The 138,880-nt window shown below is 43.1% G+C and overlaps 2 protein-coding genes across 11 annotated transcripts; one reads left to right on the plus strand and one right to left on the minus strand.

The window, feature by feature from the left end:
- Nucleotides 1-13,038: 13,038 nt before the first annotated feature.
- SPATA4 (spermatogenesis associated 4) lies at nt 13,039-20,799 on the plus strand. 6 transcript variants are annotated; one of them, XM_048509961.1, is made up of 7 exons: nt 13,186-13,290; nt 14,811-14,885; nt 15,535-15,611; nt 16,118-16,236; nt 16,923-17,143; nt 18,051-18,158; nt 20,470-20,799. In XM_048509961.1, exons 3-7 carry the CDS (start codon nt 15,546-15,548, stop codon nt 20,616-20,618), a joined length of 663 nt encoding a protein of 220 aa, XP_048365918.1. In that variant the 5' UTR covers nt 13,186-13,290; nt 14,811-14,885; nt 15,535-15,545; the 3' UTR covers nt 20,619-20,799. The 6 variants fall into 6 exon arrangements, with proteins under 6 accessions (XP_048365913.1, XP_048365914.1, XP_048365917.1 ...); XM_048509959.1 differs by having other exon boundaries at nt 13,187-13,290; nt 15,482-15,611; XM_048509956.1 differs by lacking the exon at nt 14,811-14,885 and having other exon boundaries at nt 13,039-13,290; nt 15,482-15,611.
- Nucleotides 20,800-25,261: 4,462 nt separating this feature from the next.
- On the minus strand, nt 25,262-84,877 carry WDR17 (WD repeat domain 17). Of its 5 annotated transcripts, none has more exons than XM_048509509.1 (30): nt 84,670-84,752; nt 69,044-69,172; nt 66,233-66,416; nt 63,665-63,895; nt 60,200-60,451; nt 59,320-59,442; nt 58,141-58,328; nt 57,532-57,700; nt 56,518-56,609; nt 54,556-54,638; nt 51,682-51,768; nt 50,084-50,248; nt 48,256-48,458; nt 47,949-48,098; nt 47,293-47,423; nt 44,397-44,522; nt 42,009-42,164; nt 40,919-40,983; nt 40,281-40,413; nt 39,239-39,330; nt 37,866-37,965; nt 35,936-36,075; nt 33,056-33,076; nt 31,938-32,049; nt 30,950-31,091; nt 30,752-30,854; nt 28,104-28,205; nt 26,851-26,949; nt 26,498-26,681; nt 25,262-25,943 (listed from the first exon to the last, which is right to left on the minus strand). In XM_048509509.1, exons 2-30 carry the CDS (start codon nt 69,164-69,166, stop codon nt 25,824-25,826), a joined length of 3,876 nt encoding a protein of 1,291 aa, XP_048365466.1. In that variant the 5' UTR covers nt 69,167-69,172; nt 84,670-84,752; the 3' UTR covers nt 25,262-25,823. The 5 variants fall into 5 exon arrangements, with proteins under 5 accessions (XP_048365466.1, XP_048365470.1, XP_048365468.1 ...); XM_048509513.1 differs by lacking the exon at nt 84,670-84,752 and adding an exon at nt 81,477-81,542; XM_048509511.1 differs by lacking the exon at nt 59,320-59,442 and having other exon boundaries at nt 84,716-84,877.
- Nucleotides 84,878-138,880: the final 54,003 nt, after the last annotated feature.

The following is a 138,880-nucleotide window of genomic DNA, read 5'->3' on the forward strand; positions in this document are numbered from 1 at the left end:
AAAGAAAGAAAACAAGCATTGGCAGGAAGGGGGAGGATTTAAAAGGAGAATCTGGGGAAATTTAGGGGGTGCCTGCTGTCAGGGGTGCAATTATTAAGATAGCAGCACCAAAATTTCCGAGTATCTTCGTGAGACCCTACTGATGATACCACCCAGGTTTGGTGAAGTTTGGTTCAGGGGGTCCAACGTTATGGACCCTCAAGGGTGTAGCCCTCATCTTCTATTAGCTCCCATTGGAAACAATGGAGGATGGGGGCACTCCTTTTGGGAGTCCATAACTTTGGACTCCCTAAACCAGGGGTAGGGAACCTGCGGCTCTCCAGATGTTCAGGAACTACAATTCCCATCAGCCCCTACCAGCATGGCCAATTGGCCATGCTGACAGAGGCTGATGGGAATTGTAGTTCCTGAACATCTGGAGAGCTGCAGGTTCCCTACCCCTGCCCTAAACCAAACCTCACCAAACCTGGGTGATATCATCAGAAGAGTCTTCTGAAGAATCCCTGAAATTTTGGTGCTGCTATCCTAAAAACTGCACCCCCTGCAGACCAAAAATTGAAAAAACACTGAAAATACAAAAAATCCCACAAACGAACTTACGCGCCCCCCACAAGGCTGCGCCCAGGGCAACTGCCCACTTTGCCCAATGGGAGGAACGCCTCTGCCATAACTGCTTTTGTTTCCCTGCTGAGAAACCCAGATATGGATATGCAACATCTTGCCTGAACAGAGCTTTACAAATCGCAGGCATCAGGGTGCCATGGCACCTAGAAATTTCTTTGTAGCATTTAAGTATTTTCAGCAGTCATTTAAATGCCTCTTGGTCATTCTCAATTGGGGAATAGGATTTTTTTTATTGTGATGACAACCAGGGTTGCCCCATATTTATTTGTATCTAACAATGCTGTTGTTATAACTTTAAAAAGGCAAGATATGGTGAATAGTTTAGGGTTAAGTTCTGTGGCAGCAATAATTAGAATATATAGTCATTAAAATATAAACATATGAAGGCTAAAAAAAGTTTGGATCCTCAATATTTGGTGTGGCTAGTCAAGCTGAAAAAATCTATCGCCTGCTTATATTATATATTTTACATTGTAACAGTCTATGGCCATCAACAATAAATCAATGCTGCTACTACTACTACTACTATCAAGGTGGAGAATATATCAGGCTGGGGTGACAGTTCCAAAACTCAAAGGAAACATTGCTAGGCCACTACAAAATTTTAATACACTTGTCTTACAGAATGCCCAGAAAGCTATCTTGGTGTATAATTATGGGTATTTTGGTCAATGAATCAACTTTGTTAATAAAACAAATCAATCAATCAATCAATCAATCAATCAATCAATTAATTAATTAATAAGCTTCAGCAATACCGAAAAAAATTCTAGAAAATCCAGATTCCGCTTGATTTGGCTGTAAAATTATAGGTATAGCTGTTTCAGCCAAATCCTCGATTCAGAAGTATACTGAAAAATTCAGGTTCATTAGCATTTTTTGGTATTTCTTCCATTTTTGGCCTGTAGGGATGCATTTTTGGCCTGTAGGGGGCGCTAGTGGCACCAAAAGTTCAGCATATCTTCAGGAGACTCTCCTAAAGATACCAGCCAGGTTTGATGAAGTTTGGTTCAGGGGGTCCAAAGTAATGGACTCCCAAAGGGGTACTCCATCCCCCATCATTTCCAATGGAAGCTAATAGGAGATGGGGGCTACCCCTTGGAGGACACATAACTTTTGACCCCCTGAACCAAATTTCACCAAACCTTGGTGGTATCATCGGGAGAGTCTTGTGAAGGTACTCTGAAGTTTTGGCACCGCTAGCTATGCACCTATGACAGGCACCCTAAGATATTTCCCCAGATTCTCCCTTTGAACTGACCTGGCTCCATTGCAACCAATGGGGAATTTCTTGGGGGGGAGGTATAAGCAAGGATGCACATTTTTCAAGTAGAGGCACCAAAATTTTAGGGTATCTTCAGGAGACTCTCTTGATGATACCACCCAGGTTTGGTGAACTTTGTTTCAGGGGGTTCAATTTTATGGACTCCACAAACGATAGGGCCCATCTCCTACCACCCCCTGAAGCAAAGTTTACCAACCTGGGTGGTATCATCAAGAGAGTCTCCTGAGGACACCCTGAAAGTGTGATGCCTCTACCTTGAAAAATGTGCACTCTGCTTACACCACCAGAAATTCCCCATTGGCTGCAATGGAACTAGTTCAAAGCAGAGAATCTGCCAGGCTCTTCAGCAAGTTCTATGCTGGAAAAAATTAATTGTTTTTTTCCCCACCATAGACTTCAGTTGAGTTTGCTGTTATGCCCAGCTGGCTCTGTGCTTGAGATTTTATTGGGGGCTCTGGTGGGGGTTTGTTCTGGGTAGGAGAACCAAATTTCCTACAGGGTTACTAATGAGTCTCCTGAAAGGAATCAGCCAACTTTGCTGAAGTTTGGATGGCTGGGCACTTGTTCTGTGGGCATCAGCTTCACCTTCAATTGGGTGCCCTCAGCATTTTTCCATCCCACGCAAACTTCAGCAATATTGGCTGGTTCCTTTCAGGAGACTTACCAGCAGTCCTGCAGGAAATTTGGTAGGGCAAGACGCCTACCAGAGCCCCTCCCATTGAAATCTCTACCACAGAGCCAGCTGGGTATTACAGCAAGCCCCACTCCATCCTACACCTCCCACTGCTTCAAATGGAGGGGGCAAAGCAGCAATTTTTCCCTCCAGAACAGGGGTAGGGAACCTGCGGCTCTCCAGATGTTCAGGAACTACAATTCCCATCAGCCCCTACCAGCATGGCCAATTGGCAGGTTCCCTACCCCTGCTCCAGAAGAACAGAGGAGGCTGGTTCTCTCTTTAGTAATCCATTCTACACCCTCAGCAACACCTCCACCTCTTAAAATGAAACCACTGTACAACAACAAAGCCTAATGAACTAGGCACACCACAGCAACCTTAAACTACCCAGGCGCAACACATCCAGCCAGGTGGCAGATTTGCCAGCCTTGACTTCCAACCAAACTATCCACGGCACTATGCCACAGCAACAGAAACACAACCCCCTCAAAAACCCCTCTAAACTAAAGGGGGAGACCCACAGACTCACCCAGCCCACAGCAAGACCTACCAGGAAAACAAACAGAAGTCAACAGAAACGACTTCTATAGAAAAGATAAACCTACAAGATAAACCTACATTCCTCCAAGGGTGACCTTGGGCTAGTCACAGTTCTCTCAGAACTCTCTCTGTCCCACCAAGCTCACAAGGCATCTTTTGTGGGGAGAGGAAGAGAAAGGAGTTTGTAAGCCATCTAAAGTCTCCTTACAGGGAGAAATGTGGGGTATGAATCCACACTCTTCTTTTTCTAAACAGTTTGGAATGAAAATAATTTAACAACAATAAAACAGGAGAAAATCACAAAATCAGTCTTTGCTTAAGTAAGGCAGGACTGTGTGGCCTTGGCCTACCACCACCACCACCACCACCAAACACACACACAGAGATGCAATGTTTTTGACCTCTGCCTTTCACAAAGGGAAATGTAAAAAGTTTTTTCCTCTCCTCCTGTCCAGCTGGGCAGGATAGATGCAATGCTTCAGTCTCTGCATTGCAATAAGGGAGAAGAAAATCAGCTCATTTTTCTTTCCCTTCTCCAAGGGGGAATGGTGAGGACAGGTGCTACATTTGTCATCTTTGTGATACAAAGGGGAGAGGAGAAAGAACTGGTTCCTCTCTTTTTCTCTGAATCCCAAATGAATAGGTTGAGAAGTGAAATCAGATGTGCTTATGATGCCACTACCTCCCTACAAGGTTTGCCACATCTTAGCACATCTGAAAGGCAGCAGTTTTCAGCAACCATGTTTAAAGGCTCTTAGTGCAGTGGAAGCGTGTTGGATCCATAACCTTTGATGTCGTTTTATTGTGATATTGTTATCACACTCCTTACTTAGGCAGAGTTTGCAATAACGAGACATAGCCAGTTGCTTACTGTAAATGAAGTTTACTAACTACAAGATAGGGTAGGGGAACTTGGATGCAAAACAAGAAAATATCTTTCTAACTTGCTAGTTTCATTAGCTAGCCCTCAGCTTGACTGTCACATGGCTAATAAGCTACTACACACACACACACACACACACACACACACACACACAGCATGTGCAGAGAGCAACAAAGAATATATACCCATTGTCTATGTGCAGATCTGCATGTATCCCATGCCAGGTCTGCTTGACCAATAGGGGTAAATTATCTGGTCACTGACTTCTGACCTCACTGACTAATCAGCATGCACAAAATTAACTCCTTCATTACTGGATTGTGTGACTGGCACTTGCCAAATACCAACAAGTTTCCAGGGTAAGAATGAGAGAAACCTGACTTCCAGCTGATCAGCTTAGAGTTGACTGCTGATACACCCCCAAAAAACTTTTCTGGGCACAGAGCAAAATTTCCCCAGCAGAAGGTTAGAATCAGGCACCTACTTGATCCCTCATCAAGTGACAATCCAGTGCTGTTAATTCCAAGTTCTTATGAATATACCTGAACAGGCTGTGAATCTAAAGATCTATCTTATCATAACCAGTCATCTTGCATCTCCTTCCTCCTTGCCTGGCTTTAGCTTATCATTGTCTACCCTGCTAATAATCGGTTCACTCTTTCCCCCATTGCTTTTATCTTGTGCACAGACTTATACAGTTATCCTTTGGGTGTATAAGGAACTGGGCCAGAAACCAGCTTCCTGAACACAGGCTATATAGTTATATAGATAAAATTGCCAAAAAAAAAATTGGTTCAAATTGTATTTTTGAATATTTAAATTCCAGTGTGCAATTATGGCCCATTTTTCACCCAGTGAATATAAAATGCTACATTTCAAAGAAACGGGTTTCACACATGTGAAGAAACTGTGCTTGTAGAATTTCCTTTGTTGTTTGCCATAGCTCTTAAAACTTGTGAAGCAAGCTTCTGTGTATTCTGTGTCAGATTTGTGACAGCAAACACTAAGAAGGCAGCTCTGGATGAGTAGATAAAACTGCAAAAGTACTCCCTTTATATTCCCTCCCCCCAGTCCACGCCAAATTTAGGCAAACCCTTAAAACAATGTTGAAAGTGTTGTTTGCCTAAATTTAGTGAGGACTGGGGGGATTTAAAGGAAGCCCCATGTGGAGCCCAGAGGTGAGTGCAGGAGCCACTTTTGCACCACAGAGGAGGCGGGTGGCTGTTATTCCGTGATTGTTCCCATTGATCCTCTGGTGACTTTTGCAGTGGGGGTGGGAAGCTCAGTGCAGAGGAGTCTGTTGGTGGTTTCCTCGGCTGAAGGTGCAGCTCCTGGCAAGTAAGCATTGTGCGGAATTCCTACAAGCCCCCAGGGGAGGGCTGCTGCCCACCCGACCACAATTGGGAGGAGTGGGGCTTACTCCTGAGGAAACCTGGGATGAATTGTACTGCTGGCCAGAACTTCGGCTTTTCCAGCAATTTAAAGGGAGCCTCACCCCAGATGCATTTGAACGTCCAAATGGCAATTCGGATTTGGGCATTCAAATGGATTCGTATTCGGCTTGGATTCGGGCAGGTTGAATTCCACCCGAATACAAGCCAAATCGGCTGAATTGGGCCTGATTTGGCCAAGCCTATTCATAAAGACTTCCTATAATATTGGGTTTTTAAAAACACATTTAAGGGTTATTTTATGTACAAGCAGGGGACCCGCATTTTCCCTTCTCCCACTGTTTTCTCTTTCCCTTCCCTGAAAGACCCCATACATTCCCTCATTTTCCTTCTTCCTTTCCACCCACCAGCCAACCTAACTTCATTTTCCACATCTTGACATTTCCTGCCTTTCCACTCTCAGGCAGCTTCTATCAGTTTACCGTGCTTTGGTTTGAAACTCTAATCCCTATACCAGGGTCTGCAACCTGCGGCTCTCCAAATGTTCATGGACTACAAATCCCAATTGGCCATGCTGGCAGGGACTGATGGGATTTGTAGTCCATGAACATCTGGAGAGCTGCAGGTTACAGACCCCTGCCCTATACAATGCTGGGTTTTGTGGGATGGCTGCTGCTGAACAATATCAACCAGTAAATCCTGGATAAGTCACCCAGTGGTTGCTGCTGGGCTTGACACAAGAAGTCCTCTCTTAAAACCAAAACAACCCTGGAAAGGGTTCTGCCCTTTACTGACAAAAAACAACAACATTATTTAAAGGCTGGCAATCTTCTTGTGGTTGCCTAGCAATGGCCACTGATGCCATTTGCTTTTTTTCAGGTACAAGTGCTCCTTCTGTTATTTTGAGGAGTTTTAACTCACACAAGATTTTTTTTAAGATTCCAGATTTTTATGCAAACATCTGTCATCTGTTTATGGCCCAAATCACTGGGTTAAATATCCATAGTTTTGACCATACTGAGAATTAGAAATATTGATTTCTTTATTGGAATTAGGAATACCTGTATTGTTCAAAATGGTAACAAGTGGAAAATTGTAATAATTATCTACATTTTCAGAGCACATACTACTCTATGAATTTGCATCATCACTAGATGATGCAGTTGAACAATGCATCACCAAGATCAAAATGGTAAACATATTCATGGCTGAGTGACTCAACTTGTGGAGTTTTAGTAAATGTTTTTGACAACAACTATTACATTATATTTAAGCTGAAATAACTAAACACATTACAGGGTTTTCTGAAGGACTACTCCAAAATTCTTGTATCCTTTGACTATGAAGGGATACAAAACAGCTTCAATAAAGGAGATGCTTCAGGGAGAAAGGTTAGACAGGCAGTCAACAGCTTTGACCATTACTTGAGAAGCAGAGCACCACAATTTATGAGAAAAAAACAAATGAAAGTTACACTGGAAGCAGCAATTTACTCCTGGGGAATCAGACACTAACAGCTACACAATACTGGTAGTTTCTGCACACCTCACTAATAACGTGTATAACACGTTATTAATGAACCAGGTTTCCCCTGTTTGCCTTTGTGTTGGAGATTTCATCCCTCCAGGAATCGATTGCAAATAGTTGGGGTTGCTGTGGCTCCTTAGGTTTCTCTAGAAAGATTGCCTGTGTAGCAATTTTTGTAAAACCCGTGTTGAGGGAAATATAACAGACTGAACCTATTTTGGGAAAGAGCCCTGTGCGAAGTTCTTCCCCAGTAGTTTTCTCAGCCCATTATATTTCGGCTGTGCAGAAACCACCACTGTTTTGCGATATTTGCATAATGCGCTCGGTGATGAATAAGGTCTAATTATGACCCCACATATTATGTTTCTTCCAAATGTGACAGATCTGTAGAAAAGTTCTCCATGCATATATAGGTCTTGTTCTTCAGGAGAAAGGTGATCTATATGTATTTACCTAACTTTCCACTCTCAACAGCTTGTAACCAAGGTAACCACATAATGATGATGTAGACTCAGGTTTTCAGTGTTAGTAATACCACTATGAGCAACAGAAGTACAAAAATATTTTTTTAATAATGACAATACTTTAAATTGCCTGTAAGTGTTTAATGTAAACATTTTACAAAGTAATCCTAGAGCGGTCTAATAATTCTATTGAGGTTTATTTAGTGGGGCTTATTCCCAGGAACATGTTTCTATGATTGCGCTTAAACAGTCTCAGGCCCTTTCCGCATGGGCTCGAGCGGGGGTGCGTCGGCATAAACAATGCTGACGCACACCCCTCCCCCCCCGGGACCGTTTGCATGGACAGTCCTGGTAGGGGAGCAGGCTTTGCACCGAAGACTAGCGCCCAGCCCCTAGAATGCCGTCCCTAGTTTCCCTTTGGCTTCCGCGATCACAGAGGCAGGGATTTTTTCCCGACACAGGCTGGAGCGGCGGCTCTGGAGTTTTTTACTCAAATTTTTGTAAGCATCATCTCAGCATAATTGATTGGATCCCATGATCCCTTCTGCTTAGTGAGAAAACTTCCTCCTGTGGAGTAAGGCTTTTCATTTCCAAGGATGTCATAGGGTCCTATCAATGTTTTATCCAGCCTTCCAAGGTATTAAAATAGCTGTCAGACCTTTCTCCCCGTAACTTGGTTATTAACCCTTTTATTTTGCCTCACTGGTATTATATGTTTTAATTTGCACTTAATAATTAACCACTGTGCTGTTAAAATGAACCTGTATTTGCATTCTATTTAGGGCTTTCCCGAAGGTTTTTTTTTTTTGGTACGGTGATTATGCAATTGCAACTTGTAATTAAGCTGCTGGGGGAGGGGAGGATATTCCAAAATATTTCATCCAGCTACTTCATTATTTATAGAACAGTTGTATTTTCAAGCTGATGACTGCTATTCACTGTTAGTTTCTCACTCACAAATGTTTCCATTCACTCCCAACCATTCTGCCATTTTAACCTAATAGGAGGGAACACTGTTAGGAATGAATCAATACCTCCCCTTCTCCCTTCCAGCTTTATGCCTTTACATGATGTTACCTTATCTTGATCTGCTCTCTTCCACTTTCATGGAAGGAGATTGTAGCCTTAAAAAAGTAGCTGCAGGTGGCAAGAGCAACAGCTTTTAAGTGGACACAAATCACATAAAGCAGAGAGTTCCTAGGGTGGGAGATCCCCACCCAAATGTCACAGAGAGTTGCACAAGTGGTGCTAAGGAAAACACACACACACACACACTTGGATGCTTTCTTGAAGCATTGTTTGGTGGTGTTGTATTTTAGTTCAAAATGTCTGATGTGTTTTATTTATGTATGTGTCTAGAATTATGAAATGTTAAACTCTGTGCATATACAAAATTAAAGACAATAAAATAAACAGGTGTCATCTTTGTTCCTGCCTATCTCATTTAAACACTTTGCAAACAACCACTGCTGTGAATTAATTTTCTTTTCAGTCTGCTACGCTTGGTATAGCATGAAACACATCTTGATGGTACAAGTTTTCTGACTCTAGAACGAGTTTCTCTCATACTGGCTAGTATCCAGAAAACATTTTGTACAGATGTATTGTCGAAGGCTTTCATGGCCAGAATCACTAGGTGTTGTAGATTGAGTTAGCGGTTGCAGAAGAGCCGCCAGGATGTTGGCTGCATTTGTGGCTGGCATCTTCAGAGATCCTCTGAAGATGCCAGCCACAGATGCAGGCGAAACGTCACGAGAGAATGCTGCTAGAACACGGCCATACAGCCCGGAAACCACACAGAACCCCATTTTGTACAGATGTTTGCAAGCAAAAAGGGTAACATTAATCAAATACTGAATTGGCTGCTCCCTTGAAATTTGTGGATATGAATTAACAATAGAAATTGTTACATTTATTGGGTGACAGTCTATGTGCTCAAAGACTCAGAGGCAAAATAATAGAGTATGAGGTGAGAGATCTAAGTATATAAAAATCAGTAGTTGATTAGGATACCTTCTGCAGCAAAGGTATCCCTTCCAGGGCAGAGGCAAATTGACAGAGCAAAGGTGCAGTTTATATAGGATTTTAACTATATTGGTTCCATCATTGATTATATTTCAAAGCATTCCTAAGCGTGTCAGAAGTTGCAATAAACAGTCATTTACATCAAGATTGTTCCTATCTTTCACCATGTACAGATGTCATTATCAGTACAAATCAGTACAATAGAATCCCTCAGTCATGTCAAACAGGGGTATTGGAATAATAAACAAAAGTATTGATGCATATACAGTATCCTTGAGAAACAGATTATAAACACCAAGCGTTGAGACAGCTTGGAGACAGATAAGTTGACTCTTTGGGGGTTACTGTTTGCACATCACAGGGACACAGTATTTGGATACTGGAGGCTGAGTGATATGTGGCCAGGGTCTTTCTTCATCACTGAATGAGGAGTTGACAGATACAATCTTTACTGTGGATAACAGGAATGGAAACTCATTCACATCATCCCCAGGGAGTGAACCTTAACTTCAGTATGCAGATGGTCTGTTATCAACTTTGTTGTGTCAACGTGAGATGCCTTATTAGGTCAGGGCAGGAAGAATGAATCACAGTCGTCTGACACAGACAGAACTTTCTAATATAAAGCAGAATCAAAACTCCTAATACAATAGCAATATAAGTGATAGATACAATATATTGAGTACAGGGGGTATATAAGGCATATTGAGTACAGGGGGTATATAAGGCATAAGCAACTAACTAGTAAGCATAATACTGAGTGGTACAAAGATGTGTAAATTCATGCAAAACTAAAAAAAACAACAACCAAGGAAACCTGAAATCTAATTCTGAGGTGACACTACAAAATCAGACTCCAAATCATGTCTTGTAACCAAGATATCCCAAGGCTGTAAGTTATTGCCTAAATCATGCTTGACTAGCAAATCCTGACTACAACGTCTAGTAAGCTAACCTAAGTACGTCTTACTGAAATAATAAAAGAAAACAAGAATCATGTATGTTTCCTGGGATGAATACAAATAGAAGCTCTTGGTACCAAAAATCAGGTACCAACAATCTGTCAACTTGCAGGGCAGAATTCCCAGAATCTAGAGGTGGCCCAAAAATTTATTTTATGGTGTAGATTATTTATTTATTGATGTGTTCAATTTATATACTGCCCTCCCCCAAGGGGCTCAGGGCGGTTCACAACAATTAAATACATTAAAACGTTAAACAGCTAAAACATTCCACCCGCACAAAAGTTAAAAGAACCATAATTTGTTGATGGCGTCAGAAAAAAAAATTGTTTTTGTTTTTTCCCCTCCTTCCCTTCCTTGTGCCCCCGAGAGGCCAGATGTTAATTTGTAGTGAATATTCAATGTTACCCCGGCTGGCCAAACGCCTGTTTTGCAGGCCCTGCGGAAACTCTGTATGTCCAGCAGGGCCCTGATCTCACCTGGGAGCCTGATCCAGTAAGTAGGGGCCAGGGCTGTAAAAGCCCTGGCCTTGTAGAGGCCTGTTGAATCGCTTTAAGGCCAGGGATCACTAACATGTCCGCCTCCGAGGAGTGGAGGGGCCTGGCAGGGCAATACAGGGGGAGACGGTCCCTTAGGTATTTTGAAGATGTATACTTTATGGTGATTCCAAAATTTACTGTGGGTTGCAGAGCTTTTTATGTATGAATAGCTGCGGCTGGATTCTTGAATAAAGAACTAAGTACGAAGAACTGAGAACCAACTTCAGCCTTATGTCCTGTTGCATCTTAGACTGTCATTTACCCCTACTATATGTGAGTAAAATGTTACCGCTTTACACTTCAGGTGGTCAGAGACACCCACTGCCATGCTGTCTTTGAAAGCAATTATCACTGTTTTCAAAATACATAGTTTCCACATAATAAACAAATAATGGGGTATGATTTATGACAATTGACCCAGACTGACTCATTTGGTTGTAAGTTCTATGGAAATTGTGCCAAGCAGTAGATTCTGTTGGCTATTTTACAGAAAAGTTGACTCCAGCAAACAGTCATCCACTCAACAAATCTCCCCTTTCGTGGAACTCAGGCACCTAACTCATCACACTAACTTCCACATTCAGAGGCACTACAATATTTGGCAGCAGTTATTTTTGGTTAGATAGATTGACGGAAAAGGGTTCACTCCTAGCTACTAGCCATGACTAACTGGAACCTTCATATCCAGAGGCACAAAACCTCCGATTAGCAATACTACAAGGCAATATCAAGGCGGTCTCCCTCAGCTTCTTCGCCCTGATTGTGTACCCTTCAGAGCAACTGACCAACAGCAGGATTACATGGGCCGCTTGTATCTGATACAATCTTATTCCTCAAAGAGCCAGCTAGCCTAAAAAGTTGGAGTGCTGTGTGGTTTCCGGGCTGTATGGCCGTGTTCTAGCAGCATTCTCTCCTGACGTTTTGCCTGCATCTGTGGCTAGCATCTTCAGATGCCAGCCAGATGCAGGCGAAACGTCAGGAGAGAATGCTGCTAGAACACGGCCATACAGCCCGGAAACCACACAGCACTCCAGTGATTCCGGCCGTGAAAGCCTTCGACAGTTTAAAACAGGGGTCGGGAACCCGCAGCCCGCGAGCTGCAAATGGCTCTTTTGAGCTTGTGGTGCGGCTCCCGACCACTTCCTGGGGAGCGGGGGGAATCCCCCCCTTTGCAAAGAGGGGGAGAAAAAAGCAGCGGCCGGCGGGTGTCCATCCGTCATTTGGGAGAAAGGGAGGGGGTGGCCGGGGCGCCGGTCTCCCTGCCCTGTCCCCAGCTGCTCTGGGGGACGTTTGGCCCGCCTGAGGGGCAGCGGCGGCTTCTGCAGCCTCTTTCCCGCCATGGCAGAGCTGGGGAACTCTCAGCTCTGCCACGGAGGGAAGGAGGGTTGCAGAAGCCGCCGCTGCCGTCGAGCAGGCCAAACGCCCCCCAGAGCAGCCGGGAGCAGGGCAAGTACAAGGCAGCCTTCATGGCTGCGATTGTGCGGGGAGGGGGGGGGTCGTCCACCGTTTGGGAGGGGAGGGGGTGGTGTGTTTTTTTTGTTAATTTTTAGTTATTTTCTTTTAAAAGTTCAAAATGTTAAAAATGTGTTCTTTACATAAATAAAAATATTTTTCTGTGTAGCACTTCATGGATTTCATAAGCAACACACTATAATTGTTTTATATACAAAGGGTAAAGGTAAAAAACTAAAATACACAGTGTTATCTTCATTTTAAATGTCAAAAAGTATTTGCGGCTCTATGTGTTTTCTTTTCCGTGGAAAATGGGTCCAAACGGCTCTTTGAGCGTAAAAGGTTGCAGACCCCTGGTTTAAAAGGTTATTTTGGAGGGTGGGAGAGTGCCTTCCCCAAAGAACCCTTATCTAAGGGAGCCTATTTGTTCTCCATTCTGTTTTTCAAAACCCGGGCTCTTCTAAGATTGGGGGAAGGAGTTGAGTGACATACAAGAAGTCTCCAATAGAGCCTCCGCACTCAAAACAGAACACCGCCTCTTAGCTCATAACCTAACGCTCCACCTCCGTCGTCGCAAATGGATTCCGTAACTACAACGCTCGCCGGAAGTCGAATGTACGTGCATGTAGAACCAGCCAACCAGGAGTTTAACGCATGCGTATAACGCTACTTCAACTGGGTGGGGCTAGGCTGCTCAACGAGAGCGGTGGTTGCCTTGGTAACCGTTGTTATGGCTGCAAAGGACGCTTCAGTGGTCATAGCGGAGACTCGTCTCTTTGCGTCTTAGACCCGACCGAGAAGGCATCTCCTCGCCTCACCCCATGTCTGACTTCAGCAGCACTAGGCGCACGGGGCTGCCCCGCGCCGTCCTGCGTTGGCTTCAGAGCCTCGACCTCACCGTTTCGCCCAGGCCCTTCCGTAGGTGAGGCAAGCGAGTCTCCGCCCCGAACCCCTCTCCCTGGCAGGCTTCGTCCTTGCGCTTTTTTCCTTTCAGCCACCCTGTACACGTTTACCCAGGAAGTAGCCCCGCTTCGTCAGGAAAGGTTGACTCCCGGGGCGATGTGCAGAGAGGATGCTTTTTCAAAGCCAGATGCTTAGGCGCACGGAGGGGGGGGGGGGGGGCGTGCGGCGGTGGCCGGGAAGCTGCTAGTAGAAATTATACTAGTTTTGCCTGTTTGGAATTCATAGTGGGCAAAAGAACAAACAGAAAACTCGTGTGTGCTTACCGAACATGCATCACAGGCATTCATCTTCCTGAAAAAAATCACTGTGAATGTTCCCAGCAAGCCTTTCCTGGTTTGGACTTCACTTGAGAATGACTGCTTTTCCTGCAAAAGGGTTTTTTGTGGGGAAAAATATAAGACGTAGGGGAGCGAGCCATGCCAGTTGTAGGGTTGCCAACCCTGAAGTTAGGAGATTCGGGAAGGGGGGAGGGATGTCAGCTGGGCGTCTTAACTTTGTAGGCTCCCCTAAATTTTTGAGAACTATGAGATGAAAATCTACCCTATATGTTGATCACAAGTCATCACGGTTTAGAGCTCACCCTCCAAAGCAGCCATTTCCTCCAGGGGAACAGATCTTTGTGTAATTCCAAGAAATCTCCAAGTTCCAACTAGAAGCTGGTAGCCCTAGTTTTTCTGTGCAAGAATAATGACCTAATAACCTTCTCTCTCCCCCACCCCCCCTCAACATATATTTGTTGGCAGGGGTGCAGGGAGGGATGTTCAGGCTGAGGCCCCCCTGACATATTAGTTACTACTACTACAGTGACAAAAAATTTCACTTGTCAGATTGTTCACCTTTGACCATCACAGCATTATTTGTCAAATGGCAAATTTAGTTGATTAGATAGTTACTGGCATTCATGACTTTTAATAAGATTATCAGCATTCTAAACTATGAAATATATCTACTGTGCTGGTACTTCCTGTCTTTAAATACACTATATTGTTTACTGACAGCATTCAGCGGGGTGTGAAGGGAGAGTGTACGTTGGTCCCCAAGGCTACATATGCCCTGGAATACCTCAGTAGAGCTGACCTCTCTAGAAAGGCCAGACCACCTTTATTTGATTTCTACCCCGTTTGTTGCTCCAAAAGGCTCTCTTGAACATAAAATACAAGATAATCAAATTCCATCCACTCTGACATACAGTACCACTTAAGGTCCCCATCCCTATTCAAAACTGGCAATTCTTAGTAGGCTATTGTTGGTTTTAAAGGTTGATGTGCCTGCAAGTTTTTGCAGTTTGTTAGAAACCGTGATGATCCGTGACCAACATTCAGGGTAGATTTTCACCTCATAGTTCGTAGAAATTAAGTTGGGGAGCCTACAAAGTTAGACCCAAATGAAAGCTGATCTAAACCTCAAGGACATAAGGTGCAGGCTTTGGGGATACCCTAAAATTAATGAGAAATGGTTAATATTTAATTTGCATCACAGACGCGTGAACCTTTGAGAGGAATGCCATGGTGTACCCTGGGGGGACATTGGGGTCTGATCCCCCAGGCCTCACTTGTAAGTGTGAGGTGCATTTGGCTGCCCCTGCTCCCAAGACAGCTGCTTTGCACTGCCTGCCACCGCCACCCACCTGCTTCCACCTGCTGCCTTAAGCTGCTGCCGCTCACCCACTGCTTCTGCTCACCTGCCAACCCACCTCTTCCCCAGCCAGTATGCTCCCTAGCCAGTGGGGCGGGATATTCTTAAGTTGGCACTGCTACAGATGGTCTCACCCAGCTGAGGAACACTATTGCTGCTGGGCAGGGCACTGGCGCCCTGCCACACTCACCACTGCTGCCTTGGAGAGATAGGCAAGAGGCTGAGGTTACCCTTTTCCTCCATTCCCCTGAGGTGCAAATTTTGGGAGCATAATTTCAGTACTTGCCCCAGGTGCTATTTTCTGCAGGTACACCACTGGAGGAATGGTAAGCAGTGCTATATTTTTTGTGCCTAAATATTTCTCTATCAGTTTTCCAAGATGGTTTCCATTTCTGTTCTGTACTGTGTAGCTGGTAGTGGAATTGGGAACCTTACAACTTCATAGATCTATATGCAGATGGATGAATAATTCCAAGCCGACATATAGTGCTATTGTTCTTCTTTTTTTGGAGTAGGGATTTTTCAAATGGCTATCTCATAGCTGAAATATTCTCTTGGTATTACCCAGAAGATATTCAAATGCATTCCTTCCAAAATGGGACATCTCTAGCTGCTAAACTTAGTAATTGGTCACAACTTGGAAAGGTGAGTGGTACATGCTGTTTGTGTAGGTCAACTATATTTCTGTATTATTTAAATGAGACATTAAGATGGAAGCTTTCCTTAGTTTATAGCTATGTTGTGTTGTGTTAATTGGGAGATGATACAAAAATATTGTAAATACATTTTTAAATAAATACATTTTAATTATTTTACTATCTTTCTAAATTGTTACATAGATTAGTAAAAGAAATTAGGCTATTTGTGAATAAATATTAATGAATAGTAGCTAGAGTATATAACACAGACATAGTAGTGCCATAATTTCAAGTACTATACCAAGTTGTGGTAGACGATGTTTACTTGCTATGGTCCCAGTGACACCCAGCAGGGATGTGTTACGATGTGTTCAGATTTAGGGGTTTATATTGTTGTGATTGGAAAATAATCAGGCGCTTTCTTTGTGATGAAGTCAGCCAGTTTTTTTTTTTAAAAAAGGAAAAAATCAGGCCTGAAATAGATTCTTTCTTCCCCTTCCCCATTTAATAAAGTTCTTTGCAAAGAGAAACCTGAAGCCCATTCGAGAGCTGATTGATGGAACAATACATTGTAAACCAGGAGCTGCAGAAATATTTGTACAAGACATTTATACAATGCTAACAAACAGGCGGTAAGTTACATTTGCCACAGTATTAAATAGAAAGTTACACCTGGTGCTTAAATACTGATTGTGTGAACTTTCTATGACTTGCTGAGACATTTAATTATTTAGTCATTCTTCTGTAAAATAGGTTAAACCATTCATCTGGTAGAACATGAATAACTAGTTGCATCTTTTCTCCAAAACTTCACTACTAAAATGCAATAAGTATGTTGAGCAATATTCAGAAATTTAAGCAGTTGTTGGGAATAGTTTTGGCATAATTAGTGCTTCCTTTGCTCCTGTGTGCACATAAAGGATTTGCGTAGCTCTGCTGTTGGAATATCCTGGAAATTATAAAAAAGAGGGTCTGGCTGTTTTTCTTTAAGCAGGATCTTGTGAACATCCAGAGCAGTCTCAACTTTTCTAGAAGCAGGTAGAACAGGATTGCATGCTTCTGTCAGCAAGTGTAGGTGGCTTTCTTTGCAGCAGCTAGTTCTATTGTTGGGATCATGGAATGTAAAGCAACCCCTTAGAGCCAATTTTACACATCTTAGGTGGAGCAAACATTATACAAAGCAGATAATATTATATTTAAATTATCAAAAGGAGATAATTTGTATAGAATGATGAGAATTCAACCATAAAGTCTGATTTTTTTGACGATTTTAGGTAAATAGGCTGTTAATAAACCTCCTCCCCAATACCACTTCTAGGATAAAACACATTCAGGATGAAGAGATTGACTTTTCAGATCATCTTTACCAGAATAGGTTACCAATGGTTGCCAGATCAACTGCTTCAACAGCTATTAAAGCCAACATTAAACTAACTGAAATAATGGTGGAGCCCAACATAAACAAAAACAGACAAAAAGTTAATGCCATCATCAATTTGCACCTGCAGCGAAGGCAGCTAGAGAGGGAACAGTATCCAGGTAAGCAGTTCTTTCAAAACATGCATTACAGACAGGATGGTTCTTCAGTGTTTCTGTTATTGTACTATTACCACTGCATGTAACGCAACAGTATTTATGCATTTGGCTACGAGAACTAATTTCTTGAAAACTAGTTAATTGCTGGCATAATTACAGACATAAGGATATTGTTTGTCTTCCAAATTGTTAAAGGGGCTTTTGAAAGCTAACTGCTATATAGATGCAGTTTCTGAATCGGAGATAGAATGCCAGAAATGTATTTATTCAATCAAGTGTACAAAATGCCTATTCCAGACGCTTAAGGTGGGCTGCATGAAAAATATTTCCTTATATATAATTCAGTAAGCCCAGATTGAGCAGCTTATGAATATCTTTGTAGGACATCACCATTCTCCGTGGTGCTTATAAGTCTTTGTAGACTTCTTGGCTTACCTAAGGTAGTAGAAAATTGCTTTTTTCACCGTTTTTACCACATATTCTTGAGCTACCATAATAACATTTTTGGTATTCATGGCTGTTTACATTTCGCCTTTCATTCTGGATGTCTAGAAGGTATACAAAGGGAGCAATCTTAAGCAGGTCTACTCAGAAACAAGCCCCATTATATTCAGTGGGGTTTACTCCAGGTTCTGAGGATTGCAGCCTAAGAAGTCTTCCATACAGAAATTGAACAAACCCAGACCTGGTTAGTAAGGTTACAGTTTCACGTGCTTTCCAATTATACCCTGGAATCCACAGTAGGGGCTGTTCTCTAACAATATGTCTGTCTTTCATGAAACTTTCTATTTACTTACGCAAATATTACAGATTCTTTAGAAAGGACAGTTTAGTTATGAAAACTTAGTATGATCAATGTCGATTATGGATGTTCTGGTTAAGGCTAGTAATTCAATCATTTTTTTAAAAGAACGGTTTAACATTAAACCAACTCTCGGAGCACGTGCCATTCGTCGCCCTTCTGCTGTGAGTGACAGCATAATTAATATTCAAAGAGAGAAACCTGTGCATATATCAAGTAAGTATTTTTTTCTGATATAAAATCTACTGTTACAATTCTGTGTGGAATTAACATGGAAGCACAGAAATCAGTGAGGCTCACTTCTGAATTAACATGGGTAAGATGAGTATGTACATTTTCTATTCAGATTTAGAGAAAGGCTAGTCACTGCTGCTTAACCTTATTTAAAACATTCGTCTCTGTAGGAGTTCCATTGTGGACAAGCTTATTAATTTATGCTACTACTAATTTACATTATAAATCTAGTGCTGCCAACTTAAAAACTTAACTTGATTAATCATCTTTTTATCTATTAATTGATGCAGTTTTTATATTGGCATATTGCCAATACTTGAGATACTTTTAATTTCATTTCTTTATATTAATAGAAACATAAGCTAATTATATATCTAATTCCCAAGTGTGGCCAACAGCTGCAGATACCTAAATCCACAAATCGGGGCCACATGTACCCCAAAGAGATTTTTCTGTAGGCTTAGAGTACTCCTTAGGTTTGCAGAAAAATCTGACATAAAAAATGGGGGGGTTGGGTCCCCCCTAAATAAAAAGCAACCTCTGTACAAATGTAGAGAATGCACTTACCTTTTGAAGTGACAGTAGCCACCTCCACAAGGATTCCCGATATGAAGGATGTATGGGAGCCAATACAATCGGACCCCAACCCAAGCTATACCGAACAGGTTGATGAACAACTAGAACAAAAGGCCACAGCTCACTACTGTGACTCAAAAAGCTAACTTCTAAAAGGCAGCAAGTAAAGATGTTCATGGCTTGGAGATTAGCTTTATATCTTGCAAATGTTTGCAAACTTTGTATCAGTCAACCTGACAGCTTAAACACCAGCATTTGGCCTTGTTATAAACTTAAAGCAGTAGTTTGTTTCCTGAAATTTTATCCTAGTGTTAGAAAGCAGCATGGGGAGAGTTACATATTGACCACTTGCTATTTTGTGGTTTCCAAGCTAATATCGAAAGCTTGAGATCATACCTTTGAATTTCAAAGCAATGGTGTCAAGTCGGAGGGAGGAATCTTGCTCTTCTTCAAGAATCATCTTTTTGATCATATTCTTAATTGACTTCCACTGGTCAGGGGGTCAGTGGTTCAGTTTCCTATAAAGTTAGCCTGTAACCACTCATTAGAAGTTCTTCCATGTATGGTCCAATAATACCAACAGGACCAGTGATAGGCTAGAGACTATCTTGCTATATATCCTACCTGTTGGTTTGTTACTTAGATTGATTTGAAGATGTAACATCCGCATCACCCCTTATGTCCCACATAGGCCACTACGCTCGGCGGTGGCAGAATTACTGGTGACCCCTAGCCCTGCGACGATGCGGCTGGCCTCGACCTGGGCCAGGGCCTTTACGGCTCTGGCCCCTGCCTGGTGGAATGCCCTACCTCCATCAGTCCGGGCCCTGCAGGATCTTGGCGAGTTCCACAGGGCCTGTAAGACAGAATTATTCCACCGGGCCTTTGGAGAGGCTGGCCGCGGTTCTACTGCCCCCCACTGAAACTCTGCCGATTTCCATCTTTGTCATCTTGGTTGGGCCTGCCGTGACTCCATCTGGGCCCGCCTGTTCCCTCCCTTTCTTCTTCTTTTATCTTTTTTCCTTTCTTTTAGCCTTAGGAATGGGCGCCTGTTTGAACTGCTTTTAAACTGTTTGAATTGCTTGGATTGTTTAAATTGTATGTAACTGCTGCCGGAGTTTTAATGTCTAAGTTGTGTTGTTTGAGTTGCTGTTGATAACAGCCATGTTGTTGAGCCGCCTCGAGCCCTCCGGGGAAGAGGCAGCCTAGAAATCTAAAATATAAATAAATAAATATAAATAAATAAATATAAATAAATAAATATAAATAAATAACATTCTTGCCCCCATGCCTGTAAGTGGATATTGGGAAACTAAATTATTTTATTGCACCTGGTTATTCTTTGTTGTATGCTAAAGCCTGAACATCTTTAATCTTTTTAATAAAACCTGTTGCTTTTATTCACGTGTTAATGCTGCATGTAAGAGTCCAAACCCATCATTGGTTAAACTGCCAGAAAGGTTTTATTCCATGGTCCTGGTTTTGGGGACAGGGGAATCACATCACCCTCGCAAAGGCATGGTGGGTCAGAAACCCCACCTGTGACAACAGCAGATAATAGAATGGTTGATGCCAATTTTGTGTTGCCAACCACCTGAATTGTCTTAAACATTTAATGATGTCCTAATACTGACTTCTGTTGAAGTCTGTATTATTTGGATAGTATTATAATTGCATGTGTCATCTCAGTTGCACATTCTGTTTTTGTTCTGCTTAGGTGGCTCTGCAGAAATCAGAGGCAAAACAGGGGTGCATTTCAAAACCATTGAAGTGAAACAAGCTGAGAGATGTCCCTTTGATGTGAATTTAAACGAGGATACCTATGTTAAAGGACTGCCAAGGAGATCTGAAGATATGATTAGCTGAAAGACTTATGACCCAAGTTTCTGTACCTCTTTGGAAAAAGCTAGAGAGTTGCAACACAATTTTTTTTACAGGAATCGTACCTTTTAGGCAGGTTCTAATGGAGATGTTCTGTTTAGCGATACCATCGTGCATCTGTTCTTGCATCCTGACATAACTGAATAAAACTGCTTCTTAGGACAAACAGTATTCAGTTTCTTTTTTAGTTTTTCTTCATTGTGTTTATTACAACCCAGGATCAGCCAACATAAGGGCACGTAAAACAATAAAAGTTCTTAACTTCGACTGTTTCCACGCAAGTCACTGAAAACATTTTAGATCAACCCCCACCTCCAAATAACACAATTTTTGTTCACACTCAACCTTCCTGGCTGCCATTTTCAGTTTTCCCCCTTTTTTCCCCAGTGTGTTGACAAATTGGTGCTTCTGTGCTGATTCCCAGAGTCTTCTGCAATCTGTGCTGTGAAGATTAAGCCCCCGCAAATCACAAAAATGTTCCAAAAACAGGGCGAGGGGCTTCTGTAGGCAAGTAGTGAACTCACAAAATGGCACCAATGAGGAAGTGCAGGGAAAGCGGAGAGGCATCTTAAAGGGACAGCACAGACAAATTAAGCCTTTTAAAAAACATTTCAGCCAGAGGCCCCTTCCGCACACGCAAAATAATGCGTTTTCAAACCACTTTCACAACTGTTTGCAAGTGGATTTTGCCATTCCGCACAGCTTCAAAGAGCACTGAAAGCAGTTTGAAAGTGCATTATTCTGCATGTACAGAATGAGCCAGACTCGTTTTAAAAGGGATTCATTATAAACGTTTTGAGGCTTCAAATAAAACTTTTTTTTTTTTGGGGGGGGGGGGGATGCAGAACCAGTTTTGTTTTCTGCCTCAAAACATTTTAAAGTGTCTCTGCAGAAAGGGCCTTAGTTTAAACACTAATTTTAGCAATACTCTGGTTTCTATTCAGATCATATAAATTTTTCACTTTTCCTATTGTTAAACTACCTCTATTTTTCAGATAAGATCCAAATATTTGTTATCTGAAAAATATTTTTCAGATAAGATCCAATCCGCTTTATATGAATGGGTCTTCCCAGGTTTTGGTGGTAAAATTAGGTGCCTCAGCTTATACTTACCATGAATGGTAAGTATCTCCACTTTCCATAAGAGTTGCTAAGGCTGTTTTTTTCAATCAGGCATATCAGCTTCTAAGGAGGAAATCCACAGAAGGCAAGCTTTGGAGTTGTATCTTCTTGTTCCTAGATTTTTTAAAAAATATAATTGAAGTTTTTGTAAGTCACTTTGAGCCACATTGGGTTGTGGGAAAGGGGGCATATAATTTCTTAAATATTACTAATGAAAAAAACAGCATCTCATACTTCATTTTTGTCTGTGTAAAAAGATATATTCTAATCAATTTCAGCAGTTTCTCATGTTTTAAGTCTATTTTTGCTTACCTTGAACTTGGAACAGTGAAATAAATTAAGCATTGCACATGCAGACAGCTTCATGAATTATTATTTTCTAGTTAGTTAAATCAAATTACCGTATATACTTGCGTATAAGCTGAGTTTTTCAGCCCTGTTTTAAGGCTGAAAAATGCCTCCTCGGTTTATACACGAATTACCGCTTACCAGCAATCACAAGCCGCTTGTTGCTGCCCTCCCCGGAGGACGAAGGGGAAACCCCCGCAGCCAGCGGGCTCTTCAGGCCTCTGCTGAGGCTGGGGGCGTGGCCTGGGACGACCTCCCTGCGGCTGCACAAGCCACTTGTTGCTGCTCTCTTCGGAGGGTGAAGGGGGAACCCTGAGGCATCCCAGCTGGCTGGGCTTCCTCAAACCCCAGAGGGGAGGCAGAGGCAGCCTGACATCAGGGGGAGTCACTGCCCAAATAAGGAGCTCCCTCTGACTCCCTGGGTTTGAGGAAGCCCAGCCGGGGGCAGGCAGAGGGAGCTCCTTATTTGGGCAGTGACATCTGCCCAAATAAGGAGCTCCCTCTGCCTGCCGGCTGGCTGAACTTCCTCAAACCCCAGCTTCCCACCCTCCGCTTATACGCGAGTCAAAACATTTTCCCAGGTTTTGGTGGTAAAATTAGGTGCCTCAGCTTATACACAGGTCGGCTTATACATGAGTATATACAGTATATATATATATTGTAGTGGGAGATGATTTTTCTGCTCATCTAAGATACCAGAGTTTTCATTTGATAATACTAGTTATCCTTAAGGAGCTAAGTTGGTGAACAGGTGATTAATATTGTCAGTGGTGGTACGTTCATAGGTACCGATATATGATTGAACAACTATTTCTGTTTTCAGATTGGTCTGGTTGATTCAGGCAGTTATCTACAAGTTGACTGTTTTCCCCATGACTGGTATTGCATTTTAAGATGTGCTCAAGTTGTACTGGTATATTACAATTTTAGTTCTTTTGTATTACTACTATTTTTGAAATAGTGAGATGGAAATATTTCTTTTTGCAATTAGACATTGATATGCGTTGCACAAGTAACTAACATGATAAGAAGTCAATATAAAGTATTTTTTTAATGAGAAGGGCAGTTCAGTTTTGTTATACAATTAAATTACATTCTAGCAAACAACAGAAATTTGGAAAACAAAACTGAGTCTACAGTGGTTTAATTGTGGCCATTATCCAGCACAGATTTAGGAGCATTTAAGCATCATTGATCTCAAGTCAACTTTTACAATACATTTAATTCTATATTTACACATTACCGTAACATATACTGTTAGGAGTCTGTATCACCACCATCACATCTAATATGTGGCCTTTCCCTAATATAAAAAGCATTCTTCTGCATAAATTTTATTCCATGATTCTTTGAAGAAAATACAATCCTCTAGTAACAAATGAATTCATTTTCTGTTCCATAATAAGGCACTACCACCACAAAGTTTTAGAACTGATACAAATTAATATACTTTCCCTATGACTAACCATGCCAGGATGCTATCAAATGTAGAAAGGCGGACAAAGTAGTATTTGTAGTTTTATTTATATCCCATTTCATGAACTGGGCAATCTTTGGGGTTCACAACATATTCACATCCATCTGTAATTACTTCCCACCCCCATCATGGAATCTACATAGTAAGGATGTATTGCTTTTGTAATTACAACTAATGATTAATTGTTTCAGTGGATAATTGGTACACAAAGCTTTCGCAGCTCTCTTTTCTGACTTTCTAACATGCTGTGTAAAACTTGTTACAGATTTCATATACTACTAACTTCTGGATTTTAAAAAAAGATGTATGGCATGAGAATTTAATTAACATATGTATGCATACAGAGCACTTAAATTGTATTTTTGGCTGAAATTTTTACCTTCAGAATAGTACCCACATTTTTCTTCTTGAGATTAGTCTCAGTTGGGAACAGTTACCTAGGATCATTTTGCCTACTGAGAAAGATTTGGCATGATCCATTTGCAGCATGGATTCCTATAGGGCATAATAAAAACCTAGCATTCCCTATTCTCTGCATCCTCAGGTTAGGATGTGCACACTTTTGTCCATTAGGGGGAATAGAAAGGGCACATAGACTTTACTTTCCCTCACAGGACTGAAGTGCTCTCTAAATATTGCAGCGGGGCAATAGGGGGAGTTCTCCATACAGCTAACACTTGTGACAGTGTAACTGAGTGTATTTCCACCAAAGGCTTGAACTGCAGATAGGCCTTTCATTAGTAATGTCCAAGGGGGGGGGGGGGAGGTGCTGCCATCCAGCTTGGTGTAGTGGTGAAGAGCAGGTGGAGAAGTGGGTTTGATTCCCCACTCCACATGAGCAACAGACTCTTATCTTGTGAACTGGACTAGTTTCCGCACTCCTACATTCCTGCTGGATGGACTTGGGCTAGTCACAGTTCTTAGGAACTCTCTCAGCCCCACCTACTTCACAAGGTGTCTGTTGTGGGGAGAGGAAGGGAAAGGAGTTTGTAAGCCTTGTTGAGTCTCCTTACAGGAAAGACGGGTTATACATCCAAACTCCTCCGGCTGCCCACACAAAAACTGTCAAAGGCAAAATGCTATGGGCTGAAAATCAAGTAGTTCATTATGGCTAATCCAGTCATGAGCTGAACATCAGACTATACACTTGTCTACTAGGATATAATAAAAGCTTAACTACAGTTGTCAATGGCAAGGAAAGGCTATTTTTATAACAAGATGCTTGAAGAATTAATATTTTTGTGTGCTCTTGGATGGTAAGAGTTGTAAAATCAAAAAGAGTTGTAAAATCAACATTCATCAGCAAATTTGTGGAAGAGCTACTGTAGTCTCTCTCTTCCCTATACTGTGTGCAATCTGATAAAATGTTAAATCTATTATTCAATTTTTATGCCACCATTGTTTTCCTAAGGATGTCCATAAATACAATGCCAATTCCTTAGACACAGAGGCCTATATATGACCCACCTTTTCAATCAATAATATAGTTTACATTTATATTATGTATTTTGGTAAGTTTTAAGCAGTTTACTTATAAGAAATTTCTTGGAAATTAATTTTAAAAATATTTTGTTCAAAATAACAATGAAAATATCACTAAATTAAAATTAAATTATTCCAATTATAAAATAAAACAACATTAAAATACCAGTTGAGGTGCAAAACTCAGTATTCCAAAATATTTACTAAATAATAATCTGTATTTATTATACAATTGTTTAATTTACACTTGTGGAACAGATTTTAGATTACTTCAACACACTCCACCATGCATAGCATCTGCATAATTTCAAAGGGCCTGGGACCAAGATAACTTTGAGTAGATTGTGGCCACTGTATTCTTGTGGATGGGATAAAACAAAAAATTGATCTAAAAACTAGGCTGGTAGTTAAGCAGCTCACAGTATCTGTTCAAAGAAGCACAAGTTACTTATGCATGAATGTGTTTCAAGATATGATCTTCATATTTTGTGCTATTTTTGCAGTTTTATAAGGTACAGGTACTTCTTCAGGTGCCTTACAAGTTTGTTCACAGAAACAGCATTTTAATCCTTTTTAAAAGCCCAAGACTGTCAATGATCTACATTCCTTTTCTTTGGATTTTCAAATAGGTCAATATAAAAGTGTTCATAACTTGCAAAAGTTCATAAAACTGTTCTTCAGGAAGATATAATCTCAAATCCTTCAGCTAATACAGGTAAAGTACTAGTAACTAAAGGAATGGAGGGTTTGTTTGTTTTTTGTCAGAACGGGTTGAGCCGTATTCCTGTTCCCAAGGGTGAGAAGGGATTCACTTTTGCCCACATCAATGCATCATTCAGTGAAATAGCAGACTTTCCATCTTCAAGAAAAAACACTGGCCCCTGAACAATGAAAGAAATACAAATACGCACAGAAAAAATATACATTTAATTTACAGTACTTTGAGACAAGAACCATTCTAACAGAAGTAAAGTCTTTTTCTTGCCTTAAATTAATACAAATAGATAAAAAGTCCATCTTTCATTTATAATAAGTAAGAAACTGACTTAAGTGGAAACTAACGCTTCCACCACCCCCCCCCTTCATGTTGTCATTCCAGTTTCCACACCACCCAGCTTTTATTATCACAAACCCTTCAGCCATCTCTCTGTCCCTGCCCCTATGCATTCAAAAGTATGTGCTAGGTCTAAAGAATGTCAGCAGCTGCAAGATTAGTGGAGAGCTGGCCGAGCTGTCCTTCTTTGGCTGGGATTTACAACTTGAACCCATGAAGAATTCAGAGCTGTTAACACCCATTTTTGTATTGAAGGGGAGCATTATCAGTAGCCGAGATTACTAGTTTTATCCCTGGAATCCATAACCCAGCAAGGCCATCTTTTACTGCAAATATTTTTTGTAAAGGTTTGACAAATAACCTGGTTCTATTTACTAGTACCTGTATCCTTAATCCAGTCAAGCAAGAGATATGAACATCTGAGTGACTGGGAAGGTTGGAGCCTGTAACATAATCTGGTCCTATCATCCCTCTCAGAGGTTCTTCTTTTATTCGAGATAAGAGTGTTGCATAAATCTCTTGTTGCAATTCAGACGGAGGTGTACATGGTAATTCTTCAGCAGATCTGTGAAATACATGATGTGTGTTTGCTATAAAATCCCAGTAATGCCAACCAAATAAAAGTTAAAACAAACTGCATCTCAATTTTTACAGAATTCCTGATATATTAGTCCTCTGCTAAAGGAGGGAATCACAGAATTCAGAATATCAACATTTCTGTTACGTGCACTTACTTATGTAACGACTGAGTACAAGCTCTCCAAGCATCAAGTTCTTCAGACAGTTGTTCAATTTTCAAGGGTACACACACCTCCCGTCTTTTTAAAAGCTGGCTGAAAAAAAGGCAGTAGCAAGTTTTGAAAGACTGTCATATTCTAGCAGTGGATGATGGAGACTGACTCAGTTATTACTATAATACTAACGATGATCCAAATAATACCTTCAATAAAATACACAAATCAAATTAAAACAAATGAACAAACCTTGGAATTATTTCTGCCCTTTGCCCAGCTTTGTTGTGGAATACTTTGCAAATCTCACATCCACCAAGAAAAAAAGATATTTCCATAATTGTAAGATGTTAACAATAACTCTTATAATCAGCTGACTTTACTATGAATCAACAATCTTTTACACGTCAGTAATCTATTCCCTTGATTACAGTCCTCCATAAACCAGAGCAATTGGAGTTATATTCTGTCTCAGAAAAAGATGTTAGTACAGTCAGTTGAGGTGCAGCAGTCAAGAAAACTGTAGGCTTCCACATTAGAATATATAGTCCTGAACAAATATGAGCATTATCATTCTTTTTTAGCAGGGTTAAGTAGGCACTAGGACCCAGATGGAGCATTCTACAACAAAGAAGTTCCGGCATGTTGGGTTCTGTGGCAGAGGAATATACAACCCTACTAACATCTTCTAATGAGACAGACTACAGGTGCCCACCGACCTAAGGAAAATATTTAATGACCTAAATGGGTTGTGGGACACTGACCCTGACTACCTGCACACCGCCAAAATGCTTTTGCATGACTTGGAACAAACCATCTTTAGCAGCAATTGTTCAACTCCATCTGAACAAACTACAATCCTATCATAACGTAGTACTTATAACTAGGTACAAAATTGCTCGTTATTGTGAAGTATTAAGATGGAAACCCAAGTCTTCCACAACAAGGAACATAATTTGTTTTTGTGTGCTGATGCCAAACCCCAGTTAAATCAAAGGATCACTGCACAGAACTTGTAACTGCTGTTAAATTGGTTAAAAATCAATTTGAGCTAGATTAGTCACATTTTAAAAGGATTTATGAATTTTCAAAAGCTAATGAGACATCAGTGGTAGTTTCTGGAACTTGTTTTTGCAATCACTGGCAGACTGGGATTCCAGATGAATTATCTACGGGGAAACCGGAAAGTATACAAAAGCCTATTGTAATCCTAGCTGAGACTTGTCAATGTAACCATTATAGAAAAAGGCTGTTACCTTGTATATTCATAAAGTGCAGGTACAATAATAGTGTACTGTCTTCTAATAGCCAGCAGAGCGCCAATGTAGCCACACAATATTAACAACTCATTTCGAAGTCTGAAAGAAAATGGTATTTTTTTAAAAAACAAGTTTTTATTATCTTGCACAAAATCAGTACTTTAAAAAAAATCTGGATATATTGGATCTGAAAAACCAGTTTTCTTGGTTCCAGTATGGTATTTGGATCTGGGTCTGTGATGGACAGCTGAATACAGAGGGGGTGTCCCAATCATGGAACCTGGAGACAGGAGGTTCAAAAAGACAAAACAACAATAACAGAATTCTACAGTTGGGAAATGACACTTGAAAGAGTTAGAAACTGACAAGCTGACAGTTGAGGCTGGCAGCTGGAGTGAGAGGAACACAGTTATGTAGGATCAAGAAGGATCTTGTGTTAGGGAAGTGATTTGAGAGTTCTTCCTAACAGTTCTTCCTTTATTCTAAGGGAAATAGCTTCAAATAGAAGGGGGTAATCCCTAATCAGTTTTAAGGAAGCAAACCTGGAACCTGAGTTGTTTGTTCCTGATTCTACCAACTTTAGAAATATTATTTCAAGATTCTTATGGCTGTTCAGTTAAGCAGTAACTGTCATGTGATTGCCATCATTTTATTTCAGAAGTATCAACAACTGTCTGGAAAAGTATCAGCCACATCCTGAATACAAAATATCTATTGTTTATACATATCCTAAGTTTCCTCACTTCTGTTGTTGTATTACCTGCCAAATTTATTTTCTAAAACTTCTTTGACAACATAATTACCCTTTTTCTAAAAGAGAAAAATAAAAGTTCTGAGTTTTTATTTCCTTATTTCCACTCTTGTACCATATTCTGATTTATATAAATAAAGAGTTTTTAGTGGATTCCTCATCATCATAACTGTGGTACAGGAAAACAACAACAGACAATTCATAAGTCTCTGGAATGATAGTGGTGATTGGTGAGGAAAAATAAATGAAAGGAAAGGAGATTGGGTTTTGTGATATTTTTGGCTCTATTGTTCTCTATGGGGAATCTTTCTTGGGAGTAAGAAAAGGATCTTTAAAAGTGATTGCACAAAAATGGCAGGAAAGCTGCTGGTGTTTGTCCTTCAAATAACCTCCAAATTTCAAATCAATTGAACCAAAGGATCAAATTTTATGGGCCCTTGAACAAGGTGCCTCCAGCCATTCTTCCTTGTTTCCTTTGGGTGGGGAGACTTCTGAAAAAATGTAAATATGTAAAACTCAAGATTTTGTCACATTAATGTTATAGCTAGGTCCAACCAACATAAAATGTGAGAACCTGAAACCACATAAAATGCAAAAATATGAGCCTATATAAAACTGGAGATGCTATGCCTCTCCAAAACCAGGAGCCCAATACAAACCAGCTCCAGCAATGAATGATACTTTAAAAAAAACTCTTGAAATTTACATAATCTTACCTAAGCAGCCTTGCAAGACCCAGGAGACACAGAAACGGGGGTTGAGGGAGGCAGTGGGTACCCAAGAAGGCAGGTCCCTTTTTCATGGTGGCCCCAACCTAGTGGAATGCTTTATCTGAGGAGAGTCAAGCCCTGTGGTAATTGTCTGTGTTTCCCAGGACATGTAAATCAGAGGCATTCCACTGTTTCTACCATCAAAACTGACGCTTTCTGATGCTAAAATCTTTAGTTTGCAGTGTGCTGAGTTTTTAATGGGATTTTATTGAAACTGTGATTTCATTATTGTCATTGTATTGCTAGGCTGTCAGCTGCCCCCATTTTGGTGGAAGAGCGAGATAAATATTTAATAAAATAATTAAATAAAAAAAAATTTAAAGAGGGTGGGAACAGTACTGGGAGCCTACAAACACCAGCTCCTGATATTCCCAGTTAATCTGTAAGGTTGTGGCGTGATATCTGTTCTCTGCTCCTCAGTCACGGCCTTGGTAACATTCCATGGACTGGGCGACGTGCCCGGGAGGACTGTTATCAGTAACCTTGCTGTCTATGCTTATCATATGCGTGTGAAGTCTTACTTTCTGCTTGTGTGAGAACCGGGTTTGGAGTTTGGGGAAGGTTGTCTTGTGGGCTGTAAGAGGGGGCAGAAACGCTCGTAAAAGCAGTGGTTTCGCGGGAAAAGGTCAGAGTCCGCATTCCATGTATTGTGCATCATGGAAGTTTAAGAATAAAGTACTTTTCAAGTTACTTTGATTCTAGTCCTTTCAGGTTCCTTACATAATCCTGAATATTTCCAGGATTCTTCAGGATCCGTTTTTCAGTTTCCCTTAAAGAGCCAGCATTGTGTTGTGGATAAGAGCAGCTGACTCTAATCTGGAGAACTGGATTCAATTCTCTACTGCTCCACATGAAACATGCTGGGTGACCTTGGAGCAGTCACAGTTCTCTCAGCCCAGGCCATGGTAAGCCACCTCCAAATGTCTCTTGCCTTGAAAACCCAACAGGATCATTATAAATAATCTGTGATCTGATGGCATATGCACGTGCAAGCACGCGCACACACAATCCCAGATATACTTGAGAGACCCAAATGTTTTCAGCTCAGGAATATCCAAACACACATCAATAAAAGTAATAAAAATAGCTGAGATTTGCTTAGCTATAGGAAGAAATATACTTACTCACTGCATTTATGCAGCAGCAGCCTTTCTGTGCGTATGTAACTTAGAAGATCAAGAAATGGGCAGACTGAGTCAAGAGTCCAACTGGAACTACTGATTTGCTCTGGGAATTTAAATGGAAAGAAAAAATTCATCATCTGCAGGACAGAGAAACCAAGCAAACAAATGTAGATCTTTTTCCCATTATTAGAACCCTACCTTTGACATACTGAATGCCTATAGGAAGTGCTTTTTCTGGTTCTATAGTTAACAAATAATACTTTATTGACCCAAACGTATTTCCTTCAGCCTCGGCTGTCTGTGCTAACTGCATACATTCTTCTACATCTGGTAGGCTGCACTAAAAAAGAAAACATTTACAGAAGAAATTAATGCCATTTGTAAAAGTTATTCCTTCGCAAGGTACAAAGTTGGTTTGGTGCTCAACAGAGGCTTGATTCTGCTGAACAGGAAAACAGAACCAACACATGGAGAAGTTTTGCAGGGCTCTTGCCCCATTTATCAAATGAGTACACAGACACACAAGCAGGTGTTCCAGGAAATGGAAAGGCCATGTGCAATTTTCATATCCTCTGTCTCTGCATTGTGCAAACAAGTCATCCTCAAGAGCACCAGTAATTTGCAACTTGCAGGGGAAGAAAAGGGGATAGGAAGCACACATGGACTTACCACTTCCTGTAATGCCTGTAGGCATGCTGTTGCATTCAAGTTAGCAGGGAGAAGGAGAACAGGGTACTGTTGAGTGCTATGGGTCTTCACTGAGCATGGCTGCTATATCAGCACTTGACTGGATCGACCCCAGTCGATCAAAGCTATAGTACCATTCGCTTCAGAAAACTGTATCTAGCCTACAGGGAAGTTTGCCATGCTGATGTCATTACAGTAAACCTGTAAAATCATAATTCAGTATCTCATAATTATACACATAAAGTCATCTGTATATCGATACTGTTTGTCTATCAGAGAGAAACCAACATATATGGGGTGATAAATGACCCCCTTTGTGTCCCTACACATATGGTTCAGACAGCAGATATGAAAAACAGGGAGACAAAATGAACAAATGAGCAAAGCAGGCAGAGAGTTTTATCCAGGCTATCATAAATATATCTAGATGTTTAAATACATGTAAAACATTCTCAGCTATCTACCTAAGCAAGTAATGGAGTTGGCCTTTTAAATATACCTTTTCATGTAATTCATTTATCTCTGCTGTGCCTCCAGGATAGAAGGCACACAGCTTTACTAAATGTAGATGATTATTAGGAATCATCATGAGAAGATCTGCGGCTAAATCCCTGTGGGAAACAACAGGAAGAGGTCACAGTCAATTAGCAATATATAAAGATGTAAAAGCAATGTCAGGGTTAAGGCTGCATGGTTGCTTCTTGTTTCTCTCCTATCTCATTAATGAACTGGAAAACTAGGTAAGATGAAGTGTTTTGAGTGTTGCAATCAGCTCCAGGATAATAATGTGGGAAACACTGTAATACAGAAATGAGAGAAGAGGCTTAAGTCCCTTCAGTGCAAATGTCAAAGAAATATTGTTCACACCAGATTCCGAGTGTATTATCAAAGGGCCATATAAACAATATTTATGCATATAGTAGCAATCTGAACATGCCTTGGTGAAATTGGTGAAACAAAAAATTCTTGGACAAGTGGATTTATTATTCACAGCTAAAAGCAAAGATTTATTTTTAAAGAATGATTAAATAAATGTCTTCACTTTCAGAGGGTTTTATGTGTGTTCTTATGGGGGGGACAGTTGGGGGTAAGGAAATGTCTGTACAGCTATACCTATCAATTAATAAGCCATCTGGCAAGCAACGGAATGGCTTCTAAAGTATATGACTCTCTAGGTAATGGATCAAAATATGCATAATCTCCATACACACACATGCCCACAAGTGCCTTAAGGACACGTCCTTACTCTTTGCTCACAAAACTCAGAAAGCCATATTAGTCTGTTTCTTTTGAAACCTATTCTACTTGGCTATTATACAAATCATGCAAAAATATATTACTCTATTGGAAAACCAACAAAGACCTTTTAATTTAACTATAAAGAACATGGGTTGAATCCAGCCACCTTCTTCAAGCACTCTTATCTAATTCCCATTCTTACTACAGCCCCTGTCCCACATGGCTTTTCCCCATGCAGGGCCCAGGACTCCCAGTAAAGTGCTTATGATGGCCAAAGGGGGCAGCCTCCTCCTCTATTCAGCTGTAGAAAACTTGGCTGGATCCAACCCAATGCTTTCTAGAAGGCTGATTAGAATGTCTCTAGAGACAAGTAAGTACCTGCATCCAAGTGATGGAAAGCTTTAAAAAGATATTCAAATGGTAATGAACAAAAAACAGAATTTAAAAAAATGAACCAACACAAGGCAAATGGGGAGCAGGAGCAAGAAAAAACAAGATACAAATAAGCAAAAATTTAAAACACGCAAGTTACCAAATTGCTACCCTATTTTTAGCTTTGACAAACAAGCATCAAAAGTTGGTTCTGTTTTCCAACATGCTAATTATATTGTGGTAATTCTAACTACTCCTTTTTAAAAAATCCCCATCCTGTGAGACTAAAAACATCAAAAAGAACGTTTTTTCTTTTGTTTTATTAGAATGGCCTAAACGCTATATAAAAATTCTAACTCCAGTTTATGAACTGTAAAACAAAGAGATTGATCTTGTAATTAAGGAAACATGCTGAAAACATAGTAGAAAGAAAAGGACAAAATTGTAAGTTCTAGCAGTATTTGTTCTTTAGTCATTCGTGATATTGTTCTACCCCTACAAAGTCAGGTATCACAGGCACAGTATTTGCAAAGGGTAAAGGGGGCTATGGATGATAAACAGATAAGAATGGAACTCCTCAGCCATACCACCATGCACCATGTTCAGGGAAGACGCACAGTCTCACTGCCATCCAATAAATGAAATATAGTAGACTGCAAGTGTCCCTCTTGCATCAATTTTAAGCGCAGGGGGAACAAATACAGTTTAAATGAGCAGTGAAATCTCATTTGCTTTTCTTGGGTTTCTCCTGCATGGACCTTAACAGCTGTGGGCCTATATAGATCTGTATCTCTTCTTGACACATGATCAGTCTGCCGTGTTGAGAAGAAAATGGATGCAAAGTCTCTAACTTTATTATACATAGTAATAGTTAACGGGGAAAATGAGCTCTTGCAACTGCTGCCATGGCTTAGGAAGGGAGGAATAGTCACTAAATCTGAAATCCTTGCCATAATGTAAAAAATCCCAATGTATTTATCTTATTCACAACAGCTATAGCCAAAATAGTTCTCTGGAAATGCTGTTGCTGATCTGTGGTCTGCTACTACTGAATAATTACACCCCCCCCCAAAGTATGTTAACCCCCCCCCACACACACACACACACAGTTACACCTGATATTGATTCTGTCGGCCTCAACTTTTTAGAACATTGGTATTAATGGTCATCCCACAATATTTTGCTGGGGTGAGAAAAACAAGGAAAATGATGAAAATAATTAGCTTTGATGTGGTCTAGATTACTGAAGTGATCTAGATCTAGAAAAAACAATTAAATTAGGAACAGGAGAAATTAATACTAAATGTTTCCCCATTATCTGAATCTCAACTGAGAAATTAACTATCATGTACATAACCTTTTTTTCTTTTCTTTTTCTTTTTTTTTTGCTTATGTTAGCCTGGGCAGATTATATGTTCTCTTTAAGGATTTTTTCCACTGAATCTGTTTTATAAACAGTACACAGTCTTAGGGAAAAAGCTTAAGCAGGTCTACTCAGAAGTACGTTTACTTTTATTCAGTGGGGATTACTTTCAAGAAAGTGTTCCTAGGACTGCAACTTAATGTGTAACAGGGCTGTAGTGTCAGGCCTTAATCCCTCAAATCTGAACCAAACTGCCTCTATTCTTTAATAGAACAGATTATCACCCTCTTGGAAATGGCTCTCATTCTGATACTTGCCATCTGCTTTTCACTGTTGCATAAAAGTGAGGGCAGCAGCAAGTGGAGAAAGTGATTCAAAATATCATCCAAGCAAAAGGAGCATTTTTTCAATCAGAAATTAGCAGATTTTCCAAAGAGGGGTTTCTGTTCACAGCATTTCCACTTTCTGCCAATCTTTCTTGATTCGAAGTAGCTATAAGTTAGGTCCTGTTTGCCCGCTATTCCATCCTGCTTTGGTGCTGAAACTACTGAGGAGGCAAACTTTTGTTTGTAGCCTATGAAATCCAGAAAGTGATGCAGATTTGTTGGGGAGGGGGGGGCAGCCAAAATCAGGGTTGCTTTTCCTCTCTCCCCCTCCCCCAAAGTAGGCAGCGTGCCTGCAGGGGAAAGAAGCAAACATTTTGCAAGCATCCTCAAAAAGACAGGAAGTCATAGGCCACACTTCAAATCAATACACATAAAAATTTAAACAAGGGTGGGGGAAGGCAATTCAATAAAGATAAACTAAGAATCAAACCAGAACTCTGAACACCTTGAATTTTATCTGAAAAGCAGCCAAGGTGGGGAGACTGATTTCGGCTGTGACCTCAAGCTGGGTAGGAAAGTATGGAAAAGGCAGACCACCAATAAAAAGGCATAAAGGGTAAAATAAAAGGTGTAATATCTATAATGAAGAAAAAGGATTATGTACAGTCAACCAAAAAGAAAAACAAATAAAATTAATGTGCACCATCCCTAGTGTGAAACCAGGAACTGCATGTGGAACGCCCCCTCCCCCCCCCATGTGATTTGCTGTGCACACACTGATGGTCCATGCTTGCTCAGGCTGATTCATATCCCCACCATCACCAAAGTCCCCAAAGTGTTCATGTGATTTGGTTCTAAGTACTGCAGGGATTACTGTTGTTTAAGCAGAACACACACAGAACTCTCAACAAATCAATTTCTGTAAAATAATGCTTAAACAATACTGAAATGCTTGGAATCAGCTAAATGAACTTTCCTGGACTGAAGTACTGCTAATTTTATATGGTAAATTTTCCTGCTATGAAGACCTGTTCACAGTATGATAAAGATACTACCATAGCTTAGTATTTACATCTGAGTAATTATTCTGGATATAAACAAAAGTTGGGTGAACTTAGAATTATGGAAGTTCTTTGTTTTATAACAATATCTACAGTTTCTTAGGGGGGGAAATTCTTTGGAGTAAGAAGTTCTTACCATGTTGTTACAGTCATACATTTTCTTGCTAGCAACTCTAGAGCATAATGTGTTGCTTGCGCTGCACATTCTCCTAAGACAGTACCCATACTGACTGCCAACTCCAGTTCATTTCCACGAATCAGGTTTGCCATGGCAAGCTTGCTCAATAAGAAAATCATATCATTAAGCGTCACAAGCACCTTCAGAGGATTTCACTGAGACCAGCATGTTAACATTTATTTGCAAGGCTACATCAAAGAGTGAACAAAAACATGCATTATTTAATCACAGAGATGGACTTCTTTGACTCATAATATAATTTCCCCTCTTTAATCAAGAAATCTAAACAATGTTAATTGAATATGCTGGTATTTTAATGAAGGAGGTACATAGACTTGAATTCAGTCAGTGTTTCTACTAGTGAAAAATAATCCCCTTTGATCACCTAAAAGGGACTTGATCCTGGAATCTGCAGAGACAAAAGCCATATGGGATGAGGATTGTAGTAAAAAGGTAATTGAGTGAGACTGTGTGAAAAAGTCAGCTGGATTCAAGAGACCATTCGAGGGGAAATATATTATGAAAACAGGAACTTTTTTTACTCATCTGACCAACTCAAGATGAAAAGCAGCCAGTGATCATACAAAGACTGAAAGTAGCAATTACAGCAAAAACTGTACTTTTAAAAATGTCAACTTGCATCAATGCATGGACCCCGCCCCCGTCCCCCAACATCAGATCTACAAGTTACAGAGAATATGTGGCTCCCAGCAGAAGCATCTCCATCTTTCTTCTCTCACTTAGTAAAGCGATAAGAAGTATTACGGGAAAGCCTCAAACCTGCCCACATCTGGGGAGTTTCTACAGGATCATGTAAATTCTGACTACAAATTCTTCCCCAGGGCTTATTCACAGTAGCTGATGCCAATTCCTTAGACAGATCATTAAGGAAGCATTTTATGATTACAAGATCTGTGGTTACTACTGCCTCTCAGAGTGACCTGTAAAGCTTCACTCAATACTATTCATATCTAAAGAAAACACGAGGGAGGGAGGGAGGGAGGGGAGGAAAGAAAGGGTATAAATGCGGGCAGGGTGAATAAACCAAAGTTGACAATTAGACATGTCCATTAACAAACAGCATTTAGACTGTATGAAGGCTTTCATGGTCGGATTGTCGAAGGCTTTCATGGTCGGATTCAACTGGTTGTTGTGGGTTTTCCAGGCTGTGTGGGTGTGGTCTGGTAGATCTTGATCTACCGGACCACGGCAACACAGCCCGGAAAACCCACAACAACCTGTATGACAGTTGTTTTGAAGGAGATAATTGATGTTTCATTTAAAACAGCTAACATTCATCTACTGCATCTCAACAGCTGTTGTTTGCAGGGGCAGAAAAATGTTTCATGTGTTTTATAGCTTTACAACATTGCAGAAGTGAAATGGAGGACAAGGTTCTTTCTTGGCTGCCCCCAATTCTCTGTAAAAGGTAGTGCCAATCCGATTTTTGATCTCTTTGCCCAGCTGAGTTTTGTTGTAAGGTAAGTAGGTGAAAAAGTTACACAACTTTGGACAGAGGCAGAGCATGGGGTGGATACATAGGAGCACAGCAGCACCTCGATAACATTGCACCAAACATCTGTTGAAGCTCAATGATGTAAATGTCGCTGACATCAACAGGATAAAAAGATATAACTGAAAGAAAAGGATTCTAAAGTTCTGCCTATCATGGCTTCCCTGTCTTTTTAGATGCTAATACATCTTTGATGTGCATCTTTATTCCATGCTGTCTACTGGGTCAACGTCTTGAATAGCTCAGTACTGTAAAAACTAGATTTATTTGTGCATAACATTTCAACATTTCATTTAATGGACTGCATTCTAGGATTGTGCAAAATAAGTAACTAATCACTCCTTCTATTGCTGTACAGAATAAATAGTAACTTACCTCAATATTTTCAACAGCTAAATGGCAACATGCAGCTTGTACTGCACAGCCATCTTGGAAATACCACTCAGCCAGTTCTTTACTGACTTCATGCAGGAGTCTGCAAGAAACAAAATAATGTGCTTGGATTAAAAGTGCTAGAACTAGATAAATCTACTGGATATGGTGCATACATTAGTCTGGATATGGTGCATACAAAATTTTGAAAAATGGGCAGCCCCATCCAAGAGCCAGACGCTCGGTTGCAGTACTGGAGCTGGTCACCTACCCCCTCAAAGAGGCTTCTTGGCAGCGTGGGGAGGCTCAAAAAGTGAAACAGCCCCCTGACTGCTGAGAAATATCTATAGGCCTTATGGACTTACACCACCTGAAAGGGTGGCTGAAGTCTGAAGCAAGGCCTGCTAGTATAATGCAGCAAAGGCTACTCTTCTGACCACACCCCCAGCCTGCCCCCCGATATGCTGGCGATGGCAGAAGCCATGGGACACTGATGCAGTATTTAGCACCACTTTTCAGCATTGGGGGGAAGGTGGCAGCAGCTGCACACTGGCAAGATTACCTCTCCACTGGAGTAAGTACTCCAGGGAAGGCAAATCTGCTGGTGCAGCGGTGCACTGCTCCTGAGAATGGATTCCCCCCTTCTCTGGATGGGCTCTAAGTCAGCACCATAAGCCATTAGGGTGAAGCAGCCAATCAGATAAATCAGCTTTTGTTGTGGTGACATCAAATTGCAATTTGTGTTGCCACCAGCCACATGGCCAGAACCAGCCACCTATGCTCATAGTGTAGACATTTCCCTTCTATTAAAATTTGCCCTAATTACTGCAGCACTGTAATCCAATGGATTACAAGGCCCATAGGATGTTGCATAAGAGGCTCAGAGAACATCTTTTCAGAGTAAGGTGTGAGCCCTGGTTCAGCAGTGCCAGACCTCTGGGGAAATGGATGGAAAATGAGTCGTAGGGTGGAGTTCACTCTTTTACTCCTGATGAAAAATGCATCAGCACCAGGAGAGCACATGGCTCTGGAGAAAAGAAGATGCAAATAGACCAAGTAGGCCTATCAAAAACAGTCATTGCCAACAAATATTCTAAATCTCAAGTAAGATAACACAAAATTAAAGCAGATCTTTTCTGCGTTATTCATAAATTTGATGTACAAGTAATGGAGTTACCCTTTTGTTCCAAGTAGTTAACATTCCTTTTCTTGAAGCAATGTAAAATCGTTTAGAAATGCAATAGGAAAAATAAATAACAAAAGGTATCAAGTCTCATTTCCAGGTACTATGTATATCAGTACACTAAATTTTTTATCCAGCCAGAAAATAGATACAAAAAAAATCATATGAAAAATAAACTTGCTGCATGGCTCACTCATTGAAATCTTCCACGTTATTCCCTTCAAAATGTGCTGATCCAGTTGATGCTGAAGACTGTGATGTTTGCATATTTCCTTCACATGCTGCCTAGAAACAACCAAATAATGTCAGCCAAAAGCTATGAATGGCTCTCCTCTTGATGGCATTATTGTCCATAAAGGAAACGCAATACTAGTTTACTAGGTTAAGTCTGGAATTTGTTTAATTGTAATTAGTAGAAACCAAATTGGAACTGGAGAAGAGAATATGTTCACTCCCCTTTTGACAAATATAGTGTGATGAAACGCAACATCAGAATTGATGATGCACATCTCTTGCCATCCAGAACAAAATATCTATGCTTGATAGACTACATGAAGACAGAGTTCCTGAAAGCCGTGTAGCAGAAACACACTATATTGTCGAAGGCTTTCACAGCCGGAATCACTGGGGTGCTGTGTGGTTTCCGGGCTGTATGGCCGTGTTCTAGCAGCATTTTCTCCTGACGTTTCGCCTGCATCTGTGGCTGGCATCTTCAGATCCTCTGAAGATGCCAGCCACAGATGCAGGCGAAACGTCAGGAGAAAATGCTGCTAGAACACGGCCATACAGCCCGGAAACCACACAGCACCCCAACACACTATAGTTTAAAGTCTCTAAATGATAATGCAAGGTATTTCTGACACATCCGCTTGGCATCTTATGCATCTGGTTAATCAATCAGGCTGGGATTTTTTTTTACAAATCTAAACAGAAACAGCCATAACTTTGCTAATATTCCTTTAATAATTTCCTTTCTGAATCTGATGCACAGAAATAAACTGGGGTAGAAAAACTACCTGTATTTACTTAGACAATAGTCTGATGAATATGCAAGTAAAATTTTAATAACATCATTCCTGAAACATCAGGTCTTTCTTCACGGGATGAACAGTAAATAACAGATCATGAAGTCTGATATTATTCGCCTCAGTCTTAATAGAATAGGTGACATTTATACCTAATTTTGCCCCATTCAATCATATTTGCTAGCTCATTTTTAGTACATATAGTGGTACCTGTGCAACAAGCAAAGCTTCTTTAAGCTGGCCTCTTGAAGTATAAAATTTGACAAGTTTCTTCACATCACCAGTAGCAATGCAGTATGGAATAACATCATTGTTTTCTTCCTGAATTAACTGGTCAGCTCTCCTAAGAAATATTTTAAAAAGTCTCAGCTACCAGTTTTGTAGGGTAGCAAGATTATATATATCACAATAACTGGCCTCTCTTTTGAGACACCTGTTATTCTCCTCAAAAGAGTGCTTTCAAAAAATTACAATTAAAAAACTGCCTCTAAAGAATTCCAAAAGATGGATGAACATGAGCAATACTCAATGGATGTCCTCAGGTTATTAAATGCATCTTTTACCTTTAATCAAAATTTGCATATGCTGGTGCTGATGAAAGGCTTAAAAAATAAAGGATGCAAAACAGAGAGAAGGGGTGGAATCCCAGCAAGGTGGGATTTTGGAGTTTCTCTCAAACTTGGTATCTCTGTTTGAAGATGAGGTTAAGATTTTACTGTACTTTCAATTTGCCAACTCTAAGAGCCACAGTACATCGAAACATTTCCAACTGACCGAAAAGACAATTTAAAAATACAATTTTCCAAAATTAAACAACCATCTAGTACCAAAGTGGCTTCCACGTTTACCTTTGCATTAACTTCTTCCAGTACTTCATAGATACTCCAGGGGCCACCGAGAGTGCTTTGTCCCACTAAAACATAGAATATAATGTTATTCCCATCTCAGGCTATGCAAAAGATCTGTCATTCAACAGTTTCTGAAAAGCATTCCTCATCCCTAATTATTTCTTCGATTGAAAAAAAATGGGATGGATATAATCTGCATAGAAAGCATTCTTTTCTAGAGATTAGAAGGACAGAATTGATGCATGGGTTTGGTGATGCACTTTCTTTAATCAACAGTAAATCAGGGCAGGGAGGAAAAGGAATTTGTAGGAGGAAATGGGTAGTTGGTAGGGTATTCAACACTTTCCCTGCCTAATCGCTCTTCCTTTTAATTCCTCCATTTGGCCCTCCCCTAAGGAGGATAGCCGAAAGGGGATATTGCTTATAAGTATGTAGTTCTGCTCTAATATATATATAAAAGGTCTCCTACTAAATAGTAGGTGGACAGATGAGACCCCTGGGCACTGCCTGCCTGAGGATCTACTAATGAATACAATAAACTTTACAAGACTACATTTGGTACCCCTGCACAAGCATGCGTGTGCTAAGAATCGGCAAGTCTCAAAGAATTGTTCTCATATATAGGCCTGGCATCAGCATGCCATGAGGGTGGCGCAGCCGCCAAGGATCAGGGCTTCTGGTGGCCCACTGCTTTTGAACCCCACCCATGCACCTCCCCTGACACCTATCTGCATGTTCTTCCCGTTCTGTTTGGTTGAAGTGCTCTGCCATTCATGCTCGCAGCTGCCAAGCATCTTTGGGGTGGTAATATGGGTGGTAAACAGTGCTGGTGCTACTGGTGACAGGAACATGACAGCAACATTCCCAGATGTTGCTGAGCAAAGGGCATGCATGTGGTGAAGATGGCTGAGTATGGGAGGTGGCAAGATTTGTGAGTGACAGCAGGATGAACTGGCAGGTGGTGGGAATGATCTGAAATGGGAATGTATGTGTGCATGAGCACACACTCACACACAAGGGGAATGCCCTTCTTTTTCCCCCTCTAAGTATATCCCAAATCAATTAATCATACAATAATTTAGTATCTTACCTCCCCAAGTTCCACCATAAGTTCACAGTATCTCTGAATTTGCCCGAGCCTCAGATGTATTTCTGCTGCTTCTTTTAGCCTTTCCTCCTTAGTAGGTGCACCAATACCACCTCCAAACTTAGACATCTTTACAGTTGTAAGTTCTTGAGCTTTGGACTAGTGGGAGAAAATGGGAAGAATAGTGATTTTTCCCCCCCAGAAGACTTCCCCCAGCTGTAACATGCGGTACTCTTTTCTGAAAATCTCCCAAACATATGGGTTCTTATACAGAAATGTTCAAATACAGCAGAAATGCTGCTCTCCTTGAAGGTTCTTGTCTTTCCTCTCTTTGCCTATTTGATAATCCATGACAACAACAACAGAGTTAACCTGTCAGTCATGAGGGGGCGCTCATTCTGAACTTGGTACCTGCTTCCCCATATGAGGTGCAAGTCTGCCTCTCTTATTCTCCAAAGTAGTCTTTTGCACTTGTGATCTGGACGATCCCCTAGAGAAACCAGTTGTTGCATGTGGGTTCTTGTTAGGATCGAGGCAAACAAGTAAGAGATGTTGTGTGGAACCAGCAATATCTACCACACAGTTAACTCAACCCACTTCTGTCTCATCTCATGTCTGAAAACCATAACATGATTGTATTGTCGAAGGCTTTCACGGGCCGGAGCTTCACATGGTTTCTCCACCCACCCTGACACTCCAACAGATATATACTCCACTTGCTTTGGCATCTTCAGAGGATCTGAAGATGCCAGCCACAGATGCAGGCGAAACGTCAGGAGAGAATGCTGCTAGAACACGGCCATACAGCCCGGAAACCACACAGCACCCAAGATCGTCCTGTCTTAATTTTACGACAGTAGTGTTTCTGCCATTTCTCTGTCTCTCTCTGGGCACATAACAAGCAGGAAAGGGGCAGTCAGTTCAGTTGCTTCCAAGCCTTATCTCAGCCACTCTTTTAGAAATGCCAATAGGTCTATTGAAAGACAATGGGATGGTCAATCCCCCCTCACCCCAAAGCTAGGCAGACTAGAAAGACTTCAGTAAATTCTTCCTGAAAACCACAGGAAAAGCTTCTTTGACCTGGCCTGACCTGGCTTCCTCCTCAGTAGAAGAATGGGACATGATAGAAGTCCTGGGAATGAGGAGGCAGCTCCCTTTTGTGCTGATTCATTAAGGCAGACAGAACTCTTGCCCGAGGGCTGCTGGAGGCAGCCATTGCCACATGCTAAACTGTACATCGGGGCAGATGCTTCAAGGTAACAGGAACCCTTTAGAAAAAATAACCTTTTAAGCTAAAGAGTCTGCCTTAGGTTGACATCTGCTAGGGTCATGTACAGAGAGAGGAACAGAGGAATTGCATTTTCCCCTTCTCATCTGGATCCCTAGCTCAAACTGGTGCTGAGCTGAGAGTACATGTGTAGACATTTCCTTTTTAATAAATGCTTTATTCCTTTTAATACCAGTAGTGGTTCTTTGTACCACTTTAGACTTCCATAGTTCTGGGCACACTATTTTTAAAAGGAGCACTAGGAAGATAGGGCAGTAAGTGGGCAAGTGACCCCTTTCTCAATGGCACGTAAGACAGTACGCTGACCTCGTGGTAACCAGACACAAAATAGTGGGTACATGTGCCTGGCAGAACAGGACAAGAAAGCTGGGAGCCCTTTCAGTGTGCAATTTCTACAAAGGCCAGGTAATGACATCAGTAGAAAAGAGGAAAAGAAAAGCCCCTCCAGGTGTCAAGAAAACCAGGGGGTGGCATGTGAAAGATTGGGCAGCCACTGGGGTCCAGATATCTTGGAGGGCATGGTGGAATAGGGCCTCCAGGACAGAGCAGAATTGTTCTGACACACCTCATGTTAACCACTTATTATTTTCCTTTGTTAACTGATTGGTGCAGTTCTTATGCTGAAATGAACATTTTTCCAGGATGAAAAAAAAATCAATTTCTACCAGAAAATAAAGTTTCCAGTAACACACAACCAAATGAAGCAACCGTGACTGAGAACACCAATGTTCTATTCTGACAGTCCATTTACATAGCTGAGAGTTTTTATTCCAGTAATAACTGCTGTACTTCTGAGAAAAAATGCAAGCTGAATCAAACGTTGATTAACAACATTTGATTAAACAACAAGTATACAGGCAACTGTATACTTGGACTTCTTGGACTAAAGCAATTAACTGGCTGAAGGTGGCAAACTTGCAAGATTTGTAACAAACGTCTCACACAATAATGGAGGTAACACTCGCACTCAAAAAGGATTGTACATTTTGGCAAATGGTTTCTTGCTAAAGTACATAACAGGTGTCTTGCCTGGGAAAACAATTAGTCACTTCTTTTGTAACTGAGAGAACTGAAGATGAAGTTGGCATTCATATGTAGCTTACCATTTTAAATCTAATCAGATGTTTCATGTGCATAATTCCTTCGTAGTAATTCTGAGGAAGTAAGCTATCATCTTGGCCTTTTATAACAGCAACTAGGTCCCATAAATTTTTACTGCGTCCTGGGGGCTGAAATCATAAAAAAAAATAGAATAAACCAATTAGGCTTAAGCAATTTTTAGGCTTAAAACTGCAAAGAATATGACTGTATTTGTCAAACTGTGCAAAAATATAAAGTGATGCGTTTAAAAGTATTTGTTAATACTGAATCTAGATAGAGGCTCTGGTCTAGCCTTATGTTTTTTTAACTATATATGTACTACTGAGCAATGTGGATAAACATTTCATTAGTATAGTCTCTACATACCCTAAATCAGTATAAGGCATAACATCATACAATAATGCACAAATACAAAAAACATAAACTTCATGCTAGCTGCGAACAATCCTGATTATAAGAATGTCTACTATGACACCATAAGCAATGATTCCATGAAAGGTACTCTGTTTCCTGAAAATGCTCTTCTGTGCCTTACTAGAAAAATCCAGAAGTTGCTGCTACAGAGAATATGAGATAGTTTGGTCCAGTAGATGGAGTTTTGGCTCAGACCTGGGATCCAGTCCCTAACTGGTTATAAGGGTCCAGAGTGCCCTTAAGTCATTATCTCTCACTGATAGTTTCCCATCTTTACAGTGAAAACAATATTTATCTATATTGTTGGGTAGTCAAAGTAGAGTTTCACTACTTTTCTCTTAGTAGTATAAAAACTAAACATAACTGCAATCAATCTTTATTACAGTCATAGACCAGAATAAGAGAAATAAGACATTTACAATTGAAAGGATAAAATATATTAAGATGTAAATATATATCTAAAGAATATATTGGAAGAAGAAAACTGGAAGCACAAAATAGTATGGAAACATAACTGCTGATAACTTCATTCATTTTAAATATATAGCCCAGCCATTCTCAACCAGGGTACCGTGGTACCCAGGGGTGCCATGAGCATGTCCCAGGGGTTCCGCGGCAACACTACTGCCCCCCCCTCATTTTTGTGGTGTCTCCCACTGGCGCCAACAAGGACATGGAGCTGGCCCATGGGGCAGGGCCTGCCACAAGGTCAGCAGCCACCCCCCCCCCAGTGCTTCCCTTCACCCTGGGAGGGGAAGGTGGAGGGTGGCGGCAGGGGTACTGTGAGATACGAAGAGTGAGGTCAAGGGTACCCTGACCTTGAAAAGGTTGGGAAACACTGATATAGCCTAATGCCTCCTTGGATCTTGAATCCTATCCATATGACCACTGTTCATAAAAATGTACTATGCGCATAAGCAAAGAAGCAAGGTTAAAAGTTTAACCATTTGACAAAGAAACAGCATGTACAAACTGCCTGGACAAACATGTGGTAGATAAAGAATATAATGCAATATTCTGAAAAACATATTTTACTAATTTTAGAGAACTTCAGTTATTGAGGAAAGGAAACTGAAACAAGTTTATACTGGCAACCTGATATCTGGTATTTCCTTTACATTTCCTTATTTTGATTTTTCCCCAATTTAAATATCATTTTCAGAAACAACAAACACCAAAGAGCTAACTTACACTAATTCTCACTTCTTTTCTGCAATGAACACTCTGATGTGCAAAGAGAAGACATGTGACTGTTACATTACAAGAGTCAAGGATCCAAGAGCTATGGGCCATCACAGTTCTCCACTGTACATCTACCAAATATTCAGAGAGGTGTCTATTACACTGTTGTCCAGAAAGAGATCTATATCCCTCTAAGAAAATCCATCAGTAAGCAGCTAAGGTTCAAAAATATGTAATATAACACGGAAGATAAATTTATCCTATAATGTTTTAAGCCAGAAATCCTTTTCTTCAGGAACTGTGACTTGATGCTCTTCTGTTTCTATTCATTAGAATATTTATATCTGCCATTTTATTTAAAAATAAAGGTTGATTCATTATTATTAAATCCATATAAAACAGTTAAAACATAACTGATGTTTCAAAATAGATGGTAACAGATTTAAACAAAAAAAAGCCTTCCAGAATAATAAAAGGTTTTCTGCTGATGCTACAAAAAGAATTAAAACACAATGGAGAGAGGCCTAAGCTGAATCAGACCAAACTAAAGAGCCTGTTTATGTCTTACCCTGCTTCAGTGCAGGAAGCAGAGGAAAAAGTCTTAGGTTCTCTGCCCCCATTGCATCTGTGCAGTATCAACCAGTGATGTTCTTCCAAACCGTAAGAGACTCGAGGCCTCTAGGAACAAACAAAATATTTCCGAAATTCTCAATTTACTAAACATCTTGTGGACCAAACCTCTGGTATCCAATCTGCCTTGAATGTCACTCTATTAATCTGATTTCAATAATCTGATTTCTATGAATACTTTTCATTTGGTACAACTTGAGGATGTTAAAAAGCTACTTTGTTCAGGAAGAGTCGTATTTAACATGGCTATGCTTTGAAGCAATGGCAAGGAGTGCTGTTTTCTTATTTAGGTTTGTATCAATCACTTCTGCTCATCTTATTCCATCTCCTTTATATGTACAACCACCAAAATAATTATGAAGTTCTAGAAAAAAACATTACCAAAGGAGACACATATTATATCCCTAATTATCTGTTTATTGCTCATAGTCCTTCCAGGATTTTTTTTTTTGTTTAATTTAGAAGCAACCAGATTTAGTTCAGAAGCACTTGGATACAAACCAAACTTCAATGAAAATTACAGACTAATAAAAGAAAACTCTGGTTTATTTCATTTAGATCACAGCTCCTAACATGTTGCAAATTAGGCAATTTACCTAATGATTTTAAGGGCACTAAAGCAAATATCTACATTTGGCATAGGCTCAATAATTTTTGCTATTTAGTACTTACCGCTAAACATTCTGAGAACCATCTCAGTTTTTTCTCCTGAGAATTACCAGTCAGTTTGTCTACTTCTTGTTTAATATCCCTGGATACTTTGCCACAAAGCAAAGGAGAGGCACCTACTTCCACTGCACGATCTATTAAAACAAAATGGAGAGGGGAACTTAATCGGCAGCCAAATGTAGACGGATATGATCCACATGGAGAAGGGGAAGAAACAGAGGTTGAACATGCATTCAAAGTATACTGAAACACGAATCCAATTTTTTCATACTGAAAATGTCAACACATGCACTGTAATACACATCATGTTGGATCCTGGTGTTTTTTGTTTTTTGTTTTGCATAGTCTCCTCCAGCTCCACTTCACATGTGTTTTGTCTGTATACGTCAATTTATTCCCAGTGTAGCCTTGTTTTACCAGTGGAAAAATTAGATGTAACCAATCAATTTTGGGGATGGGGGGGGGGGGGCGGAAGGAATATAACCAAGAACTCAATTGCATGTAAGTGATGTGTAAAAGCATTAGAGACATTATTCAGATTTTCTACAGATAAGATAGAATATGAGGAAGCAAAGCCATGTAAATAAGTGCCATGTAAATAAAAAAAGGACAATGCACAAACACCTAATTTTGCCACACACATTTGTATATTTACCCACCAGTATTTCCAATAATCTCATCCCATGGTCTGTCTGCTAAGATATTTATTTGAAGAGGGTTTATTAGAGGTGTTAATGACCAAAGCCTCACAGTGGAATCTCGAGAACAAGAGGCCATAGTGAAGGGACGACTAGGATGACAAGTTAATCCTAAAGGAAGAACAATTTTAAAGAACAAAATCAACTACATAAATAATTTCAGTAAAATTAGTTTTAAAATATTGGATGGAATTTTTCCAGGGAAATAAGATGTACTGAAAATTTGTAGTTAAAGGTATTAAAAACTGAAAACAATTAAACATTTTACCATAGACATCTGCACCATGATCATACACAGTGTCCAGACAAGTTCCATCCCTTGTGTCCCATACTTTGATTGTATAATCCCAGCTGCCTGATATCAGCAAGTAAGGTATTTCTGTATTCCACAGCAATCCCCGCACCGGTGCTACATGTCCACTAAGAACATTTATACAAGCATCTTGAGTATAATCCCATATCCGAACAGTACTGCAAGTAAGAAGCAACAAATGTTATCATCAACATTTAATTCAAATGCAATTCATGAGAAAAAGAGCACATAACACTGGGTATGAGCAATGTTAAATCTATTATAAATAGTATCGAAAATAATATGACAACTTCACACAACTTTAGCCATTTGACCTAGCAGTGGTTCTTCGTAGTCACAATGGCAAGAGCTCTAATGCACCTAATGCAGGGGTAGGGAACCTGCGGCTCTTCTGCCCTTGCACTGCGGCTCCACGAGCTGAGCTGCCGGCTTCATCCTTGCCTGCCCTGCAGGCAGCAGGGCGGGCGCACCAACTGCCCGCGGATGGCTGGGCCACGCCGCAGGCTTCCCCTCTCGTCCGCCCCGTTGGGACAGGGCGGGCGTTTCCCCAGCGGATGGCGAGGCCGAGCCACCGGCTTCATCCTTGCCCGCCCTGCAGGCAGCAGGGCGAGCGCACCAATTGCCCGCAGCCATCTGGGCCGCGCCGCAGGCTTCCCCTCTCGCCCACCCCATTGGAGCCGCAGGCCCGATCCTTGCCTGCCCAGCCAAGCCGCTGGCCCCATCCTTGCCTGCCCTGCAGGTAGCAGGGCGGGTGCATCCATGCGCTTCTCAGAATGAGTGGAGTAAAAGGTAAAAAACCCCAATATATACAGTGTTATCTTTATTTTAAATGTCAAAAATTATTTGCGGCTCCAAGTGTTTTCTTTTCCTGTGGAAAACGGGTCCAAATGGCTCTTTGAGTGTTAAAGGTTCCCTACCCCTGACCTAATGGAACCCCTTCATCCCCAAAGTTTATCAGCTTGTTTCAGAGAATCTATTGAAATCCCCACTCCATTGAAACATACGAAATGTTTACTCCTGCTGCCCCTTAACTACAAATACTGCAATTGCAGGCTCATTTTTTTCACATTCTAGTTTACCCCTTTCTACCCTGATTTTTCACCTTTTTAGTCTCTCTTTTTTGACTAGGATACCAGTATTCCAAGTCACTTGAAGCCTGAGTCTCATGATGACACCATATTTAGAACTGTAGGCAATTAAAAACACACACACACTGGTGGTAGATAAAGTTACTCTCTATACTGGAAATCAGTTTCATGACAGAAAGTTTCATGTGGCTGAGGAAATGCTTAGGATAGGGGTTGTATTTTTCAACCCAGCAAAAGTAGCCATTAATTTAGATTACACTCTAGCTATACAATATGCTGCAAGCAATGTGTATAATTCTTTCAAACCTCATAATTTCTCTCTCACGTTGCCCTTCTCTTAAGGCTGCTCACATATAACCTGTATTGCAGACAAGCTGTTTCCATGCATGGAGCTCAGATTTCCTCCATCCCTCATGTCCATGCAAGTAGGAAGCCTGTTCCAAATTGTTGTGCTGGGATGCCGCAATTTTTGGTATCTGGCTTTGTGTTGACCACTCCCTCAATTACCTCTTAATTTATCAGGAGCTTAACGCACAATAAATATAAAAGAGAAGAAGCTGTACCTCTGCCAAGTTGGCCACAGTTCATATCGTACAATAGCATATTCAGCAAATCTCTTAATGAAGCTATTAGTTATGGATCAAAACAAGCATTTTCCCTGTTGGTGATATCAGTTTTGACCCAGGCATGCTTACCCATCATCTGAACCACTGCAGAGGATTCCTTCCCTCAAAGGAGACCATCTCACATGAAATACTTTTGCAGTATGCCCACTGAAGACTTTCAGTGGCTGATCAGAGCTGGTTGCTAGGTAATAGACACGAACATTTTTATCTTCACATCCAGTGGCTATCATATCTCTGCAAAAGGAGAACATCATGCTAGAAATTCACCTTTTAAAATTATAAAATTAACAGAGGCAAATAGATTTTTAAAGCTGCCTTTGCATTGCTTTTCTCTTTCAAACATCTAAGGCATCAATTATTGTCTCCGAGATGCAGTTACATTTCTGTAAATTTCTGTTACTTCTAGAAGTCAGTGCTAAAAGTGATAACTCAGAAACAGGAAAAGGTGCTAAATTACCATACCAATGTTTTGTCCTGGTCATCCATGTCATTCAAATCATTTCCATAAACACAAGAGATCACTTCCTCCTCTATACACACAATACAAGAAGCTGCCTCATATTGTCATACCCCAGGGGTTTTTAAGGGTCACTGTGGTCTATAGCAGCAGCTCTCCAGAGTCTCAGATAAGGACTTTCACACTACCTATTATCTGACCCTATTAACTAGAGATACTAGAGGAATATGGGACCTTCTGAATGCACTGCAGTGCTCTTTAACTGAGCCACGTCCCTACTCCCCCTCTGAGTGGTAGAAGAGAAAAGAGCTACATTATTTACTCATGAATTGAACTGTTGCAACACCTCTCATTATTATACTTTTAGCAAAAAAACTGTAAATTGCTTTTGTTTATTCTTCAGTTTTACATTGTTTAACCATCAGCAGTTACATTATGATGTGCTCACCACCAGTACTATTTTTAAAAATAATGCCCAGAATAGTAATCACTTTTCAAGGATTTGGTGATAGCAATGGGGTAAGCCGCAGAGGTTCTGCTTGAGAGCTCACTACCCCCAGCAGGAAGGGGTGTCACTAAATGAGTAGGTGCCCAAGTGGCACCTAGTAACTTTCTGTCCCAATCCCCATGGGAGATGGAGACAAGTTCAGAATGATTGCTGCCCGAAGGGCCGGGTTCAGCATGATTGCTGCCAAGTGACCAGGATGTGCCCATTATTCTCTCCTGTCTGAAACCCCCAAAAGCTTCTAGTACACATTTTAACATTCAGTTTTAGTTGAATGTACTGATAGACAATCCTAGAGCAGAGATTAAATTGGTTTGCAGACCATTAAATGGTTTAGAAATATCGTTTTCGCTAATTAATTGTGATGACAATAGGGATCCTAGGCTCAATCAACTTTTCAAACTACTTTTCTCACCTCTCCACTGCCATTCTGTTCACAGGATTATTCTACTGAGTTAATGTCATAATAAACATTTAGATGGGTGCCAATCATCAACCAAACTTTCTTAAGATGTTTGGATCTCTCAATACTGTCCATTTAAAGATGCCATTGTACCATCTTCAAGCAGGTCTAAGCTTGAGCAAATTGTCCTTTCTAGGTTTATCTCAATTTTATTACAGCAGATCACACCGAATGACTATATTACACTACATTAAAACAAGATTGCCATAATTATATGATGGTTTTGCAGAACCATTACTCACTTATTGTTTTGACTCCAGTCACAGCCAAAAACTGCAGATGGATGTTTGTACTTGTGGAGAACTTTGCCATCAATGGTCCGAATAATACTGAATAAATTGCAATATGGAAACATAAGCCAGAAGTTCTCAAATCATTTAGACTGCATGTATTAAAGTAATTTCATTTATTTAACAGCAGCAGCTTTCTGGAAAATAGGGAAGAATGGGTGAAGAATGGTACACCATCAACAATAGAAAGCAAAAGGAATCAACCCAAAGATGTATATATATTTAATAGTCTCCTGCATTACACATAATACATTTCTAGCTTATCTGAGTGACTCTTGAAGTGTATTAAAATCCAAGGAAAAGTTTAAACAATTGATAAGATCCATGAACCATTAAACATTTTCATTATATCTCGGTGCCTATACATGGTCTCTTTAGATCCAAGCTCAGAAACAGATTATATTAAACAAGCATGGTGAAACGAACCTAGGCATGTAGGTTAGCATTGCTACTGTGGTTGCCTAGTAATGGCCAATAAGATTATTTGTTTTTTAAAGACACAAGTGTGGCTTCTATTAATTTTGGAAACCCCCCCCCCCCCCGGGGCCTGGTGTGTCTGTCTGTCTGACTTCAAATCTAGAGTGGCTTTTCAAACCTAGGGCTTTTTTCCCCACTAAAAGATCTATTTTGTTCATGGCTCCAGTCTGTAGTTTTAAATATCCACAGATCTGGTCATGTTTAGATTTAGATATTCAGATTCTCATATACACTACACAGCATTTTTGCACAAATATAGCTCAGAAATATTATGTCATAGTTTCATACATATGAATGTGTGAAACTTCCTTGTACTGTGTCAGACTCTTGGTCCATACAGTCCAGAATTATGCATTGTGACTGGTAGTGATTGCTCAAGGCATCAGGCAGACATGAAATCCTTCCAAACAGGAGATGCCAAGGCCTGACCCTAGGGTATTCCACACACATGTTATGTGCTGCTGCTGAGAGTCAAACTACACATTAGTGTTTTTAAAGAGTTGGGTTCCCCACAGTCACCCAACAACTGCTTCTTTAAAAAAAAACCCGGAAAGATTGTGCCCGAATGGGCCTGAAATACTGCCATGGGAGAGGAAAGGCTCCTACCTCCCTGCCAAACCATTTCCGCATGCAGAAACACCACTGCAGGGGGGAGAGTTACTTTCCTATTTATTCTGTTCCACCAGCACAGAACACTGTACATGGAACAGCAAAAATGGAAAAACAATTCTCTCCCAGCACTTTTCCTCTGTGTGAAAACAACTTTGGGGGGATGCAGGCGCCCTTTCTACCCCATCCCATAGGCGTTCCAAACTTGTTTGGGATCTCTTTTTTTTAAAAGGCACAATTCCCTGTAGCTGCTTTAAGGTTGTGAGGAAGCCAAGTTGGTCTGGGGAACCTGGACCCAACTCTTTAAAAACGGTAACACATAGTTTTTCTCTAAGCTACGCCATTACAGGAATACCATATTATTACAATAAAAATGTCAGCATATTGTTTATACCAGTTAAGGGTTTTTCATGGATGGTCTTCCTTAATGGATTTACTACAAGGATAATCTAGTGTGGATAAAATACACTAGATAATTACAATGGATTTACTACAAGGATATTCTCATTGCACCTTTGGGTTAGTCCTTTTTGCTTTCATTGGTAATATCATACCCATTCTCCACCAATGATACACTTGTATATTTAAAAAAAATCCCCATTTCCTCTGGAAACCAAAAAAGGAGATCACAGAGACCAGCCACACATTGGCATTTCTACTAGTCTTTCTGTAATTGTCTGAGGAACAATGAGACCATTATTTAGGCAATAAAATCCAGAATCACAGAAATGTTCAGGGTGCACCCACACAATGAAAAGAAGTGATAATGTCTCAGAAGCTACTGAGAACTGGCATTTTTACCAGAGCCAATTTGCTCCAGATTTGATATAAATTTGGAGCAATTTTCTTTTAAGATTTCTTTGCCCCTATTATTCCTTCCTAAAAGTCTTTTTCTCATATTGCCGAAGACTTTCACAGCCGGAATCTCTAGGGTTTTGTGTGTTTTTAGCATTTTCTCCTGATGTTTCTCTGCATCTGTGGTTGGCATCTTTAGAGGATCTGAAGATGCCAGCCACAGATGTAGGCGAAATGTCAGGAGAAAATACTACTGGAACACGACCATAAAACCCATAAAACCCACAACACCCTAGTCTTTTTTCCTCCAAAAGGACTTCTTTCTTACTCAACCTTACATTCTGCTTGTTCAATGGTTTCTCTGTGAAGAATGCTTGTGTGTCAGTCATACACCTATAATAATCATACACACGTGTTTTCCATGCAGAATACACATACTGAGATGATGCAGCCAGTCCCTGCACACATAAATAATCTTTGGGCGGGTTGCATACTTTTTTCTTAAATGATACCCTATTTGTGTAGCAAAAATGTCATGTCTGATGTTAACTTCGTAGGAGAAATATACAATACATCTCTACCTTCTGAGGCATGAACCCGTCTAAACACAGAAAGGCAATTCAGACTTAAATTCTTCTAACCTTAATGAGGTTTGTAAGTGTGAATTCTTTTTACAGGGACACAGAAAACTGTGCAACCCTAAGTAGAGTTACTCCAGCATAAGCCCATTCATTTTATTGCACTCAGACTGGAGTAACTCTCCATTGGATCATGCTGCAAGTCACTTTCCTGTTATTTTCTGGAATACAGAACGCCTATAATCAAATCATTTTTCCCAGATAATTAAATAATTAACAAATCCTATCAAAATTAAAAATCGTCTTCAAAAGACAATAAAGATCACTTTCAATAGATAGTAAAGATCATCTTCAACTGTAAACTCACCAGAATCCATCACCACTGCAAGTTGCTATCCTTTTGGAATCTTTATGACTCCATGCAATGCAGAAGATGCCACTCTTTCCATGCTTCAAAAAAAGCAAAATGCCTATCAATAAGAAATAATACACCCCTTTTTTCTCTCTTATTCATTGTTCTGTAACATTTATTTCCTGGCACAATTCACCTGTGCTTTCTACCTTCAAATTTGGTATATGCACCTCCTGGCTACACTAGAGGGCATTTCTACTTTGGAGAACAACAATTTTTGCCATATGTACATATGCTTGCTATAATTGGTCAATAAGAAGTCTAATGAACTAAACTCCAGCTGTTCTATGTAAGGTGAAGGATTGTTCAGCTCAGAACTATGGCAAAGTCAAGTAAAGCTGAATAGTTACAGCCTGCAACAATTCATTGAGAATTCCTGGCAGAAAATTATGCCAAGGACGTAAGTAAGGGGGGTGGGATTCTCAGGTTCAACCCCCCCCCATTGCATGTCCGAAGCTCCGCACCCCTGTTTGTGTTTTTTTAAAATTTTAAAGTGTTTTTTCGGTTTTTGGCCTGCAGAGGGCGCATTTTTTAGGCTAGCGGCACCAAGATTTCAGGCTATCGTCAGATGACACTCTTGATGATACCAGCCAAGTTTGGTGAAGTTTGGTTCAGGGGATCCAAAGTTATGGACCCCCAAAGGGGGTGCCCACATCCCCAATTGTTTCCAATGGGAGCTAATAGTAGATGGGGCTACCCTTTTGAGGGTCCATATCTTTGGACCCCCTGAACCAAACTTCATTAGACCTAGGTGGTATCATCAGGATAGTCTCCTGCTGACACCACTCAGATTTGGTGAAGGTTGGCTCAGGGAGTCCAAAGTTATGGACTCCCAAAAGGGGTGCCCCATCAACCATTGTTTCCAATAGGAGCTCATAGAAGATGGGGGCTACACCTTTGAAGGTCCATAACTTTGGACCCCCTGAACCAAACTTCACCAAACCTTGGTGGTAACATCAGGAGAGTCTCCTAAAGATACCCTGAATGTTTGGTGCTGCTAGCTTAACAATTTACCCCTGACAGCAGGCACCCCCCAAATTTCCCCAGATTCTCCTTTTGAATCCAACCCCTTTGGCATAGATTTAAAGGGAGAATCTGAGGTCCCCAGATTAAACATTGAACGTGATGCTGTTTCAGGGTGGGGATAATCCACCCCAAAACAGCATCACTTTCAATGTTGTTTTAACTGGGGACCCCAGATTCTCCCTTTAAGATGGATTTAAAAGGAGGATCTGGGCTCCCTAATTTAAGCACCATTGAAAGTGATGCTGTTTGGGGTGGATTTCAGCATCACAGGAGCCACCTATGGGGGGGGGCGGCAAAAACCTCAGGTTTTGCACCAGGCTCCATTTTCCCTAGCTACCCCTCTGCCTGGGGGGGAGAGAGAAGGGACTGCTGGCTACCAGCTGGGAGCCCAGCCATTGGGAGGCGGGGCGGGACAGGCAGGGCAGGGGAGTTTGCCATCTCTGGCCTCAGAGAGCTGCTTTTATAAGCACTGAGGCCAGGGGCGTGGCTTGGGGAGGTGTGGCCACACCCCCGGGGTGGGTGGGGTGTGGCTTTGCCCCTGAACCCCCCATAAAAAATCTATACCTACGTCACTGCGTTATGCTAATGTGTATCTATAATCCCATTCTAGATCCACTGAAACACATGTAATTAAGTACCATCAGGGTCAGACAACATCTGGTGGTAGACCCAGAGTAGTTATAAACATGAGACTTCCAAAATATTACAACATTCCCATTTTGGTTATCCCTAGTTTTTACTGACCATTGTAGTTCATACTACTGGTCTATTTATTGCTCTTTGGAGAAACAGGCTACCAATAAACACTCTGACTGAACATTTCCCTGAACAACCATTAACTGGAGCTAGAGTCTCATTTATAACAACTAAAACAAAATGAACTCATCTTACCTCACTGAAACGGGTTATCATTTTGCCCCGTGAGACATCCCAGATGAAGCCGCCATTTCTGGAAGTTCCAGCAGCTATGCAGTTCAAATCTCCTTTAGGAAAGCATTTGTTAAATAAAAGAGAGAGAGGTAAGAGGTTAGCTATGCACATATACATCATTTGCTAACCCAAAGGCTAAGAATAGATAACACATTTTAAAGACTTTCTCGCAGTGAACACACAACGTAACCCCCTCCACACACACACACACACACACTGTTCTATTTTTCTCTCAGAAGGACTCTCTCAATGTTCTGATTTTTTTCACAGCAGATTTACAGTGTGAGAAACACCTTGCTCTCCTGCTTGCTGATTATTCTGTTTCAGATCCCACTTAAACACTATCAAGAAAGTTCATGTTTCCAGTTTTCTCTACTGCCTTTCACAAAATGGGCCAAGGACATTCACGGTTCTTTGTTCATAATGAGATAACAGGATGCCTATCCTTTCTCATTACATGATGCTGGTTGTACATTATTACTTAGCAAGGACAAGGACTTCTCTTTGTCCTTACAGAGAGGTCCAACTTCAAGCAAACAGTTGTCAAAGTGCTATTTAGCATTTGCATTCAAATTATGTGCAGTAACACATAAACAGTAATTCTGCACTGCTATTAAGCCAAGCTTGATACTAACCAACGCTCAAGCAACTGGTATGAATCAGACAAATTAAGCACATTCCTATTAATTTATCTTCTAAATTTTACTACAAATATTCACTATTGCACGTTATTTATTCAGTTTCTCCAAGACTTTGGAAGAGGAATTCTATTGCAGGAACCCCTTGGGCTTTTCATTTTGAAAACTTAATGAATAGAAACCTGCTTTTTAAAAAGTTGATGCTTTTGCAGAATCACCATATACTACCAAATGGTGATTTACCATTCCAAACAACAGAAAACCTATAACCCATTTTTAGTGTCATATTTTATATACAGAAAATATTATGAATTGTTAAGACAAAAAAAATTCTCACCTGGAGCCCATGAAAGGGAATATATGACTCCTTCATTACCAGGGGAGGTATAGACAGCTGTTAAAGTATTTATATCCCATACTTTTATTGTTCCATCAAACGATGCTGTAGCCAGTAGGTCAGGGTTGTCAGGTTTAAATTTACAATCAAAGATGGTTTCAACATGTCCCTAGAACAACAGGGGTAAACCCCATTATAACAGCTCTTTGCTTCACACATTCACACATTCTAAATCATTTTTAGAACACTACAGCAAATAAAAAATATATACTGAGGATGCAACTAATGATCTCTGTAAGAAGATTTCAGATGTTTCAAATCTTATCCATGTAGCATTTTCCCTGTGTTTCCAGCAATGCATTCAGGCAGAGAACATAATGTATGATGCAGGTAATTCATAGATATAGTCATTGGTATCAAGAAATAATATAATCATTGAGTACCTGCAAATCTGAGTTACCTTGATCATGAAAATTGCAGCTGGCTCTGGGAAAGGTACCAATCACATATTACATTTTTATGTCAGTACATTTCAAGTAATAATCATAAAGTATCAATTGAAGACTCTGCATGTCTTAGTTATAAGATAAAAAATTGGACTAAACATACCAAATCTCTAAGAAAATCCCACTTCTTGGCTCCCATGTCATAAAGCCCCACTCCACCATCCATGAAACAGCAGACAGCATGCCCAGGAGGGAGAGAAAATGCTTGGTTTTGAGTTAGAGTTGGAGGAGGGACAGCCTCACTTGTAGATGACATGTGGTGATTTTTGTTAGGAGACTGTGAAGAAAACGCTGAATTAAAAGGTAAAACATATTAGCACATATTTGTCATATTTACCACAAATAACATTATTTTCAACATGACAATAGTAGCTAAAAGGTTTCTAGGATAATGAATCTTGCATTTAATTTTTTTTAACTGGATATAAAACGAAAGATTGGATACAATCACTTCTTTTGCTAAGGCCGTTTCTGCACGGCCAGCTAACAGGGGTGCATCAGCATAGTTTATGCCGATGCGCCCCCCAGGACCGTTCGCATGGATGGTCCTGCGGGCTGCGCAGCTGGTGGCGCAGCCTTCGCACAGGTTGTGCCGCTCCCAAATGGCTCTTACCTTCTGCAGCGTTCCATCTCATTGTGGAGGCCAGGGCGATGGCTCTGGGGTGGGAGGCCAGGAGACGTGTCCCCTGGCCTCCACAAAGTGACAAAAAGCAGCAGAAGGTAAGAGCCGCTTGGGAGGGCCACGGGAAAAACTCCGGCTTCCACCTGGTGCTGTTTGTTCGGCACTGAATGGAAGCCAGTGTTTTCCAAAAACCTCGTCCCCAAGCAACGTTAAAAAACACCGTTTGGGGGGGGGGCGAGAGAGCGTTGCTGCATCGATTTGGCGGCAGCATCTGTGAGAAGGCTCCCCCCCCCAAAAACAGTGTTTTACCAGGCTGAAATCGTTGATTTTGACCCATGCAGAAACAGCCTAAGTTAGTAGTCATGCTCTAAACAAAGGAGTCTTGTAAGAGATTTGTTCCTCTGTGGTACTGTTTAATTTTAACAAAACAAATTAAGAGTGATTGACTAGCCTTAGAATCACCCAGTAAACTTTCATGGCAGAGTGAAGATTTGAACCAAGGTCTCCCAGACTTTTGTCTAATACTCCAATACCACACCACAATGGCTCTTAGTTTAAGAGACTTACAAAGGCAGACCCAGTTAAGTATGTTGATTGTGACACATTTTAAAAAGTATTTTGAATCTCTGTCTACCAAAATAACAAAAAATTAATAATTACATTTTTTCTTTGGAGGAGAACTAAGAACATGTAGACCATGGAAGCCTGTTTTCTTCAATTTAAAGTTATCAAGTGGAGTTGTTCGAGACACATTCCAAATACGTAATACACCAACTTGAGAATCTGTATAAAAAAGAATATGTCTGATTAACATACAAAAAATATAGTACAGTAAATAAAAAAATCCAGCAATTACAATTGTAACAAACTAAGTCTCTGTTAATACCTGTCTTGGTAGATGAAACACTAATACAATTTAACATAAAGCATTCCCGTAGCACAAATATTTCCAAAAAGGAAAATTAATAGAAAATGTCAAATAGACCCTATATCCAGTTCTCCAAAGAAGAAAACACAAATATTTGAACTCATTATGTAAATATGGCAGCACAAATGTACCAACCAGAAAATCAAATACTAGATTAGTTATTTTCTATTCCAAGGAGGTGTGGCAGCCTCAGTCTGTACCCTCCCCCCATCATACACAGACACAAATATTTTCATCCCCTGTTACAAAAATGAAATCATCTTAAAACCACTCAAGAAACTGCTCCAGGGCTTTGGGGGGTGGGTGGGGTGGGCAAGAGATGGAAACTGTGCTGGCAAGGACATGGATGCAAGCCAATAGTTACCTTCATGATCAGCTTCTCCTCTATCACAAGGAACCACTTTTTTTTTGCAAAATTTGCCCAAACATATAGCTTTATACATATATTTTGAGGACAACTGTGGTGTTACGAAGCTTCTTAAAACATTACACTGGTCTTCACATGTAGTTAATTGAAACTGAAATCCATGTTCTTGTGAAGAGAAGTATCACGTTGATGTTCCTGGCATTGGATTTCACTACATCATTTATACAACATGAAAAAGATTTTACCTCCGGTGATGAACATTCCAGGAGCACTGGGAACCCAAGCTAAGCACTGCACTGATGCTGCTGCACTGGGAAAATTAAAGACTGTGATGCAGGAGAGAGACTCAGAATCAACTAGCCGGATCCCATTATGCAAATTAGCAACAAGAAGGTAATCTGTTGACAGAGGGTCCCACTCCAGGGCAGTAACTGGATCTTCCTCATCTGTCCCTTCAAGAGATTCTGGCCTCAGAACATGTTTCTGATTCTTACAACCTTGAAAAATAAAAGTGAAGGATCTCATTAAATGCCAACAAAATGTATCTTCTAAAATGTAAGAGTTATATTAGATTCTAATACCAATAATGAACATCATTTTCAAGGTCTTTCTTCCAGGCCAACTTTCCTCAGGATAACAATCATACTATGGCCACAAAATGCCCCATTAAAACCCAGAAGACCCCATAAGAGACCAAGGAAGGCTTTCTGCATGGCGGTGCATACAAGTCACAGATCCTCACACTATGAAGAAAAACCATAAATGAAATTGCTTAATATTAGGGGGCAGAAACCACTGTGATATGACAACAGCTGCTCCTAGCAGATGCCATCAATTCCTGAAAACAAGACATAAGATCTGTAACTGGCACTGCCATTCTAAGCAGTGTTCCACCTGTATAAGCCCACTGAAATCAAGAGTGTAACCCTGTTAGGTTGGCACTGTGAATCTCCCACCACTGATTTTTACTTAAAAAGCAACACTGGGGCAGAAAATTAGAGCAGTGCAAGAAGAAAGGAGGTAGTTTAAGATGTTTCTCTCACATGCCATTTGTCTAATCTAAATTAGGAATGATTTTTCAATCAAACCATCTTCCCAACTTCCCTGGACCACGACTGAATCCCATTCAGGGGACTTTTCAATTAGTCAATTAGTCAAGAAAGTATAATCTTAGCGCTCTGACACAGACAGCAAGATTAGCAAGAGTTACTCAGCAGCCTACTTAGGTCTATTCAATGGAGCTCATTCCCATGGCAGGGTTCTTAGGGAAACTGTTAGGGAAATTTCTCCAAGCCTAAAAATATGTACATATAAACAAGTTCAGGGGTCTGCAACCTGCGGCTCTCCAGATGTTCATGGACTACAATTGGCCATGGTGGCAGGGGTTGATGGGAATTGTAGTCCATGAACATCTGGAGAGCCGCAGGTTGCAGACCCCTGAACTAGATCCAGGCACTTAAAATGGCTCTATATGTGCCTAGATTGTATTTCTAAGCCAGAAGCAGAAATCACACCCCCTACCCTGTCTGTAGATAATGGAGAGGAAGGTAGAGGTGGGGGGGGGGGGGAAAGGAAGGCTTTTTCTTCTTCCCCAACCCACCCTTGTGATATACCCATCCTCAGGACACTTACAGCAATTTCGGCATGTCAGTATGTGCAAATTTAGCCTCAATGATAAAATCTGGAAGAAATGGCTGAACACTGTTTACAGCATCCCTATATCTAGAACACTGCTGTTTACAGCATCCCTATATCCAGAACAATTTCTATTCAGAAAAAAATCAAAACATCAGGAGGTTCAGCCCAGACCTTCCATGCTATGTCTATTTTGGCCACAGTGAACTATAGCCTAATAGTTTTCAAGCTACCAGACCAAGGACAATTCTCAGAAATAATATCTTGCTCTTGCTAATTGAAGTGGACTCTCAGAAATAACTTTGGAAGGATGTAGCAGAAGGAGCAAGGTGCATATAAAGAGTGTATCAAGTATTCATATATTTAAAGTACAAACTGATCATCTTTCTTCTTTGTTTACATTGCAACTTCTTCCACATTTATTTTGGAGGAAGCTCTACTGAACTCAGTGAGACTTACTGGCATGCATTGGCTCAAACATTGGGTCAAATCTGCTCCACCAAACTTCTGAACATGGGAGAACCAAATATAAAGCAAAGATTTCACATACCGTAGTTCTCATCAGGAACAACACACTTTTTTTCTTTACAGTATGCAATATTCCCTTGTGTCAATACTAACCACAGAGAGTTAATTAGCTGAAAACAGAGTGAACACACCAGAGACAATTCTAAATACTAACAATTAGAAAACACTGTTGTATACAGCTAGTTATTCAATGATGACTCAAGCTTAAATTGTAGCGCTGAAGGCGCTCAGCTCTTTGTGGGTGGGCAAAACAGCACTTTGTAGGATCAAGCTCACTGGGAAGGAGAAGATTCTCTACAATTTCCTACTAAGGCCTTGTTAAAAATTAAAAGGACCAAGTTAGTTTCTGTTATAAACAGATACAGCTCTACCATAGCTTCTCACACAGCATAAATTTATCTTTCAGCTCTCACTCTACATTTGCCTAAGTTTTAAAATTCATTGTTACTAAGTCATTCCTTTTCAACAACTGGGACTTGCATGGATAGATCTCCCCTATCGAGAAACACAGCTTTCAATGGAAGGAGATAACTATGCATGAGAACATGGTCATGGGACTACCTCTCTAGGAAAGAGAACAAAGTACACTGCTTCAATAAGAGACCCTCCCCTTCCCCCCGCCCAAAAAATGTACCTGTAGTTCTGTTTTGGTAGAACTGGGAGATCTTAGAAAGAAACTATCAATTATCTCAATTACCTCAATTTTCATGTGAACACAGTATTTGTTTACATACTGTATTATAAAGTTCAAACACATTACATATATCCCCGGAGCCCCTCGGGGATGGGGCGGTATAAAAGTCTGATTAGATAGATAGATTAGATAGATAGATAGATAGATAGATAGATAGATAGATAGATAGATAGATAGATAGATAGATAGATAGATAGATAGATAGATAGATAGATAGATAGATAGATAGATGATAGATAGATAGATAGATAGATAGATAGATAGATAGATAGATAGATAGATAGATAGATAGATAGATAGATAGATAGATAGATAGATAGATAGATAGATAGATAGATAGATAGATAGATAGATAGATAGATAGATAGATAGATAGATAGATAGATAGATAGATAGATAGATAGATAGATAGATAGATAGATAGATAGATCCGCAAACTCTTCCTGGGGGAAAAGTCAAGCCATAGTTTTTTCACTGGGGAAGGGGAAGTCAAACCATAGTTTATGGTTCCCACGCAAACTATGTTTCAATGTGAACCAATTAATCTGCAATTGCTAAACGGCATGTGCAGGAAAAAGGAAGGGTTGTATGAAACTGAAGAAAGAGAAGGGGTGGTATTAAAATTTAATAAAATAAAAATAAATAAAAGACAAACCTTATTAACCATAATGTCTGAATGCAGCTAGTATTATACTAGTACATTTTCTATGCAGACGTTATCATATTAATTAACTCTGTTGTCTTTTTGTTAATCTAAAATGAAATATGTGCTGCAGGAGACAGGTTTCTACCCATTTCCATAAGCAACATACTACTACATGCTACTAATTGTCTTACAATGGAGCATTCTTACCTGGCTGAAAAATAGAAAGACTTCCATCAGTGTGTCCAAACACTACTTTACCCTTCTTCTTTGGATGCCACCTAAACAGACAAATGTCTGACAAAAAACTATGGGCATCTTTATGTACGGTTACACCACCATCTGGTCCTGAAATTGTCCAGATATACAAAGGGCCTCTGTGGGAGACAAATGCTACTGAATCACTTGCATTCCAGCACCAACTAAGGGAAGCAGGAATCCCTGAAATATATATAAAAATTTGTTATCATCCCTCAAGTACTGAACACAAATAAAGAGAGCTATTAATCCCCCAAAAGCCACACATACATTTCAATATTAATCTTATGAACATACCGTATTATTCTGATATATTTTTTCCTTCAGCTAACTAATATTAATAAAGAGGGGTGCAACGTATTGTAATACTACAGAAGGATACATGTTACACCCAGCCGCTACGTATTTTAATCCCCGTGCAAACTATACCCTAATTAGTAAGTGTACAATAATAACATATCATGAATAACATACATATATCAACATCCATAACCACATTCCTTCTCTCATAAACAGATAGACTATCCTGGTAATTCTCAGTACAATAATATTCATAAATGTGTACTTCCTTTAAGTCCACTAGTACAATTCTTTGGAATTCAGTCCAGTACTAGTCTATCAGTGAGATAATAAATCCAGCGTGTTATCATCAAAAAAGTGACCAATGGACGTGGCTGTCCTGTACACAAGCTCACCATCCATTAAACAGTGGTCCAATCCTTATAAGGACAAGGAGAATCATCCGCATCAAAACGGAATACGTGTTAATGTGCCGTTTTCAAAGATATTTTTCCTCAGTAATGTGATTCTCAGCTGTAATATTAATTTCCGACAGTAGGGGTATGCATTCAAAGTGACTATGTCACTGTGCCGGCAACTAACTGCATACCCCTACTGTCGGAAATGAATATTACAGCTAAGAATCACATTACTGAGGAAGAATATCTTTGAAAACGGCACAAGTTGCTTTTAGATTGTGGTCAGTCATGATCTAGCAAAGCCAATTTTTAACATTTTACTTCTGTCATGGCACCTCACTCTGTTCTCTCCACCCCCACACATCATAGCAAATCAGATTCAATGTATGTGCAGAGTGTCCTATAATTTCACTAGGTAAGAAAAAGTACTCGTGCAAAGATTGTTCATATGTATGTACTTACTAACTGAAAGAAGCAAGTGATGTCAAGTCTTGTATTAAAGTAATGCATCCATTTTAAAAAGTCATTGGAGCAGGCTGATTAACATCACAATCCTAAGGGCTTGGGGGGGAGGACCACAGGGGGCAGACTGATCCATACGCTGGCATAACTGGCAGATATGCTGCTGTAAGGGACAGAACCCTAGATCAGTGGCCAATCCCAGCATTGAGCTGCGTGTTGCCACCTCTGAGAGCCATATGGATTTGGAGGCGGCATGGAATTTTTCTGGTTTCAGCTGATCCCTACCCCCCACAATACCAGTATGGAATTTTTCTGGTTTCAGCTGATCCCTACCCCCCACAATACCAGTATGGAGATTCAGCTTTTTAAGGATTTTTTAAAAATGGATCTATTAAACTTCAACCTGAAGAATACCAGAAAAATTGGTATACACCCGTAGACCTTGTGTATATCTGCATGTAGGGGGTTGACAGGAAGGTTCAGTGATGCAAGAATAGATACTAGTTGCTGAAAACATGAGAAGGCTGCCTGAAAACAAATGGAAAAAAAATTGGTCAACTTCAGGAGGTCCTGCTGTACAGAGGCCTGAAGGAGCCCAGCCACTTCCAGCAGCCTCAGCTCCATTTGAGTATGCCAATGCAGGGCCAAAATGTGGGAACAATCCAGAGAATGACCTTTGTAGGGGAGTTTTGCAACAGGAGCTTCCATCTGGTGATGTTTGTTGAACAGCCACACATCCCAGAAACAAGATCTACCAGCCCACGGACACACAGCCCAGAAAACCCGCAACAAACCTCTGAGAATTTGGGGCATGGAGACTGGGGGGAGCCAATACCTTGGTGGGTGCCTTGCCACATAGTTTACCTTTCAAAGCAACCACTGTCTCTGAAGAAACTGCTATACCACTCATAGGTGATCCTCAGAAAGAGGAATTTTGATGAGCACAAAACAGAATTGATCGTGATTTTTGAATTTCAATAGCCAAAGTATAAGATTAAGGAAGTTGAAATACAGATGCCTCAAAGACAGCTAGCATTGCATAGAACTGCACCTGGTTGCGAAAATGTCTCTTGAAGAAAATGAATCAGAATATTTAGAATTTTACATCAGCTGTAATCCAGGTATTTCTAGACTAGAGTAAGAGAGGGAAAAATGCACTTTTAGTTCCTCCATTCTAAACAGAAGGATGGCCTTATCACCAGGAACACCAATCATGAACACTTCAATTAAGCAAAAATAGTGCTGCTCCATTATGGCACTGAATTATGCAACCAATACTTGCTACTTGAAGATAATTAGACATAAATTCTTGGATTTTTTTCTGTAACTATGTGCTGTTACACTCGAATTTCTTACTTACCTTTTGTACTGTCAAGTTTTGCAACAACTTTTTGTTCAGTCACATTCCAAATGATTACCAGGCTATCTGCACTAGCACTTGCAAACAGGTCATGGTTATGGGGGCACCAAGAAATGCCTGTGATGGTCTTCTTATGCTCAGACATAATTGCCCGTAATTTAAACTCATTGTACCGATGATCCAGCTACAAAGGAAACACAAGTTTACCATTTCCATAAATTCTGAACTACCCTAAATGTTTGGTGAGCTGCCCTTGCAAACATTAAAAACAAATTTAAAATCTATGTTAATTTTTGGCAGCAGCTTCAAAGCTATTGTATTTTACAGGGATTGCAATAGTTTTAAATATAAGACTTTTTCTGCTCGGCCAAAAAATAGCGCCCTAAGGGCAGCAAAAACACCATCCCTGTGGCGCTGTTCACACAGCTCGGCCCCCCCAACCATCACGAAAACACCGCTTTTGAAACTCGCTCCCAGAACAAGTTTTTTCAAAAGCGGCATCTTCCTGCCGGCGCCACTTCTGGCCCCTCTGGTGTTCCCGTTCACCTACCTCTCCTACCTGCACAGCTCTGGACAGCTGGAGGGACACACTAGATGTCGTAAGGCAGCATGGGCGTGTCCCTCCAGCCGTTCAGAGCTGCTCAGGGAGTAGAGGTAGGTGAACTGGACGACCCACAGGCAGTCACCTCTGCAGCCACAACAGCCTCCGCGCTGCCCACACAAGACCGTGCGACTGGTCTCATGCATCCACCGGCATGAAGAAATGGCCTAAGTCTTTAAAGGTAAGAGAGTTTGAAAGTGGTCAGTCTTGAAGTAATTTTCTAGGATCCAAAGAGCCCTGCTCACATGCCTTGTACAGGAGTACAACTTTCATTCTTCAATTTTTACTTCCAAAAGGTGCCTCCCTTCTTCCAAAAGTTTTCTATGATTTATAAACAATGTTGGTGATTAAAGGGAAGCTCATTTAAAGTACTACATGTACATGGGCAAGTTTTAATTTATGTTGGTACTGTACCTAACTGCTCAACTGATGTTGGTTTGTTAGTTTGCTTTAATAAACTTGTTGTAAAGGATGCAAGGAGGAATGCTTGTGAACAAGAAAATGAAGAAGAAAGATGGGGGTCAGGAAACACATAAGGAGTCAGTGCAAACTCCTGAGAAAGGAGGAAGCAGGAAATATACTGCTACAGGGTTAGCAAAAGCTGAGGAGCATCTATCTGTGTTGATTTCCTCTGTTCTGCAGAATGAACCCAGAACCACGAGCTCTGGGGTGCCAAAGTCAAAGGGCTCCTGTCCTTTGACTCTTAGCCTAAGCATAATAATCTAGATCAGGAGAAAGATCTACCAAGAGAGGCAGAAAGGGAAAAAGAAAGGAAAACCTGCTTGGATTTTGAAGCCTTTTCTGTCCTCCTGTATATCCATGCCTTACAATTTTCCTTTGTATTGTAAGCTGCTTTGAGTGCCAGGGTAAGAAAAGATCATGTAATGATCAGAGGAACCCCACTAAACTTGATGGATGAATATTTTGAAGCAGATGTGAATACAAATTCACATCAGCAACTACTGATTTCATGCAACCGGAGCTTGATCAGTATCCATGGGTGGCATATATTATATTCTTTCAAATGTATTACTTTTATAGTGTTTTATAATTGCTATTTTTATTATGTTTTATAATGTTTTATTTATATTGGCAGATTCCGCACAGCATAAATATGTCTTTAGGACATCAGGAAAAGATCAATTTTGTTTGCACAGCGTGGGAGAACACAAGCATTGCCAGACGAAACAGATCTTTTTCCCCGCCTGCTACACGGAGCTCTTGTCAGTTTCACAGTTGTGTCCACCATTTTGTGTGCTGCAGCAGATTCTCCATGAAGATTCCCTGTGGAAGTTTCCTCTGCTTGCAGCTCATCCACACACAATTTCGCTGTAAAAAGTAGATGAATAAAGTTTGTTTTGCCTAGCAATCCCTGCATGTGCTGTTTTTCCTTTTTTGTTTGTTTGTTTTGAGGGGGATGTCTACAAATCTACAGCAATACAATTAGAGAAACTGCACATATTTGTGTCACTGTAGCTTCACAGACATTCCCCTCAAAACAAAAAAAGGAAAAATTACATGCACAAGGGATTGCTAGGCAAAATAAACTTTATTCGTCTACTTTTAACAGAGAAATCGCACACAGATGAGCTGCAAGCAGAGGAAACTTCCGTGGGGAACCCTTACAGAGAATCTGCTGCAGCACCAAAATGGTGGCTATGAGCAGCGGAAATGAAAGTAAGAGGTTCAAGTGGGAGAAATAAAGCGTTTTCTGCCTGCTTGTGTTTGCTCAGCAAACATAACTCAGGAAACATCTGGTTTAGCAGTTTTTGAAAAACCCTGGTTGATAAAAATAAAACAGGCTGAAGTAGTTTGGGGGAAGAGAGCTGTGTGAAGTTCTTCCCCCAAACACTTTTTATAGAGTCCTAAAGATGTTATATTTATGCTGTGTGGAATCCACCATTGTAAGCTTCCTTAAGTTCAACAAAGGGGAAAGATGGCTTATATATGTTTTAAATAAATAAATAAATTTAAATGCCATTAAATTCAATTCAAATAAATAAATTGGAGTACTTTTATCACAGAACCATATTTATTCTGGTTTTATGAATCTTAACCTAAAATGTTGAGTCACATTAACATTCTATTTTTGTTCTACTGATGTTCATCCGATAACAATATGCACCACTTAAGCATGCAGCGATGCCTTGTATGGAATGTGCAACAACAAGAAAAATACTCAAACAGAAAGTTGTCAAATTCCATCTCACCTGATATACATAAATGGCAAGAGTTGCACAGTAGGCAAACCTGTCCCCACTAGCAGCACATACATCTTTGTTCCATGGCTGACACCCAGCAGCTAATAGGCCCACTTGCTTGACCTGTGCCATTTTTGCCTACGAAAATAAAGTGAGAATAAATTAAATGGATCCAACCCAGACACTCCATTAAGAACTTTGTTGTGAAGCAGAATTAAGTGTGATTAAAACATTGCTTAATTCATGTCCTTGGGACATGGACATTATATACCCCACTAAAACATTCCCTTCTCACTGGACACAGTGTGTAACAGACTCCGCTCTGTGATACACCTCTGAATATGCCAGCCACAGATGCAGGTGAATCGTTAGGAACAAGATCCACTGGACCACGGCCACACAGCCCGGAAAACCCACAACAACCAATATATTAAGACTTGGAAGAAGTGAATCTATATTAATCATTAAGAAATATATATATAAGATCTAGATTATTTTAGTTCAATTATTCAAGCCTGAAGAATATGCCCCACCCAGTTATTTGGCATTCTTTCATCTTTAGACATCCTAGCTTATATTAGAAACCTAACAGTCCCTCAGTACTGTAGACCATTTAGCTTGCATGTCTGAATGCTGCACAATCAGCAGTTTTATTGGATATAATTTGCCTTATTCAGATAGGCTTTTACAATCCAACTTGAAGAAGACTGACTCTCAATCCCACATGATTTTGGAATGCCCTCACTATAATTCTTATCATGATTTATGGATTGCCCCTATTTTAACTAGCTTACTCTTTATCATAACAAAAGATAAAATAGTCCCCTACTTGCTGGAGCATGGAGAACCAAGAATCGCACTAGCAGTGGCCAAGTGTCTCTCCACCATATTTTCCTTAAAGAAATAAAAACTCCCTATTTACTACTCAAGATCTTTAGATCAAAGGAGCTTGAAAGAAGGAAGGGCTCTTATTGCGTTTAATTCATTCTACTTGTCCCCCAAAGTGTAACATGAATGAAGAAGTCGCAAACTGATATTTCCATTAAAAAATGCAACAGGAGGACTCTCACACAATAATATGTAAACAAAGAAAATATGAGTTCTGCATATGTTGTTTAGTCGGTGTGGCCTTTGGTCTTTCATCTATTTGATGATTACATGGCTTATTAATAGCAAACATTAAAAGCTAAATCTGATAAGATTCAAATTAAGACTGGACTTATGATATTCAAATATTTTCTGCCTCCCTGGAATAAGTGTATATGAGATAGAAGAAGAAGAAGAAGAAGAAGAAGAAGAAGAAGAAGAAGAAGAAGAAGAAGAGGAGGAGGAGGAGGAGGAGGAGGAGTTGGACTTATATCCCCCTTTCTCTTCTATAGGAGACTCAAAGGGGCTTACAAACTCCTTTCCCTTCCCCCCTCACAACAAACATCCTGTGAGTTAGGTGGGGCTGAGAGAGCTCAGAAGAGCTGTGACTAGCCCAAGGTCACTCAGCAGGGGTGTGTTGGAGTGTACAGGCTAATCTGAATTCCCCAGATAAGTCTCCACAGCTCAGGAGGCAGAGTGGGGAATCAAACCCTGTTCCTCCAGATTAGAGCACACCTGTTCTTAACCACTACACCACTGCTGCTCCTTTATGATAAGCATTTTATCATAAATTCAGATTGCACAGGATTCATATCTGGTGAAGTATTCAGGCTATTACAGTGTAGTATGCATGTTCAATCAGGACAAATGTTTTAAAAAACTTATTTTTAGTGTGTGTAAATTAGTTCTGTCCTGGACTAATGGAGTATAGAGGAACTTCCCGTGCTTATGATTAACAAGAAAGCAAGCTTGAAACAAAGCAGGTACACACATATAAAACCATACCACTTCTACGCAGATAATGGTGATAGGAAAGGAGATGTCAGAAGGCCCTGCGTCTTATAATCTCAGGGCAAAACAATATATCATTCTTCAAATGAAGCAATTTCTTTCTTGATGGTAGAATGCATCTGTTTTCATGCAACAAGTAATATGTCAACTAAATTTCATCACTACCAATTATCAGTTATTGAAAGCTATACTGTGGCCTAATCTAGGATTTACATTCTTAGGTTCTCTCATACTCTGCACTATGGGGAGAAAGAAGAAAATTGGGCTGGGCTTCAACTATTTTACTATGATATTCTTTGGGACGGAAGGAAATTAGAGTTTAAACAGGATGGCCAATGAGATTATCCGTCCAGTCCATTTGTTACTCTGCCCCAAGTGTGTAATGCCTGAATGTGCTTTATAAACGCAGTCAACCAAATTTACCTTTATCGGCTGTGTCTCTTGTCACATATCTAAGATCATCTTGGAAGAAATCCATTACCAACACATACAAATACAACCCATAGTTCAAATGGTCCACTCTATGGAGATCTGACATTCTGCCTTTCACTTCTGCGACCTGCCCATCCTATTATGTAGACAGAAACATAACTCTATTGCCATATTAAGATTCTAGCAACTGCCATTTCCCTCAGTGTACCCAATGATTATTACCATACATGCCTCCATGCTCAAAAAGCATGAATGTCCAATTTGGGTAGAACTGCTATAAATACAGACTATTCTGACTCCTGCTTGCTGTGAGGCACCATCTGCTAATGGAACAAGGCCCTTTCCACTTAGTGGAAGGGAGTCAATGGCTCTAACCAACTAATATGACAATCCTGAGCAAGTCTGCACAGAATCTTGGGATAATACTGTACACTTTGGAAAGCTATGCATAATGTCAGTGTTTAAGGAGAAGGGCAGCATCAATTTTTCTTTTAAAAATTACATTGATAAGGAAATAATTTTACTCACTTTAAAGACAATAGGCTAGAACTTGTTCCCCTAGGCCCAATATGCATTTATTCTGTAACCTCACTGCAACCCAAGCCTTACAAGATTTAATTATCCACAGTGCAACAAAGAGAATCATCACAACATTGGGGAAATCTCCCAAAAACTTTATCTGTTAAACTAACAATAGCAATCTTTAATTCTTCCCAAATGAGCAACTGTGATACAAGGTAAAAATCAAATAGCAATAGCTGTATGGAGTTTGGACATCTGTATGATTTTTCTGTACTTAAATTCCTCATTGTGAATACTACACTGGTAAAAGGTTTTCTACTGTTACCAAGGAGATGAGAGTGGGAAGCAAAAAAGAGTCTTTTTTCAGCAATGGGAACTAGTAGTAACATTTTATGTGCTTCCTGATCACTAAAAATAGTATGAGTGGCAAATTAGAAGACTGTTTACTTCAAATCCCTTTAAACATATACCCATATCCAATAAAATGGACTTGACTATTACAGCTCGGATCACTATTTGCAGATATGTGACTAGGTTATCCCTACCTTAACACAGGTGTCATTTGCTGTGAGCCACTTAAGGATTTCCATGTCCATTCCAAAGCCTTACAAATTCCAAACCTGCAGCCTCTGTCTGGCTGTAGAATGAGACAGCTTTACTGACAAAGAAATTAAATCTTCATGCTAACAGAATAACATCAACCTTCTAATGGACGCTGAAAACAAGCTTGAGCATTGTATCGCACACTACACATGCAGCACAGCAATGTCTGTAGCCTGGCAACTACAGCTCTCCAAGAGGTACCATTTGAGAGAGAGAGAGAGAGAGAGAGAGAGAGAGAGAGAGAATTTTCCCAAATTCCTTCTGTTTTACTTCTGATTGTAGGTGAAGTTTTTCACAATACAACCTGTGCAGGCACACACATCCACAAAGAACAGGAAAGTATGGCTATAAAGGACTAGTCAAAGGCCATTCAGAGATACATGCCTGAGAATTCTTAAAACACAGTCCACTTCTTCATACAGTTTCTCTCTATTTCACAGACATAAGAGAGATATAGTTAGACTTACTGGACTGGTTGCGGGGCTGGAAGTTGGAAGCACTGTATTATGGTGGTGCTCCTCCTACTTCAGTGATCAGTTCCAGAGGGCAGCAGTGCAAGACAGCTGCTTGGGATCCTGGGAACTCCCTTGTAGGGTTTCCCAGGGCTCAATGCTATCCCTTATGTTGTTAAGCATCTAGCTGAGACCACTGGGAGAGGTCATTGGGGGGTTCTGGGTGGATTGTCAGCACTATGCTGATGAAACCCAGCTCTACCTTTCAGTTCCATCTGCATCAGGTGAAGAGTTGTCAGTGCTGGACCACTGTCTGGAAATTATCATGGACTGGGTGAGGACAAATGAAATTGACTCCTGACAAAATGGAGGTGTTGTGTGTGCTGGGTCCCAAAGTCTGGGAGATTAAGAGGCCCTCAACTCTGAGAAGGCTGGTTTTACCACAAAAATACAGAATGCAAGACCTGGGAGGTTATTCTGGATCTGTCACTGTCACTAGAATCTCATTGCAGTGGTGGCAAGGAGGGCCCACCAGTTTCTCCTGCTGGTTTTCCAGAACTGCCCTTACTTGGACCAGGGTGACATGGCCACAATCATCCATGCACTGGTAACCTCCCAGTTAGACTACTGTAATGCACTCTACCTGGGCATTCCCTTAAAGATGGTCCAGAATTTAGGGCTGGTTCAGAATGAGGCAGCCTGGCTGCTGCTGCTGCTGCTACTGCTGTTGCTGCTGCTGCTATCATCATCATCATCATCATCATCATCATCATCATCATCATCATCATCATCATTATTATTATTTAAATTTAATAGAGTGCCCTACCCCCAAAGGGCTCAGGGTGGTGTACAATAAAACCAACACAAACAATACAACATAAGGAACAATAAAAATCAAAATACTTTAAAATCCATTAAAACAGTAGCAGCATCATAACTTGCAAAAACTCACGTTTCAAAAAATGGCGTCCAAACCTTAACTCCCTACTCCATACTCCCTTGAGAGTGGACCGGCAGATCGCCGCAGATGGTATGTCCAGATGGTATGCGGGGCATCAGGAGGGGGCGGATATCTCAGGACGTCATCACACAACACCTATCCTGAAGGAACTGCAATGGCTCTCTATTCACTGCTGGACTCAATTCAAGATGCAAGCACATACAAAGTCCAACACAGCCTAGGCCCTATATATCTGAAGGAACGCCTCCTCCCATGTAGACCTGATGGGTGCTGTCAGCGAGGGGGGGCACTTGCTGGCAGCTCCGTCACCTTCCAAGATTTGGGTGTATGGGCCACTCTGTAGGGAGAGTCCTCCAGACACCGGCTCTGCAAGAGTTTAGACACCTGGCGAAGACCAACTGGGCATATGGGTAATCCCCCCTGGACAGTGTCCTTCCCTCTCCCCATATTTCCCTTTTTACTTGGTACCCGCTATTGCCCTGCTGGTGCTCCACTGGTGCAGCCCCAACCCAATTTTTGAAGTGTGTTGGGGGGCATTATGCGGGAGGAATGATTATGTATTTTTAGAAGGGTTAAGATGGGGGACGGGGATCATTTTTAAAGTATATTTTATGATGGTTTAAAGATTGTTTTATGTGTTTCATAACTGTACCTTGCACAGGGACAAGACACATAAAGACTTTATTTTTTGTAGTTTACACATAGGGAAGAGTCTGATAAATGATTTGCTTAAGGAGATGCAAATAATTCTTCACTATAAAGATAATCCTTGATCATCACAACTGGTCCTATATTACAGATTGAGAACAGTTAAATCAGAAGATGACAGCAAACAGAAGGATCAACGTGCATCCTGTATCCGCTTTTGCGCTTTTGCTTGTTGCCAAAGATTGAATAGCCAGAAACAATAATGTGTAATGTAACTTCCAGCATATACTTTTCACAGCTCAACACTCTTCCTCTTCAGTACAGAATTGTTAGTATGGGAACCCATTGTACATTTGGGGGTTACTTGGAGGCCATACTAGCACATTTTTCAATACAAAAAGTAATGGCTGTTCCACATGTGCCCAGAGGAGCCTTAGTTTTTGTTGATTTTTAAACTCGATAACAAGGAGGGAAAGTGACTACAAGTATTAGTATTTGCTTTTTTCAGAACCGTGTACCTTTAAAAATATCCTGTTATCTTTGAACACCAGACAAAATTGTAAAGAACAATAGGACAACAGTCTTTCTAGCACCATATACTACGGTATAGACAACTGTTTAGCAGACAAAGAACTGTAGCTACCTTTCTTCATTCTTGTGTACTCCTAGCACCTATTATTCAGAAATAATCTGAACATGGAAGCTCCATTTAGCTATCATGGCTACTAGCTAACAACAGACCCATCAACTTGTCCTATTCACTTTTAAAACCACCTAAGCAAATAATTATTACCATATCTCTCAGAAAGTACATGTATCTGCACATAATAACTAACTTCTAGGAGGAGTGAATTCCTCCTAGAAGCTATTTATTATGTGAAGATATATGTACTTTCTGGGAGATTACCAACAGTGCTTTACAAAGTAATGACATATCCTCAATCCACTGAAAGCAATGGGCTTAGAAGGATATAAATCTGTTTATAATGGCACAACAACTATGTTACCCTCTATCAAATTATGGAAGCAGGGTATGGTCTTGCCATAAGTCTGCTATGTCTTGATGGCATAAAGAGGGAGGGGCTTATTGAAAGCCATAAGACCCATCTCAACTCCTCTACATTTTAGCCCTTTCACTGGCGAGCCACACACCTAGTCCTGTTCCTACGGAGGACTATACAAATGATTCATGATATTGAGAGGTAATTGTGAACCAAGTTTACAAAGGCAAAGTGATCGGGAATCTTACGCCCTCTTCAATTCAGACTAGAGAAGATTTCAAGAAATTTTAAAACCACAGGAGGGAAAACCTCCTGCTACCTGGGGAGAGATAAGTTAAAAATGGATATTTGTGGGGGGAGGAATTAAATATGTGCATTATTGTCTTATCAAACCTACCTACACTAATTTTACTGCTTTAACAAAAGGCAATGCATAATTTATACATTATAAATTATGATTTATAAACTCGGCATATAAAATTGAAACACTTGACATATCTATGGAATTTAAAAGTTATAAATTCCTTATTTTTCTACAGGCAAAATAGACTTGATATAAAACTGCCAAGTTGATGCATCCCGATAATTCTAGATGCTGTCTTCTTTCTTCTGTAGCTACTGGTCAGACAAGAACTTAATCCTGAATAAAATGTTCAGAATTTTCTTCTGAGGCTTTGGTGTAGTTTCTGCCCCAAGCTGTGATACATGTGTCACAGTGGTTTGAGGAAGAGGTGAGGCCAGCCACAAGTCAGGTCAAAAGAACAAGGGAAGACATGCAACAGTTGCAAAGGAATGAAAACCCTGCATGTTTTCCTCATGAAGATCCAGCAATGCATACTGGATTTTATATATTTCTACAGCATGCTCACACTGTCTTTAAAATCATTTTACTCATTCAAAAAGAGAAAATATTTCATAGGAGGTTCAGTACTGCTCAAAATTTTTGTCTGAATTTTCCAGGCCTTCACATCTCTAATTCAGACTACAAGCTGTACAAAGACCAACAACTTCCTCCCACACCTGCTTTACTGCACTAAAATGAGAAAACTATCTATTGCTTTTTCTTTTTAACACTAACAACCCACACCCATCTGCAGCAATAGCCCTCTTCCACAGCATTCTCACAGTACATGTGAGAAGTGAGGTCCAAAAAGGAAATTGCCCTGCACAGATTCTGATATAGGATAGATGGCACAGGATGGTGGTGATGTACAGTAGATTATTCCTGCCACTGAACAACGCCCCCCCCCCACCAATTTCTGGAACAGTCTGTCTTCACACTGAAAATTAATATTCACCATATTCACAGTGGCTTCATTTAGATGGAACCTATCTTCCTGCTACTCCTCCATACTTACAGAATGGGATTGTCCATGGCTGCTATTCCCCATTGTGGATCTTCATGCAGCAAAACAGCTACTTTTTTCTGTGGCAGAAGTTCAGGTCATCCTTCAGGCACTGGGTGCTCTAGCCCAGATAAAGAGTCTCCATCCAGTCTGTGCAGTTCTTGACTGTCATATGAATTTAGGGTTGCCAGGCTCAGCCTGGTAACTGGCAGGAGGGAAGGGATCAGGGACCTGGCATGGGAAGTGATGTCAACATGCAGGCAATGCTAGAGTGTTTTTAATTAATGTTTAATATATTTTAATTCTTAATTTCCTCAGAGGGAACTTGAAGCATGGCATCCCTGATGCTGACTGGAGACTCAGCAGCCCTGTTGGAATTGGACACTTATCTGTTCCCCGTCCTCATTCTGCTGCTGGAGTTTAAGAATGTGCACTGCTCAGTTTGGGACAGACCATTTCGAGCCTTATACTGCCCGGACAGAAGTTCTGCAAAAACAAAACTTTCTATTTGGCTGCATAGCTCTCACAGCAGAAGTGGAGTCCTTGAGGCATTTTGAATGTGGCAAAAGACTGTGATTGACAGGAATAGTAACCAAACTTAGTGTGTGGCAGAAAAGGAGCAGGGCTAGTCAAAGGGCTAGGACAGATCCTGGATGTGGGTGTCTGTGTGCCATCAAGTCATAGCAGATGTATTGCAACCCTGAAGGGTTTTCTAGGCAAGAGACATTCAGTGGAGGTTTGCCACTGCATGGGCTGAGAGAGTTCTAAAAGAACTGTGACTAGCCCAACATTACATAGCAGGCTTCATGTAGAGGAGTGGGGAATTAAGCTCAGTTATCCCAAATTAAAATCTACCATGCTTAATTACTACACCATGCTGGCTCTCTAAGGAGAGATACTATCTAGGGTCATCTGTAGAGATGAAATAAAGCAGTGCATAGACAGAGACTAAACAGCCTTTCTCAGCCAGGTATACTGTCAAAGAGCGAAACAGTGGGGACATCCAAGCAGAGGGAGGAACAGAGACTCTTGAACTCCAGAGAAATCATGCCCCCTGCAGCTTTTTAGAACAGGTGTTGAAGAAAAGAACCAGGAATAACTCTGCCTGCCCCCGCCCCACAGATAATCAGAGCCCTGGACTCCAGTTGCTTTATGTTAAGTTTAGCCAAGAATTTGAGAAGTTTAATATCAAAAGAGCAAAAATGCTTTGCTTTATAACACCTAAACAATTTAACTTTACAAAGACCATGCTCTGATCATATCCAGGTCTGATTAATGTAACATGCTCTATGGTGGGTCTGACTTCAACTACTCCCCTTCCTCCAAAATGCTGCGACCACACAATTGCCAGGGATTCAATATGGACACTCATTCATCTCTCCGCTGAGGTTAAGAGTAATAATCTGGGCGGGCTAAAGCTCCAAACATACATATTCAAGCATGTCAAGGCTGCAATGTTCTCTTTAACTGTTTAAAACTTTTCAACTGACCACATCCATCTTCAAATCCAGAGCAGTCATTCTCAAGGGCAGGCTTGGGCAGAGTTCAGTTCTCCTGGAGAAAATGACCACTTTGGAGGACGGTTTCTATGGCATTATACCCTGTGGAGGTACCTCCCTTGCCCAAACCTGGTGCTCCCCAAGTTCCACTTATAAATCTCCAGGAATATCTAAACCAAGAGTTGACAACTCCAGCTCAAATATGTATGAGAGAAAGGAAAAAAGCAGAAGGACTTCTCCCTACTCTATGAAGCCGAAGTAGACAGGACCTTAGCTGCTGTTAGACCTACTACCTGTCCTCTGGATCCGTGCCTGTCTTGGCTTGTGAAAGCCTGCCAGGCGGAGCTACGACCCCATCTGTTGAGTATCATCAATAACTCCCTTGAGCAAGGAGTTTTCCCAGATGGGTTGAAGGAGGCAGTGGTCCACCCACTCTTAAAAAGACCATCATTAGATCCTAGGGATCTGGCCAATTACCGCCCCGTTTCGAATCTGTCGTTTCTGGGGAAGGTAATTGAGAGAGTGGTGCTGGAGCAGCTTCAAGGCTTCCTGGATGACACATCGGCTTTCGACCCCTTCCAGTCCGGCTTCCGTGCTGGGCATGGGACGGAGACTGTTCTCGTCGCCGTCACAGATACACTCCGTATGCAGCTTGACCAAGGCGGATCGGCGCTGCTGGTATTGCTAGATCTTACCGCAGCGTTTGATGTGGTCGACCATGACCTTTTGACCCACCGCCTGGCTGCCTCTGGAGTGCGGGGCACCGTCCTTCAGTGGATTGCCTCGTTTCTCCGGGGGCGGACTCAGCAAGTGAGGTGCAGGGATGAGGCCTCCCGGAAGTGCCCGCTTGATTGCGGTGTACCCCAGGGGGCACTATTATCCCTGCTGTTATTTAATATCTACATGCGACCCCTTGCTCAGCTGGTACGGAGTTTTGGGCTGTCTTGTCATCAGTATGCGGATGACACTCAGCTCATTCTGTTGATGGAGAGGGGAACAGCCACCGGCCCTGCAGCTCTACAGCATTGTTTGGAGGCGGTCGCTGGTTGGTTGCAACAGAGCAGGTTAAAACTGAATCCATCGAAGACGGGGATCCTCTGGCTGGGCTGTGAGGTGGAGAGGGGGATGTTTCAGCTGCCGGTGTGGGAGGGGTCACATTGGCACCGACCCCCTCCGTACGCAACCTGGGGTCCACCTGGATTCGTCTCTATCAATGGAGATCCAGGTGGCCCATATAACCCGGGTTGCTTTCTTCCACCTTCGCCAGGCCCGGCGGCTGGCCCCCTTTCTCTCCCAGACCCGATCTGGCCACAGTGATCCATACGGTCATCTCCAGACTAGACTATTGTAGCTTCGCTCACAGCGGGCCTCCCCTTGCGTCTGATTCGGAGGTTAAAACTGGTCCAAAATGCAGCTGCGCCTCTGCTTACAGGCAAAGCCACCTGGGATCAAATCCAGCCTGTGCTGCACCAGCTGCATTGGCTCCCAGTAGAGTTCCGAATCATCCTCAAGGTGTTGGTGCTGACCTTTAAGGTCTTACGCGGCCTGGGACCTTCGTATCGCCGGGACCGCATCGCCCCACCTGTCCCTATATGGCCTCTTCGCTCTGCGGAGGCCAATCTACTGGTGGTCCCTGGCCCCTCGATGATACAGCTGGCCTCCCACACGGGCCAGGGCTTTTACAGCTCTGGCCCCAGCCTGGTGGAACACTCTCCCACCAGCTGTCCGGGCCCTCGCGGGACCTTACTGAATTCCGCAGGGCCTGTAAGACGGGGTTGCTCCGCCAGGCCTTTGGGGGATCCCGCCGTTGATGGTGCCCCATGGCCTTTACATCAGTGCCTTTGCCATCTGGGGTTTGCTGATCTTCCCCCTGAAAGAGGGTTTGGAAATGGATCTGTCGGACGCCATTGCGTGTTAGTTTTAATCTTTCTACTAGTTTTTATTTTACTGCTGCTTTTAATGGTTTTAGTTATTTTACTTGTATACGTGCATTTTTATCTGTATATGTGCATTGTATTGTACACCGCCCAGAGCCCTACGGGGATGGGGCGGTATAATAAATCGGAAATAAATAAATAAATAAATAAATAAAATAAAAATAAATCTCCAGCTGCGCATGTACTGCTGGCTGTCAGCAATGACCATAGGTGAGTTACGGTCTGTATACATGCATTTGCTCTATTTTCACTCATTTTTATTTGTCCCGTCTAGTATTTTTAAGTTGTGAACACATTTTTCTTTGTTTTCTTTTCTCTATTTTGTACTCAGTAATATGCCTGTAGTGCTGTCCTTCACACCTTTGCATAATCCTTCTAGTCTTCTCCTGAATTATTTCCAGTTTTCTAAACATTTCCTACAATATTGCCCAGATCTTTTTATTTTCCTGTGCTAACGAGGGGGAAATGCACTAATGCAAGAGACAGGCCACACCAGTATAAACCGAAGGATGTCTGAAGAGTTACCGTACCTTATACACTGGGAGCTATTCTATGGGATATATCAGCAACCCCCTCCCCCCACGCACACACACTAAACATTTTTTAAAAAATCAGACTGCCATTCTCTTATATTATACCAACAAAAAGATGCAATACTTTCTCAATTTCCTGAAACATAGAATTGTGAAATATTTTTTGATTTTTTTAAACATTTTACAAAGATCAATATAGCAACTTAGTTTATTGCTGCATAATGCTAAAACCTAGACTGATCTTCTAAAATTCTGTGGAATTCTCTGTTATTGCCTTCTACTCAGTTTAATATTTATATTTAACTGTAGTCTCTTAATCATTTCACTGTTCTTCATAACTACTGAATTAATTTCCACCAGTTCTTTCAAAACATCTTTTATTAGATATTGTATTTAAACATATAACCACAATGCAATTTTCAGTTTGCCAGATGACAGCTTGATCTTAGCTCTGCAGATTGTATTATAATTACAAAACATTGTACTGTATGATTAATTCAAATAGCTATTTCTGATCTATTGACTACAACACAGGGATGCTACCAGAAACACACAACGAATAGCCAAACAAGATGCAGCAATATAAAACATACTGCAGTTATTTAATAAGGGGGAAAAAACGGATCTTACTCTTTGATGTCCTTCATACCAATCATCCTCATCAAACCAGTAAGAAATGAAGTTCATCCAAGCCATAAAATGTTACAAAAATTAAATTTAAAGAAGTGAACTGGTAACTCAGCACCTGCATACTGCTAAGGCAATATGGAATCTGTGTGAAAATTTACAAGGGCTAAATAAGTGACACAGAGACGAGTCTCATGCTTTGTGAAACAAACTGCTCCTAATAACAAGGCCAGTAATATTTCACTTTTTAAAAAATATAAGAATGCAAATGAGATCTAGCTATACAATTCAAACTATAAACAAACAAACCTGGAATCAAGAAAGTATGAGCAAACAAAAGCATTGCTAGATTACAGACATCTTTAAGATTATTTAATTACTGTTTCAAGTAATATTAGGCATCATTTGAAGCCTGATCCCAAACCTCAGTCCATCCCTCCGAGTCCACTGGGATTTATTCCCAATAACATATGATTGCTGCAGAAATACTAATGGAGGGGTGGTCCACTAGGAATAAGTCCCAGTGGACTTAATTTCTAAGGAAACATGAAAGGATCAACCTGAGAGCTTGATGCAACAAATTAGTCTTATGGCAAAACCCTTCCCACCCACTACTGAATGCAATGGCTGGCGACTTCTGTTTCAATTTATCTGAAGTGTGTATGCACACAACAGCTTGCTTATTCCAAGAATAAAACTTGGTTGATGTTAAAGATGCCACCAAACTCAAACTTTTTTTCTGCCGCTTCCAACCAGTAATGCTACCCACTTGAATATCTCATTCAACAGGGGCAGCCCAATCCAGACTGGGCTGGCAGGCAGGGACAGTGCTGCTCCAGCACTACCCCACTCCCTCCAAAGAGCTTTCCCTACCTAAGAATTCTCCATAGGGGAAAACAGAGATACACTGTGGAAAACATGGCATATCTCCAAGCCTGGGTCTGCTGGTGTAAGGGGGCTAGATGGGTGGTGGAGGCTGACTAAGGTTGGCTCCACCCCCGAGAACACCTCTGCCATGCTGGCTAAGCTCAGCATGGGGGCACCGACTGAGAACTGGGCGCTTCAACCAGCTGTCCCAGGCCCTGCAGGAGCCCAGTGCTAATAGATCTGCCCCCCTGCCCTGGGGAGGGCAAATCCACTGGCATAAAATTGTACCATCTCCCCAGATTGCCCCCTCCCCAGATTGCACTGTTAATCTCCAACTATTTTGATAGCCTTTGCCTAATCATAGGTGCCATATAGTTGTTGTGCAGCACACACCCAAACACTTCTCTACAACTACAGTTGCGAACTATTAGCTGCTTCACCAAATAAACAACAAAGTTATCTCAGTATAACTCATGAATTATTTCTATAATGGCAAAAGAAAGCAGAATATCTGTTATCCCTCTTCTTCTTGGCAAATAGAAAGAAGGTACACTGCACAAGTGCTAGACAATACGCTACTTCTTAACCTGTTAACTTATATTCTTTAATTGTGGGGAAAGAGGGCTACAAAAGCCATTCATAAGCCCTGTCATGCCATAATCCCAGCTGAATTTTAAAAAACAGCCTCGGCAGGATGGAGCTGCAGCAGGCAATGTTGCATCATCTTCCCCAAGCTGCAACCTGATAAAAAAGCAGGGCCTACTGGGAAGAAGTACTGCAAGGAGAGGAAGCTGTCAATGACATTGGGTGCCCGTACCACTTACTTGTAGTGGTTTTCTCAAGGGAGGAGCAGAGACAACTTTCAAGGAAGGAAGAGGCTCTGGGCCATGAGGTGAAGGGGGCCAGGAGGCAGGTTCAAATCTAAGGATGAGAATGTGGATTCAAATTAAAGGGACTACATTTTTTCGCTGTGTGGAAAAAAGTGTTCACAACAGCTCATGATGAGAGTGGGTAAAAGGGAAACACTGTGTGATGTATGTCCCTGATCCCTGAGCTGAGCACGTGTAACAAAGTATACACGCAAAGGATTGTTAAGTTACAAATTCCAGGTCCTTACTCCTTAGAGTTAATTCAGTGTGGTGGTTTCACTTCTGAATATGTTTTTCTGGTCTCTTTGTAAGTTCATACTACTTGGTAGAATTAACGTCCCATTAAATCAATTGATAATGCACAAAAGCATTATTCCTTACAGCAGTGCGTTTCCTGAAGGGGCCCAATGCATCATAGTTTATGGTGCTACCATGCTAACTACCAAAACTTTTGTAGTATGTCAAAATATGGTGATTGGAGAGACACGCAATATTTGTTTGTTTTAGACAATTTAATTCCATAGACATCTGTCTTCACAGTGACTTCCGGCATCATTGCGTAACAGGGGTAAAAGCTGTTGCTTTACCCTACCTTCAATGGCCTTTTGATCCGATAAATGGTTTACTTTTAGCCTTAGTGCAACGTAATTTGATTTATTAAAGTGCTTATCTTATTGTAGTGTTGGAACTAAAGCTCTGAAGTGCTTCCATTATTGAAAGTTGCGTAGCATGGGGTGTTACATTGCTATGTGGCCCCTTTCTAAGGCAGCAGAGTCAAATGGCTAGCCATTTTTCCTCAAACCAGTGTACTACAGGAAATATCCTTTCTCTAAGTATGGCACATTATTTCAAGCAAGACCCCACTGAAAGAGCACGCCCCACAGCTTAATCCTCTGTTCTGCTGCTCAATATTTATTTGTGCTAAATGCATGTTATTTATAAGGTGCATTTAGTATTTGTATTATTTATGAGTACATACCCTCAATCACAAAATCATTACCTTGCAAGCTAAAAGGTACAAAAAGGCATTTGAAACACCCACTTTGTTGGATCATGGCATATGTGTTGTTTTAAATGCTTACCTCAAACCCTGCTATATCCTTTCTCCATAAGTAAAAAGAGCATTTGAGAGCAACAGATGAATGCAAAGATGAGAGAATCTTGTAGCCACCGGCCCCAGGTTAAATCAGGATTAAAGCCCAGAGTGGAAGGGATTAAAAGGAATGTGTGATGGAAACAACAACCTCTTCTTTTCTTACCCTTTTGATTATACCCCCCAAGTGTGTGAGACTGTGGTGGATAAGAACAGCATTGACAACCTCCAACACGTTTCTATCCAGAAGAGGGAAGAGGAGACACTTTGCCCTCCTCTCCATTTCCACGTGAATCCTGTCTGTGACCCTGCAGCTGCTTTTAGAGAAGGGGCTACTTTTCCTCTTCCTACAACCGCGCAAGCTTACCCCAGCTTCGGGAGGGTCTGCTTGCTTCTCCCAAGCTGCTCCCTACCTGCCCGTAATGCGGCGCTGGCGTTCACCCACCGGACTCCCCACGCACGCTGACGGGCTTCAAGTGAGGCGGAGGAGTAGCAGCCGCCGCCACCGAGACCTAACCCGTCTCCTAGGCAACCACCTGGGCCTGCCTCCGCCTCGCGGGCTCGCGCTTCTCGCTAGTCGTTCAGGGGGAGGTGGGAAAGGAAAACCCAGCCCTGGTGATGTCACTCCGCAACACGTCAGGGGAGGGGGACGGCGAAGGGTGGGTTGCCGAGGCAATGGAGGGGGTGCAGAGCACGGGCAAAGCTGTGAAGGCGTCAAGCGACATGCTGCAGAATCAGCTCTGATTTTATTGATGTTACAGACTCAGATATTACAAACTACAGATATTAATACTGAGTTGGAGGGATTTTCCTTCTTTTCCGAGGGATCAGAGAGACACCAGGATCAGTTGCCTTGGCTTGATGGGTGGGGGAAAGTCACATGGAACAAATAAATGACAATTGACAATGCTGCAGTCAGTACTAAAAAAAGGAATCCACCAGTTTATTCCTCAAAAATCTTGGTCTCTAAGATAAAGCTGAACTTGATTTTGGCACGTGTTTGTAACTCTGCTCCTAAGTGCGTGCATATAATTTATATTATTTATTTCAATATCTAACCTTCCTTTTCCTGACCAAGTCAAGTTCAGGGCAGTTTCCAACATACCGGTAATTAAAATTTCAATATCACTCAATACTAAAACTCTAGAGAAGCTTATTACACGCCTGTTAATCCCTGGAGATCGTTTTTCCAAATATTCACCAGGGCTAATCTTGCTTAGCAGCTATCTGATGAAATAAGGCTAGCCTGGAGCTATCTGATATTTGTTTTGCCTCATACACAGAGTAGGCAATAGCATATTTCAAAATACATAGATATTTTGCTATTAAAATTCATGTATTTTATGAATCAAGTATATTGCTATTTTATGAATCTAGTATATTGTTGAAAATATGCCTAGGGCTCAATTCAAACGTGTGTGTGTGTGTGGGGGGGGGTTGAAGTAAGTGCTATAGTTGTACCATCAGAACCTAAGCAGCTGTATATCAGTACTGGTTCTTGTTAGAAATGCCTTTCACATGGAAAATTAGGATATCAAGCTGAAGGTTCTTACCTCATTCCTTTTCCACTATTACCTCAGCAGCATTGTTACCGCTGTTTGCCAGGTAACAATAAGTGATTTCAGCTCAGCAACGTAATGAGGTGCAGGAAGCAGGCGTTCTTCAATGCAAAAGGATTTTATTGCAAGTGGTGGTCACAGCTCGGTCAGGAGAGAATCGCGCTCTTGCAACGCAGTGCAAGAACTTTTATTCCCAAACTTCAAAGCGGGCAAAGGGACAGGGAATTGGTGAGGGGGCAAGTCCCTCACCCAAACACCAATCAAAACAAACAACATGCAAACAAGATACATTTACAATTTCTGAAAGAGATTACAAATCTCACTGTCAAGTGTCTTCCTGCAAGATCTCGCAATGGTGCTGAACGGAAAGCAGATAACGCCTATTCATAAAATCCAGGTGGGCTCACTGCCCCACCCGGCTATCTCCGCTATCAGATGGCTATACCTTTCAGTAATACCCTGAGGCTCCCGCCTCTTGCTGCTGTAACAAAGAAAAGTTCAAACTGTCCAATGGTGGTCCCTGCACGTCTCCTAACAGCTGGGGACCTTTGGGTGCTGGCAACAGATCCGATTTGCAAGTCCAAAGAGGGTCTTTGTCTTTGTCAAATATTCGGCTGGGCATTGATCTAAGCTGCATTCCAGAGCCAACGTTCTTGTCCCTTAATATCAACCTTCCTGGCCACAGCTTTGGCCATCAGACACAAATTTCAAAAATAACATTTCTAAACTTACACGTTAGGGAACCTTAAAGGATAAACAGATATACTTATACTCATAGGCAAGACTTTACATATACTTCTTGGCATGGCTTGCTTAAATCTAACAAAACCTTAAACTAACTGAAGAACCTTGTTAAACTAAAATCCTAAACTGCAGGCACATCATAAATTCAACTAGAGAGGGCTTTTATTACATCCTAGAATGGCATAAACAAGAGGGAAACCATATGTCATTGGCACAAGCATGCCTAAGCATTCTCTGTGAACCTTATGGAGGCTTCTGAACCACACAAGTCTTCACATCCGGCCATGGAGCCAGTGTAGCCAGACAACCTGACTTCAGGAAAATATCTTGTTTATTTTCCTGGTGGTAACACCATCTGACCTTACCAATTTGTTCTAGTGATGCCACTGCATGTTGAAGGTGGTGCTGACATTATCTCTTTCCCACCCCAATGTCATCCCTGTGATAGCATGGGCTGGATTGCAGATTCTTTCCATGTTACCTGTGATTTCCAAGTTAGTGGAGCAGGAAAAAAAGATATGGACTTCAGCATTTATCTGTCCACTAACCCATGGTAGGGATCAGAATATTGAATTAGAATGTGGGAAATTCAGGTTCTAGCAGCCATTCTGCCATAAAACTTCCTGGGTGATTCATAACTATGTATAAATTTTGCCCTTGGAATTCTTTCATCCCTTCAGCAGTGTCACCTTTGGAAAACCTAAAAAGACTAGAAGCCTTCTCAACACCAGCTTCCTCTAATGGAAGACATATACTACCCCATCTCTGATTGAAGCAGCTGTAGAGAGATGAACTGTGATGATAATGTTCACCTGGGTTTCTTCTATTGAGAATGTAGTTCACAAAAGTGTACATTGGAAAACAGTGAGCATCTTTCTGTGCAAATGATCCTGTCACATAGGTGAAGTGAGTTCATTCAGCTCAAAAAAGGGGGTGGAAAGATCACAGAAATTCAGCTACATGCACATGTGCCAGCATCACACGAGCAGTAAGTTTACAGTACGCTATACTACATTGTACCATCTTCAGACTTATTCTGTGAATCTCTCTAGATATCTTCCAGCAGAGAGAGAACAGTATTCTGTTGGGGTGTTTTGGATTACAACACTGTGCAGGGGCCTATAACGGTTGTTCCCAATATGGCTTTTATTTTATTTTTTGTTTGATGATCCATAGGTTCAAATACTTGGTATCAAATAGGCATGACCTATTTGAAAAAAATGCAAATCAATAAAACTGCAAAAGCCTTGGACACATGTTCACAAGCTTTGCAATTTACAGATTGGGAAATGTTGGCCTGTAAACCCCCCCCCCCGCTTAAGTGCTTTCCATCATGGCATAAATGGTGATGTGGTCAAGTAATATCAACAAATCTTCTGGATTACAGATATACAGTATATTCCTGTGATTTGAGTGACCTCTCTGATGGGAGCTAATGTGCTATGTTAATAAGATCTTTATTAAAAAAAATTCCTTCCAGATCATATGTTAGCTCCAGTCAGTACTTCAACAGCTGAATAATGGAAGAAAGTATTCCTTCTGACAAGCAAAAAGGCTTTGTTGGGAATCGTGGACCCTGCATGGCCAAAAGCCATGTGCATTGTAACAAGAATAGAATTCAAATCAGATTGATTGAAAAGCTGGCTAGATCCAACCCCATGACTTGTATGTGTAAATTATTCTTTAGGTTTGGGGTGGGAGAGGAATGCAATGTGACTATTCATATGCACTTATCTGCTATTGCTTTATGGAAACAGTATTCACAAAACTCCATCTGGATTATCTTCAAAAACCTTATTGGATGGTGCTTCTTCCCATCATCTTCCTGCCAACTTCTGCCTCCCTATATTACTTAGATGGGTGAGAGCCATAACAATAACCTCTTTCCCAGTTTTAATTTATGAGGATATCTGGCCAATGTCAACCAGTACAAAAAAAAAAGTTGGTTTCTCAAATAGTCAGGGGATATTCCCTTTTAAATCACCAAAGCATCTTTATCCACATTGTTATCATATGCCTACCTGTTCTCTACATGTACCCAGTGCTTCCATTGTACGTGTCTTATTCGTAAGCTTTCTCCCAAGATTATCTTTGTTCAGCAAACTCTCCACCTGCTAGCTATGTTCCATATACCTCTTACTGTAGGTCACTGGTTAATGATGTCTAAAGGTTTCTTCCTGGATAGTTTGGTCTCTTGTCTCCCCTTCCCTTTGAAAGTTTAATAGTTCACACATAATTTCTGTCTTTCAGAGGTTTGTCTGCGTTTGCTACAGAGAGACTGAATATTTGATAGAAAAACTGCCAGTGGAAGGACAAAGTAGATGCTTCTTGGGAGTGGGGGACTGGGAATTTACTGGCATCTAGTCATGCACCCATGTATTCATGTGAAAAACAGTATGTGGATCTTTTCAGTAGTGGGATCCAAAAATTTTAGTAACAGGTTCCCATGGTGGTGGGATTCAAACTGTGGCGTAGCGCCAATGGGGCTGGGCGGGGCACGACGGGGGCATGGCTGGGCATTCCAGGGGCAGGGCATTCCTGGATGGGGCTGTGGCAAGGACGCAGCTGCTGCGCCGGTCCTTGGGCAGGAAACGAATGCATACAGGCGCAAGCTGCCACGCACGCCGGTGCACCTCCTGCTAGACTGCTTCAAGTTCTGTGCGCTACTACTGAGAGGAGGGGCGTAACTAAGGCAACAATCACATGGCAAAATCACCAATTAGTAACCCCCTCTTGGCACACACAAATAATTAGTAACCTATTCTCGGGAACCTGTGAGAACCTGCTGGATCCCACTTCTGGATCTTTTTAAAAAACAGAAAATGAAGCTTATTAGTAAGTGGGGGGGGGGGCGCTTTCTCCTTCCCTCCTTACTGCACTAAATAATTATCCCAGCCTTCCTGCAATACCAGAAGCGAGAGGAAATAGAGCAAAAAACATTCTTTAATGCTACAAATAGTAATGTGTTCAGAAGTGAGATGTCGCAGACTATCTTCCTTCACCGACACGCTATTTTCTGTTTTTAAAAAAATATTCCAGTCTACCCATGGATAGAGTCATTTTGCATTATTAATCATATTTAGTTTGAACTTAAATCCCACAATAAATTGAAAATCCATTTGTACTTGTCTTTGAGAATTCTCCTTTTTAGGTTCTCTGTTCTCTTTGGCTGTCCCCATGATTAAAGAATTCCTATAATAATTGGGAAAAATATGTTGGAAGTTTCTGCATTATGTTTTGAGTAACATACATTATTTAATGTATCAACTGAAGATGCCAGTCACAGGTGCAAGCAAAACACCAGGAGAAAATACTTCTGTAACACGGCCATACAACTCGGAAAACCCCCAACATCCTATACATTATTTATATTGTGCCATTAGAAAAACTTGTTCTAAAACGGACAGAGTGCAGCTCTCAGTAGAAATGACTGGACAAAGTACTCCTGCATAGGTACTCAGAGATAACACTTAAATTCTTGTGTTTCTTTTCATATCTGGACGGCCCGCCTGCGTGTCCGGACGGCCCCCTTGCGTGTCCGGAACCTCCTTAGGATATCCGGACATCCCTCCATGTGTCCGGATAGCCCCCATGCGTGTCTGGACATCCCCTCTGCGTGTCTGGACATCTCCTGTGTGTCCGGACAGCCCCCTCGCATGTCCGGACAGCCTCCCCGCATGTCCGGACATCCCACCGTGTCCGGACAGCCCCTCGAGTGTCCGGACAGCCCACCCGTGTGTCTGGACAGGCCCCCTCGCATGTCCAGACAGCACCCGCATGTCCAGACAGCAACCCCGCATGTCCGGACAGCCCCCCTGTGTGTCCAGACATCCTCCCTGTGTGTCCAGACAGCCACCCTCATGTCTGGACAGCCCTCCCTTGCGTGTCCGGACGGCCCCCCTGCGTGTCCGGACGCCAACCTTCTGTCCGGACGGCCCCTCTGGGTGTCCTGACACCCGCTTTGCATATCCGGACATCCCCCCACGTGTCCGGACAGCCCCCCTTTGTGTCGGGACATCCCCTTCTGGGTGTATGGACATCTTTTGCGTGTCCGGACAGCCCCTCGCATGTTCGGACAGCCACCCCGTGTGTCTGGACAGCAACCCCGCATGTCCGGACAGCCCTCTGGACAGCCCCCCGCATGTCCGGAAAGCTCCCCGCGTTTCCGGAAAGCCCCCCCGTGTGTCCGGAAAGCACCCCCGTGTGTCCGGACAGCAACCCCGCATGTCCGGACAGCCCTCCGGACAGCCCCCCGCATGTCCGGAAAGCTCCCCGCGTTTCCGGAAAGCCCCCCCGTGACAGCCCCCCCGTGTGTCCGGACAGCCCCCCGTGTTTCTGGAAAGCCCCCCTGCATGTCCGGACAGGCACCCTCGCATGTCTTGACAGCCCACACATGTCCAGACAGCCCTCCGGCATGTCCGGACAGCCCCCCTTGCGTGTCTGGACCGCCCCCCTGCGTGTCTGGACCCCTCCTTTGGATATCCGGAGGGCCCCCATACTTGCCTGGATGCCCACCTGCTGTCCGGACGGCCCCTCTGGGTGTCCTGACACCCGCTTTGCATATCCGGACTGCCTGCCTGCGTGTCCGGACAGCCCCCTGCGTGTCCGGACAGCCCCCGTGTGTCCAGACAGCCCCCTGCGTGTCCAGACACCTCCTATGGATATCCGGACATCCCCACACATGTCCAGACAGCCCCCCTGCGTGTCCGGACATCCCCTCTGGGTATCTGGACATCTACTGCGTGTCCGGACAGCCTCCTCGCATGTCCGGAAAGCCCCCCGCATTTCCGGAAAGCCCCCCGCGTGTCCGGAAAGCCCCCCGCTTTTCCGGACAGCCCCCTGCATGTCCGGACATCCTCCCTGTTGGTCCGGACCGCCCCCTGCATGTCCAGAAAGCCCCCCGCATGTCCGGACAGCCCTCCGGCATGTCTGGACAGCCCCCCTTGCGTGTCCGGACGGCCCCCTGCGTGTCCGGACCCCTCCTTTGGATATCCGGACGGCCCCCATGCTTGCCTGGATGCCCCCCTGCTGTCCGGACGGCCCCTCTGGGTGTCCTGACACCCGCTTTGCATATCCGGACTGCCTGCCTGCGTGTCCGGACAGCCCCCTGCGTGTCCGGACAACCCCCCGCGTGTCCAAACAGCCCCCTGTCGGACCCCTCCTTGAATATCGAGGGCCGGCCCCCCATGCTTGCCTGGATGCCCCTGCTTTCGGGCAGCCCTCTGGAGTGTCCCTGACACCAGCATGCCATCGGACTGCCTGCCTGCGTGTCCGGACCTTCGTGTCAGTTAGCCCAGCGTCCAAACAGCCCCCCTGTGTGTCTGGACAGGCCCCCTCGCATGTCCGGACAGCAACCCCGCATGTCTGGACAGCTCCCTGCGTGTCCGGACAGCCACCCCACGTGTCCGGACAGTCACCCCGCGTGACCGGTAAGCCCCCCGCGTGTCCGGACAGCCCACCGCATATCCGGACAGCAACCCCGCGTGTCCGGACAGCAACCCCGCGTGTTCAGAAACCCCCTACGCGTCCGGACAGCCCCCCTCATGTCCGGAAAGCCCCCTTGTGTGTCCGGACATCCCCCCGCATGTCCAGACAGCCCCGCGTGTGTCCAGACATCCCCTGCGTGTCTGGACAGCCCCCCGCGTATCCACAGCTGCATTCCCCCCCTGCATATCCGGACGGCCCGCCTGCGTGTCCGGACGGCCCGCCTGTGTGTCCGGACAGCCCCCCGCATGTCCAGACAGCCCCCTGCGTGTCTGGACACCTCCTTTGGATATCCGGACAGCCCCCCTGCGTGTCTGGACATCCCCTCTGGGTGTCTGGACATCTACTGTGTGTCCTGACAGCCTCCTCGCATGTCCGGACAGCCCCCCTGCGTGTCCGGACATCCTCCCGCGTGTCCGGACATCCTCCCGCGTGTCCGGACAGCCCCCCCCGCGTGTCCGAACAGCCCCCCGCGTGTCCGGACAGCCCCTCGCGTGTCCGGACAGCAACCCCGCGTGTCCGGAACGCCCCCGTGTGTCCTGACAGTCCCCCGCATGTCCGGACAGCCCCCCGCGTGTTCGGACATCCCCCCGTGTGTCTGGACAGCCCCCCTGCATGTCTGGACAGCAACCCTGCATTTCTTGACAGCCCTCCGCGTGTCCGGAAAGCCCCCCTGCGTGTCTGGACAGCCCCCCATGTCCGGACAGACCCCCTGCGTGTCCGGACAGCCACCCTGCGTGTCCGGACAGCCCCACGCATGTTCGGACATCCCCCCGCGTGTCTGGACAGTCCCCCTGCATGTCCGGACATCCTCCCTGTGTGTCCGGAAAGCCCTCCGCATGTCCAGACAGTGCCCCTGCGTGTCTGGACAGCCCCCCTCTTGTCCGGACAGTCTCCCTGTGTGTCCAGACAGCCACCCTCATGTCTGGACAGCCCTCCGGCATGTCCAAACAGCCACCCTTGCGTGTCCGGACCCCTCCTTTGGATATCCGGACGGCCCCCATGCTTGCCTGGACGCCAACCTTCTGTCCGTACGGCCCCTCTGGGTGTCCTGACACCCGCTTTGCATATCCGGACATCCCCCCACGTGTCCGGACAGCCCCCCTTTGTGTCGGGACATCCCCTTCTGGGTGTATGGACATCTTTTGCGTGTCCGGACAGCCCCTCGCATGTTCGGACAGCCACCCCGTGTGTCTGGACAGCAACCCCGCATGTCCGGACAGCCCTCTGGACAGCCCCCCGCATGTCCGGAAAGCTCCCCGCGTTTCCGGAAAGCCCCCCCGTGTGTCCGGAAAGCACCCCCGTGTGTCCGGACAGCAACCCCGCATGTCCGGACAGCCCTCCGGACAGCCCCATGTCCGGGAAAGCTCCCCGCGTTTCGAAAGCCCCCCGCGACAGCCCCCCGTGTGTCCGGACAGCCCCCCGTGTTTCTGGAAAGCCCCCCTGCATGTCCGGACAGGCACCCTCGCATGTCTTGACAGCCCACACATGTCCAGACAGCCCTCCGGCATGTCCGGACAGCCCCCCTTGCGTGTCTGGACCGCCCCCCTGCGTGTCTGGACCCCTCCTTTGGATATCCGGAGGGCCCCCATACTTGCCTGGATGCCCACCTGCTGTCCGGACGGCCCCTCTGGGTGTCCTGACACCCGCTTTGCATATCCGGACTGCCTGCCTGCGTGTCCGGACAGCCCCCTGCGTGTCCGGACAGCCCCCGTGTGTCCAGACAGCCCCCTGCGTGTCCAGACACCTCCTATGGATATCCGGACATCCCCACACATGTCCAGACAGCCCCCCTGCGTGTCCAGACATCCCCTCTGGGTATCTGGACATCTACTGCGTGTCCGGACAGCCTCCTCGCATGTCCGGAAAGCCCCCCGCATTTCCGGAAAGCCCCCCGCGTGTCCGGAAAGCCCCCCGCTTTTCCGGACAGCCCCCTGCATGTCCGGACATCCTCCCTGTTGGTCCGGACCGCCCCCTGCATGTCCAGAAAGCCCCCCGCATGTCCGGACAGCCCTCCGGCATGTCTGGACAGCCCCCCTTGCGTGTCCGGACGGCCCCCTGCGTGTCCGGACCCCTCCTTTGGATATCCGGACGGCCCCCATGCTTGCCTGGATGCCCCCCTGCTGTCTGACACCGGCTTTGCATATCCGGACTGCCTGCCTGCGTGTCCGGACAGCCCCCTGCGTGTCCGGACAGCCCCCGTGTGTCCAGACAGCCCCCTGCGTGTCCAGACACCTCCTATGGATATCCGGACATCCCCACACATGTCCAGACAGCCCCCCTGCGTGTCCAGACATCCCCTCTGGGTATCTGGACATCTACTGCGTGTCCGGACAGCCTCCTCGCATGTCCGGAAAGCCCCCCGCATTTCCGGAAAGCCCCCCGCGTGTCCGGAAAGCCCCCCCCGCCCCGGACAGCCCCCTGCATGTCCGGACATCCTCCCTGTTGGTCCGGACTGCCCCCTGCATGTCCAGAAAGCCCCCCGCATGTCCGGACAGCCCTCCGGCATGTCTGGACAGCCCCCCTTGCGTGTCCGGACGGCCCCCTGCGTGTCCGGACCCCTCCTTTGGATATCCGGACGGCCCCCATGCTTGCCTGGATGCCCCCCTGCTGTCTGACACCGGCTTTGCATATCCGGACGTCCCGCCTGCGTGTCCGGACAACCCCCCGCGTGTCCAAACAGCCCCCCTGTGTGTCTGGACAGGCCCCCTCGCATGTCCGGACAGCCCCCGCATGTCCAGACAGCCACCCCACGTGTCCGGACAGTCACCCCGCGTGACCGGTAAGCCCCCCACGTGTCCGGACAGCCCACCGCATATCCGGACAGCAACCCCGCGTGTCCGGACAGCAACCCCGCGTGTTCAGAAACCCCCTACGTGTCCGGACAGCCCCCCTCATGTCCGGACAGCCCCCTTGTGTGTCCGGACATCCCCCCGCATGTCCGGAAAGCCCCGCGTGTGTCCGGACATCCCCTGCGTGTCCGGACAGCCCCCCGCGTATCCACAGCTGCATATCCCCCCTGCATATCCGGACGGCCCGCCTGCGTGTCCGGACGGCCCGCCTGTGTGTCCGGACAGCCCCCCGCATGTCCAGACAGCCCCCTGCGTGTCTGGACACCTCCTTTGGATATCCGGACAGCCCCCCTGCGTGTCTGGACATCCCCTCTGGGTGTCTGGACATCTACTGTGTGTCCTGACAGCCTCCTCGCATGTCCGGACAGCCCCCCTGCGTGTCCGGACATCCTCCCGCGTGTCCAGACATCCTCCCGCGTGTCCGGACATCCTCCTGCGTGTCCGAACAGCCCCCCGCGTGTCCGGACAGCCCCTCGCGTGTCCAGACAGCAACCCCGCGTGTCCAGAACGCCCCCGTGTGTCCTGACAGCCCCCTGTATGTCCGGACATTCCCCCGCATGTCCGGACAGCCCCCCGCATGTCCGGACAGCCCCCCGCGTGTTCGGACATCCCCCCGTGTGTCTGGACAGCCCCCCTGCATGTCTGGACAGCAACCCTGCATTTCTTGACAGCCCTCCGCGTGTCCGGAAAGCCCCCCTGCATGTCTGGACAGCCCCCCATGTCCGGAAAGACCCCCTGCGTGTCCGGACAGCCACCCCGTGTGTCCGGACAGTCACCCCGCGTGACCGGTAAGCCCCCCGCATGTCCAGAAGCCCCCTGCGTGTCCGGACAGCCCCTGCGTGTTCGGACAGCCCTCTGCGTGTCCGGACAGCCCTCCACATGTCCAGACAGCAACCCCACGTGTCCAGAACGCCCCCCGCGTGTCCTGACAGCCCCCCTGCATGTCCGGACAGCCCCCTCATGTCTGGACAGCCCCCTTGCATGTCTGGACGCCCCCTTGCATGTGCGGACATCCCCCCGCATGTGCAGACATCCCCCCGCATGTCCGGACAGCCACCCTGCGTGTCCGGACAGCCCCACGCATGTTCGGACATCCCCCCGCGTGTCTGGACAGCCCCCCTGCATGTCCGGACATCCTCCCTTTGTGCCCGGAAAGCCCTCCGCATGTCCAGACAGTGCCCCTGCGTGTGTGGACAGCCCCCCTCTTGTCCGGACAGTCTCCCAGTGTGTCCGGACAGCCACCCCACGTGTCCGGACAGCCACCCCACATGACCGGTAAGCCCCCCATGTGTCTGGACAGCCCCCTGCGTGTCCAGACAGCCCCCCGCGTGTCCGACAGCCCCCCATGTGTCCGGACAGCAACCCCGCATGTCCGGAGAGCCCCCTCGCATGTTCGGACAACCCCCCGTATGTCCGGACAGCCCCCCGCATGTCCGGACAGCCCTGCGCGTGTCTGGACAGCCCCCCTCATGTCCGGACAGCCCCCCTGTGTGTGCGGACAGCCACCCCACATGTCCGGACAGTCACCCCACATGACCGGTAAGCCCCCCGCGTGTTTGGACAGTCCCCCGCGTGTCCGGACGGCCCCCGCGTGTCCGGACAGCCCTGCGTGTGTCCGGACATCCCCTGCGTGTCCGGACAGCCCCCCGCGTATCCACGGCTGCATATCCCCCCTGCATATCCGGACGGCCCGCCTGCGTGTCCGGACGGCCCGCCTGTGTGTCCGGACAGCCCCCCGCGTGTCCAGACAGCCCCCTGCATGTCTGTACACCTCCTTTGGATATCCGAACAGCCCCTCGCGTGTCCGGACAGCCCCTCGCGTGTCCGGACAGCAACCCCGCGTGTCCAGAACGCCCCCGTGTGTCCTGACAGCCCCCTGTATGTCTGGACATCCCCCCGCATGTCCGGACAGCCCCCCCTGCATGTCCGGACAGCCCCCCGCATGTTCGGACATCCCCCCGTGTGTCTGGATAGCCCCCCTGCATGTCTGGACAGCAACCCTGCATTTCTTGACAGCCCTCCGCGTGTCCGGAAAGCCCCCCTGCGTGTCTGGACAGCCCCCCATGTCCGGACAGACCCCCTGCGTGTCCGGACAGCCACCCCGTGTGTCCGGACAGTCACCCCGCGTGACCGGTAAGCCCCCCGCGTGTCTGGAAGCCCCCTGCGTGTCCGAACAGCCCCCGCGTGTTCGGACAGCCCTCCGCGTGTCCGGACAGCCCTCCGCATGTCCAGACAGCAACCCCACGTGTCCAGAACGCCCCCCGCGTGTCCTGACAGCCCCCTTGCATGTCCGGACAGCCCCCTCATGTCTGGACAGCCCCCTTGCATGTCTGGACGCCCCCTTGCATGTGCGGACATCCCCCCGCACGTGCGGACATCCCCCCGCATGTCCGGACAGCCACCCTGCGTGTCCGGACAGCCCCACGCATGTTCGGACATCCCCCCGCGTGTCTGGACAGCCCCCTGCATGTCCGGACATTCTCCCTGTGTGTCCGGAAAGCACTCCGCATGTCCAGACAGTGCCCCTGCGTGTCTGGACAGCCCCCCTCTTGTCCGGACAGTCTCCCTTTGTGTCCGGACAGCCACCCCACGTGTCCGGACAGCCACCCCACGTGACCGGTAAGCCCCCCGCGTGTCTGGACAGCCCCCTGCATGTCCAGACAGCCCCCCGCGTGTCCGACAGCCCCCCATGTGTCCGGACAGCAACCCCGCATGTCCGGAGAGCCCCCCTGCGTGTCCGGACATCCTCCCTGTGTGTCCGGACAGCCCCCTCGTATGTCCGGACAGCCCCCCGCATGTTCGGACAGCCCCCCGCATGTTCGGACAGCCCTGCGCGTGTCTGGACAGCCCCCCTCATGTCCGGACAGCCCCCCTGTGTGTCCAGACAGCCACCCCGCATGTCCGGACAGTCACCCCACATGACCGGTAAGCCCCCCGCGTGTTTGGACAGTCCCCCGCGTGTCCGGATGGCCCCCGCGTGTCCGGACAGTCCCCCGCATGTTCGGACAGCCCCCTCGCATGTCCGGACAGCAACCTCACGTGTCCGGACAACCCCCTCATTTCTGGACAGCCCCCTTGCGTGTCCGGATAGCCTCCACGTGTCCAGACAGCCCCCGCGTGTCCGGACAGTCAACCTGCGTGACCGGTAAGCCCCCCGCATGTCTGGACAGCCTCCCACGTGTCCGGACAGCCCCCCACGTGTCCGGACCGCCCCCCCTGCATTTCCGAACAGCAACCCCCCTGCGTGTCCGGACAGCAGCAACCCTGCGTGTCCGGATAGCCCCCCCGCATGTCCGGACAGCCCCCCGCCTTTCCGGAAAGACCCCTGCATGTCCGGACTGCCCCCCTAATGTCCCGACTGCCCCCTTGCGTGTCTGGACACCCCCTCGCATGTGCGGACATCCCCCCGCATGTGCGGACAGTCCCCCGCGTGTCCGGACAGTCAACCTGCGTGACCGGACCGCCCCCCCGCGTGTCCGGACAGCAGCAACCCTGCGTGTCTGGATAGCCCCCCGCATGTCCGGACAGCCCCCGCCTTTCCGGAAAGCCCCCTGCATGTCCGGACTGCCCCCCTCATGTCCGGACTGCCCCCTTGCGTGTCTGGACACCCCCTCGCATGTGCGGACATCCCCCCGCATGTGCGGACTGCCCCCCGGGTGTCTGGACTGCCACCCCGCGTGTCCAGTAAGCTCCCCGCGTTTCCGGACATCCCCCCGGTTGCTACAGGACATGGAGCAAACTGCAACATGTGAGGGAATGAGGGTACACATAACTCTAACAGTAACTGTTCAACTTTTCAAGCAAAAGCTCTGCTTAACAAGGTGCTTTTGAATATGAGCATATTGTTTTAAAACATTTTCTTGCATACACATAGCTTACATCCAATGGTGGGATTCAGCAGGTTTGCACCACTTCAGCAGAAACAGTTGTTAAAATGGTGCTTGTAAACAATCAGTTGCTAGTTGTTTGTGGTGGGTTTTTCGGGTTGTGTGGCCATGGTCGGATGGATCTTGTTCCTAATGTTTCACCTGCATCTCTGGCTGGCTTCTTCAAGGGTATATCACAGAGGGAAGTCTGTTACACAAGTGTATAACAGACTTCCCTGTATGATACACCTCTGAAGATGCCCATCACAGACGATGCAGATGAAACATTAGGAACAAGATCCACCAGACCACGGCCACACAGCCCAGAAAACCCACCACAATCAGTTGAATCCGGCTGTGAAAGCCTTCAACAAATCAGTGGTTAAATTATTTGAATCCCACTACCAGAACCAGGTGTTAAATTATTTGAATCCCACCACTGCTCACATCCAATCCTCATGGTGTGGTACCAGCTGCTGCTGATGTAACTTTAAACAAATCTGCATAGCCGATCAAAGGACCTGCTGTGTCAAAGTCCCATCTAGTCCTCCCCCATTTCTAAAAACACTTGGTGGGCACCAGAAAAGGTGCTGGTATGAACCACGCTGGCACCACATTGGAGACCCTTAGGTATGACAGTAGCAAAGTGCTGGGTTACCTCAGTCTCCCTTTGTTTGCCATGTGTCTGATGGGTTGATGGGTGGGTAAATACCTTTTTCTGCCTCTTCTCTGCTGTTTTTTAGCCTGTACCATGGCAATGACCTAGCACTTCTTTAAGGGCTTAATGTGGCTGGCAAAGAATAGCTGGTTTGGGTACAAAAATGAAGGGGAAAGAAAAAGACCGACAAAATGGAAGGTTAACAGCAAAACAACTGTAGCCTATTGGCAGTGCCAGATTTAGAGGAACAGAGGCTATTCCACTTGTGAGGTCCTTCCCAATCCCCCACCCGCAATGCTAGTGTCGAGTTATTGGCTTAAGACAGGGAAAATTACTGAGGGGTTGTTTAGAGACTACAGTGTGGTATGACAGCATCACATGACTGTGTCAAAAATATTATACACCTTGGCCAAAGGCCCCCTAGATTCGGAGGCCCTAGGCTTCACTCTGCCAAGCTATAGGTAAATCTGGCACTGCATATTGGTGGATAGCTATATCTCAGGTTGCTTATTGTAAGAAGATTGGGGAACACTCTAGCCTTATGCCTGCTGTCCTAGTTAAGGTGTCCACTTCCCAGGGGAAAAGTTAGTGGCTCACTAGAAGAGCCTTTGATTTGTATGCAGAAGGTCTCAGGCTCAATCCCAGGCATTTCCATTTTTTTTAAAACCAGGCAGGTCTTGAGTGACTCCTATCTGCGACACTGGAGATCTGCTGCCAGTCTGAGTCATACTGACCTTGATGAACCAATGGCCTGATTCAGTATAACACAGCTCAATGTGTGGGAGGGAGTAGAAGAAAAATGATTACAAACTCTGGCTAGGAAAAGTACTGATGCTAGAAAAGTTTTAATAGTACAAGAAAAGATAAAATCTTTTTTAAAAAATGCACTGTACTTGAAAGAGTTCTAAAGGAGACACCTGCTTCCCTGGCTTTAGTACCTATGAGTGAAGGAAATCCTGCAGGCTTTCATTTGTCCTACAAATGAGGACAGACTCCTTCCTAGGAGGAAGCAACATTATTTAAGTCTGCCCTGTTCATCAAGCATCGACACACTGGTTTTCTGCCACAGGTCTCGGAAGAAAAGAATGGTTGAAAAGACTAGTGTTAGAGTGTGCACATCAAACAGGAGGAACACCAGCAGGATAGCTGAAAAGTATCCAGCTTGTGATTACTCTAAAGGCTTAACCTGGTATTGAATTCATTTTAATTTGCCTAATTATGACTGGGAGAGAAGGTAGGATGGTGTAGCCTTATTTAATCAGACCTCAGAAACGAAGCAGGGTCAGTATTTGGATGAGAGACCACCAGGGAGGACTCTGCAGAAGACTCTGCTTCACTTTGCCTTGAAAGCCTTGAGATGGGTGCCATAAGTTAGTTGCAACTTACATACATAACCCATGATTATTTTAGTGAGAATTTATAGGCACTTAACACTTGCTATCAAAATAATAATTTATCATCATGATATATTTTGGCTTTCAGACAGGTAAGGCTGCATCTTATCTGTCTGAGAGAACCAGGGTAGTGTAGTGGTTAAGAGCAGGTGCACTGGAGAACTGGGTTTGATTTCTCACCCTGCCACTTGAGTTGTGGAGGTTTATCTGGTGAACCAGATTAGCTTGTGTACTCCAATACATGCTAGCTGGGTGATCTTAGTCACAGTTCTTAGAAGCTCTTTTAGCTGCACCCACCTCACAGGGTGTTTGTTGTGTGGGGGAGAAGGGAAATGAGATTGTAAGCCCCTTTGAGTTTCCTTACAGGAGAGAAATTGGGGATATAAATTCAACTCTTCTTCATCTCTAACAGATTTTCACTTGGCACCTTCTGTTTCTCTGGAATATTTCTCTTAATCTCACATACTAGATTGCATGGGTGCTACCAGGTTGTTTATAAAGTGTTTTGCTACTGCTCCAGTGAGTCAGCCTAGATGTTCTCAGGAGGTACTGATTGGTGGTAGATGATTACCAGGGTACTTTCCAGGGAACCATTGGTCTAAGAGAGCTTTCCAGCAAGAAAAGTAATCATTTTCCCATTTCTACTGTAACAAATGTCATAAATGTGAACGTGTCAAAACACTACTAACAGTAGTATAGATGTCCATATAACAAACATTAATGCTATTTATTTAATATGATATATGAACATACATGAGATAGGAACATGACAAACACCACAGTACCAATCCACAAAGTAGTGCTCCTATCTACCAGCTCCCACAAACTCATCTGTATGAAATACAGTATGGGGATGGCTACCCAATAAAGTGCCCAGCCTAGACCAAGATTACTGGAAAAGATCCATCAAAGATGAGCCTGGGTAACATGCAGGGAAACACTGAAGGGAAACAAATTTAGCACATGTGAGCATAACAAAACAAACTAGCATCAGTGCAAAAGAAATAGACACAGAATGGAGAATGGGATGAAGCTAGATAGGTGGATGGGAGGACATTAGTTAGCTTACTTGTGAGTAATCAGCAGTATTGTTGTGCCAGCCATCTTAACTAGCAGATCTAATTTGCCTGTTAAGCTTCAATTCTCTGAGTCCATTGTCACTTACTTTTAAGCAAATATGCATGGGGTTGGATGTTTGTGTGTTTTGCTGAATAGAGCAAACAATCCTAAATTTGTTGTTTTGTTGACCCGGGACATAACCGTCCTAGATACATAAATTAGCAAAAGCAATGGATAGCAAGCTGCATTGATCATTCCTCCAGAAGTGAACACTGAGCCAGTAGGCTGGCAAGAAAAATACTGTTACTAGATGTACATGACACAGTGCAAGACTGTATTTTTACTTTGTACACCAGAAGTTTCCAGCAGCTAGTTTCAATGCATACAGACTGGGCCAGAGATCATTTTAATGTTGCTGTGTTTTAGAGCATGTTGAAGCTTATACTGCATAAATCACAGAAGTTTCATTACTTATTAAATATATGGTCATAGGATAGCAAACTGATTGGAGAAGGTGAAACAGTATGTAGGGAAATATTGCTACCCATCAATGATTGATAACAGTAGCAGTGAACTTTCTGAGCCTGCTAATCCATCATGAGCTTTAAACTTCTATGTAAGCTAAATACTATCCATTTCAGAGAACAAGCGTTAGATGAGGATAAGCAGAGAAGTTGAAAAAAATGCCAGCATTTTTGTTTATGCACAAATTAAAGAAGCATCATTTTTAAAGCTGCAGTCCTGTGCACGTTTAAGTGGGTATGAACACCACTGAATAGAGCTGACTTTACTTTTGGGTAAACAGGGGAAGACAACACTGTTGCAGGATCAAATAACATCAGTTACTCCACTCCGAGTTCATTCACTTGCACATCATCCAGTTTAACATACTTGATGTGTCAAAAATGGCCATCTCCTGTCTACTTTAGACAGATGTGTTGGCCTCTGCATGGCAATGAACACAAATCAGCCATTAAAAAATCACAATATTCACAAATCTGGGGGGAAATATTTGGGTGCTGTGTGGTTTCCGGGCTGTATGGCCGTGTTCTAGCAGCATTCTCTCCTGACGTTTCGCCTGCATCTGTGGCTGGCATCTTCAGAGGATACTGGGGGGAAATACTTTAATATTTATGGATATAATATTACAGATCTGAGAAATCTCTATTCCAAGCAAGCTTCCATGGCCAAGTAGGGATTCGAACCAGGTCCCCCAGATTCTAGTCTGACACTCTAAGTACACTAACTCTCAAGAATCACATATGTGAACCCTGAGTTTGCTTTTCTGGTCATTTCCCCCCTAATTTTCAAAGTGTATGCATACACCGTGTAAACCAGGTTATAAAACAGATAACTGAGATAAGCATAAGTCACCACTGATATTTTCACTGTTAGGAAAAGTTCTATAACTTGTACTTTTTCAGTTCGCATACTTTGTTTTCTTTATATGTCTCTTGAATATTGGTCAGTATCAACAATGAATATTACCACAAATTCTTAATATAGATAGTCTCATGCATTTAACTTAAACATCAGGGATAATATCCTCTCATACCGGAAGCAGTGCTAAAACAGATTAACCCAGCTACTAATAACACAATCCTTTCCTGTTTATAGAGAATTTACTTGGTAGAAAATCCAATTGAGTCCAATGCTACTTATTTTCTGATAAGCATGTATAGGCTTGTAACTCTAGAGGAGTTGTAGCATCTTTGGAAGCTTTTAAAAAGATGTTGTGGGCTAGTGCTGTATCATGAATAAGTGGATACAGGGTATCCTGTCAATATAAAACACAAGAAGTATAATATAATTCCTCTTTTCAATTCCCAGAGCCCAAAATATAATATCAAACCAGGAATCTTCCTGACACAATATGATTTAGCCACTTAATGTAAAAGCCAACTATTAATGCAGAACTGAGTTTTAAACAGGACAGGGTCACTATCACTTAGCCACCCCAGAAATTCTCTTGGGGTTACACCCTTCTAATCTAATTGACTTCAATAGATTTAGAAGGCTGTAGCTTTGTTTAGGATTGCATTGTAAAAGTCAGAGCTCTGTACTAGAATGAGTAGGCTACAGTCTTATGTGTATCTACAGGGACTTAATGCCCATTGGGCAAGGTGGGCAGCTGCCCAGGGTGCCACCTTGTGGGGGGCATCAAAATGCAGGGTTCGTTTTGGGATATTTTAGGGGTTTTTCAATTTTTGCCTGCAAGGGGTGCAGTTTTTAGGCTAGCGGCACCAAAATTTCAGCGTATCATCTGGAGACTGTCCTTATGCTACCCCCCCAAGTTTGGTGAGGTTTGGTTCAGAGAGTCCAAAGTTATGAACTCCCAAAGGGGGTGCCCCCATCCCCCATTGTTTCCAATGGGAGCTAATAGGAGATGGGGCTACAGTTTTGAGGGTCCATAACTTTGGACCCCCTGACCCAAACTGCACCAAACCTGGGAGGTATCATCAGGGCAGTCTCCTGATGATACCCTGAAAGTTTTGAGACTGTGCCTTCAGAAATGTTCCTCCCCCAGCCTGCAACCCCCATTGACAGCAATACAGAAAACTCAATTCAGAACAAAGATTCTTGGGCAAATTTCTGGGATGTTTGTGCAGGGGGTGCATTTTGGATGTATAGGCACCAAAATTTCAGGGTATCATCTGGAGACTGTCCTGATGGCACCCCCCAAGTTTGGTGCAGTTTGGTTCTGAGGGTCCAAAGTTATGGACCCTCAAAAGGGTAGCCCCCATTTCCTTAGCAAAGAATGGGGGATGGGGCACCCATTTTGAGGGTCCATAACTTTGGACCCCCTGACCCAAACTGCACCAAACTTGGGGGGTGCCATCAGGACAGTCTCCAGATGATACCCTGAAATTTTGGTGCCTATACATCCAAAAATGCGCCCCCTGCAGGAACATCCCAAAAATTTGCCCAAGAATCTTTGTTCTGAATTAAGTTTTCTGCATTGCTGTCAATGGGGGTTGCAGGCTGGGGGTGGGGGCACATTTCCGAAGGCACAGTCTCAAAACTTTCAGGGTCTCATCAGGAGACCCTCAAAACTGTAGCCCCATCTTCTATTAGCTCCCACTGGAAAAAATGGGGCACCCCCTTTGGGAGTCCATAACTTTGGACTCCTTGAACCAAACCTTACCAAACTTGGGGGGTAGCATAAGGACAGTCTCTTGATGATACGCTGAAATTATGGTGCTGCCAGCTAGCCTAAAAACTGCGCCCCCTGCAGGCACCAATGTCCTGGTGCAAAAAAATTTTTTGGTCGTGGTGGGGTGGTCGCACATGGGGAGGGATCCAACTCTGGTTTTGCCCAGGGCTCCAGTTTTCCTCATTACACCCCTGTGTATATATACATGTCCTCATTTAAATCAGTGGTGCTTACCTAGTGGAATATGGTCCAGCCAGAGAATTAATTTTAAAAATCCTCTCTGTCCAGAATGCAGAAAACTAACTACTGCGGGCTTCTAGGTATCTGAGATGAAATGCCAGGTCAAAACTAGGCTTGGAATCCCTCCCCAGGACAGAGGATTTGTGCTTTTTATAGCTACTTCGACTATGAAGCTCACTGTGTCACCTTGGGTCAGTCACTTCCTTCTTGGCTTAAGCTATTTTACAAAGTTTTTCTGAGAATAAAATAGGGGAGAGAAGAAGAATAGTCTCAAAAACAGCACAATTTCTTGTGCTGGAACAGCTGCATGAGAAGCAGAAATTTAGGATGGATACTTTTCTGCAACATTATACAGTCATTCTGGGGGAAGTGGTATCTGGTTATTGTTTTCTGCCCTTGGCAGATAGTTACAAGTGTAGGGCTGACTGAGGAGTACAAGTGGTTTCTAATCCGGCCTGATCCCAGAACTCGCACATGTTGTTTTGACTAAACAGGGCGAGGGAATTATTTATGGTCAGTTTCCAGCAAGTGGCGAGAGGGGAAGCCGAGGCTGATATCAATGCAAGTGAGTTGCAAATAGTCTGGCGGCGGCTGCGGTGGTGGAGAAAAGGCACTCGGCACATGCTCGAGACACTCTCCCTCGTGCACTATTATCGCTGGGCATGCACTTCAGTTGAACTTTGGCACTGAAAGCCGGTGCGGGGGCTCAGCCTGGGTGTCCAGTGGGATGAGGAGGAGGGGATTGTGGACCCGCCTCCGTTTCCCTCCGGCGGGGGGAGAAGAAGGCGACTTGAAGGGGCTGGGAGCTCTCGGCAGGAGGAAGTCGGAGGGTCGTCCGGAATTGCGATTCAAGGAGCAGCCTGCCGGTGGGATCGACAGCCTGGCGCGGGAAGCCCAGCGAAATGGGTGAGTCGGTGGGCGAAGAGGAGCTCCTTTCCTTGTCCCTCCCGCAGCCGAGTCCGTGGGGTTGGTCGGGACTGCATTGTGCTGCGTTGCGTTTCGCTGGCTTCCGCGGAAACTTTGAGCAGAGTTGGCTTCGACTTTGCAACCTCCCGCCCCCCCCCCCCCGCCCGTCCGTTAGTTCGAGACGGGGCAGGGGCTCCTCTTGATAGGGACGACTCTCCCTCGCTCCGGGGATGGGAAGAATATACGAGAGGAAGGGTTGGGCTTCCTGTTTTTGCAATCTATAACAAGGCAAGCCCCCTTGGAACTGACCACGTCCATAGACTCACTTGTCAATGTTTTATTCGCCCTTCTCTTGCTGTTAAAGTGATCACACCCCACATCCCCCGAAATGGAAACAATCCCCTATACCAAGTAGAAGAAGTTGTTTGGGATGGGACAGCATTTCCCATCTCTGCCATAATCGTATAAAATAAGCTACACCTGTCCTAACCCAAATGTGCTGGAGCCCATCTTCTCTTGCACCTGATTCTGTTAGTCACCTTACGGCCTTAAAAGATCTTCGGCAGTTCTTTTTGGTGTTGCGTGCCTGCTGAAATCGTGGTGCGAGCACACCAAATCCATGCAAGATCAGGTTCTCCTGGTTGGGTTTATGGGGGCATGCTTAAAACTATTACACTTGAACAGTTCTTGCTGGCTTAATTAAAGTCGGGGTGCTAGAAGGCTGGCTTTCCCCATTGAGAGAAGTACATTGCTTGTTTGGCAAGCATTCTCATGATTCTGTGGTATGCGAATGGAATATTTTACCCAGATGGTATAATGAATCTCTTGCCATTGTTTTGTACTGGAATTAGCATTTTTTTTCCTGGCAGGATAACTGTGTGTAATAGAAACTTTTCAGCAGGTGAAGCTTTATTGTATCTCTGTGCTGCTAAGGAGCTGGACTTCTGTTCAGAAGCTGGCACAAAGATTGTCGGTATCTGGTATAGTAGAAATATTTAGGGCCAAATATTGACTGGATCTATGTGTGCCATGTTCTGGAATAAGTAGTACTGTCTTAGAGCAATTTGAAATACCTCCTCCCATTGTAGAAGGGTAATTTGAATGGGTAGGTCACAGGGAGTACATGAGGAGCTTTTGTTCCCATCCTGAGTCGCTCCTGTGTAACAGTGAGTTACATAGTGTTACTAAACAGAGTTACTCCCTTTTAAACCCATGGACTCCAGAAGGTTGTAAATCTGCTTAGGATGGCACTTCAAGCCACCTTATGCGTCCAGCCATTTCTTGCATAGCCATTCCGTCTGCTTCAAAATGTTACCTCTCCACTATCATTAACTTTCAAGATAATAATCCAGCTGAGCTTCCTATTACCTCTCCAGTTAGAAGATGGTATGTAGCACATTCTGAACAAAGGGTTGTTCTATGTATATTGGACTTCACAGGCATTTTTCATTACTGACATTACATAGCATTTTGGTAGTGAAGGAACCTAGACAGGTAGGTGTGCTTTTCTAGTTTTCACCAGGAACTTTTAAAGGTGTGTGTTGCTACTTTTTATATCCAAATGCTGTTGTTTGCCTTTAATATTACCATTTTAAAATAAATTCCTTTAAAGCCAATGCATGTGTGTGTTCGTGTGTGTGTAAGTGTAAGAGAGAGATATGTTTATGTTAGGGTGTCCCACTATGAAAAGCTGGATGAAGCCCCTGTGCCTCTAGAAGAAGAGAAGAATGTTTGAAAACAGAACAGGTTGTTCGGCTGTGCAGTGAAGCAGCAGAATCATAAACTGCCCTCACAAAAGCAATCCCTTTCCCAAAATATTTGTAGGTGTAGAAGTCCTATGTTTTCTTGCATCTAGTTACTCTAGTAGTTCAAGCGTCTAGTGATGACACTTGAAATAGCATGTCTGTGGTGGTACAGACCAGTGGACTAGCAACTTCTGTCTCAGTTCTGATGGATTCCAGTGATGATGTTGATTTATGGTTACAGTAACAAGAATTTTAATGAGGTCAGTGAACAAGTTTATCTAAAAATGGGTGTGAAACTTAATAGCTAAATTCCAAGTGTCAGACTTTAAACTAGGCCTTATGAACTCAACAGTTAAGAGGCAGGAATGCCTTTCAGGTTCCAGGCCCTTTATTCCAGAGTTCTACTAACAGTAACTCTGTAGTCCTAGTGCTAGTGGTATTCTTGTAGCTCTCATAGGATTGTTCCTGATTGCAATTCTCTCAGATGTTTACTTTCTCCCCTCACAAAGGGCACCTGCTTGTTAGGTCAGAGTCAGGGGCTGTTGGAAGATCTAGTCCCAATAAGACAGAATAGTAAATACCCCCCCAAAATGACTATCATGGGGGAGGGTCACTCATAAAATACCTAACATGTGACCTCGGCACAATATCTGGAAGTTCTGCCAAAGTGTATAGAAGTCCCAAGCAAGTATCCTACTGCAATAGAGACAGCAACAACCTGACCGATTCTCCTTACAGAAAAATAGGTAATGTCTCCAGGGCTCTTTTAAAGAACTCCTTGCATGGAAGAGATGGAGGAAAGTCTGGATTGAATCTTTGCTGCGAAAATATTGTTTGGTTTCAGTTTCCAGAATACATCTACAGTAGAAAGTTGCTAAGCACAGAAGCATAAGGAAGTACGTGCAATCACAAGGCCAAGCCAAGTTGAGTTGTAATTCAGTTATGGCTTTGAGTTGCCTGCCTGGGGTGAACTCAGCTCTTCACAGGCTGTGGTAGGCTGATGGTAGGGAATAATCACAAGCTACCCCTTTCCCCATCCCATTCAACACTTTTTGGATTTTATTCATAGGACTTAAAAGCAAGTTGGTACCAAGAAACACATTGGTAGGTGCCACTGGATTCTCAGTGGTGGTAGACCTGCCCATCTTTGGGACTGATCTTTACCTCTGCCCTTCACTGAGGCAAGTCTTATATCCTGATCTTATAAACTGGATCAGTGGTTGTAGTTGTCAGGAATACCTTGGGTAAGTTGAGCAAGTGAAATTGGTACCAGTCCTTAAAACGCAAATGGCGTTCATCTTGTGTCATCCTCAAATGAAGGATTTTCAGACATGTCTCGTAGGAAAAGGGCAAAACATGAGTGCTGGACTAAGTAAGATTTTAGCCTTGTAGGTAATCATTAACCCTGTGTGGGGTTCCCATCTCCTTTCTCCAGCTCATTTCCTCAGTCTGTTGGTACAAGAGAAAAGACCAAAGGTTATTGACTTGAGAAGGTAAAGGGAAAAGACAGAAAGCCAGTCACATAGCTATGTAGAAAAAATTGGCTTACTTGGCAGTGGCTCACATACAGTGTTGATATTAGAAAGACTTGAATCTTCTCTAGGAAGTAGTTCTAAGCATGGCAAAGATAGAGCAGATTGAAAAGGGAGTTATGTTTAGACTTATAAAGAAAGAGTGGCAAGTTCTCCAGGTTCTTAAACCAACCAGCTGTGAATTTCTTATAGCTTCCTGGCCTCAGGGATTGTTATATGTCCTGCCAGTCCTGATCCTCTCAAAGATCCTGGTCTGGATAGCTCTCATCTGACTGAGAATACTGCAGTTTTTTTTTTACTGGCATACCTTAAGACCCAGGAGTCATGGTGCTTGCTGGCCTGCAGACACTTTCTGTCTTTGCATTTAGACCTGGATTGGCCCCAGTGAACTATTTTGAGATTTAGTAGCATTATATACAAGGCATATTCCCAGTAGACCTTTGACTGATAAGATGAGTGAGACCACGTGGAAAGACTGTGCAAATGAAAGCAGAAATACTGTTCACTGGTTTTAGTAACAGAGATATGGATGGGATTAGAGCCGGGTCTCTGGTCAGAGGTTTTGGTGCTGGACAACATATTTGAGGCAGTCCTCTCACCAGCGCATGTGCATTAAGAGATTTTAAGGGAACAATGCTAATTCATCTGCCTACTGTCCATCATTTCTCATCATGGGCTTGGAAACAGTTGTTCTTCCTCAGAGTGCCAAGAAAACCAGCTTTCAAATGTAGGAGCAGCAGTGGCGTAGGAGGTTAAGAGCTCATGTATCTAATCTGGAGGAACCGGGTTTGATTCCCAGCTCTGCCACCTGAGCTGTGGAGGCTTATCTGGGGAATTCAGATTAGCCTGTACACTCCCACACATGCCAGCTGGGTGACCTTGGGCTAGTCACAGCTTCTCAGAGCTCTCTCAGCCCCACCTACCTCACAGGGTGTTTGTTGTGAGGGGGGAAGGGCAAGGAGATTGTAAGCCCCTTTGAGTCTCCTGCAGGAGAGAAAGGGGGGATATAAATCCAAACTCTTCTTCTTCTTCTTCTTCTTCTTCTTCTATTCTTGTAATTCAGTTAAGACTTGGAAGGTGGTAATCCTGGAGAAAGAGATGCCAGCAAGGGGAATGGAGTGGTCAGCACTTCTTTTGATAAGGACACTTTCAGTACACCGACATTGCGTAGGAAAAAAACTGTTCTTCATCTTGAAGAGACACAACGTTTCATAGGCTGATTCCGCATGGGCCAAAAACAGCAGTGTGAAAACGGTGAGAAAATGGTGTAAAAGGGTTTAAAATGGTGTAAAAGGATTTATACTGTTTTCACACCATTTTCACACTGCTGTTTTTGGCCCATGCAGAATCAGCCCTAGTTTCTAGAAAAGGGTTTTCCATGACATCTGTCTTAATCTATCTCACTGCAAGGATCATAGATTGCATATATTAGGAGTCAGTTGAAGAATGGAGATCATCAGCAGATGGACGAAGGAGTGCATCACCCTAGTCTAGAAGGTGTCAGATTTAGCACCTCCATTTGACATCATAGCACCATTTATTGGTGCATCACACCAGTGCTTCCTTTGAAGATATTTCTAGAGTGATGACTTGGTCATCATCCTTTGTTTTTGACCCTACAAAACTTATTCTTTCATTTATTCTAAAACTACTTTGGGCAAGGCAAGTTGTTTGAAGAAAGTCTGTGAAAGGAGAGGGAGTTTTGCCTGTCTAGAAACATCCAGGATATGAGCCAGCTATTGTACATTCCGTTTCTGCCTGCTTTCTTTGCATTAAATGAGACATGGAAGTTGCAATTACCATGAAGTTTCCTTCTGTCTAGTATGGAAACAGCAGGCACATCTCACCCAAGAGAGGTGAGGGAAGGCTTGCATTTTTACAGGGCCCCTAGCCATCAATGGTGGTTTTTTTTTTGTGCTGCCTGTTCATTCCAGAAAAAGGTCAGAGAATAGTCCTTAGACCCAATTTGTTTGTATATTATACTTGTTTATACACTATAGTAGTGGGTTCACATGATTATTTAACTATAGCCAAGATCTGGGAGGGCCTCTTTTCCAGAGGGTTATAACAGACCAATTGGCTCTTGCCTCTTGAGTCAGAAGAACACCAATTGACCCTTTCTAAAGAGTTAGAGGATGACTAGACTCTTTCCTGGCTGCTGTCTTAGTACTATAAAGAAGGGAACTTCATGGTAAGTCTAGCTTAGCAGATTTTTTTTAAAAAAAGATTCAGCATGCATTGGATTGGTTTATGTGGGGGTCTGGAAAGCACATTAACAGGATCCATGCATCACTTCAAACATTTTAATTTCATGTATGCCTGGAAATAACATTGAAACTAAAATGCAGTTTCTTCCTTTCTTCACTGAAACTAAAATGTAGTTTCTTCATTCATATGCAGTGTGAAGTTTGAAAACAGGACATATTCCACAACTATCTAAAATCCAACAGCTTGTTCATTTTAGTATAGCAATACTACTATTACTAGTGTTACCTTAGCAACAGAGTTATCTTCTGATGTTAGGTACACTAACTCTAAAGCTTTAGCAGCTTTTCATGTCAATTACTAGTATTTGGTCTGCACTAGAATTTGTCTAGTATTTATGCAAGGATTCCCATCAGCCTCTAATTGCTATCTCTCTTCTATTCTTCTTTTGTGGACCTTGTAATGCTGGGGTGTGCTGTATATACTTGTATAAAGGCAATTAAAATCTTAATCGTGTGTATATATTTATATTATTCTATCTTTCAGCATAAAGTCAGCAAGGCAGATTATACACATCCACACAGAAATGAAAGACAGCAATAAGAAATAGCACTATCAATTGTAGGATAAAAAGCAGCAAAACCCAACTTTCCCCACCCCCAAAAAAGTATTCTAAAAGTATTCTAAAAGTATTCTAAATTAAGAGCATGGGAGGATGGATTTTATCTGACACCAGAATTTTAACAAAGGTGCGAATGATTCGTATGTCTGAGGACCACTGCCACCAAATAGAACCCACTCTGCTATTTTTTTAAACGGCATATCATATGCATGTTTTGTTTGTAAAAAGTGTGTAGTAAAGTGTATATGTGCTTTAATTTATTTTTAAATTAGAGGTTTTAATCCCTGGTTGGAATCTCACTGTTTCTGTTAACTGTCTAGGTAGCCTTAGGCAAGTGCCCATCACGGGGCTAATAATACTGATTCACTAGGGCTGTTTTTTTCATGGTGAAATTGCTCCTTTGTTAGCACAGGAAACGCCCCAGTGCAATTGAGAGTTCTTCACTGCCCCTGTTGCTGTAGCTTGTCTGCCACACTGTTGCCCCGGTGCCACCCCAGAGCATTGGCTTTGCTCCGTGGCGTTCCAGAACCACCAAAATGGAGGTTCTTTTTGAATGTCCTTGTGTTTCTCTGGGGGCTTCCGTGCCGTGAAGGACTCCATGGCAGCAGTGCTAGGGCCATTTTCCCCACCTTGCTGCTCTGGCTCTCCCCACCAAATGGGAATCCCCGCCCTTCCCCCCCCCCATGCGCAAATAATTTGCAGGGTGATTCTCTTGCATGCACAAGGAGTTTAAAGGGGGGTAGCAATTCTCTTGCACACACAGTGAGTTTGGATGGGGGGCAGAGATTCTCTTGCATGAGCAAGGATTTTAGACATGGGGGCGAGGGCGCCGATTCTGAGCACCTGCCTGTGTTTAGATTTTAAAATAAAAAAATACTGAAAGTGAGTAGGAGGAATGGGCTGAGATTCAGCCAATCAGAATGCAGGAAATGGAGGCTGCCTGAGCATGTGTGGAAGAGACTGCAGAAGAGCTTGCGGTGCTTATGGGAAAGCCCCGGGCTCGTGGGGAACCAGCTGGGGCTTCCCTTACCGGCCCTGACTTGAGTCAAAGAAAGAGCCAGACAGCCATTGGGGGCTACAAGCAGGGTGAGAAGCATCCTAGTGATTCCAGCCGTAAAAGCCTTCGACAATACTGATTCAATTTGCAAGGTTGTTTTAAGAGATATTACAAGTTAATGTACACACAATATTTTAACATTCTGTCAATTTATACACAGAGTACATCCCCCTGTGGCTTCACAGTAGGGCTTTCCATTTTATATCCCTATGTTCCCCTGACTCTCCCTTTAGCGAAGGAGGCCAAGGGGTGACTTTGTTCTTAGGAGACAGCAATGACTATTGGAGGCACCTGCTCTTTCACTCTGTGCCCAGCGGTTCCTTGGTGGCCTTGCCCAACCGCTCTGAAGACATCCTGATGTAGAGCTCCTGGTCCTGAGCTGTTGGCAGCAGCGCCTAGCTGGGCTTCTGTTCAGCTCACTCCAACATGGGTAGAAAAGGCTCCAAGTGGGTGGAGGATTGGTGGCGGGCTTCTGTGTCTTGTTCTCCATTTCAGGTTTGGGCCAGTAAAGGGCAGTTGCAAGACTTTCCCTGTTCCCCTCCCCCCATTTTGCCCGCCCATTACCTCCTTGTTGTTACTGCAACCACCACTTGGGGAGGTTGCCTGCTGCCATTTCAATTTCACAGGGTTTTACATGGTCTGTTGCTCCTGTGATAGATCGACAGCATTAAAATTAAAAAAGGAAGCCCCTCTGATCCTCATGAAATCGCGGCCTGAAGGTTGGGAGGAACCGCTGCTGTTTTAACTGGAGAAGGTAGGAAATAACTGGAAAACCCAAATGAAGCTGAATGCACAGTGGTCTTCCTCACTCTCCCTACAAATGGAGAGGAAAAACTTGTACTTTCACAGGTTTAGGAAGCCATGAGGTTTCTATGGTGTAGTTATATTTGTTCTTGGGATTGCTGGCATCCATTTTATACACAGGGTTGGACTTAGTTTAGGCCAGGCGCCCCCAACCTTTTTGAGCCTTTGGACCCCTTTGGAGTTCTGACACAGTGTGGTAGATGCAGCCAAAAAATGGCTGCTACAAGAGATGGAACCATCCATTTATTGGCTGTATCTTACCTTAGAGTTGCCAGCTGGGTTGGGAAATACCTGGAGATGTTGGGAGTTGAGCCTGAGGAGGGTGGGGTTTGGGGAGGGGGGTGAGTTCAATGGAATATAATTCCATAGAGCCCATCTCCCAGAGCAGCCATTTTTCCAAGTAAACTGATCTGTTGACTGGAGGTCAGTTATAATAACGGGAGATATCAAGTGGCCACCTGGAGGATGGCAGCCCTAGTTTACCTTCAGTCGCACAGTGAAGAGCCTTGTGATATTGGAGCAGCTGCTACTGAAGCAGTGTTAAAAATTCACAGCTGATCAAATCTCCAGTGGCCATTCAGAAGCTATGCTGGGTAAAAGTCCCACCTATCCCTGCCCTTTTCCTAAAAACACCTGGCAGGCACCAGGAAAGGTATCTGTGGGGCACCATGGCATCCATGTAACATGTCCACATTGGAAATCCTTGTCTAGGCAATCTTGTGATTGTTTACAGTGTGATCCTTCACTGCCTGCCATCACTATTGCATCCACTTGAAATCATATAGTACTGAATGATCCTTTCTTAGATTTTTAGTCTCTTTATAATTTATCATCTCTTTGGAGATATAATCTGTGCAATGATGTTATCTGTGCTTGTCTGGGACCCAGTCCTGAATGTGTCTACCACAATAGTCAAAACATTAGCTTCAGCCATTTACTTGCCAAGCTTTTGTAAAAGCGAAAATGTAACAAACTTTAAAACATCCTTCAATTTAAAAACATTGTCAAAACAATCAGATGTTTGAAAGTTAAATGTCACCAATTATTTTATGAGATACGTAGTTAGGATCTAGAACAAATAAGGCTATTTTTTATTCAAGATGCATGGTATTAACCTCAGTTATTTTCCAGGTGTTTGCAATTGTGTTGAAATTAGTGCTGGAATATACCGACCAGTAACATGTAGGAGCATCCATTATGGGAGGACTGTGGAGAAAATTATTCAAAGTGTATTTTAAAAGTTCACTTTGCTGAAGAAGAGTGGTCATTCTGTGTGCATTTTGTTGTTATTGAGTACTTGATTGAAACAAACGTGAACCCATTATTAAAAGCCATTAGAAAAATAACAGTTTTACAGAAGGGTAAAACTTTTCCTCTGCTTGATTTGCTTTTAACAACTTTGATACCACCTTGTGTGCAGTAAACATAGTAGTGAAGTCTGCAGCTGGTATTTTAATAGCTGCAAAGATATACTTTATGTAGCATGTCAAGGTCTTGTAAGATTGCCTGGATTAATAAACCGTTTGAAATAACCACACTGGTCTGCTTAAACAGTAGAATTTATGGGTAGGAACTAAATTTACATGCAAATCAAATATAAGCATATGCAACACAATTTATTCATTGCATCTTGAATGGAGTGAGACCAACTTTCTGCAGGCTTCACAATAATATAGCCTGCTGCTTAACCACAGAAATTTATAGTATGGGGTGCACCATTAGATAGTTTTGATGGGTTATGTTGCAACGGTGTGTCTTAGTTGAAGCATGTGAGTCAGTAGCGCAGTGGAAGAAGAATAGTTCCTATAGGATTCTGAGATATTTTTAAAATATTCTTGTGAGATGTAGAATAAAAATCAACTGTAAAACTGGCTCATCGTGCTATTAGACTGATATTGCAACCCTTTGCATGCTTAAAAGGTAACTCCTACACGAACACTGGATCATTACTGCCCCATAAGGTGATGTCACATCACAATATTAATTAGGGAGGCTATGTTTGTGGGCTGATTTGTCATTGCCCTCCCTATTTGTCTGCACTTTAACTTCAGCAAGCTGGGTACTAACTTTACTGACCTCAGAAGGTTGAAAAACTGAGTCAACCTTGAGATGGCTACTTGAAATCTACTTCCATTGGACTCAAGTCGTGAGCAGAGGTTTCACTGCAGTACTGTAGCTTACTATTTGGTGCCATAGAGCTTTCTTTGCATGCTTACATTGGTCAATTCCCACGGGGAAATTCTATCTAGTTCAAACCAAGTTTGTAAAGAAACTGCACCTTTTAATCCGGGTTTCAACCTCCCCACTTCAGGGTTATTCAGTGAAGACATGTAGGCCTATCTCAATTCCAGAAATGCAGCAGTCTCCACCACCACGCAATCTCCTTTGCAAGTCTCTCCTGATTGGCTGGTGTGCCGTATTGGGGCGGGATCTTTTTGGAGCGGGAACCAGGGGTTGGTTTGTTTGCAAGGATAAACATTTAGGTGTTTAAGTGGGTTTTCGCTCATTTGTAAGTATAAACGTTTAAGTGTTTAGGCGTTTAAGCGGGTTTTCGCTTGTTTTGGAAGGATGAACGGTTAATTGTGTAAGCGGTTTTTTGTTATGCTAACTGAAACCCACTGAGAGCTGATTGGTTACTAGACTTGCATCACACTCCATGGCGGCAATTTTAAACAGGGATTGGACCCCCGTCCCTCCCCATAAAACTAGATTGAAAGCATGCTAAGGAGAAAAGTTGTACATGCAAGCAGGTTCTGCCAGGACACGGGATAAGGGGAAGAACGAGCACCAGAAACGGGATGAATCCCTGTTTGTTGCTGAAGCAGTGGGGAGTTCTTCCTGAAACCTGGTTATTTCATGTGAGTATCACGCGATTAATTGACCGTGGGGAATCAACCTTTTAAATAAATCCCATTGAGTCATTGGGGCTTACTATCACGTAAGTGCACCTGGGATCATAACCTAAGGTTGTTAAATATTGTTTTACCGCAGTCCCAAAAAACCTTTAATAATTTGGACTGCTTAGAAGACAACTTGAAAACTTCAGTTAGTATAAAAAGCAGCTGGCCAGTTGCCACTGGTGTACTTGCCTAGGGACATGGGGTACCCCTTGTCCCCCGGCGCATTGATTGAGGTCACATGGGGGGCACCAAAACATCCTCTTACACAGCGAGTGATTGAGCAAACCCTAGCAAGCAGGCACTAAGCAGCCGACTGCTCCCAGTGCCTGTCGTAGACCACCCACTCTGTACGGTGGCCTGGAGTGTCCAGGGGGCGGGGGAGCAATCCCACTGGGCTCCCAGGAGCAGGACTGGGGAGCTCCGCCTCCCATCCCTCTGACCCAGCATGCCTTATTCACCTTAAATTAAGTGTGGCATTACTCAGAAGCCTTCTCCCCAGCAGTCGGCAGGCACAGGAAAAGGCAAGCTGAGCAGGGAGCCCAGCAACAGCAGAACTGAAGATGATGCTGACGTTTGTTTGGTAAACCTTCAAATGGGGGGTGACTTGTGAGAGATTTACATGCTTAAAAGTTAATTCCCCTTGCACTGGTTTAAAGCTGTTTCTCAGGCTAGCAGTCTACCTCACAGGGTTGGTGTGAAGACACAATTAGGAAAATGGTAGGGAGAGAGCCATGTATGTTTTGCTGGGGGTAGGAAGTGATTTGTGAGAGATGATGCTGACGTTTGTTTGGTAAATCTTCAAATGGGGGGTGACTTGTGAGAGATTTACATGCTTAAAAGTTAATTCTCCTTGCACTGGTTTAAAGCTGTTTCTCAGGCTAGCAGTCTACCTCACAGGGTTGGTGTGAAGACACAATTAGGAAAGTGGTAGGGAGGGAGCCATGTATGTTTTGCTGGGGGTAGGAAGTGATTTGTGAGAGATGATGCTGATGTTTGTTTGGTAAACCTTCAGATGGGGGGGTGACTTGTGAAAGATTTACATGCTTAAAAGTTAATTCCCCTTGCACTGGTTTGGAGCTGTTTCTCAGGCTAGCAGCCTACCTCACAGGGTTGGTGTGAGTACACAATTAGGAAAGTGGTGGGGAGGGAGCCATGTATGTTTTGCTGGGGGTGGGGGTGTTTTGTGAGCTGGTGCAAAAAATCATTGTTTACAGTGGAAATTAGTCAGTAAAGGGAGGGTGGCCTGCACCTATGCCGGGTCAGGCGCGGGGATGGGGTGTGAAGCTGGCCAGCTCAGGCCTTGTCCCTGGGCTCCAGTTTGCCTAGATACGCCTCTGCCAGTTGCTGATGGAAGCTAGCAAATGTTGCCATATCACTGAGCTCCTGAAATCATACACAAATGTTTCCAAGTTTAAAGCTCCCGGTAGTTTGGAACCCACATAGTTTCTGGACCACTTCTGTTGGTATGTGCTCTTGAGAATGCTTTGCTTGTCACAACAGGGGCTGCTTACAGTCCTCAGAGGTTGGAATGGTTTCAGCTCATACTTAGGATTTTTTAGTCCTTGGACTGGGCTGTCTTGGGAAGGATGGAATGTGCCATCTCTGGTGATTTCTAGGAAAAATGGCAGCTGTTCAAAAGGCCTGTGGAAATTGACCTGTTATTTTGCTAACAGCCTGTTGATCTGTTGTTGCTGATTTTAGTTTATGATACTCTCTGTACAGCAGTAGTGTGGGAGGTTAAGAGCTCGTGTATCTAATCTGGAGGAACCGGGTTTGATTCCTAGCTCTGCCACCTGAGCTGTGGAGGCTTATCTGGGGAATTCAGATTAGCCTGTACACTCCCACACATGCCAGCTGGGTGACTTTGGGCTAATCACAGCTTCTCGGAGCTCTCTCAGCCCCACCTACCTCACAGGGTGTTTGTTGTGAGGGGGGAGGGGCAAGGAGATTGTAAGCCCCTTTGAGTCTCCTGCAGGAGAGAAAGGGAGGATATAAATCCACACTCTTCTTCTTCTCTTCTATATATGGCCACTACTTTAAATATAAGATATAAAAGCAGTATAGAAATATTTTAATAGATAAATTGGGGACATTTACTACTGTGACACTACAGTGTATTAGAAGAAGGCAGTGGTTTTCTATGGCTGTATTTGCTGCATTATACCATCAACTGCAGTGTGAAGGGTTAAAAAGCCCCCCCCCTTTTTCTTCACAGCTGCTGTTACTTTCAGCCCTTGACTGATAGTTGTCAAGTGAATGGTCAGATCCAGCTTTCCAAGCTTGTATGAAGAATTATTTTAAGCTGGTTTGATGTATTTACTATGACTTTGTACAGAACTGTTTTGTGCAGTATGATTTTGTTGCTTGTCATGAGTATGTCAATGATACAAAGATGTATACAAATTGAACAAGTGAGACACATGAGTTGTTAACAGTGACTGGTTTTTGTGATGGTGTGAGGTTGAAGGAAAGCAATTGTAATCCCGTTTCCCTTCATTTGCCTTTTAAAGTGCATCTCTAGAAGATGACGACATGGGCTGAACCGATTAAGCAACAATCTATCATAATCATTCCATCCAGTAGAGGGCAGCATACCTTTATGTATTGTTATGCATTGCAAACTTGTGTTGCGTAACACCCCTTACCCCACTCCCATTAAGATCATATGTATTGAAGATTGTTGTAGATGTTTAGTCTAAAATCCTGGCAGATTGCTGTCTAATTCAGTAAAAAAAAATTATGCTGTTTAGCAGTTTGATGGTTGGTAACTATAGCAGGTTTGTGCTTGTCAATTAAAAAAAAATTAGAGAAAAGGGAGGTTTTGTCCCCATCTGTAGAATTTTCATTGCCGGTATCCTGTGCACAGTGCTTGCATGCATTCTTTGTGCTACACATCTCTATCTCATCTGAAATAGGACTCTTTAACCTCCCCCACCCCGCCCGCTCCTGCAATACATTCAAACTCCCAGTATGAGGATACTGTGGATTTGAGAGATGTGAACGCTGTATTTCAGTCAAGATCTGGTTTCAGTCAGTTCTGGTCGCCGCATCTCAAAAAGGATATTGAGGAGTTAGAAAAAGTGCAGAGAAGGGCAACAAGGATGATTGAGGGACTGGAGCACCTTCCCTATGAGGAGAGGCTGCAGCGTTTGGGACTCTTTAGTTTAGAGAGGAGGCGGCTGAGGGGGGATATGATTGAAGTCTACAAAATTATGCATGGGGTGGAAAATGTTGACAGAGAGAAATTTTTCTCTCTTTCTCACAATACTAGAACCAGGGGGCATCCATTGAAAATGCTGGGGGGAAGAATTAGAACTAATAAAAGGAAACACTTCTTCACGCAACGTGTGATTGGTGTTTGGAATATGCTGCCACAGGAGGTGGTGACGGCCACTAACCTGGATAGCTTTAAAAGGGGCTTGAACAGATTTATGGAGGAGAAGTCGATTTATGGCTACCAATCTTGATCCTCCTTGATCTGAGATTGCAAATGCCTCAACAGACCAGGTGATCGGGAGCAACAGCCACAGAAGGTCATTGCGTTCACATCCTACATGTGAGCTCCCCAAGGCACCTGGTGGGCCACTGCGAGTAGCAGAGAGCTGGACTAGATGGACGTTGGTCTGATCCAGCTGGCTTGTTCTTATGTTCTTATGATACAGATACTGAGAAACAGATAGTGTGTGATACGTCTTATCTTTGATCAGTGTCAGCTCTGAAGCTGCTGTTGGTTTTGGAATATTTTTGTAATCTTGTTTACATTGTTGAGTTGTTCTGTTTCCTCCATTTTATTCTCCCAACAACCCTCTGTTGGATGAAAATGGAGACCCTCTGACAGAGGACAGAGAGAAAACAGGAAGGCTCAATGCCTATTTCATCCCAGTTTTTTCCCCTTGAAGAAGTCCATCTAGAGATGGAGCAGGTGTCCTGGCTGCTAGTTGGCATAGACAGAAAAATTGTTGAGAAGCACCTGGCTGCACTGGATGAGTACAAATCCCCCGGGCCAAATGGTGTTCATTCAAGAACACTCAACTAAGTTCCTGCAGTACTTGCAGAGCATTTGTCCATCATCTTCAGGGCCTCTTGGAGAATGGGAGACATGCTACAAGACTGGAGGAGGGCAAATGTTACTCCAATCTTCATAAAAGGATGACCCAGGAATCGGGCCAGTCAGGCTGACCTCTGTCCCAGGGAAGATATTAGAGCAGATTTTAAAGGAGTCAATCAGTGCGCATCTGAAGGACAAATTGGTGATCCAGGGAAGTCAGCACAACTTTGTCCACAGCAGGTCCTGCCAGACCATCTTTGTTTCCTTCTTTGATTGATTGATAGGCTTACTGGACTGTGGGAATGCCACTGGAATTGTTTATCTGGATTTCAGTAAAGTCTTTGACAGGGTTCCCCCTGATGGTCTGATCGAAGACTTTGGATGGGACTCTAGGATAGTTTAGTGGATTGGAAACTGGTACATGCAAAGAGTATTTGTCAATAACATTTCATCTAATTGGGGGGTGTCCAGTGAGATGCAAAAAGGCTCGATTCTGGGCCTGATACTTTTCAGTATTTTTATAAATGATCTGGATGAGGGAGCAGATGGACTACTCATTAATTTTGAAAATTACACCAAATTGGGGGGGGGGGGAGTAGTGGACACCCCATAAGATAAAGATAGAATTCAGTGAAGTTTGAATGGTGGAAATGACAGTAGCATCTTTCCTCAGTTCAAATAAGTGCAAGGTTGAGTTTAAAAAGCTATTTTAAGCACCATGTGCTGAAGCTGAAGCAAAATGGCGGGTGCAATGATTGCAAAAGGCAAGTTCTGGTAATAGACTTTAGATGCAGTAAAATGCTTTCTTATCAAAGTAGCAAGCTTAATAGCGAACTGAAGAAAGGTTTTGACAGAAGCGGCACTTAAAACAGCAACTGGAGAATCAAGACTGGGGAGGGTGGGCGGAAAGCTGGGCAGCACTAAGACCACAGCGGAGCTTTCAACAACAGCAAAGGTCCAGGAAGTGGCTGCAGATTGATTCCACATTGAGGTTTTTTCTTTTGTTGAGACACGATATAGTAAGTAAATGTAACAATGTGATTATTGCTTTCTCAAAGGTGTTCTACTGTTTACAATTTCAGTTAATTATGGGTCATAGGTGAATTTGGAAGTAGTTCAGCTTTTGTTCGCTTAAATCCAACTTTTCATCCAGAATAATTAACATTATTTTCTAGTTGATTAATAACTATCTTACTTGAAACAAAAATAACAGCACAGTGTCATTCAAGTGTATATTGTTAATGTGTTTGGAAGAAACAAATTGTATTTTCTCAATGAAAATTTGCACTTAACTCCCCCCCCCCAAAATTATTTTTTTGGTGGGGGGGATCCCAGTTGCTTGTTTTGGTGAATGTGTATTTTACTTCTTATGGGGAACAGTAAGTATGCTTATATGATGAATTTGAAACGGAACTTTAACATAAAGTTTGTTCTACTCATGAACATGTAGAGAACAGTATGTAACATTAGATCCCACATATTCAATAAAGGTGCAGTGCTGTGTATTTTGGAAGCATAGATTGTGTGGGCTGATATCTTTTGATATAAAAATGAAAAATGATATCTTAATGGGACCTTGCAGGAATAATGGATTTACTTCTTTTTCAAACAATTAATAATGCAAAAATAAGAAGTAATGTCCATTATATTATGAAGTTGAAATTTATGTATCTGCTTATATTTATACAGATTAATAGAGGATTTTCATTAGCTCATTCAGCTTGTCTTCCTTTACTCGTTTTCTTCAGTTTTGGTTACCATAGTTACTAGCTTAATTACAATGCAGAGAGACATTTCTAATTACAGTACACTATATGCCAGCATAAAATTAATTCTTTGAGCATCTTCGGTCACAAACAGCTTGTAGCTTGTTCTTTGGCATTTTATTACCTCAGATCCTGAAGTGGTATATTCACACATCATACTTAATCTGTGAAGTTTTAATGAAAATAAAATTACTCTGATGTTTAAATCTCCGTTATGGGAAATTTCATTCTGAGAAGCCATGTTTCAGAATGTTACATTGTTATTTGAAGAAGAACTTTTGATGCAATCTTGCAAAATCATTTGTCACTTATTTCAATAGGCATGCGTCCTGACTTGGATAGCCCAGGCCCGTGTGATCTTGTCAGATTTCAGACGCTAAGCAGGGCTGACCCTGGCAAATATTTGGATGGGAGAATTTCAAATGATGAGGCAATGGCAAGCCACTCTGAATGTCTCTTGCCTTGAAAACTCCACCAGGGGTCTCCATAACATAGATATCACTTGATGACAACCCCCCCCCCCCCGCACACACTAAAGAGAAAAAAGGGTGGTGGAAGTGGCTGTGTTTGGGGTTTAGAGCACAAGCTTTGTATGCAACAGGCAGCCCCATCCACACTGGAGATGCACTGATGTGGTGCCACCCTGCAACTCCCAAAGAGGATTTCTCAGTGGTGTGGGGAGGCTTGCAAAGTACAACAGCCTGGCTTAAGTCTGGATTGCAGCTACTGCGTAACACTGGCAAAGGCAAGGAGGGAGCTGACTAAAATCAGCTTCTTCCCCGACCCACCCCTGCTATGCCACCAGTGGGGGCAGGGATGCTAGGATGCTGGCGCAGTGTCCAGTGCTACATTGCAGTGCTAGGGGATGGCAGTGGCTGCACACTGGCAAGATCGCCCCTCTGTCGGGGTAAGTGCCCTGGGGAGGGTGAATATGGCAGTACGGTGGCACGCCACTCCCAGAAGCTGATTCCCCCCTTTAGATGGGGCTCTAAATCTCTGGTGTCACCAGCAAAGGGATCATGTGTAACTGAGAAAAAATTCTTCTGCCTCAACCAGCCTTTCACATTTCTTTGGAAGTGTTGACAAGAGTGACACAAGAGTGTGATTCCAAATACCATATATACTTGTGTATAAGTCGACCCACATGTAAGTCAAGGCACCTAATTTTACCACAAAAAACTGGGAAAACTTATTGACTCATGTATAAGTCTAGGGTGGGAAATGCAGCAGCTACTGGTAAATTTCAAAAATAAAAATAGATACCAATAAAAATGTTTTTAAATATTTATTCCAAAGAAAAACAGTATAGTATCAACAATAACTTTAAAAGTTCTGAAGTGGAATATATAACTCTCACAGACAATATCTCTTCAGAGTTTCATAGGGAAGATGCTCAACAAGATCCCCCTTTTAAAAAGTCCCAACAGGTTCTCCTTCAACACGGAGAGGTTATCATTACACAGTGAAGATCCTTGTGTGGTGATGGCAGCCGCTGCCCCAAAGCAAGTCTTTTTTACAGGTCTGCAAGCTCAGCTGGACAGAAGTCCCACCTACTTTCCAAAAACACTGGGTGGGGGCCGAGAAAGGTGCTGGCAGTGGCTGCATTCCAGGGAACCCTGTGTGTGTGTGTGTGGGGGGGGATTCCTGCCACCATGGGCTCCAATGGTGCGGATTTCCCAATGAGTATGGCTCCCTAGCATTCATGGAGCTTCCTGGCCAGAACAAAAATTCTGTAACATATACATTTAATATTTAATATTCACACCTATTCACTGAATATTCACTGTGAATGAAGCTACTGGCCACCTGTAGTGCAGTGAAGCAACAGCCCAAGGCTTACCTGGGAGCTGCCTTTGTGTCCACATAGCAGGGAGCAGGTGCAGAAAAACACCCTCAGCTCCCAGCTTTTTTCGCTCGTCACCCGTTCCCCCCACCCGCTCGCCACCCGTTCACTCGCGTATAAGTCGAGGGGGGCTTTTTTCAGCACAAAAAAGGTGCTGAAAAAGTAGACTTATACACGAGTATATAAGGTAAGCATTTAATAAAGTCCCTCATGAATGGCTCCTTGGTAAACTTAGGTGTCATGGGATGATGAGGACAGACTCTTTTATATATTTGTAACTGGCTAAGAAGCAGAGAGCAGACAGGAGGCATGAGTGGAAAGGTCTCACAGTGGAGGGAAATAAACAGTGTGATCCTCAAAATGGTTAGAAAGGTGCTTTGGTAGAAGGATGGTACTGTGGACTATCTCTTTGAATAGTTTGTACTGGCTGTTGCTGTATGTCTAATCTTATTATGTAATGTACTGCATTGTTTAATGTACAGCATTATGTTTAGTTCATATAAAGTTTATGTGAGGGTGTTTTTGTTTTCCTTCAAAAACACTAAAACTTGGAGATACCCACCGAAGTTGGTCACAGTAGATTCAAGTCAGATCAAACAAAATACATCTTCATGTAATGCTTAATTAACTTTGGAACTTGCTAAAATGTGATGTAGAGCTGGTTGCTAACTTAGATGGTTTTTAAAAGGGATCAGATAATTTTATGGATCATTGGACCATCAATGGCTATTACCTCATAGTGGTTAAATGGAATTTCCATGTTCAGAGGCTGTATACTTCTATATCAGTTACAGGGCTGTATCTACAGAAAATGGTGCCCAGGGTAAACTCTAAACTGCCCAGCTCTCCAAACTTAGCTCCCCAGACTTTGCAGTGGAGCCAACTTTGCAGTGGAGCTCCCCAGACTTTGCAGTGGAGCCAACTCAGCAGCTGGGGTGCTTCACAAGCACTCCCTAACCCATCCTCGACCAGCCAGGTGCCTGGGAGCTCCACCTGGCATTTGCCTAGGGCAGTGACATAGCCACCAGGGGACGGGGTGTGTGTGTGTGCGTGTTGCACCAGGCTCACACCTTCAGGGGGCGCCAAAAATAAAAAATGTATTTTAAAAAATATTTTAGTGTTTTTACTTTGTCGGCTGGCAGGGGGTGCATTTTTTTAGGCTAGTGGCACCAAAATTTCAGGTTATCAATCCTGATGATATCAGCCAGGTTTAGTGAAGTTTGGTTCAGGGGGTCCAAAGTTATGGACCCCCAAAGGGGGTGCCCCATCCCCCATTGTTTCCAATGGGAGCTAATAGTAGATGGGGTTTCCCTTTGAGGGTCCATAACTTTGGACTCCCCAAACCAAACTTTACTAAACCTGGGTGTTATCATCAGGATAGTCTCCTGAAAGTAGCCTGAAATTTTGGTACTGCTAACTTAAACATTGCTCCCTAACAGGCACCCTCAAATTGTTCCCAGATTCTGGTCCCTTCTGGTCCTTTCTGAGTGGATTTAAAGGCTGGGCTCCCTAGATTAAAAAAAAAACATTGAAAGGATTGTCGAAGGTGGATTCAACTGGTTGTTGTGGGTTTTCTGGCTGTGTGGCCATGGTCTGGTAGATCTTGTTCCTAATGTTTCGCCTGCATCTGTGGCTGGCATCTGCAGAGGTGTATCACAGAGAGAAGTCTGTTATAAGAGAAGTCTGGACACAGTGTATAACAGACTTCTTTCTGTGATACACCTCTGAAGTTACCAGCCACAGATGCAGGTGCCATTAGGAACAAGATTTACCAGACTACGGTCACGCAGCCTGGAAAACACACAACAACCCACATTGAAAGTGATGCTGTTGCGGAGGGTGGGGGTGGGGGTGAATCTACCCTGAAACAGCATCATTTTCAATGTTGTTTAAACTAGGGAGCCCAGATTCTCCCTTTAAGGTGGATTTAAAAGGAGAATCTGGGCTCCCTTGTCTAAACAGTATTGAAAGTTATGCTGTTTGGGGTGGGTGGGGTGGAGGGAATCCTCCCTGAAACAGCATCAATTTCAATGTTGTTTAAACTAGAGAGCCCATATTCTTCCTTTAAGGTGGATTTAAAAGAAAAATCTGGGCTCTCTAGTCTAAACAACATTAAAAGTGATGCTATTTCAGGGCGGATCCCCCCCCCCCCCCAAACAGCATCACTTTCAATGTTGTTTCAACTAGGGAGCCCAGATTTGTGAATTGGGGCATGTGTTCAGATTTGTGAGTTGGGGCATGTTCTATAATGTGATTGTGACTTTGAGATGACATGGTGCAAAAAATTGTTCTTTCATTGTAGTGGGAGGGCCCACCCGCAAAACTCAGATTTTGCACTGGGCTCCCTTTCCCCTAGCTATACCTTTGGCCCAGAGCCAAGAACCAGGTTAACCACCTTCCCTGCCCAACTTTTGTGGCTGGGGAGAGAAAGATGCCCCCACTGCCCACCCTCTCCCTGACCCCATGGCAAAACGAAAGCCAGAAGCTCCCTCTTGCCTCACAGGAGCCGGGAGGTGGCTTTTCCACCCAGCAGCTGCTGCAGCAGTCAAAGCTGTGGACGCTGCATTGTGCTTACCACTGGCAGTATCCCCAGCCCAAGCGCGCGCACGCGCACACACACACACACACACACACACACACACACACTCCCATGTGCGCCCCAGCTATTTCTTTAAACTCACAGTATTTGTAAGTTCAAGCTCTCACTAGCAAGTCAAGAGGACCACACAGACATTGCAGCTAGCAGGTGAGAGCAGACAGTTTGAATTAGTGTAACGGTTGCTTGCTTCACTCACGTGACTATAGAAGGCTGCTTTTCATTGGCCAGGGGTAAGACCATGTGATTGTTGGGCTTTCAGTCCTTCCCTTGTCCTCACCCCCAGTTTATAGCTGGCCACAGACAGCAGCAACAACAGCATCGGCTTTGTTTTGGCAAGCATGGCAGCCACTTCCAAAGACTGGGAATCAATATGCACAAGTAGGAAGGGTATGGCCAGGGTACCCCCAGCCAAATGGCACCCAAGGTACAAACCATGATTTGCCCTGTCCTAAATGTGCCCCTTGTTAGTTGCAAGTATGTCATTGTAGCTACTGTGAGAATTAGATGTTAGAACAGACTGATCGAAAGAAACCTTTCCTTTTGTAGCAGCATTTAAAAAACATCTGGTCTCTGCCTGGTACCCAGGTAAAAGAAACAACCAGAAAAGACAACACTGAGCTAGATGAATCAATAGTCTTACTTAGGCTGACCAGCCGTCCTGCTTTTGGCAGGACGGTCACGCCTTTGGACAATTTGTCCTGCGTCCCGCGGGTTCTACAAATTGTCCCGATTTTGGGGAGGCTGCTGCACTGCCTTGGGGGCGCAAGGCAGTGCGGCAGCCTCCCATGTGCCTGGCTGCAGGAGCTCATGGACTTCTGGGGCTTGCCGTTTGCCGCCCTGTGACACGCACATGCAGCCTCCTCCCGTCCCGGATCACAAAGGTGACCATCTGGTCACCTTAGTCTTACTTCTTATAATGCAGTTTATGGATATACAACAGCTGTGATGTAAATGCATCACTGGAATGGAATGTGCTCAGTCTCCTATTGCCACTGTCTTTAGGTAATGTACCAACATGCTGGACTCTTCAGGTATAACATGTCTATGATGAGTTCACTGTTGGAGTTGCCAGTATTTCTGCTCTGTTTACATCTATTTTATTGTTGTGACCAGACTGTAGTTGATTAAAGCTAGATGCATTTTTCAACAGGATTTTGTATTTTAGTAATTGTACCTTCTAATTATGGTTACCATAAAACTGAAAATTATGCTCTTTGCAGTTTCTTGTTATTTTATTAAAGTTCTGATAAACGTTTTGTGTATGTAAATAAAGATAAATCTCATGATTTCAGTATTCCTTTTAATTTAATTCAATATTGGAGCCAGTATAGAAAGCAACATTAAGAATTTTTTTATTTACATTACTGAATGGTGTGGGGCTAATATATACAGAAGCAGTGACAAGGAATTAATGTACATATATGATATGAAATTAAAATAAGCTTTGTGCTTCAACTGAGGTTTTCTGAGGTATACTGCAATAATATTATTGCTGAAAGTGCTGGGGGCTGCAATGAAACTTTTAGGTCCAGTGGCATTCTGGTGTTGAGCCATGCATTAACATATTACTTTCTGTTACTTGGGTCTGACACTGAAGGGACTGATACAATTTGCTTTATATATATATATATATATATATTAACAGGATGATCAGCAAATGATACTTGATGAATTAAACACAATTCTGTTCTGGCTGGCTAGTGTCAGGGAATGCTGGCTAATCAGACCTATTTCTTGCAAAGACACTATGGTTTCTGGGAGAGAATTGTCAGGAAGCATCCCGAATTTTTTGAGGGGCAGAACTTGGGTGGAGTTTGCAACAACTAAATTTTAAACAAAATGGTTTACTTTCTTTAACATATGACACTTATCAAACATTAACATTTAACTTAACACTCCAAGGTCCTGTCCAAGTTTCATTCCAAGTCCTTCTAATTACAGTCTGATAATGCCAAGTCCATTCTTTCTGCTGGTGGTTGGCTCATGAAGACTCCAGAAGCTCTTTCTTGCTTTCCTATTGTATCTTACACCATAGCAGCAGTGGCGTAGGAGGTTAAGAGCTCATGTATCTAATCTGGAGGATCCGGGTTTGATTCCCAGCTCTGCTGCCTGAGCTGTGGAGGCTTATCTGAGGAATTCAGATTAGCCTGTACACTCCCACACATGCCAGCTGGGTGACCTTGGGCTAGTCACAGCTTCTCGGAGCTCTCTCAGCCCCACCCACCTCACAGGGTGTTTGTTGTGAGGGGGGAAGGGCAAGGAGATTGTAAGCCCCTTTGAGCCTCCTATAGGAGAGAAAGGCCTCCTCCTCCTCCTCCTCCTCCTCCTCCTCCTCCTCCTCCTCCTCCTCTTCTTCTTCTTCTTCTTCTTCTTCTTCTTCTTCTTCTTCTTCTTCTTCTTCTTCTTCTTCTTAGCAACCTAGTTGCGCTACCCCTCGATTGATTTGAGACTCTGTTTCAGTTATGCAGTAGTGTATTTAGACGCTAGCGTTATATAGTAGTGTATTTAGTCTTAAAGATAGACTTTATCCTTGTTCCTTGAAGGTGATAGAAACTGATCAGCATACGCTTTTGCACTGTTGCTTTTATGCAAATGTAACCTCTGCTTGTGTGTTCTGTGGGGCGTCTAAATACACTACTGCATAACTGAAACCGAGTCTCAAATCAGTCCAGGGGTAGTGCAACTAGGCTGTTATGGTGTGAGATACAACAGGAAAGCAAGAAAGAAAACATGATCATGTTTATGTTGCAAAAACCCAAGCAGCAAATTTTCCTGGTGTCCGAAAGATTAAGAATTCTATTGGAATGGAGGACCATAAATAGGATCCATCCATTGAAAAGATCATCTGCCTAGTTGCTAGCTGGTTAATCTCAGATGATTAGGATATTCTATTGCAAGAGCTCTGATGACAGCAGTCAGGCAGTTAGGTTCATATATAAGAAGATGGTTCTTCCAGTATCTTAATTTTAGATCATTTAGGGCATTAAGAGGTAAGCTGCTTCTATGATTTGAAAAAAACCCTGGAAGTCTGTAGAGATCTTCAGTACAGATGTAGTATTGACAGCCAGTGTAATGTAGTGGTTGGAGTATTAGACTAATATCTAGGAGACCCAGGTTTGAACCTTCAGTTTGCAATGAAAGTTTGACTTTGAGCCAATCACACACTCTCAGCTTAACTTACTTTAGAGGGCTGTTGTGAGAATAAGATGGAGGAGAACAATGTAAGCCACTTTTAAGTCCCCACAGAGCATAAGCAGTGTCATTTGCATTTTTGACTGTTAATGGAATATTTTGATAATGATCAATAAGGATGATTTTCTTAGCCTTAAGACTCCACAATATTGACAATGCTTTGCAGCTGGGATTCCACTTGAATCGCAGTTATCATTTTAAGTGGATAACTCAATTTTTAATTTATTTCCTCACAGAGAAGTTATATCCACAACATTGCAAAAATCAACCCATTGATGTAAGCCTTTTCAGTTTCACTAAGAAGTAAACTGTATGTTGACTGTACATAGTGTCAGCATTTGATCATGTTTAGTATGCATAATTGTGTAGCTTGTAGATGCCATAATTGTCTCAGGAAGTCACACTGATATAGTGTGTGATCCATTCCTTTGGGTACTCAACAGCTCCCAGTGCTCTCACGCAGTAGACAGGTATTCACACAGGTATACATACGGGTTTCTTTAAAAACTCACTTTGTTGATTTTCTAATCATCAGGCTAATGCTTTTTCTTGGTGAATTAGTAGCAACTATTATCAAAGATACCAAAAAAAAAATAAAGGCAGCTGAGGGAAATTGGCATGTTTTTTCCTCAAAGTATTATGTACCAACTGTAGTTCTGAACTGTCCTCAAGGGCAGCCCTATGCAGAGGACATTGTTGTAATCTAATCTAGATGCCCCAAAGGCATACATCACAGTAATGATTCAGTCATAATTAAACAAAAGTTCCATCAATGAGGTTAATAGCTAATAGCTACTCTTGCAGATTATAAATTAAACAACAAAGAACTGAAATGGGATAAATCAACAATTCTCATAATAGAAGGAAACAAACCGTAGAGTCCTACAAGAAATAGTTTTAGAGCCAGTTCTATTTAATTTGTTGATGAGTGATCTGGAATTGGGGATCAGCAGTGTAGTGGTCAAGTTTATGGATTCTAGTGCTATTGTTATTGGTGAAAGCCAAAGTGGATTTTAAAGAGCTCCAACAGAATGTCTCAAATTTGTGTGAATGGGCAACAATATGGCAAATGTTTACTACAGTCAAATGCAACTGTTGCACACGGGAGCAAAAAGACCCCTCTAGCTTTAAATATATGCTGATGGGGTCTGAGCTGATATTGACTGAGAGGGAAAGAGATTTTTGAGCTGTAATGGATAGTTCAATTAAATAATAGCTTATTGTGCAACAGAGGTGAAAAAAACCCAAAAACAAATTTCATGGTTTGGATCATTAATCAAAAGACTGGAAATAAATCAGCCAATATTGTTATGCCCTTATACGGATCTATGATGTGGCCTCATTTGGAATACCGGTACTAGGTAAAGTTCCAGTCACTGCATTTCCAAAAGAGAGATTGCTGAGCTGGAAAAAGTTCAGAAGAGGTGATTAGGGGTTTTCCTATGAGCAGAGTCTGGAGCTTATCAATTTGACTTGATAGAAGTTAATCAAATTATATATTTTGTACAGAAATAGGATAATATTAGAACTTGGTGGAACCAGTGAAATTGATGGACAGAAGATCGAGTATAGACAAAAGAAAGTTTCTGTTTATTCAAGGAGTCCTTAAATTTTGAAATATGTTGCCAGTGGATGGAATAACGGTGTTAAAAGGGCATTAGGCATATTTAATGGAGGGTAGGTCAATTCATGGTAGCTGTGGTTACTAAAGGATGGGGCTGTATCTCAGAGGTATAGCATCTGCTTGGCCTTCAGAAGGGCAGTCCCCTGCATCTCCATTTTTAAAAGGCTCAGGAAATAGGTAATGTGGAAGACTTTTACTTGAGATCCCAGAGTTGCTTCCAGTCTGAATAGAAACTACTGACTTTGATGGACCGAAGGTTTGATTCAGTGTATATGTTCAAATCTGTCCACTCAAACACATTAAACTTCTGAATGGAATGGTAATGGAAGACAACATTGGAAGGAGGCCTATGTATTTTGTTTTATTTAAATGTACCACTATTTGTGGAATCTCATTAGTTAGGAACAATATATATAATGGAGTTATATTTTGGGCTGATAAATATACCCTAAGGGATGTGAGTATTTGTGTATGTATATGTACAAGGCTGCTCCTGTTTGTTTTGTTGTTTATAAACAGTAAGCAGGAGAGATCCATTAGTAGCTAAATTCTGATTATATTATTAATGAGTAATCCACAGAACTTAATTGAGTTGTTTCCTCTGGAATGGCCCAGGGTAGAAGATTCGTGGAAAAAAACATAATTGTGAACAAGGAAGTGTGCAAGACAGTGCCTGTAGCATTCTTTTGTGATTTTCATTTAATTTCTATCTTTCTACCTTGAACCAAACAGTTTTCTCCAGCCACATTGTCCTTGCTGTTTTGGTGTGTGATCCTCTATTTGGGAATAGTTGAGATAGTTCAACTGTTGCTCAACTCACAGCAAAAGAGAAGTCAGAGTCAGCTCAGCCAAAACTGTTTTCATCTGTTGGAGATCAGTTGTTCTATTGTAACAGAGTTGCATAGAGAGAGGAACTGTTACCTGTTAGATATTTTTACTTGCAACAGTGGACCAGAGAAGTGCTTATTTCCCAAGTCGGATGAAATGTTTAGCAAAGGCTAAACTGGGGACTGTCTATGTTGTGTTTCATATGCCTAAGAGAGCTGGAAAGAGGACTGGTTTCCTGAAAGGCTAATTAAATGTGTAGCCATTTTGATAACTCTTCATTTGTAGGGCAGTCCCATCCAAACAGTCAGGTAGCTGGCTGCAGTGGAGCTACCCCGCCGTTCCCAGAGAGGCTTCCCAATGGCTAGGGGAGGCTTGCAAAGAGAAAAAGCCTTCCCACCTCCGAGAAGCCTCTATGGGACTCTATAGACTTACACCATGTTTTCAGTGGTTTAAGTCTAAACTAACTGCTGCCAGTGTAGGCCGCAAATGTCCACCACATGTACACCACCAAATGTACACCACATCCTGCTGCCAGGGAAGGCAGCAGCAGCTGCACATCAGCGGTTTTGCTTCTCTGCCAGGGTAGCTGCCAGGGAAGGCAAATTCGCCAGAGTGGCCGCGCACCACTCCCACAGGCAGATTCCCCCCCTTCCTGGATATGGCCATTAGTCTGTTTGCAGGTTTCTGTAGTTTATATTTATATTCATTATTATTATTTTTATTGATGCAGTGGAGCATCACCAGCGTGAAAACATGTTTTAACACCAATTCTGTGTACCAAATTGACAGCTAGGAGTTAAAGTGGTGTCTATAATTCCATTTACTTGAAGCAGAAGGGCAGATGTGGCTGCTTTACAGTGTTTTTAGAAGCATTTTGTAATGAAATAAACCATATTGTGAGAAATTCTTGCATTATTTGTATGTCAGCTAATTATTTATGCAAATGAACAGAAGGATGTAATGTTTGTCATCTTCGTAGCATTAGTATTCTACACCAGGGACATAATTCTCTTGCAATTAAATCCTTTTATGGAAAGCATTATTGTATGGCAGTCCACATGGGAAAAGAGGTATCAACATTTATTTTGGGGCACAGCCTTTGATGTAGATTACTACACTATTTTTAAAGTAAAAAAAAAATCCCAGGAAAGCTATAACAGTTCAGACAAATGCTTTATTCTTCCAGCGGAAGTATTGAAACTTATTATTCTTGTCACTTATTCGGTACTGAAGGTATTGCAGAGCCAAGAATCAGTGGATACAAGAGCTGCCATTGACTAAGGGTGTAGAGTTATTTTCTTTGCCATCTCTTTTATGCTACCTTTTCAAGCGTCAGTCTTTTTCTCTCTGTTTTTTTTAAACAATCAGTTCCTTTGCCCACCCCAAAGCTGCAATAAATGGATACAAATGGGGCTGATGAAAGAACAATCTGTTTTATAGCCAACTGAAGAATGATCCTGTTTTATTAATTATTGTAACCCTTTGATCTCTGGAATAAAAACAATTTTGCTCCTGAATGCTTCCCTGCACTCCTGTTAAAATTTCCTAACAGCTGACTTTGTATTTCTTGCCCTTGAAAACTCATTTGGAATAATGTGTAGTCTTCTAAATGGAAAAGGGTGAAAATTTATCTCAAAAGACTTAACGTTTGTACACTAGTGAGCAAGAGTGCCCTGTATTGCTTTTCAGTAATGGTTGGAATCCAGAGAAGCTGGCGCACACACATGTGTATTGGGGAATGGGCAGTGTTTCTTTCTGATGGTAGTCTCTCATGCCTAATAGAGTGGTGCACTTGAGAATCTTTAACCGTTAGGGTGTGGTAGCTGAAGAGCTGCGTGCTGAAAGGATGTCACACACTTCACTTTGGATCCTGGCCAATATTGCTATGGCAGCAGAATGTAATATTTTACAATAGGTATAAAATGCAAAACAGATGAACACCTACCAAATGGGAATGAAGTAACTGTACTAGTTTTGCTCATCTCTGTCTTTGCTTCCAGCAGCCTTTACCCCATGGTGTGCAGTGTTGTTTGCTAGGCAAACAAATAGCTTTAAGATGAGGGTAAGGATGCCACTGGCAGCTCCTTAAAGCAGAGGAAAGGAGCTTATTATACCTCCTATAGAAGTTTGTGACCTTTCTGGGAATTTGTTCCTGGTTGCAGGTTATCCACACATTCCTTCTCATGACTGTAGTAGTACTATTGTACTATTGGACAATGTACATTATTTTAAAATAAAGTTTATTAATCTTTCACAAAATATTATAATAGCAACACAACAACAAAAGAATGCATGGAAAAAGATAATAAGTATACAAACACATGGTAGATGGGTCTGCACTGATACTGCAGATCTGACAGAAGGAAAAAAAGAAATAAACTTGAAAGTGAAACTGAGAAGGGGGTGGGGAAAGAGAAAAAACATTGGGGCAGATTCTAATGCCGAAAGCAGCTCAAACTTACTGAACCTAGATGTTTGCAGAACTAGCAGGTTTAAATTAAGCCCTAGCGATGTATTGTCGAAGGCTTTCACGGCCGGATTCAACTGGTTATGGTGGGTTTTCCTGGCTGTGTGGCCGTGGTCTGGTGGATCTTGTTCCTAACGTTTCACCTGCATCTGTGGCTGGCATCTTCAGAGGTGTATCACAGAGGGAAGTCTGTTACACACTGTGTCCAGTGAGAAGGGAATGTTTGGGGTATATATATTGGCCATGTCCCAGGGTGGGGAACCAATCAGTAAGTGTTTGGGTGGAACTTGTTATGCAAATATGTGGTTCATAGTATTGTATTGTGGGTGGGGTTTATCGTGGGTGGGGTTTATCAATCCAGGGAGTGATTCACAGTTTCATGCCCTGCAGCAGCAGCAGCATTGGTGAATGCAAATCCTGTGTTTGGGTGGAGTCCATTGTTCATGAACTTATGGTAGCATGCCCTTGGGGTTCCAATGGGAGCTAATAGATGGGGGCTACACCTTTGAGGGTCCATAACCTTGGACCCCCTGAACCAAACTTCACCAAACCTGGGTGGTATCATCAGGAGAGTCTCCTAAAGATACCCTGAAAGTTTGGTATTGATAGCTTAACAATTGCACCCCTAACAGCAGGCACCCCCAAATTTCCCCAGATTCTCCTTTTAAATCCATCCCTTTTGGCATAGATTTAAATGGAGAATCTGAGGTCCCCAGTTTAAACATTGAAAGTGATGCTGTTTCAGGGTGGGGGATAATCCAGCATCACTTTCAATGTTGTTTTAACTGGGGACCCCAGATTCTCCCTTTAAGGTGGATTTAAAAGGAGAATCTGGGCTGCCTAGTATAAATACCTTTGAAAGTGATGCTGTTTGGGGGTGGATTCCAGCATCATAGCGGCCACCCATGCAAGGGGGGAGTGCAAAACTCAGATTTTGTACCGGGCTCCATTTTCTGTAGCTATGCCTCTGCCCGGAAGGGAGGGCAGAAGGGACTGCCAGCTGCCGGCTGGGAACCTGTCCGGTGTGGGGGGCAGGCAAGGCAGGAGAGTCTGCCATCCCTGGCCTCGGACAGCTGCTTTTATAAGCACTGAGGCCAGGGAGCGGGGCTTGGGGAGGTGAGGCCCTGCCCCCGAACCCACCCCATGAAACATCTATACCTACATCGCTGCTGTTAGGTATGGCAGAAGGATCTGCAGAAAACAGGCATCAGAGGAGGAAAGAGGCTTTCTCCCACCCAACTGTTTAGCCTGAATGGTCAGTTTCACCCCCTCCTTGCATTTGACTTTTTGTGTGCTGCTAAAGGGATTCCTCCTGCTGCCATTTGTTGAGGGTTGCCCATGCTCTGCAGGCTCTGATCCTGAGTGCCTTGTATATATCTATCATGATATGTAATTCTACTTATCTCTTCTCCCTCCCCAAAAGGCTTGCTTACCACTTATTTGTGCATATTTGCTACTCAGTGCTTCTCACCAACCTTATCTGATTAATTTTATGAAGACTGTCTTGTCAGAGAAAAACTTGCACATTTTCCAAGTGCTGATTGAATTGTGAAATTTGTTAATATTTAGGGATTAAATTGTATTGTAGGTAAATTAGCAGTAAAGCCCATTTTATGAACAAAGAAAATGGGCTCTAGAAAATGGTTGGTGGGTAAGCCCTCCTGTTTTTCTTGCCCCCTTGGCCAGTGTTTGATATTTCGCTTCCTCTCTGGCTGCTTCTTTCTCACACATTCACACACTCCCATCCCAGGGGGCTTGCTCTGCTCCCAACAATGGATTTTTCTCCCCCACCCCTTTATTCTTTTACTACTCTGTACTCTGTTCTTTTCATTCCCCCCATGTGTGCAGGCTCCACGCTTGGTTTGTCTCCTGGGCTCAAAACATTACCTCAGGTCCATATCTTGGTCAAATAAGTGGAGGAAGGAAAGGTGAGAGGGAATGAAAAAGTGATTTCCATGGAGAGAAAGGTGAGGGGAAGGCAGTGAGAAAATGGCAGTGAGAAAATGGAAGAAGGGATGGAGGGATGGAATGAAAAGTGATATAATCCACTTATAAAAGCACCTTCTTGAATTATCCCATTATCATGTAGCTGTATTGTCTTTATAAAAAAGCCCTCTTGAACCATTCTGCTTTACATGGTTTGCAGAATGATAGAAGTGTAGGCTGTTTCCTGACATCCTCAGAAAGGCCATTCTATAAAAAATTAATCATTTGTTGGATGGCACCATTAGAATCCATGAGCTAACGATTTAATTTTTGTTCAATTTGTAAATCATTTAAAAATGTTTTTATAAGTGTGACTTAAATATTGGGAGTTTTGTTTTGGCACCAGTTTAATGATCCTGTAACAAAATGGACAGGTTCCTAACTATAACCCAGCTGGATTTCAAACTTGGAACTGCAGCAGGAATCAAGAGTTTTAGAGAACTAAATTTATTTGTTCTCCAGACTTAGGTTCAGAAAATCACAACCTCAGCTTGTTTATCCCAAAACAAAATGAGAACACTGAACAGTTAGCTACAGATGGTATGACAGGCGTTCTTGGTTTGGAAACTGTTTTAAGTGGTAGAGCTTTCTATTTCCTTTGCAGAAAATTTATGGAGAAAAGAAGGTTGTATTTGCAGATTCAGGTATCAATAACTGGAAGAAAGGTTCCCACACTTCTTTGATTCTGCAAACTATGTAAAATAGTTGTTTGGGTGAGCATTTTGTATGAAGCTAATAGAGAACAGGACTGCCACAGTGTATGCTATGCCACAGTGTATGGTATTCTATCATGATCTTACAGCACTTGTTTTCATTGTTTGATTCCATTTACTGCATTGTTTGACATAGCAAGTCTGATTTTTTTTTGCACTTTTAAAAATATTTGTAACCCTAGTCCTGTTGCATTGCTTAAGAGATCTCTGTTGCTATTTGATTATATTGCTTTATACCACATAATCCACCTTGAGTCATAAGTAGAAAATGGGTCTATAAATATAGTAAATAGTGATGGCCCCCCCCCCCCCCCGCATATATGCATTTGCCCCCTTAATAAAAATTTTCTGGCTATGGGCCTGCCTCTAAACTACACCTTTCAAATTCCATTGACTTCAGAGTACTTAGAAGAATGCAATTCTGCTTATGATTGTATAGTTTAAAATGGATTTAGAAAATTTGTGCATCTTAGACATGGTGAACTGAAGCCATTTGCAAAACTGCATTTTCGCTGAACTGCAGAAAGCTTGCTTGTGATGCTTAAAATTTTTCTAAGAGTTTATCCTACCTTTCATGAGCTTCTTTAGCATAGGAGAATGATTTTAGTCTTTGGGGAATCTTTTTGCAGGTGAATTATGCTTATTGATCTCCTGAGAAATGATTTTATTGCTGATTTTCTGTGGCAATATACATTGAATCTCTCTCTGTTTAGTAGCCTTTTGGCTAAGAA

This window comes from Sphaerodactylus townsendi, linkage group LG10, assembly GCF_021028975.2.
Source record: "Sphaerodactylus townsendi isolate TG3544 linkage group LG10, MPM_Stown_v2.3, whole genome shotgun sequence".
NCBI lineage: Eukaryota > Metazoa > Chordata > Lepidosauria > Squamata > Sphaerodactylidae > Sphaerodactylus > Sphaerodactylus townsendi.

What these genes read in the sequence shown, in the direction of transcription:
- SPATA4 (XM_048509956.1), top strand. Translation starts at nt 13,190, where the DNA reads ATGTCTGACTTCAGCAGCACTAGGCGCACGGGGCTGCCCCGCGCCGTC. An exon ending in TCGCCCAGGCCCTTCCGTAG is followed by an intron (nt 13,291 to 15,481) that starts GTGAGGCAAGCG and finishes TTTTTGGAGTAG; the next exon opens with GGATTTTTCAAATGGCTATC. An exon ending in AGAGAGGGAACAGTATCCAG is followed by an intron (nt 17,144 to 18,050) that starts GTAAGCAGTTCT and finishes TTTTTTTAAAAG; the next exon opens with AACGGTTTAACATTAAACCA.
- WDR17 (XM_048509513.1), bottom strand. Translation starts at nt 81,542, where the DNA reads ATGGCTTGGATGAACTTCATTTCTTACTGGTTTGATGAGGATGATTGG. An exon ending in TTGCCATTTATGTATATCAG is followed by an intron (nt 66,417 to 69,043) that starts GTGAGATGGAAT and finishes TTTCCTTTGTAG; the next exon opens with CTGGATCATCGGTACAATGA. An exon ending in TGATAACCCGTTTCAGTGAG is followed by an intron (nt 54,639 to 56,517) that starts GTAAGATGAGTT and finishes CTTTTTTTGAAG; the next exon opens with CATGGAAAGAGTGGCATCTT.